The following is a 142,968-nucleotide window of genomic DNA, read 5'->3' on the forward strand; positions in this document are numbered from 1 at the left end:
ATAGCCAAACCCATCTGTTCTCTGATTGGATAGTTAAATTTGTGATTGACATGACATTGGCCAATCAGATGAAAGGAAGAAAAACGGGGTCAAAATTCGTACTTGTAGCTTGATACTTGAGTGCAGAGTTTCACACATATTTTTTGGCTAAGTCCACACACAAAATCTTTTTACACATACAAATCCTGATTTACAAATACAAAATATTTATGACCACAATTTGAGCCCATAAATATTTCCCAGCGACAGCAGAAGTGAACAGCTGGATGAGAAATCCATTCAGCATTAAAGCCTCTGACATACCCGAGGATTTCTCAGTTGTTGAGCAGGAGAGCTTTACAGAACTATCTTGTGATGAGACACTGAAGTCTGCTTTCAGAAATCAGACATTGTTTGAACTTTTGGATGCAGCTGCGCAGCAAATACCCAGCACTTTCAGACAAGGCTGTGCACGTTCTCCTCCCATTTGCGACCACATATTTTTTTTGAGAAGGGCTTCTTTTCACTCGCCTTCATAAAGACAAAATATAGAAACAGATTTGATGCTGAATCCAACTTGATGCTGAAGCTGACCTCAATCGACGCAGACATCACAGAACGCCATGCACATCCCTCTCATTAGGTATGAAGACCAAGTAACAACAAAATTTTAATGTTTTGATTGTTTCCATGTAGCTGTTTGTCACGGTCTGCAGAGACAGGCCGTGTGGAGGTGTGTGTAATGGACCCAGGTGCGTACACAAGTGAGTAGACGGGAGTGAACTTAACAGAAAGCGAGCCTTTATTATGGCTGAAGACAAAGTGTACAAACAAAGCAGGGATAGCGTGACTAAACTAGACTATAACTAAACTGGGAAAACTAGTACTGTGACAAACTAAGAAGACTCGGTCATGGAGGTGAGAACACAGACGACGCGACACAGACTGTATGAAACACAGAGACTAAATACACATGAGGGATGATCAGGGGAAGTGGCCACAAATGGGAGCACAGCTGACACACATGAACCTAAAGACAGGACAGGAGAAGTGAAACTGAATACACTGACATTGAATACAGACTTTCAAAGTAAAACAGGAAACATGGAGATTAGACATGACAAGAACTAAACATAACCACGCAGACATGACGCATGAACCGGGGAGACTTAGTACAGGGGGAGATGACATAAACAACTAAGGAACAAAACTAAACTGCAATCTAGAAATTAACTAGGTGAACTAAGCTAGGTGCAAATGAATACAGAAGATACATGGAACTCAAATACTGGGTCGCTTGACCCAGGACCATGACACTGTTGTTATTATATCCCTTTTGCTGTCATTGTTTTCATGCAGTACACTTGTTAACAATCTTGCTAAGTGTTTCAGTGCAGTACATTTGTCACATCCTGAATGTGTAAATGCAGTGCACTTCATATTGTCACTTGATGGGTGTTTCAGTCAAGTACAGTTGCGGCTTTTTATGACAGTTAAAATAAATAACATTCTTATAAGAAATAAAATTGTCTCGTGTAAACTGTATATGTTGTTAAATAGGTCTATACTATTGTATTTTAATGTCGGTCATAATGGTGGTACTTCAAAAGCCATATATTTTCTGAGGTGATACTCATTGTAAAGAGTTTGAGAACCGCTGCCCTAATATAATAGGCTGATGAAGGTTTCCACTTTTTAATAATCCCACCTTCACCCCAAAAGATTCATCTGCATGGAGCCATTCGGTACATGGAGAGAGGTAGGAAGTCCTCTTCCCTTTTTTGGGTGGAACAGCCAGGCCCCTCCAGTTCTCAACTGCATCTTCATCAGCCAGAGGAATGTTTGTGGCAGCATCAGATCCCACAGACGGGTGAGCATCCATTTTCATTTTGTCTTCTGCACTGCGAGTCGTCATGGAGCCAGAATTGGCATCTGTGACTTACAGTGATTGTTGCCTCATCTTTGATCTTTTGCAGAACAAATCCGCATCTTTCCTTCGATGAAGGAAAGATGATGAGCAATAAAGGGATTGACACAAACAGGCAAGTTTTCGTGTTTGAACTCAGCTTCAACAGTGGCTGAACTTGCTGTGATGCTGGTGCTTTGGAAGAGAGGGACCATTATTCATGTCCAGAGTGGCAAGTAACTTGCGAGTCTTATTATATGAGGAATAATCTCAGGGAGAAAGTGAATATTATCTCTATCCTCGTTTGCTGCAGCAGGTGACCTGCTCTCCTCACATATTTCTGTTACCCAGTGTCGTAGGTCAGTCTGGATCTCATCAACTGAATCCAATCTCTCACTTTCCTCTGTCTGTTCATCTGGAATGATGATGGAGTCTTGAGGAATTTGGGCTTTCAGGTATTTCTTGCAGCTTTCTGAAGGAAGGGCGGCTCCTTCATCACATTCTGCCTCACTGAGGGCCACAACAGTGATAGCACGTAGGAGCTGTTTTGCATCGTCCAAGTATTGTGACTGAAGAAGCTTTGCTAATGACCTGACAAAGAAATCTTTAACACGATGTGTTTTCTTCTTCAGGCAGTCCCACTGGCATATCATCTTGATGCAGTGCACAACATCAACCCTGATAAAACAAGGGGGGACTTTGGCAGACTGGGTTCCAAGAAGGACATGAAAGCATTCATTAAGGTAGGACTTCAGATCAGGATGAGCAGGGAAATCCTTGACCAGAGCTCCCAGAGTAAAGTCACTCCCAGCTTCCTTTGGCACAGGTGCACCTGCACGAATCCATTCTGTCAACCAGTTTGTGATGGCATTAACATCATGTTTCTCTGACAGCATTTGCACCACTGAGACACTGAGGCAATTGTTTTCTGTCAGAATGCCTTGATAAAGGAAGATATGGCCATTTGGTGTAAGCGGTTTTCTCACAACTTGCATCAAACACACAGTTGGGGGAGATTTTTTTGACAATGTCTTGTAAACATGCATCTGTGTTTGACTCCAGTAATGACAGAAAACCTGTCCAGCCCAATATCTCGGATGCTACCACTGTGAGGAACACTATATTTTAATAATTGCAGAGATGCAATGGGGTCCGAGTCTATTCTCTCTTGTTTGGTTTTTCGCAGAGTGGCCAAATTTGGAAAGTGGCTTGGCTCAGGATCTCCAACATCCATCAAATCTGCTGCCTGCGCTGACCTCCATACAGCTGGTTCCATTCTGCCCTCACACAACTCTTTAGCGATTTGTTCACACAGGTTTTCAGACATGAACCGCTTGGAGTGGCAAGTGTGCAAGGAGAGATCTGTATTTCTCATGAAACACTGGAGTTCAATTGAACTGTTAATTGCCGTCTGTCTGTCACATGACATTTCTTACTGGCCATGACACTCCTTACAGCACAAGAGTAGACCACTTTGGTCCATTATCGAGCAGTCTGGGATGTTGACCTTTGAATGACCTATAAAATAAAGTGTAATATCTCAAAAGTCAAAGCAGCACAAACGATAATTTTACCTGCACAAATCTGCACAAACGAAGTACTAACTGCTCTGCCTACTTGCCTTTACTTTTCAAGTGGGTGGGTACCTGTGTCGATTATTGGTATAGGTGTGAATCCAACTTGGTCTTTTTTGTTGTGACCTAAAACCATATCAGAAATAAATAAATGCCACTTCACCTTAAAAGCCTTTTTAATTGTGTATTTTTTTCACAACTGTTTTTTCCCCACTTAAACAGATATTAGTATGGTGACTTCAAAGAGACTTGACTGCAGAACAATGCGCATCTTCAACAAACTGGTTTGGTGAATCACGTTTTTTCTGAATTCTTAGTCAAAATCCTTGCTGTGTTTGGGCTTACATAGGCCTGCTGCAAGGACCTAAACGCAGGACTCGGAACATGGAGGAATGAACTGAAAGAGGCAGCTTTACTGTGCTGAAAAACTCAGATGACAAAATGCAGGGAACAGAACATATAAACTGGGAAATAGGGAACTAACATGAAAACTTGAGACCTACGAAACTAAAGACTAAAAAAACTAACAAATTACACTTTAACCAGGAGCACGGAGGAATTACACACCTGTGTGAGGGTACGATGCAACAACAACTGTCTGGGAGAACTGAAAGAGCCGGTTCTCTAAAAAGAGCCGGAAATCCCATCACTACGCGATAAGGATCCGGCTCGTGTCGTTCACGTCAAAGATCCGGCTCTAAGAGCCATTTCGTTCGCGACCGACACATCACTACTGGGAAGACAGGACTAAAATTCACAAGGGAGAAATCAGGGAGTGGGAGACACAGCTAGAAGTAATCAGGCAGACGGGGAACAGAAGCTGAACACAAAACACCACTATCAAAATAAAACAGGAAGCACATGACAGGGACAGAGACACGGACTCGACACCGAGCAAGGTACCAAACCTAAGAACTAGAACTCAGAAAATACTGAGCTAGGAATACTTGAGAGAGAAACCAAAACTAAAAGACTAGCAACGACACATCATGAAATCTAGGATAAATAACACAAAACAGATAAAGACCTTGAACTTAAATTTGCCAATGAATTGGTATCAGAGCCTCTCACCCTAGCCTAGCAACTAAGTTAAATGATTTCTTCCAAAGTACCATTAATGAAACTGCACAATTGTTTTATAATTCACGTCACTCTCAACAAAATACCGGGGGAATACCAACCCCAAAATGGATGTCTCTTCTCAAGACTCAAAGTTCAATATTCAAAAAAATTACAGAAAATGAAATAGAAAGTATATCTCAAAATTAAAAAGTTCTAAAGCAAGGGATGAGTTTGTTTGTGATACCAGTTTTTTTAAGCATTGTAAATCTTGTATTTTGGTCCCTATCTTTTCAAAGATAGCGGAAAAGTGGGTTGTGAATTCTATCAATGAGCATCTTAATGATTCCAACCCGGTTTGCACTCTATGCAATTCAGATTTCACACTCTTCATTCAACTGAAACGACTGTCTGCTTTTGTTCAGATGGTGAAGTCTTATTTAGACAAGAGCCGTTATGTTGCGGCTGTTTCTGTTGATTTTAAGCATGCGTTTGAGTTCTTATCTAGACTGTCAACATTTAACTTTAGTAATCACACTGTTAAATGGATACAGTCTTATTTATTAGATAGAAAACAATGCGTGCAAATAAAGAATAGTAAGTCACCCCATCTTCACTGTACGAAAGGTGTACCTCAGGGTTCAATTCTAGGCCCCCTGTTATTTTCACTCTATGTAAATGACTTGCCCAATGTGTGCAAAAATGTGGACGCGATCGTGTATGCTAATGATACGGTAATTTTTCCACAAGCCAAAACTGCTATTTTTGCAGCCCATCAGCTTTCATTGGAATTACGCGATTTACAAAAATGGCTGAATGACTCATGCCTGTGCCGTAATTTTTTAAAAACGTATCATTGTGTTTTAGTAAACCTAAAACAACCGTGGCTGCATAAAAGTTTGATTGGGTGCACAAGAACTAATTAATGTTGAGGAATTTAAGTATTTTTTGAGTGCTACTAGACTTGAAATTATCCTTAAAAAAAAAAAAACGTTAAAAAGTAGCAAACTGTAAATGTTAATATACGGAACTTTAGACATATTCGCACTTCATTAACAGACACAGCAGCGATTACATTACTCTATGATACTGGCTCATACTCCATACTGTATTACAAGTTGGTCTTATACGAGTCTTGCTTCTATTGGGCCAATTTAAGTATGCTACAAAAGAGCATTGAAAATATTAGACAAGAAACCTTTGTCATACTACCATTGTCAAATTTTAGATAAATACAAGTTTTTAAATTTTATCAATTTCAAATTATTTAAATGGGAAAGGACAAGCCTCCCTATTTTTAGGAGTAATTTAAAAGGGTGGCTGTGATCATGTTTAATTAATCATGGTTATATATTGCACGTGAAATAGAGTTAGAGCATTACAAAAAGGGACACAGTTATTAGTGTAATGGGTCAGTGCAATATCAGGACAGGACTTATGTGCAATATAACTGGTGTGTTTCCATTATTGTTTTCTATATTGGCCTATGTTGTCCACTCTTGTTGTCATTGTTTGTTCTAATATAATGTGATCACTGTTTTTGTCCTTGTCTCTATATACATGGTCTGTAAATGATATCTGTATGTTTTTATACAGAGGGTCTGCTGATGGAAATGAGCCAAAAGCTGTTGTTATGGTCTGGGTGAAGCACCTGTGTTCCTGGTGTCTTCACCCCTGGGCGGGGCCCCTTCGTTTCCACCGACTAGCTGCACCTGTGAGCAATGAGGCTGCAGAGATATAAGACCAGCAATCCACCATTGCCAGATTGTCCGTGAATCTGCATTAGTGAAGGTTATTGCAGTAGTTGAATGTTGCCATTGTTTTAGTGGAATTAATTCTTTGCTCACAGTCAAGCCTCCAGATGACAGGTTGCCTTTACCTCACTGTGTTTGACCGCTGGATTACTTGCAGCTCCACTAGATATGCTCACCTGCCCAGCACATGGACCGTGCACTAAGATCTCTCTTTGTTTCCCGCAGACCGTCTCCCCCTCTGTTTCGCCTCTGCCTGTAGAGAGTAAGGCTATGTACATGAGTATGTTTGAAAATGGAGATTTTCAGGGTGTTTTGTTTTAACTCCCGTCCACACGTGAAGTTTTGAAAAAAAAATATCTCCGTCCACATGAAAACACTAAAATGAAAGACTAAACAGAGTTTTGTGCCCTCACAACCTGAAGTGCTTCTGAAAAGTTTTTGTTTTTCTGAAAAGGGATAATTTTGGGTTACTTTTCATGTTCCAGTGCTTCAAATGTTAATGACCAAAGAGAGTATTTTGGTTCATCTACACTGACAACCTAGGAATGAACAAAATACATACAGCATACATAAATGTAATTTAAAAAAAAAAATTTTTTTAAAGTGAATTTATTCAAAACCGACATCGGGATTTGGGTTGTGAGAGCGTCTGTGTTGAATGTAGAAGTCACGTAAGAAGTTCACTCTGACACTGTAATCTGTAATCTAAACGAGAGGAGATGAAGGCATGGACAAGCATTTCCAGTTCACCTTTGGATACAATAGTCCTGAGTTTGGCAATGTTTCTTAGATGAAAAAAGCAGGAGCGGGTCACAGACTTGATATGAGCATCAAACGACAGTGATTGATCAAAAATTATCCCAAGATTCCACTGATTTTATCTTGGAAAAATCCTAGAAAGTCATTGCAGTGCTTATCTGAAAAGACAGGTGTGCACGGAGTTGCGGGGGAGACTATGTTATTTACTGTGTCGAAGAGAACCTTAGGATTTCTTTTTCCTACTGCGAGTAGTTCAGAGAAATAAGTGGCTCTCGCATCTTTCACCATGTTTTTGAAGGTAGATAATAGTGGAGCTTATGAACTTCAAGTTTTGTGGCTTTCCACAGGCGCTTAGTTTTACGGAAAATTCACCTAAAGCTGTGAATAGCTTCTGTGAACCAGGGCAGGGATTTAGTAGTGCTGCCGTTTGTTCATGTTGGACTAAAAGATTATATATGAAAGGAGTGCAACCAATCAAAACTCTCACTTTTGGGATTCGGGGCACACATACCTTGTTATTCAGACACTGGGAGAGCCATCTTTCTAGAAGCTCCTCTGGTCCTGATGACTCCTGCTCTTCCTGGTCAGATCCTTGATTGTCTTTGTCCTGCATAGATTCTCTGTCCTCTCTCCTTTTCACTTTCTTTGCTGCATATGTTGAAAATGCATTCGTTGTCAGTGCTCAGCTCTGGAGGGTGTCCTCTGCAGGGTCCTTAAGCTGTGCAAAGCAATATTGCTCATTATTAATAAATGTAAGTGTACAGATAAATGTATAACATAAACAGGTCTGACTTTAGCTTGTTTAAATAACCTTGGTAAACCCTTTTGGCTGTGATGGCATCACAGCACATAAATGTTGCCACTGTGTCGTTAAGTTTTACGTCCCAACTGTTGCTTGGCCGGGAAGAATAATTAATGTTTTAAAAAGAAACCAGATGAATAAATTCCATGACACTTCAACCCTACTTCATAGTATGTCTAAAAAATTAAAGGTTTTCTTACATAAGTGCTACTGGAGAAATATAGCATGTTGAATGTGGGTGCAGTCCCCATATTCATCTTCTCCCAGGCTGCCTTGAAATTTCTGGTAGCTTATGATGAACACCTCCATTGGAACTGTGGGGAAAAAGTAGATGCCTCCGAACTGCCTTCAATATTTTCTCTAATAGCTGTAACGCTGCAACCAGGCGTGCTCGTTCCTATAGAGGGACCGCTGCTTGCCCATGGTACTTTTGAGTCTTGTGCTGTTCAACCTAATAAATCAAAAGACATGTTCATTCTCTCTGATCAGCTGACTAAACAATGTATATGCCTCTTAGGTAACTATAACTCTTATAGTTTTCGTACTTACGGATGATGTGGGCACCATGCTTAGTTTTTTTTCTACCGTTTCAACCCCCTCTGATTCACTGATAACACAGCCTCCCCATTCCAAGGGCTTTCCCTCTATAAAATACCACTGTGCAATACTTCATTTTCTCTCTATCTCATTGTACATCTAAATATTCTATTCCTCAGTACTCATGTTGATGGCCACACCCTTTCGGTGGCCAGTTATGGAAATGATGTATCCACCCAACCGTCCAAAAAACAATTTTACTTTTGATCCGATCTGGGGTTGCTTCTCGAGTTTATCTGTAGAAGCAGAAATAGAACATTGTATGCATTAGTATGTCATGCTAATACATATAGTGCATTTACATGTGCAGTTCTTTTGTGCAGATTATAGAGGGACTTTATAAGCACCATTTCTCAAGGACCACAAGAGCACCACAAAGCACCAAACACATTTTCCAGAATAACCATACACACAAACCCAGTTTTCAGTTCCAAGTCCCTGTAATGTGTCATGAGACCTGGGGTTAAAGTCCCACCCCCTGGTCGCCTCTACATCACAGCTAAGAGAAGTTCAAAGGTCTTAAAATCAAACAAATGTGATAAAAAAATATTCAAAGTGATAAAACAGAGCTTTTCTCTATTTCCACTAATGCAAACGTGCTAATCATTTCAAAGAAGAAGTTAAATAAAATAAAAAAAGGTAATTAACAGAGTTAATTACAGTACATTAACATTAACAGTAATCCTAGTGGATATAACACTCTCCTTTATGCTGTTTCGCAGATAAACCTGTTTCTTACCAAATCTTTTATGTTCTGAACTGTTCTTCCTGCCAACACTGGTTCCTCTGCCAGTTTCCAATGACTGCATTCATTTCTGGTGGCCAGTTTCCCTTTGTTTATGTGGTCATTAAAATGCTTCATCACTGCAGCAACCTCAGCCTTGGACCACCTTTTTTATGGGAGCTCTTCTTGAATCACGGGCTTGAGAAGCATTTTTATCTGGAAGAAGCAGAAAATTGTTGGAATATCCAGCAACTGATCTCCTCAGTTTTAAACATTTGTTGATTGTTGTTAAAAGAAGGGATGCTACCCTCTCCCAACTTCTGAGGTGTGTTGCTACCATCAATATCAAAATGAGCTAATGTTCGCTTTAAATATTACATTGTCTCATTTTAGACATTTGATACATTTTCAGTTTTCTAGTGTGTAAAAAGATAAGTTGAATACAAGTTTTGTGATGCATGCTCAATCATTAAGCCAAGTTCGTCCCAAAAGGTTGATTCTGTTCGTCTGGACGCAGCGTTTCATGACGTTCCTCCCACTGAAAACAATATGTCCAGATGAACAGAATCAACCTTTTGAGATTTACTTACCTTAATGATTGAGCATGCATCCTCTGAGCACCATAGTATGTCTTGAAATAGTCAGGGGACACCCTGCCCTAAAAATGTTTGTCCGCTGTCCTTAACCTTGAGCTTCTGAAAATAATGGACTACATTTAATGGCTACAATGTGGTGATTCTGTTAAATCCCTTGAATTAAAGCTGAAAGTCTACACTTTTAATCACATATGGATTGATTAATTTTAAAATCCATTGTGGTGGTGTAGGTGGTGTACAGAGACAGAAATACAATAAAATTACAAAGAACGTGTCCATCAGCTTAGGGAACCAACTGTACCTCATTTTATTGATTCTGTCTTATTCTATTTTAAATTTATATTTTAAAACACATAAGGGTACTTAGACCTAAACTTCCCTTACCTTCAGAGGGAGCGGCAGTTTCATTGCTGTAGGTATCCATAGTAGCACTTCATTTGCTGGTTACACATTTTGATTAAGTTTTAATATTCGCAACAAACACATTTTATCCACTGAAACCAAAATAGTCATAACTTACCACAATCTCCAGTGTCTTGGACCTGCTCTGCGTTTGTGGACTCAGCGACTGCATGCACAGGCTCACGTGTACCACATGCCGACGTTGCGAGTTCTGTACCATCATTGTACACGGACAATTCTGTTAATTGTCCGTGTTTTAAGGTTTTAATTCTGTTGATTAAGGATAATGATCAACTCCTGCCTAGCCCTAATATTTGCTCCTTTCAATACAAACCTTGAATTTCAATCTCATCCAGCGATTTTCCCTGGATCATGGAAAGTCTTTTCTCCATTGATAAAAGAAGTTTGGAAATCTTGGCCAGCTGTGCTGTGTTGCTTGGATTATCGTTATGAAATTTAATGTACTTCTAAGATGGAAGGGGTTTTTTTTTTGTCTTGTTTTACTCTTTTGCTTCGAGCACTATGTAAATGGTAAGATCTTTATTCTGTATTCATTCAGAGACTTGAATGCTAATGAAAAAGAAAAAGCTGTGGCTTCGTTCTCCAAGTAACAAAAGGCATTTGCTGCAGATTTTTGAAAGTAGTGAGGGAGAATCTGAACATCTTCTGTGAAGGGCAATGTTTATACTTTGTCTCACTCGATGTGTTCAAGGCACAGCGAGACAATTTGAGGCTTACAACTTCTTGAACGTGTCAATGGACTTGATTAGGGCTTAATCCTCTGCTCGACAATGGATAATGTCAGAGATTTTGTGTAGTGTATGTCCCAGTTTTTGTGCGAGGCTTGTGAATGACAGTGTCTCTTCAACGAAACCTGAAGCTTTCTTTACCGCTTGCACAACTCTCTGGAAGTTAGCAGACATTATGGCTTTCTCCATGTTATGCACGCAGACACAACAAATATCCCACTTCACTAAGCTTCTGTCGAATATATTCTTACTTTGTGGTAGGGCTGAACGATATATCGCATTTGCGATAATATCGCGACATGATCAAGTGCAATTTTCTAACCGCAAAGGCTGCGATTATACTCTGGACATGTCCAAATTCATGGGCTGCATCCTCCTGAGGCCGCATTTGTAGACCGATTACGTCACAGCGACGCGCCGAAGGCTGTCCAAATTACTACCATATCCCAGAATTCATAGCGCGGCCCAGCCAAACTCCAGTTTCCAGCAATGGCGGCCGCTACTAAGTTTTAAAATTACTCATACTAATCTTTCTGGGTCACAAAATAAACTTTTAACATATTTTCAGGCGAGAAAGTAGTTGTGTAAACATCAAATATCTGCTCGGTTTATCAAGATATCCCATATTTGCAAAAGTGCTTCGACGTTTTCAGAGGCGTCTGCTACCCACCAGCTCGACAGCTAGCCGGGAGCTCGAGGGTTACTGATGCGGCCGAGAGCGGCACAACTCCCGGCACATCATTTTCAGATCACCGCGGAGTTTCGCTGCTCGGGTTAAACGTAATATATGTCACTTAGACAACCTAAAAATGTTATTGTTGGGCTTTTTTCAGTGTTTTGTTTGTTCGTGAGTAAATCGGTTTGGCTGAGATTAAAGTTATTAGATTAGATAAAATAAAACTTTATTAATCCCCCGGGTGGGTTCCTCCTTGGTTTTCACACAGCTGACTAAACGTCAAACAGAAAACTTATTAAACAGAAGTATGAGACAGTCGAGAATTTACACCAGTGTCTGGTTATATTTTAGATAGCAAGAAGCAGACGGCCGAGTTTATTAAACTCCACCGAGACAGCGGTGACGCTAATCAGAACTAGACCGTCCAATTTCACGCCTTTAAACTTTAAAGGCGTGTTTGTGTGTGTGTTTATACAATTGCTATTATGTTTGCACTTTATGTGTAATGTTACTGACTGCAGAGATCAGTAAGATGTGTGTATTTTTTATTTATTAGTTTTATTTATTTAATATTATTTTTTAATTGAATGACTGTCTAGTAGTTCACAGATGTCGAAAAACTGAGTGTGGTAAAGCCACTGATTTTTTTATGTATATTTCTGCAATCTGCACATTGTACTGACTTTCATTTTAATGTTTACACCAGGGTTCCTTGTCAGCACTTTATGCTCAGATGTTTGTAAGCTAAAAATAAACTATTGTGTATGTTCAAATATACTGTTGTGATTGAAGAAGTTAAATAAAAATGTCAGTCATCAATTCATGCATCACCTCATGTCATCATAACAGAGGTCTGTCTTCCAGGAAAGAACAGTTTAAAATTAATGTAATATAGTATTGGCCATACTATATGATGTATTGCTTGTCTTTGTTTAATAATACAGAAGACAAAGACCTTAAAAAATAATCGCATATCGCATCGCAATATTGGGGCAAAAAAAAAAAAAATCGCAATTAGATTATTTTCCATAATCGTTCAGCCCTACTTTGTGGGGTCTTTTCCGTGTCATCTTTTGGTTTGTTAATACATCTGCGGACATGTCTCCAAAGGTCCTTCCGAACATACATCCCTTGACAGTAAAAGCAATAAACAAACTTCCCTCTACTGCTTTAGTCTTGGGTCTTCTGTTCACTGTCATTGGTCCCATTCCACCATGCAAAACTGCAGCATTATGCTTAAAATTTCCCTTATTTCTCGATTTCTGTAACAGGATTTTATGCTCCAGGGAGGGAAAATACATGCACAACATCAGGAGCCATTTTGTGTGTTTTCAGGTTTGTGTTAGTTTAGCTTTTGAAATTTTAGTTTGTGGTTTGAGTGGAAAAATGATTGCCATTTTTGTGGCAAAGTCAGTTTTTCAGATTTAGTCTTGCAAAGCTCGGTTTTATCTTCTGGCTTTTCCTCGGTCAAGTTGTAGATGGAATTTGTTGAATCTGATTGTTCATTTGCTGTGGGGATGTCATCTTGGCATAGCAGATCTTTTGATGCGTTTGGCATAACTAGGGTGCTTGTGTCTGATGATGTCACTACAGAGATGAATACAGACCACACGGTTTTTACTGCCCTATGGATTGCCAAGAAAATGGTCCTCATGAACTTTAAAAATAAAAATCTAAATTCTAACCAATATGGAGACCATCTGATAGATCATACAGCCTCTGCCACCACATTAGATCAATCCCTCTGGGCTCCTTTGATCAGCTCCATCACCTAGTGGGGGTGGGGAGTCATAGTTTTGTCCCGCCTTCGCTATTGTGGTTGTTTTGGGGGCAGGTACCAGCTTGGGGTGTCTGGGGATTCCCTAGGGATGTTTTTCCTGGAGGGCTCAATCCAGGGGCTGTGGTAATGACCTGGTTGGGGCTTCGGGGACTGGTGCATCAACAGAACTGGGGGCCTCTTCAACTGGAAGGGAGGTTACATCGTTGCAGGAGGTCTCTGCTCTCCAGGTGGGGGAGAGATACTGGGTGTCTATTGTCTTATGTAGTCTGGGATACGATTAAATGATGGGGTGTGTGTAGTTTCCTCTGCGGTGGGGTCGGATGGGCTGCCCCAGGCCCATATCAATCTTACATATCAAACCATGTCAATGTGACATTGAAAAAGAGGCAAATCATCTGTAAACAGTTGTTTAAATGTTGCTCTATTAAAAGCTTCAGTCTGGAGAGAGTTGAGACAGCAATATTAGGCAAAAACAGAATTTTTACGATCTCTAACATCTTACCTAGCATTTGTGTGTAATGATTTTCTCCAATTTTGTCAATAAGAAATGGCAGGATTTTTAAGAAAACCAGCATCTGCCCAGCTGACTGTTTCAATTTATTGTCATTGATGACAGCGTATACTGACAGATATGGGACAAAGCTTATCCCTCACATCCACAGGAGAATAAGGAAAACACAGAATTGCACTGTTGAATGAATCTAAGTTCATTTGCCCTGAAAGCGCAAGATTCTTTAAAACACATTTGACTTCATATGAGGCAACACCTTCAAGAAAAACATGCATGGTGTCTTGTGGGGTTTGATTACATCAATGTGAGGAGATTCTGTTAACTTGCTTCTCCTGTTTATACCATACGTTATATTAAAATTGTCTTTCAAAAAGTCAGTATTTGCCTTTTCAGTGTCATTACATTTCTTGTAATGACTGGCCATGGTCCTTTTAACAAACAAATAGTCATTAAATTGTTCCTGCATGTCTTCAGAGTGGCATTCGCAGTGCCTGCATTTACTGTAGGCAAAACCCACTCCTTCCTTGAATCCAGCCACTTCATGCTGAGCTAGAGAGTCTCCACACACAGATATGAGTGCCCAGTGAATTGTCCTCTCACCACTTGCAGTGACAACTCGGACACCATCACACAGCTCAATTAAATCACCATTAATCCTCTCAAACATCTCATCCATAGCACAACAAGGAAGATCTTTTGATTTTACCATGGCAAGCAGAAGCAGGAAGTCTTGATCTGTACTTAGGACTGATGTTACCTAAGGTGTAATAAATCACTAACAACTAGTTCCATTTTATCTGTATATAAAATCAACCGCAATGCTGTGCGGACTTAAAAATGTCTCCATCAATGAAATGATGAAAAAAGCCATCCTTGCATGGGCCTCTCATCAATCACTGCAAGCATTCTTGGCTGTGATAGCAGCTGCTCTAAACTTTTCACCAACGGTATATAATGAAAACAATGGTCCTTAACGGCAAGAACTCTGGAGTCTCCACTATTCACGTCACTGTTTGCAGGGCAAGCCGTGTGAGGTATGAATGAAGGACCCAAAGCACAGGCACTGACTGAGATGTAAGTGAGCTTTAAGGAGAGTGACATACAACCAAAAGCGGAAGCAGAACTCAGAAATAATCTAAACAGGAAAAACTAAGAACTAAACTACAAACCTGACCACGAGAGGATGGAGCGCGGAGGTAACACGAAGACCGACAAGCAGGAAGAACAGCATGGAGGGACACAGACGGACCAGTAATGCACACAAGAGGACACATGCTATAAATACACACAGAGGGAAACGAGGAGACTGCACACAGGAGGGACACACAGCTGAACCTGATGAATCTGACGAGACAGGGATGATGCAAACTGAATACACTGACACAGGACACAGACCTTCACAGTGAGACAGGAAACTCAACACACACGCAAAGACACAGACTAAGAAACACGGGCTTTACACAGAGGAAACACACAGGCCGGGAATGACAAGATGCAGAACGAACTAGAAAGTCTCAACCAGAATACATAATAATAATAAGAAGAAACACAAAAGGCTGGGTCAAAAGACCCAGGCTACGACACTTCACATAACATACTGTATGTTTTGCAACAATAATCTCTGGTTCAACTGGTTTTAACAGTTCTTTGATGGTCTTGTCCTGCAAATGGGTGGAAGCAATTTGAATGAAAGGGTCAACACACTGGTCAAATACCCCCATTGCATCATCTTTAGTTGATCCAGGTCCCCAAAATGTCTCTCAGTCATTTGTTGTTTCAGGTGCTCCTAACAGGGCCTGATATTGCTGGACTCCACTCACGATGTGGTCAACAGCTCTCTGAGGAAAAAACAAATGAAAATACTAAATCACAGAATTCATATGAAACACAGTGAACATGCAAACTCACAGAGACACACTTTTTGAAAATGGAACCCTTCAATTACATAATGTTAGTGAGATGTAATGATCAAATGACTTGCAATGATTTTTTTCCTCAATTTATTTTAAATAATAATATTATCTTCTGCAGCTTTAAGACCTTGTTGTCACTTGATTGTAATGTGTTTTGAGGGATGGGCTCATAGGTGGAACATGTAAATTGAAAGTTTGTGTTATGTGTGTTCTGTTGTCTCTATTCTTAGCTCATGATAAGGAAATATAGTAGATAGGCAGATTTTGGATGCAACATACATGTCTACTTCCACATATAGCGAGGGAGTGAGATCTGAGTGGTCACTCATGAAGTACATGGAGACACATTCTAATGTCAGGTGGTTCACTCACATACCTAAAGCTGTCCATGACCAGCTATAATATTGGCCATATTATATTTACATTACCACAGTGAGATGACTTTAGTCTCATGAACAACATCAGCTAATTTTTATTTACTAGCTAATCTTAAAATGACTGTTCAGTACAGAAATGAAGCCCAACAATTATGTTTTTACAGTCCTGTGGTCTCAGCCTCAGATACTTATCAAATTAAACACAGCTCATATAAAAACAAACAGATGAACCAAAGATTTTCTCTTTCATTTCTGTCAAACAATGCTGTATGAAACGTTTCCAGCGGTTAATATCATGGTTGCAAGGCAACCTGGCCAGCGCGACGGAGGCTAGACTGTCCAATATCACAAGCCTCGCACTTCTGGCCTTAGCGGTATTTGAGTACGCGGCCCTTGAGGACTGTTAGGGCTGCGTACTTTAAGGCTGCAGACCCTGAAGTGGGATACAGCCATTGACTGCAGTACTAGTATTAGAGTACTAGACTCTGCGTTAGAGTATCACTTCCTGTTCCTGTTACAACATACAATGGTGTTTTTGTGTAGCTTATCTGCGTAGCACTTTAATAAAAACTTTTGGATAACTTCTTATTTCATCGTTTAATCTTCAGGCGCTTCATCTGAAGCACCCTCTCCATGTACTCACTAATTTATAGTCAAATTTATAGTCAAAGTATTCATTCACCGTGTCTTTACTTAGCTTAGCTTGTAGCCAACTTGCTAGCAGCGTAGCTGAATGCCTGTGCGGACACCACTTTCTCCAGGACTTTTTGACAGGAATTTGAGTTTGGACATATTTATTTAAGAGTTGTCAAGGTTTGCACTGTTACGTGCACATAAAAAGGAAAAATCCTAGTTCTGTTATTTTCTTTATCTCCAGCTATTGAGTATTTTAGGTAGGGGACAACACTACCATTACTCAATATCACAGTCAAAAGATCAGTAAGTCACAACCTTTGAAGTTCTTTTTGATACCACAAAAATGCAATTTAGTGGTCAAACCATGTCTCGGAAAGCCCTTTGTTAGGACCAGCTTCCTGTTTTCAGACACTGATTTTATTTATTGTGTGCAAAAGTCACTGATTTCAGGCTACAAATAAAAGCAAGCAAATGCAAAATGACTTAGGTTCAGGGAATACACATGCATTTTGTGTTGTCTATAATTTATGTTACATATACAGATTTAGTCCAAGCATTAAACCCTTTATTGATTTAATGCTTGGACAGGAAGAAATAAACATATAGCAACAAACATGCAGACATAATCTACTGAAAACTATTAGATACAGTTGAAAGCCTCAGAATTCCCTCATTCAGAGATAATGCGATTTGTGTCCAACATTAATTTATCAATATTTTTGAAGAACAAAAATATGACAAAATGCTAGAAATAACATTTACCTACTAAACTGACAACGCAGGCAACTGTCTTAAAGCCATGAGCATCTAATTTTCTAGTTTAAGCACCACTGCAGCTCACTGTCACTGTGGGAAGATTCATTTCAGTGAAGCTGCTGCTGGTTGCCATGGTAATTAAGCATAATTGCACAGTTGAAACTGACATTTTTTGAACAGGTTCAACAACATTAGTATCTGAGTCTGTGTTATAAGCCTGTCCATCCTATAATATACAGTTTTAATTAGTCAGAATTGTTTTTAGAATTATGTAACTTTTATGGCATTTTGATAGAACAAGCTCGAAAGGCTAGATGATGTCCTGAGCTGCATTCCCCTTGCTGAAGACCAAAGGCAGAGTGACACCACAACAAGGCAGCAGTAAAGGTCTGGAGATGTATCACCACAGAAGATGCAACTGGACTCATTATGTTGCTGAATAGATTATCCCCATTAGATCACATCATGTCCAATAATTTGTGGATGACAAACTATGTGGTTCAGTGGTTAACACTATCACCTCACAGGAAGATTCTCCTTTGCCTTTGTGGGTTGTTTTCTTAGGGATCTCTGGCTTTCTCCCACAGTCCACACACATGACAGGTGATTTCTCTCTCTGCCCAGGGGTGATGTGAGGTGGGCAAATGAACTGAATCACTTCTTTAACAGGTTTGATTCATCCAGGAGGCAGTCTTAAACATCGTCTGCAGACTCACCCACCCCCCATGCTGCTGTTCCACCTCAGCCACTTCACACCTCCTCCACACACCCAGCTCACTACTCCCCACCCCCAACCACAGCATACCAACTTTATTGTCTAATTGGCTTTGTGACTCTGAATTTGACTTTAAATCAGTGCAGAAGAAACTTGTTATTCAGTGCCAGCAGGAGTGAAATTTGCTGATATGAGCCAAGAGGTACAAGAAACGAGTTTGTGTGCGGCCCATTTTTTTCAGAACCGTGAGGGAGCCTGGGGTGACTGAAGCCTTCCTTTGTACTTCCCCCAGCTGTTACACATAATTTTAATGTTTTTACGGTTAAATATTATCTGTAATCTTGAAGTCTTTTGATCAGGATATGTGCTTCAAGGTGCACATTAAACAAATATGTAGGACAGCTTTCTTATATTTCTGTAATATCTCTGAAATTAGAAACATCCTGCTTCATAATGACACTGAAAAGCTTGTTTATGCATTTACTACTTAATACTTCAAGTACTTCTCTTGTAATTTATTATTATCAGGCTGTCTTAAAAACTTTGTCTGATGACCCATTCACAAAAAAATAAATCACAAAATCATTTCCAACTTCACTGCTCCATTATATTTCCATCATATCCTGTCTGTCTGTTGGACACTTCCTGTAAATTAAGACGACTGCACTTAAACTTTTAACTGATGATCATACAATGTAAACAGTTTGTGTCGAGGCCCTGGCAGTAATGGAAAAGGCAAATATCGAGTGCCATTACAGCTCCAAACATATACAAAGGGTCTTTGAATAGAGGTCTGCGTGTACCACAGAGCCATGGCTCACTGTCTGAGTGTCTAAATGAGTCTCACAGGCCTGAATGCTCGCTTGAAGTTATTAATAACAAGCATGAATTTTGGACTTTAAACTGTGTTTTAAAGTTTTACAGCTTTTCCTAGTAATAAAAACCTCCTTTATTGCCTTTCATATTGCACAAAGTCATCAAGCAAACAACAATTAAATGACAAAAAAGTTTGTTTTTCACTTTTTACCACAGAAATGTCAGTTTTTTACGACTACAGTTTAAAAAACAAAAGGAAAAAACTGTGCAGTTTGAGCAATGAGCTGTCAGGGCTTTTTTCTGTAATCTGTAAGAAATTCACATTTGAGATTTGTTGGTCTGGAAAAGGTTATAAAGCCACGTCTAAAGCTATGGGACTCTACCAAACCACAGGGAGAGCCATTGTCCACAAATGGAAAACATGGAACAGTGGTCAAAAAGGAGTGGCCGGCCGTCCAGCCACGACTCATTCAGCCCAGAACAACATCCAAAGAGCTGCACGACTCACTCGCCTCAGTTAAGGTTCATCACAAGGGGGAAGTAACAAAGTACAAATACTTTATATTCTACTGTACTAACGTAGAACTATCAGGCATCTGTACTTTACTGGAGTAGTTTTTTTCCTGACATTTTTAAACACCAACACAGCCGGAGATCGACAGACGGATTGGGGCTGCAGCTGCAGTAATGCAGACGCTGCACCGGTCCGTCGTGGTGAAGAGGGAGCTGAGTGTAAAAGCGAAGCTCTCAATTTACCGGTCGATCTACGTCCCTACCATCACCTATGGCCACGAGCTGTGGGTAGTGACTGAAAGAACGAGATCGCGGATACAAGCGGCAGAAATGAGCTTCCTCCGAAGGGTGGCTGGCCTCTCCCTTAGAGATAGGGTGAGAAGTTCGGCCATCCGGGAGGGGCTCAGAGTAGAGCAGCTGCTGCTCCACATCGAAAGGAGCCAGCTGAGGTGGTTCGGGCGTCTGACAAGGACGCCTCCTGGGCGCCTCCTGGGTGAGGTGTTCCAGGCATGTCCCACCGGGAGGAGGCCCCGGGGCAGACCCAGGACACGCTGGAGAGATTATATCTCTCGGCTGGCCTGGGAACGCCTTGGTATTCCCCCGGATAAGCTGGAGGAGGCGGCTGGGGAGAGGGAGGTCTGGGCCTCTTTGCTTAGGCTGCTGCCCCCGCAACCCGGCCCCGGACAAAGCGGATGAAAATGGATGGATGGATGGATTTTTAAACACATATCTGTACTTTGGACTGCTTAAATTTTCTCGTTACTTTTGGTTTAACACATTTGCAGGGAGTTATTGTTTCTGTCACTGTGAGCCTTCAGTCCTCTTTCAAATAATCACCAGGGGACATAGTGTAAAAAGAGATCATGTGTGCCATAGTAACAGGTCCAAGTGGGCCCGCTGTGTGGTTTTGTTTTTTTGCCACAGCTCTGGAACGACTGCAGGTGTCCATAAGTTGTGGTTGCCATACGTCAGCATCTAACAAGCCCTAAGCATAAAGGGAGTGGCAGGTCATTTCAAATGCAACGTTTCTATCAGCTCAACAAACATCAGCAAACACACAAACTGTTTTTGTGCAGTTTGTCTCACAGTGTGTTGATAGCTAAAAGTCCAGCTGCTGTATTTCACAGGGACAGAAGCAAGTTTGAGATAACTTCACTCAGAGGTGGACAAAGAATACAGGACAGGAAGAGGAGAGCTTATATTTAAAGATAAGGACTGCTCAGTGGGATTTGATGTAAATTTAAAGCTTACATTGATTTCCTCATGTTCTCATATTGTGAAACATGCTGCAAAGCTAACTTAGACTAACTGTGTTATTTAAAGACCCCATGAAAATCCTCTGCAGGTTAGTGCAGGATTATCAGGTTGGTTTACAGTAAAGAACTGTGTGTGACTGATGCACAATGGCTGTGGTGCTCGTGGTCTGTTACATCAAGTGTAACAGAGATGAATATGAATTTTAGCTAAAGATGCTTAAATGTAGAAAAAGAGACGGTGTAAACAATGACCTGTCAGTGTAGAGGGTGGAAATCAGCCAGGTCAACTCGTGAAATACCTGCTTACATCTTGTTGATTTCAGTTGTGTTAATCTACAAAGAGCCACTACAGCTGATTTTAGGGTTCCCCCACTCTAAGATGGAAACCCCTGCTGAGCAAAATGAACAAAGGCTGCTCTCAGTTTTGCCAGAAAGCATTTCAATGATCCCCGAGACTTTTGGGAAAATACTCTGTGGACTGTTGAACTGTCTCTGCTGCTCGTCTGCAGAGTGACGAGTATCTCAGCCTTCCACACAGTTAGCCTTTTGTTCTCTTCATTCAGATTGTATCTTTGACTCTAAGACCTGTTGTTTGATCTTTTCCCTCCACCTCTCCTGGTTTATTTCTCACCGATCTCACTTGCTGCAGTGACTACAATAAAAACATCCCGTTTGTGGAACAGCACGTGTGTCTGATCACTCTGCACTGCACGCTCAATACAAATCTCACTGCCAGTAAGGACCTCAGTCGCAAAGAGAAAACCTCAACACATAATATACACAATACATAAATCCCAGCTGTCATAATGTGCACCAAAAAGGGATTAATACTGTTTTTTCTCAGTCCTTACAGCGCTTTCTGTCACCTAGAGCCAGTTAATATGTCCAGACCAGCCCTACTGTGAGTGTGTGAACAAATGCCATCGTTTTTAAGCCCCACAGATACAATCATAGTCTACCTGTACAATGCAATGTAATCCAAATAGTGAAGCACATATACAGAAGGGTCAGTGAGCTGGGATTTTAAACCGTAAAATGTAGCATTTTTAATCTTTTGCCAGAATCACACTCTTACTTTTCTGAGTTCATGTATTTGAAGTGAAATTAAAGCTAATTATAGTTTAATGGCAAGAAAGTGAAAGTGGAAAGTGCTAAAAATAGAGAATTATCCTTTTAAGTGAATCTAAATATTTTCATTCCTCCTTCTAAAAGAAGCTTCATCTCCTCTCTGTTTATACCAACTCTACTGTCTGATTGGCTTTTGGGGACTCAGATTTGACGTTTGCCAAACAGAAAAATCAATATTGTTTTCACTGAATGTTTTCTAACAGTAAATATTTTTCAAACATTTGTTGTTTCTGTCTTTCCATGTGTTGTCCCTTAATCTGAACTGGAACCAAATGAAGCAGAGTGTAAGCACCTCCTAAGCAGCAGCAGCTACAGTGAGTCAGTGCAGGTGATTTGAGACTATGAGAAATCTGAGAGACTCAACACTGATCAATTTAGGCTCCAGAATCTAGATTCAGGAATGTGCAGTTGTGAAGACGCCAGTAAAGAGAGCATGGAGACTGATAGCATCAATATGACCGATAGCCCTGATGAGAAGCCTGACGGCAAGGGCGAGAATGTGGGAGGGAATAAACAAAAGGCAGATTTTCAGAGGCTGTTTGGAAGCAGCAGAGGTGTTTATTCAGGTTTGCTCTGATTATGAAGCAGCAGGCTGACAGCCTGGAGCCTCCCAGCTTGGATTCAGAAGTGTGGAAGAGGAGCAGCTAAGTCAGGATAGGGTCATGGAGGATGCCAAGTCCACTGAATCCACACGCTTCCTGTTTCCACCTCATCCTTCCAGTGCTTTACTATACTCCCTGCTCTCTCTACCACAACTGCCTTTGAACTTGCCTGAGCCAGGTCTGAGTCCAGCTTTGCTACTCCAGCCAGGTCACATGACACAGGGGTGTGGTCTGATGTCAGCAGGCAGGTCAGTGGATCCCTCTGGTGATGGATATATGCCAGTGAAGCAGGAGGAGGCCTGAGAACAGACAGCAGGCTTAACTAGCAGGACAAAGTAGCATGTAGTACTTGAAGGAGTCATCACAACCAATCAGTTCTCAGGAAAATCAAACACCACATAAATATTTCTCTTCTTTGATTTTCATCAATGTATATCCTTTTATATATTTTCTGTCAATATTTCTGCCTGATTAGAAGCTCATAGGCAGTTCCTGTCACTCTACAATAAAATAATGAAGAGGCTGCCCTCTCTGCCCTCCCACTAGCTGACCTAACTGACACAAGTAAACTGTGCTAAGATGCCCTACATGGACTAAGGTTCTTGGCCACATACATATAGATTTGCTTGGCTGTAGAAATCCATGCCATGAAGCTCCCAGCGCACATTTTTGATGCTTCTGTTTGTGGCAGAGCAGGTTTGGAGCTCTGCAGAGCCTTGGTAACTTTTACTGACTATGCACCCCTACCCATTTATTATAAACTAACAGCACAACTGTTTTTTCTTTTTTCTATATTACACATGTATGATTTAGATTTATGTGGCAGCTATTTACTGACCTGACAAAGTTATCTGAAATGATGTCATGTCATGAATAACTCAAGTTATTTTCCATGAAAATTAAAAGTGGGGAGATTCTCAAAAAATGAATGAGACGTGCATGTAATTTGATATATTTTGTTGTTTTGTGTGTGTGTTTGTCTGTGTGAAGTTTTGATGTGTATCTGAAAAACGCATTTTGAAAACACTGGAAAGACCTCAAGACATATTTTCTTTATTTTCTATGCAAAAACACCTTCCAGCAAGCCTTTTCAGTGTGAAATTTAGTGCGTATAGAAAATACCTGTGCCAGGTTGTCTCCATCTAGTGGTGAACATGGCCTTACCACTACATCAGGTGAGTTTTTCTCTGTGCACAGTGACACAAAACTCATCTAACAACACAAAGTATTAAAAAAATACAGCATTTTAAAATGATGTAGGACGATCAAGGCAACGTTACAGATTCAGTAAGAGCTGGAGTTTATTGTAAACCTTAAAATATGCCGGGCTTCACACTGACACAATTGCTTATGTCTAGCATAGCTCTGTTAATATAAATTTTATTCAAAACGTGTCCAGTTTAATGTCTTAAACTAAAATGGCATTAAGGTTTCAATGAGCTAAAGTGGTCCCCCTGAGTCAGCACCCAGAAACCTATCATCTTTTAAAACTGTGGGCATAACAACGAACGTTGCTGGGATCTTAAAACACTGGGGCTAAACCCAGACCTGAACTCTTTTGTATTTTCACTCAGTAAGAGCATATGTGCTGGTTATTACACAATATCAAACGACAGCATTAACACGGGGTTACAATTACCTTCTCACATCGTCGCATCGAGAGTTTATCCATTGAGCATTAGAGTTCAACAATGTTACATCCAGTTCAAAGCAGTTTCACTAACGCCAGCGAAACAAGGCTAACAGTATATAAGAGCACAAAGACAGCTTATCGACAGCTCGACGTATCGTCAACAACTCACGTCAGTATGGCTGCCATCGGTCATCTTTTAACTAACCAGAAAATGAACTCTTACGCGGTACACTATACACATATACAGTATATTTCTTTTACTTGTTTTTAAAGTTGGAGTATTTATATATTACCCTGAAATCTTTTGCTGTTGAGCAGGAGAGCTCCAAAGCGTCCCCCTGTAACCATGGTTACGCAGAGACGTTAGCGTTCCAGTGGTGACGTCACAGAGTATACAGAGGACAGAAGTGTGACAAACTGATATTTGGAGGGATCTGCATCTTTTGTTGGCACTTTTCTGCTGGTGCCCAGGGGTAAGATGAGTTGCTGTGTTCCTCACGGAGAAAAACTACTTAACGTGGAATAACTTCAGTCTCGGATGGAAAAAAAAGATGCAAGCAAAAGAGGACAGCAGATTTCTTCAAACGGTAAGGAGCTTCTACCAAGTGATATCTGATAAGCTTAAAACTTCGAGCGTAAATCTAATGTCCAGATTCATGCTAAACTTTTCTGATTAATCAGTGAATCTGCTCACGTGTCGCCGTTTAAAGCTATTAGGTAATTTCATGGTGAGAAATGTCTTTGACAAAAAAATTGCAGGATTAATTAAAGGCTATATATGTCTGCTAGGTTAGGACGTGGTTAGGAGCAAATACTTAAGACACAGAGAGAGAGATTTTGCTCTTACAGAAATCTTTATTAATATTTATTAATATTCCATAAGCTTGTTTGTGGGCAAAGTCAATAAATGGTCTCCTGGCTGTAGGTTTTCCCACTGAGCCAAATTTGCAAAAATACCAGATTTTACAATCAAGGAACAAACTAGTGTAAAGAACAAATTGCCTGTTAAACAGGAATTTGGGTTTGGAGCTTAGGGGCAACTTCCTCTAAAGCCATTGAAGTGATTTGGGAGATTTTACAGTTTTGCAATTATGAAAAACAAAAACAAAAAACAAACAGATTTAAGGTGAAACAAATGTTTTCAAATCATGGAATGGTGGTGACATTATCGCTCATTCCATATTGTTCCCAAAACGTGCAGTCTTTTTCTACTTCAAAAGTTAAAGCAGAGTTTGTTTGTTTTTAACTTCTTTAATAATATAACTCTGCATATGTGTACATGCATGTGCACTGATGTGAAGTTACAATGCCTTGATAAAGTATTCATAGCTCTTGAACTTTTACACATTTTGTCACCTTACAACCACTAACAAAATACGTTTTTTTATTGACATTTTCTATGCTAGATTAGCCTGGGGGAGGTCCACCCAAATAAAGGGTGGCCAGGCGGCCCAGTCCGGGTATTTTCTACGTTCATTTGAGCGTCTGGGATGCGGTGCCACCTCATCATGTCGTTTCTGTTCTCATTGTCATCCCCCATTATTGATCAGGATGAGCAGCATTTCACAAATAAAAGCTTCAATCAATCAGGAGGGCTGGCCAGGCTTTCAGAGCCTGGGGGAGGTCCACCCAAATAAAGGGTGGACAGGTGGCCCTGTGTGTGTTTTTTCTGTTTTCGTTCATACGCCTGGGGGGCGGTGCCAACCCATCACGAGGGCTGGCCAGGCTTTCGGAGCCTGGGGGAGGTCCACCCAAATAAAGGGTGGCCAGGCGGCCCGGTCCGGGTATTTTCTACGTTCATTTGCGCGTCTGGGATGCGGTGCCACCTCATCATGTCGTTTCTGTTCTCATTGTCATCCCCCATTATTGATCAGGATGAGCAGCATTTCATTTTCCTCCTCGACTGCCTTTTTGCGTTATACATTTCATTGTTTCATCTATGCTTCCTCTTCTGACCTGTCTGTGTATTGTATGTACGGTCAGAAAGGTCCCATTTCACTGCAGGCAACTGCAAGTGACAAACTGCAAGTGACAAATAAAAGCTTCAATCAATCAGGAGGGCTGGCCAGGCTTTCAGAGCCTGGGAGAGGTCCACCCAAATAAAGGGTGGACAGGTGGCCCTGTGTGTGTTTTTTCTGTTTTCGTTCATACGCCTGGGGGGCGGTGCCAACCCATCACGAGGGCTGGCCAGGCTTTCGAAGCCTGGGGGAGGTCCACCCAAATAAAGGGTGGCCAGGCGGCCCGGTGCCGGGTGTTTTTTTTCTTTTATCATTTATCTGCCTGGGGGGCGGTGCCAACCCATCACGAGGGCTGGCCAGGCTTTCGGAGCCTGGGGGAGGTCCACCCAAATAAAGGGTGGCCAGGCGGCCCGGTCCGGGTATTTTCTACGTTCATTTGCGCGTCTGGGATGCGGTGCCACCTCATCATGTCGTTTCTGTTCTCATCCCCCATTATTGATCAGGATGAGCAGCATTTCATTTTCCTCCTCGACTGCCTTTTTGCGTTATACATTTCATTGTTTCATCTATGCTTCCTCTTCTGACCTGTCTGTGTATTGTATGTACGGTCAGAAAGGTCCCATTTCACTGCAGGCAACTGCAAGTGACAAACTGCAAGTGACAAATAAAAGCTTCAATCAATCAGGAGGGCTGGCCAGGCTTTCAGAGCCTGGGGGAGGTCCACCCAAATAAAGGGCTGGCCAGGCTTTCGGAGCCTGGGAGAGGTCCACCCAAATAAAGGGTGGACAGGTGGCCCTGTGTGTGTTTTTTCTGTTTTCGTTCATACGCCTGGGGGGCGGTGCCAACCCATCACGAGGGCTGGCCAGGCTTTCAGAGCCTGGGGGAGGTCCACCCAAATAAAGGGCTGGCCAGGCTTTCGAAGCCTGGGGGAGGTCCACCCAAATAAAGGGTGGCCAGGCGGCCCGGTGCCGGGTGTTTTTTTTTCTTTTATCATTTATCCGCCTGGGGGGCGGTGCCAACCCATCACAAGGGCTGGCCAGGCTTTCGGAGCCTTGGGGAGGTCCACCCAAATAAAGGGTGGCCAGGCGGCCCGGTCCGGGTGTTTTTTTTCTTTTATCATTTATCCGCCTGGGGGGCGGTGCTAACCCATCACGAGGGCTGGCCAGGCTTTCGAAGCCTGGGGGAGGTCCACCCAAATAAAGGGTGGCCAGGTGGCCCTGTGCCGGGTGTTTTTTTTCTTTTATCATTTATCCGCCTGGGGGGCGGTGCTAACCCATCACGAGGGCTGGCCAGGCTTTCGGAGCCTGGGGGAGGTCCACCCAAATAAAGGGTGGCCAGGCGGCCCGGTCCGGGTATTTTCTACGTTCATTTGCGCGTCTGGGATGCGGTGCCACCTCATCATGTCGTTTCTGTTCTCATTGTCATCCCCCATTATTGATCAGGATGAGCAGCATTTCATTTTCCTCCTCGACTGCCTTTTTGCGTTATACATTTCATTGTTTCATCTATGCTTCCTCTTCTGACCTGTCTGTGTATTGTATGTACGGTCAGAAAGGTCCCATTTCACTGCAGGCAACTGCAAGTGACAAACTGCAAGTGACAAATAAAAGCTTCAATCAATCAGGAGGGCTGGCCAGGCTTTCAGAGCCTGGGAGAGGTCCACCCAAATAAAGGGTGGCCAGGTGGCCCTGTGTGTGTTTTTTCTGTTTTCGTTCATACGCCTGGGGGGCGGTGCCAACCCATCACGAGGGCTGGCCAGGCTTTCGAAGCCTGGGGGAGGTCCACCCAAATAAAGGGTGGCCAGGCGGCCCGGTGCCGGGTGTTTTTTTTCTTTTATCATTTATCTGCCTGGGGGGCGGTGCTAACCCATCACGAGGGCTGGCCAGGCTTTCGGAGCCTGGGGGAGGTCCACCCAAATAAAGGGTGGCCAGGCGGCCCGGTCCGGGTATTTTCTACGTTCATTTGCGCGTCTGGGATGCGGTGCCACCTCATCATGTCGTTTCTGTTCTCATTGTCATCCCCCATTATTGATCAGGATGAGCAGCATTTCATTTTCCTCCTCGACTGCCTTTTTGCGTTATACATTTCATTGTTTCATCTATGCTTCCTCTTCTGACCTGTCTGTGTATTGTATGTACGGTCAGAAAGGTCCCATTTCACTGCAGGCAACTGCAAGTGACAAACTGCAAGTGACAAATAAAAGCTTCAATCAATCAGGAGGGCTGGCCAGGCTTTCAGAGCCTGGGGGAGGTCCACCCAAATAAAGGGCTGGCCAGGCTTTCGGAGCCTGGGAGAGGTCCACCCAAATAAAGGGTGGACAGGTGGCCCTGTGTGTGTTTTTTCTGTTTTCGTTCATACGCCTGGGGGGCGGTGCCAACCCATCACGAGGGCTGGCCAGGCTTTCAGAGCCTGGGGGAGGTCCACCCAAATAAAGGGCTGGCCAGGCTTTCGAAGCCTGGGGGAGGTCCACCCAAATAAAGGGTGGCCAGGCGGCCCGGTCCGGGTGTTTTTTTTCTTTTATAATTTATCTGCCTGGGGGGCGGTGCCAACCCATCACGAGGGCTGGCCAGGCTTTCGGAGCCTAGGGGAGGTCCACCCAAATAAAGGGTGGCCAGGCGGCCCGGTGCCGGGTGTTTTTTTTCTTTTATCATTTATCCGCCTGGGGGGCGGTGCTAACCCATCACGAGGGCTGGCCAGGCTTTCGAAGCCTGGGGGAGGTCCACCCAAATAAAGGGTGGCCAGGTGGCCCTGTGCCGGGTGTTTTTTTTCTTTTATCATTTATCCGCCTGGGGGGCGGTGCTAACCCATCACGAGGGCTGGCCAGGCTTTCGGAGCCTGGGGGAGGTCCACCCAAATAAAGGGTGGCCAGGCGGCCCGGTCCGGGTATTTTCTACGTTCATTTGCGCGTCTGGGATGCGGTGCCACCTCATCATGTCGTTTCTGTTCTCATTGTCATCCCCCATTATTGATCAGGATGAGCAGCATTTCATTTTCCTCCTCGACTGCCTTTTTGCGTTATATATTTCATTGTTTCATCTATGCTTCCTCTTCTGACCTGTCTGTGTATTGTATGTACGGTCAGAAAGGTCCCATTTCACTGCAGGCAACTGCAAGTGACAAACTGCAAGTGACAAATAAAAGCTTCAATCAATCAGGAGGGCTGGCCAGGCTTTCAGAGCCTGGGAGAGGTCCACCCAAATAAAGGGTGGACAGGTGGCCCTGTGTGTTTTTTCTGTTTTCGTTCATACGCCTGGGGGGCGGTGCCAACCCATCACAAGGGCTGGCCAGGCTTTCGGAGCCTGGGGGAGGTCCACCCAAATAAAGGGTGGCCAGGCGGCCCGGTGCCGGGTGTTTTTTTTCTTTTATAATTTATCTGCCTGGGGGGCGGTGCCAACCCATCACAAGGGCTGGCCAGGCTTTCAGAGCCTGGGGGAGGTCCACCCAAATAAAGGGTGGCCAGGCGGCCCGGTCCGGGTATTTTCTACGTTCATTTGCGCGTCTGGGATGCGGTGCCACCTCATCATGTCGTTTCTGTTCTCATTGTCATCCCCCATTATTGATCAGGATGAGCAGCATTTCATTTTCCTCCTCGACTGCCTTTTTGTGTTATACATTTCATTGTTTCATCTATGCTTCCTCTTCTGACCTGTCTGTGTATTGTATGTACGGTCAGAAAGGTCCCATTTCACTGCAGGCAACTGCAAGTGACAAACTGCAAGTGACAAATAAAAGCTTCAATCAATCAGGAGGGCTGGCCAGGCTTTCAGAGCCTGGGGGAGGTCCACCCAAATAAAGGGTGGCCAGGCGGCCCGGTGCCGGGTGTTTTTTTTCTTTTATCATTTATCCGCCTGGGGGGCGGTGCCAACCCATCACAAGGGCTGGCCAGGCTTTCGGAGCCTTGGGGAGGTCCACCCAAATAAAGGGTGGCCAGGTGGCCCTGTGCCGGGTGTTTTTTTTCTTTTATCATTTATCCGCCTGGGGGGCGGTGCTAACCCATCACGAGGGCTGGCCAGGCTTTCGGAGCCTGGGGGAGGTCCACCCAAATAAAGGGTGGCCAGGCGGCCCGGTCCGGGTATTTTCTACGTTCATTTGCGCGTCTGGGATGCGGTGCCACCTCATCATGTCGTTTCTGTTCTCATTGTCATCCCCCATTATTGATCAGGATGAGCAGCATTTCATTTTCCTCCTCGACTGCCTTTTTGCGTTATACATTTCATTGTTTCATCTATGCTTCCTCTTCTGACCTGTCTGTGTATTGTATGTACGGTCAGAAAGGTCCCATTTCACTGCAGGCAACTGCAAGTGACAAACTGCAAGTGACAAATAAAAGCTTCAATCAATCAGGAGGGCTGGCCAGGCTTTCAGAGCCTGGGGGAGGTCCACCCAAATAAAGGGTGGCCAGGCGGCCCGGTGCCGGGTGTTTTTTTTCTTTTATCATTTATCCGCCTGGGGGGCGGTGCCAACCCATCACAAGGGCTGGCCAGGCTTTCGGAGCCTTGGGGAGGTCCACCCAAATAAAGGGTGGCCAGGTGGCCCTGTGCCGGGTGTTTTTTTTCTTTTATCATTTATCCGCCTGGGGGGCGGTGCTAACCCATCACGAGGGCTGGCCAGGCTTTCGGAGCCTGGGGGAGGTCCACCCAAATAAAGGGTGGCCAGGCGGCCCGGTCCGGGTATTTTCTACGTTCATTTGCGCGTCTGGGATGCGGTGCCACCTCATCATGTCGTTTCTGTTCTCATCCCCCATTATTGATCAGGATGAGCAGCATTTCATTTTCCTCCTCGACTGCCTTTTTGCGTTATACATTTCATTGTTTCATCTATGCTTCCTCTTCTGACCTGTCTGTGTATTGTATGTACGGTCAGAAAGGTCCCATTTCACTGCAGGCAACTGCAAGTGACAAACTGCAAGTGACAAATAAAAGCTTCAATCAATCAGGAGGGCTGGCCAGGCTTTCAGAGCCTGGGGGAGGTCCACCCAAATAAAGGGCTGGCCAGGCTTTCGGAGCCTGGGAGAGGTCCACCCAAATAAAGGGTGGACAGGTGGCCCTGTGTGTGTTTTTTCTGTTTTCGTTCATACGCCTGGGGGGCGGTGCCAACCCATCACGAGGGCTGGCCAGGCTTTCAGAGCCTGGGGGAGGTCCACCCAAATAAAGGGCTGGCCAGGCTTTCGAAGCCTGGGGGAGGTCCACCCAAATAAAGGGTGGCCAGGCGGCCCGGTGCCGGGTGTTTTTTTTTCTTTTATCATTTATCCGCCTGGGGGGCGGTGCCAACCCATCACAAGGGCTGGCCAGGCTTTCGGAGCCTTGGGGAGGTCCACCCAAATAAAGGGTGGCCAGGCGGCCCGGTCCGGGTGTTTTTTTTCTTTTATCATTTATCCGCCTGGGGGGCGGTGCTAACCCATCACGAGGGCTGGCCAGGCTTTCGAAGCCTGGGGGAGGTCCACCCAAATAAAGGGTGGCCAGGTGGCCCTGTGCCGGGTGTTTTTTTTCTTTTATCATTTATCCGCCTGGGGGGCGGTGCTAACCCATCACGAGGGCTGGCCAGGCTTTCGGAGCCTGGGGGAGGTCCACCCAAATAAAGGGTGGCCAGGCGGCCCGGTCCGGGTATTTTCTACGTTCATTTGCGCGTCTGGGATGCGGTGCCACCTCATCATGTCGTTTCTGTTCTCATTGTCATCCCCCATTATTGATAAGGATGAGCAGCATTTCATTTTCCTCCTCGACTGCCTTTTTGCGTTATACATTTCATTGTTTCATCTATGCTTCGTCTTCTGACCTGTCTGTGTATTGTATGTACGGTCAGAAAGGTCCCATTTCACTGCAGGCAACTGCAAGTGACAAACTGCAAGTGACAAATAAAAGCTTCAATCAATCAGGAGGGCTGGCCAGGCTTTCAGAGCCTGGGAGAGGTCCACCCAAATAAAGGGTGGCCAGGTGGCCCTGTGTGTGTTTTTTCTGTTTTCGTTCATACGCCTGGGGGGCGGTGCCAACCCATCACGAGGGCTGGCCAGGCTTTCGAAGCCTGGGGGAGGTCCACCCAAATAAAGGGTGGCCAGGTGGCCCGGTGCCGGGTGTTTTTTTTCTTTTATCATTTATCTGCCTGGGGGGCGGTGCTAACCCATCACGAGGGCTGGCCAGGCTTTCGGAGCCTGGGGGAGGTCCACCCAAATAAAGGGTGGCCAGGCGGCCCGGTCCGGGTATTTTCTACGTTCATTTGCGCGTCTGGGATGCGGTGCCACCTCATCATGTCGTTTCTGTTCTCATTGTCATCCCCCATTATTGATCAGGATGAGCAGCATTTCATTTTCCTCCTCGACTGCCTTTTTGCGTTATACATTTCATTGTTTCATCTATGCTTCCTCTTCTGACCTGTCTGTGTATTGTATGTACGGTCAGAAAGGTCCCATTTCACTGCAGGCAACTGCAAGTGACAAACTGCAAGTGACAAATAAAAGCTTCAATCAATCAGGAGGGCTGGCCAGGCTTTCAGAGCCTGGGGGAGGTCCACCCAAATAAAGGGCTGGCCAGGCTTTCGGAGCCTGGGAGAGGTCCACCCAAATAAAGGGTGGACAGGTGGCCCTGTGTGTGTTTTTTCTGTTTTCGTTCATACGCCTGGGGGGCGGTGCCAACCCATCACGAGGGCTGGCCAGGCTTTCAGAGCCTGGGGGAGGTCCACCCAAATAAAGGGCTGGCCAGGCTTTCGAAGCCTGGGGGAGGTCCACCCAAATAAAGGGTGGCCAGGCGGCCCGGTCCGGGTGTTTTTTTTCTTTTATAATTTATCTGCCTGGGGGGCGGTGCCAACCCATCACGAGGGCTGGCCAGGCTTTCGGAGCCTAGGGGAGGTCCACCCAAATAAAGGGTGGCCAGGCGGCCCGGTGCCGGGTGTTTTTTTTCTTTTATCATTTATCCGCCTGGGGGGCGGTGCTAACCCATCACGAGGGCTGGCCAGGCTTTCGAAGCCTGGGGGAGGTCCACCCAAATAAAGGGTGGCCAGGTGGCCCTGTGCCGGGTGTTTTTTTTCTTTTATCATTTATCCGCCTGGGGGGCGGTGCTAACCCATCACGAGGGCTGGCCAGGCTTTCGGAGCCTGGGGGAGGTCCACCCAAATAAAGGGTGGCCAGGCGGCCCGGTCCGGGTATTTTCTACGTTCATTTGCGCGTCTGGGATGCGGTGCCACCTCATCATGTCGTTTCTGTTCTCATTGTCATCCCCCATTATTGATCAGGATGAGCAGCATTTCATTTTCCTCCTCGACTGCCTTTTTGCGTTATATATTTCATTGTTTCATCTATGCTTCCTCTTCTGACCTGTCTGTGTATTGTATGTACGGTCAGAAAGGTCCCATTTCACTGCAGGCAACTGCAAGTGACAAACTGCAAGTGACAAATAAAAGCTTCAATCAATCAGGAGGGCTGGCCAGGCTTTCAGAGCCTGGGGGAGGTCCACCCAAATAAAGGGTGGCCAGGTGGCCCTGTGTGTTTTTTCTGTTTTCGTTCATACGCCTGGGGGGCGGTGCCAACCCATCACAAGGGCTGGCCAGGCTTTCGGAGCCTGGGGGAGGTCCACCCAAATAAAGGGTGGCCAGGCGGCCCGGTGCCGGGTGTTTTTTTTCTTTTATAATTTATCTGCCTGGGGGGCGGTGCCAACCCATCACGAGGGCTGGCCAGGCTTTCGGAGCCTGGGGGAGGTCCACCCAAATAAAGGGTGGCCAGGCGGCCCGGTGCCGGGTGTTTTTTTTTCTTTCTAATTTATCCGCCTGGGGGGCGGTGCCAACCCATCACGAGGGCTGGCCAGGCTTTCGGAGCCTGGGGGAGGTCCACCCAAATAAAGGGTGGCCAGGCGGCCCGGTCCGGGTATTTTCTACGTTCATTTGCGCGTCTGGGATGCGGTGCCACCTCATCATGTCGTTTCTGTTCTCATTGTCATCCCCCATTATTGATCAGGATGAGCAGCATTTCATTTTCCTCCTCGACTGCCTTTTTGTGTTATACATTTCATTGTTTCATCTATGCTTCCTCTTCTGACCTGTCTGTGTATTGTATGTACGGTCAGAAAGGTCCCATTTCACTGCAGGCAACTGCAAGTGACAAACTGCAAGTGACAAATAAAAGCTTCAATCAATCAGGAGGGCTGGCCGGGCTTTCAGAGCCTGGGGGAGGTCCACCCAAATAAAGGGTGGCCAGGCGGCCCGGTCCGGGTGTTTTTTTTCTTTTATAATTTATCTGCCTGGGGGGCGGTGCCAACCCATCACGAGGGCTGGCCAGGCTTTCGGAGCCTAGGGGAGGTCCACCCAAATAAAGGGTGGCCAGGCGGCCCGGTGCCGGGTGTTTTTTTTCTTTTATCATTTATCTGCCTGGGGGGCGGTGCCAACCCATCACAAGGGCTGGCCAGGCTTTCGGAGCCTGGGGGAGGTCCACCCAAATAAAGGGTGGCCAGGCGGCCCGGTCCGGGTATTTTCTACGTTCATTTGCGCGTCTGGGATGCGGTGCCACCTCATCATGTCGTTTCTGTTCTCATTGTCATCCCCCATTATTGATCAGGATGAGCTGCATTTCATTTTCCTCCTCGACTGCCTTTTTGCGTTATACATTTCATTGTTTCATCTATGCTTCCTCTTCTGACCTGTCTGTGTATTGTATGTACGGTCAGAAAGGTCCCATTTCACTGCAGGCAACTGCAAGTGACAAACTGCAAGTGACAAATAAAAGCTTCAATCAATCAGGAGGGCTGGCCAGGCTTTCAGAGCCTGGGAGAGGTCCACCCAAATAAAGGGCTGGCCAGGCTTTCGGAGCCTGGGAGAGGTCCACCCAAATAAAGGGTGGCCAGGCGGCCCGGTCCGGGTGTTTTTTTTCTTTTATAATTTATCTGCTTGGGGGGCGGTGCCAACCCATCACGAGGGCTGGCCAGGCTTTCGGAGCCTAGGGGAGGTCCACCCAAATAAAGGGTGGCCAGGCGGCCCGGTGCCGGGTGTTTTTTTTCTTTTATCATTTATCTGCCTGGGGGGCGGTGCCAACCCATCACAAGGGCTGGCCAGGCTTTCAGAGCCTGGGAGAGGTCCACCCAAATAAAGGGTGGACAGGTGGCCCGGTGTGTGTTTTTTCTGTTTTCGTTCATACGCCTGGGGGGCGGTGCCAACCCATCACGAGGGCTGGCCAGGCTTTCGAAGCCTGGGGGAGGTCCACCCAAATAAAGGGTGGCCAGGCGGCCCGGTGCCGGGTGTTTTTTTTCTTTTATCATTTATCCGCCTGGGGGGCGGTGCCAACCCATCACAAGGGCTGGCCAGGCTTTCGGAGCCTTGGGGAGGTCCACCCAAATAAAGGGTGGCCAGGTGGCCCTGTGCCGGGTGTTTTTTTTCTTTTATCATTTATCCGCCTGGGGGGCGGTGCTAACCCATCACGAGGGCTGGCCAGGCTTTCGGAGCCTAGGGGAGGTCCACCCAAATAAAGGGTGGCCAGGCGGCCCGGTGCCGGGTGTTTTTTTTCTTTTATCATTTATCTGCCTGGGGGGCGGTGCCAACCCATCACGTGGGCTGGCCAGGCTTTCGGAGCCTAGGGGAGGTCCACCCAAATAAAGGGTGGCCAGGCGGCCCGGTCCGGGTATTTTCTACGTTCATTTGCGCGTCTGGGATGCGGTGCCACCTCATCATGTCGTTTCTGTTCTCATCCCCCATTATTGATCAGGATGAGCAGCATTTCATTTTCCTCCTCGACTGCCTTTTTGCGTTATACATTTCATTGTTTCATCTATGCTTCCTCTTCTGACCTGTCTGTGTATTGTATGTACGGTCAGAAAGGTCCCATTTCACTGCAGGCAACTGCAAGTGACAAACTGCAAGTGACAAATAAAAGGTTCAATCAATCAGGAGGGCTGGCCGGGCTTTCAGAGCCTGGGAGAGGTCCACCCAAATAAAGGGTGGCCAGGTGGCCCGGTGTGTGTTTTTTCTGTTTTCGTTCATACGCCTGGGGGGCGGTGCCAACCCATCACGAGGGCTGGCCAGGCTTTCGGAGCCTGGGGGAGGTCCACCCAAATAAAGGGTGGCCAGGCGGCCCGGTCCGGGTATTTTCTACGTTCATTTGCGCGTCTGGGATGCGGTGCCACCTCATCATGTCGTTTCTGTTCTCATTGTCATCCCCCATTATTGATCAGGATGAGCAGCATTTCATTTTCCTCCTCGACTGCCTTTTTGTGTTATACATTTCATTGTTTCATCTATGCTTCCTCTTCTGACCTGTCTGTGTATTGTATGTACGGTCAGAAAGGTCCCATTTCACTGCAGGCAACTGCAAGTGACAAACTGCAAGTGACAAATAAAAGCTTCAATCAATCAGGAGGGCTGGCCAGGCTTTCAGAGCCTGGGGGAGGTCCACCCAAATAAAGGGTGGACAGGTGGCCCTGTGTGTGTTTTTTCTCTTTTCGTTCATACGCCTGGGGGGCGGTGCCAACCCATCACGAGGGCTGGCCAGGCTTTCGGAGCCTTGGGGAGGTCCACCCAAATAAAGGGTGGCCAGGCGGCCCGGTGCCGGGTGTTTTTTTTCTTTTATAATTTATCCGCCTGGGGGGCGGTGCCAACCCATCACATGGGCTGGCCAGGCTTTCGGAGCCTGGGGGAGGTCCACCCAAATAAAGGGTGGCCAGGCGGCCCGGTGCCGGGTGTTTTTTTTTCTTTCTAATTTATCCGCCTGGGGGGCGGTGCCAACCCATCACAAGGGCTGGCCAGGCTTTCGGAGCCTGGGGGAGGTCCACCCAAATAAAGGGTGGCCAGGCGGCCCGGTCCGGGTATTTTCTACGTTCATTTGCGCGTCTGGGATGCGGTGCCACCTCATCATGTCGTTTCTGTTCTCATTGTCATCCCCCATTATTGATCAGGATGAGCAGCATTTCATTTTCCTCCTCGACTGCCTTTTTGTGTTATACATTTCATTGTTTCATCTATGCTTCCTCTTCTGACCTGTCTGTGTATTGTATGTACGGTCAGAAAGGTCCCATTTCACTGCAGGCAACTGCAAGTGACAAACTGCAAGTGACAAATAAAAGCTTCAATCAATCAGGAGGGCTGGCCGGGCTTTCAGAGCCTGGGAGAGGTCCACCCAAATAAAGGGTGGACAGGTGGCCCTGTGTGTTTTTTCTCTTTTCGTTCATACGCCTGGGGGGCGGTGCCAACCCATCACGAGGGCTGGCCAGGCTTTCGGAGCCTTGGGGAGGTCCACCCAAATAAAGGGTGGCCAGGTGGCCCGGTGCCGGGTGTTTTTTTTCTTTTATCATTTATCTGCCTGGGGGGCGGTGCCAACCCATCACGTGGGCTGGCCAGGCTTTCGGAGCCTGGGGGAGGTCCACCCAAATAAAGGGTGGCCAGGCGGCCCGGTCCGGGTATTTTCTACGTTCATTTGCGCGTCTGGGATGCGGTGCCACCTCATCATGTCGTTTCTGTTCTCATCCCCCATTATTGATCAGGATGAGCAGCATTTCATTTTCCTCCTCGACTGCCTTTTTGTGTTATACATTTCATTGTTTCATCTATGCTTCCTCTTCTGACCTGTCTGTGTATTGTATGTACGGTCAGAAAGGTCCCATTTCACTGCAGGCAACTGCAAGTGACAAACTGCAAGTGACAAATAAAAGCTTCAATCAATCAGGAGGGCTGGCCGGGCTTTCAGAGCCTGGGAGAGGTCCACCCAAATAAAGGGTGGCCAGGTGGCCCGGTGTGTGTTTTTTCTGTTTTCGTTCATACGCCTGGGGGGCGGTGCCAACCCATCACGAGGGCTGGCCAGGCTTTCGGAGCCTGGGGGAGGTCCACCCAAATAAAGGGTGGCCAGGCGGCCCGGTCCGGGTATTTTCTACGTTCATTTGCGCGTCTGGGATGCGGTGCCACCTCATCATGTCGTTTCTGTTCTCATTGTCATCCCCCATTATTGATCAGGATGAGCAGCATTTCATTTTCCTCCTCGACTGCCTTTTTGCGTTATACATTTCATTGTTTCATCTATGCTTCCTCTTCTGACCTGTCTGTGTATTGTATGTACGGTCAGAAAGGTCCCATTTCACTGCAGGCAACTGCAAGTGACAAACTGCAAGTGACAAATAAAAGCTTCAATCAATCAGGAGGGCTGGCCAGGCTTTCAGAGCCTGGGAGAGGTCCACCCAAATAAAGGGTGGACAGGTGGCCCTGTGTGTGTTTTTTCTCTTTTCGTTCATACGCCTGGGGGGCGGTGCCAACCCATCACGAGGGCTGGCCAGGCTTTCGGAGCCTTGGGGAGGTCCACCCAAATAAAGGGTGGCCAGGCGGCCCGGTGCCGGGTGTTTTTTTTCTTTTATAATTTATCCGCCTGGGGGGCGGTGCCAACCCATCACAAGGGCTGGCCAGGCTTTCGGAGCCTGGGGGAGGTCCACCCAAATAAAGGGTGGCCAGGCGGCCCGGTCCGGGTATTTTCTACGTTCATTTGCGCGTCTGGGATGCGGTGCCACCTCATCATGTCGTTTCTGTTCTCATTGTCATCCCCCATTATTGATCAGGATGAGCAGCATTTCATTTTCCTCCTCGACTGCCTTTTTGTGTTATACATTTCATTGTTTCATCTATGCTTCCTCTTCTGACCTGTCTGTGTATTGTATGTACGGTCAGAAAGGTCCCATTTCACTGCAGGCAACTGCAAGTGACAAACTGCAAGTGACAAATAAAAGCTTCAATCAATCAGGAGGGCTGGCCGGGCTTTCAGAGCCTGGGAGAGGTCCACCCAAATAAAGGGTGGACAGGTGGCCCTGTGTGTTTTTTCTCTTTTCGTTCATACGCCTGGGGGGCGGTGCCAACCCATCACGAGGGCTGGCCAGGCTTTCGGAGCCTTGGGGAGGTCCACCCAAATAAAGGGTGGCCAGGTGGCCCGGTGCCGGGTGTTTTTTTTCTTTTATAATTTATCCGCCTGGGGGGCGGTGCCAACCCATCACATGGGCTGGCCAGGCTTTCGGAGCCTGGGGGAGGTCCACCCAAATAAAGGGTGGCCAGGCGGCCCGGTGCCGGGTGTTTTTTTTCTTTTATAATTTATCCGCCTGGGGGGCGGTGCCAACCCATCACAAGGGCTGGCCAGGCTTTCGGAGCCTGGGGGAGGTCCACCCAAATAAAGGGTGGCCAGGCGGCCCGGTGCCGGGTGTTTTTTTTTCTTTCTAATTTATCCGCCTGGGGGGCGGTGACAACCCATCACAAGGGCTGGCCAGGCTTTCGGAGCCTGGGGGAGGTCCACCCAAATAAAGGGTGGCCAGGCGGCCCGGTCCGGGTATTTTCTACGTTCATTTGCGCGTCTGGGATGCGGTGCCACCTCATCATGTCGTTTCTGTTCTCATTGTCATCCCCCATTATTGATCAGGATGAGCTGCATTTCATTTTCCTCCTCGACTGCCTTTTTGTGTTATACATTTCATTGTTTCATCTATGCTTCCTCTTCTGACCTGTCTGTGTATTGTATGTACGGTCAGAAAGGTCCCATTTCACTGCAGGCAACTGCAAGTGACAAACTGCAAGTGACAAATAAAAGCTTCAATCAATCAGGAGGGCTGGCCAGGCTTTCAGAGCCTGGGAGAGGTCCACCCAAATAAAGGGTGGCCAGGTGGCCCGGTGTGTGTTTTTTCTGTTTTCGTTCATACGCCTGGGGGGCGGTGCCAACCCATCACGAGGGCTGGCCAGGCTTTCGGAGCCTGGGGGAGGTCCACCCAAATAAAGGGTGGCCAGGCGGCCCGGTCCGGGTATTTTCTACGTTCATTTGCGCGTCTGGGATGCGGTGCCACCTCATCATGTCGTTTCTGTTCTCATTGTCATCCCCCATTATTGATCAGGATGAGCAGCATTTCATTTTCCTCCTCGACTGCCTTTTTGTGTTATACATTTCATTGTTTCATCTATGCTTCCTCTTCTGACCTGTCTGTGTATTGTATGTACGGTCAGAAAGGTCCCATTTCACTGCAGGCAACTGCAAGTGACAAACTGCAAGTGACAAATAAAAGCTTCAATCAATCAGGAGGGCTGGCCAGGCTTTCAGAGCCTGGGGGAGGTCCACCCAAATAAAGGGTGGCCAGGCGGCCCGGTGCCGGGTGTTTTTTTTCTTTTATCATTTATCCGCCTGGGGGGCGGTGCTAACCCATCACGAGGGCTGGCCAGGCTTTCGGAGTCTGGGGGAGGTCCACCCAAATAAAGGGTGGCCAGGCGGCCCGGTCCGGGTATTTTCTACGTTCATTTGCGCGTCTGGGATGCGGTGCCACCTCATCATGTCGTTTCTGTTCTCATCCCCCATTATTGATCAGGATGAGCAGCATTTCATTTTCCTCCTCGACTGCCTTTTTGCGTTATACATTTCATTGTTTCATCTATGCTTCCTCTTCTGACCTGTCTGTGTATTGTATGTACGGTCAGAAAGGTCCCATTTCACTGCAGGCAACTGCAAGTGACAAACTGCAAGTGACAAATAAAAGCTTCAATCAATCAGGAGGGCTGGCCAGGCTTTCAGAGCCTGGGAGAGGTCCACCCAAATAAAGGGTGGCCAGGCGGCCCGGTGCCGGGTGTTTTTTTTCTTTTATCATTTATCTGCCTGGGGGGCGGTGCCAACCCATCACGTGGGCTGGCCAGGCTTTCGGAGCCTAGGGGAGGTCCACCCAAATAAAGGGTGGCCAGGCGGCCCGGTCCGGGTATTTTCTACGTTCATTTGCGCGTCTGGGATGCGGTGCCATCTCATCATGTCGTTTCTGTTCTCATTGTCATCCCCCATTATTGATCAGGATGAGCAGCATTTCATTTTCCTCCTCGACTGCCTTTTTGCGTTATACATTTCATTGTTTCATCTATGCTTCCTCTTCTGACCTGTCTGTGTATTGTATGTACGGTCAGAAAGGTCCCATTTCACTGCAGGCAACTGCAAGTGACAAACTGCAAGTGACAAATAAAAGCTTCAATCAATCAGGAGGGCTGGCCAGGCTTTCAGAGCCTGGGAGAGGTCCACCCAAATAAAGGGTGGACAGGTGGCCCTGTGTGTGTTTTTTCTCTTTTCGTTCATACGCCTGGGGGGCGGTGCCAACCCATCACGAGGGCTGGCCAGGCTTTCGGAGCCTTGGGGAGGTCCACCCAAATAAAGGGTGGCCAGGCGGCCCGGTGCCGGGTGTTTTTTTTTCTTTCTAATTTATCCGCCTGGGGGGCGGTGCCAACCCATCACAAGGGCTGGCCAGGCTTTCGGAGCCTGGGGGAGGTCCACCCAAATAAAGGGTGGCCAGGCGGCCCGGTCCGGGTATTTTCTACGTTCATTTGCGCGTCTGGGATGCGGTGCCACCTCATCATGTCGTTTCTGTTCTCATTGTCATCCCCCATTATTGATCAGGATGAGCAGCATTTCATTTTCCTCCTCGACTGCCTTTTTGCGTTATACATTTCATTGTTTCATCTATGCTTCCTCTTCTGACCTGTCTGTGTATTGTATGTACGGTCAGAAAGGTCCCATTTCACTGCAGGCAACTGCAAGTGACAAACTGCAAGTGACAAATAAAAGCTTCAATCAATCAGGAGGGCTGGCCAGGCTTTCAGAGCCTGGGGGAGGTCCACCCAAATAAAGGGTGGCCAGGTGGCCCTGTGTGTTTTTTCTGTTTTCGTTCATACGCCTGGGGGGCGGTGCCAACCCATCACGAGGGCTGGCCAGGCTTTCGGAGCCTGGGGGAGGTCCACCCAAATAAAGGGTGGCCAGGCGGCCCGGTGCCGGGTGTTTTTTTTTCTTTCTAATTTATCCGCCTGGGGGGCGGTGCCAACCCATCACAAGGGCTGGCCAGGCTTTCGGAGCCTGGGGGAGGTCCACCCAAATAAAGGGTGGCCAGGCGGCCCGGTCCGGGTATTTTCTACGTTCATTTGCGCGTCTGGGATGCGGTGCCACCTCATCATGTCGTTTCTGTTCTCATTGTCATCCCCCATTATTGATAAGGATGAGCAGCATTTCATTTTCCTCCTCGACTGCCTTTTTGTGTTATACATTTCATTGTTTCATCTATGCTTCCTCTTCTGACCTGTCTGTGTATTGTATGTACGGTCAGAAAGGTCCCATTTCACTGCAGGCAACTGCAAGTGACAAACTGCAAGTGACAAATAAAAGCTTCAATCAATCAGGAGGGCTGGCCAGGCTTTCAGAGCCTGGGAGAGGTCCACCCAAATAAAGGGTGGCCAGGCGGCCCGGTGCCGGGTGTTTTTTTTCTTTTATCATTTATCTGCCTGGGGGGCGGTGCCAACCCATCACGAGGGCTGGCCAGGCTTTCGGAGCCTTGGGGAGGTCCACCCAAATAAAGGGTGGCCAGGCGGCCCGGTCCGGGTATTTTCTACGTTCATTTGCGCGTCTGGGATGCGGTGCCACCTCATCATGTCGTTTCTGTTCTCATCCCCCATTATTGATCAGGATGAGCAGCATTTCATTTTCCTCCTCGACTGCCTTTTTGTGTTATACATTTCATTGTTTCATCTATGCTTCCTCTTCTGACCTGTCTGTGTATTGTATGTACGGTCAGAAAGGTCCCATTTCACTGCAGGCAACTGCAAGTGACAAACTGCAAGTGACAAATAAAAGCTTCAATCAATCAGGAGGGCTGGCCAGGCTTTCAGAGCCTGGGGGAGGTCCACCCAAATAAAGGGTGGACAGGTGGCCCTGTGCCGGGTGTTTTTTTTCTTTTATCATTTATCCGCCTGGGGGGCGGTGCTAACCCATCACGAGGGCTGGCCAGGCTTTCGGAGCCTGGGGGAGGTCCACCCAAATAAAGGGTGGCCAGGCGGCCCGGTCCGGGTATTTTCTACGTTCATTTGCGCGTCTGGGATGCGGTGCCACCTCATCATGTCGTTTCTGTTCTCATTGTCATCCCCCATTATTGATCAGGATGAGCTGCATTTCATTTTCCTCCTCGACTGCCTTTTTGTGTTATACATTTCATTGTTTCATCTATGCTTCCTCTTCTGACCTGTCTGTGTATTGTATGTACGGTCAGAAAGGTCCCATTTCACTGCAGGCAACTGCAAGTGACAAACTGCAAGTGACAAATAAAAGCTTCAATCAATCAGGAGGGCTGGCCAGGCTTTCAGAGCCTGGGGGAGGTCCACCCAAATAAAGGGTGGCCAGGCGGCCCGGTCCGGGTGTTTTTTTTCTTTTATAATTTATCTGCCTGGGGGGCGGTGCCAACCCATCACGAGGGCTGGCCAGGCTTTCGGAGCCTGGGGGAGGTCCACCCAAATAAAGGGTGGCCAGGCGGCCCGGTCCGGGTATTTTCTACGTTCATTTGCGCGTCTGGGATGCGGTGCCACCTCATCATGTCGTTTCTGTTCTCATTGTCATCCCCCATTATTGATCAGGATGAGCAGCATTTCATTTTCCTCCTCGACTGCCTTTTTGCGTTATACATTTCATTGTTTCATCTATGCTTCCTCTTCTGACCTGTCTGTGTATTGTATGTACGGTCAGAAAGGTCCCATTTCACTGCAGGCAACTGCAAGTGACAAACTGCAAGTGACAAATAAAAGCTTCAATCAATCAGGAGGGCTGGCCAGGCTTTCAGAGCCTGGGGGAGGTCCACCCAAATAAAGGGTGGCCAGGTGGCCCTGTGTGTTTTTTCTGTTTTCGTTCATACGCCTGGGGGGCGGTGCCAACCCATCACGAGGGCTGGCCAGGCTTTCGGAGCCTGGGGGAGGTCCACCCAAATAAAGGGTGGCCAGGCGGCCCGGTGCCGGGTGTTTTTTTTTCTTTCTAATTTATCCGCCTGGGGGGCGGTGCCAACCCATCACAAGGGCTGGCCAGGCTTTCGGAGCCTGGGGGAGGTCCACCCAAATAAAGGGTGGCCAGGCGGCCCGGTCCGGGTATTTTCTACGTTCATTTGCGCGTCTGGGATGCGGTGCCACCTCATCATGTCGTTTCTGTTCTCATTGTCATCCCCCATTATTGATCAGGATGAGCAGCATTTCATTTTCCTCCTCGACTGCCTTTTTGTGTTATACATTTCATTGTTTCATCTATGCTTCCTCTTCTGACCTGTCTGTGTATTGTATGTACGGTCAGAAAGGTCCCATTTCACTGCAGGCAACTGCAAGTGACAAACTGCAAGTGACAAATAAAAGCTTCAATCAATCAGGAGGGCTGGCCAGGCTTTCAGAGCCTGGGAGAGGTCCACCCAAATAAAGGGTGGCCAGGCGGCCCGGTCCGGGTGTTTTTTTTCTTTTATAATTTATCTGCCTGGGGGGCGGTGCCAACCCATCACGAGGGCTGGCCAGGCTTTCGGAGCCTAGGGGAGGTCCACCCAAATAAAGGGTGGCCAGGCGGCCCGGTGCCGGGTGTTTTTTTTCTTTTATCATTTATCTGCCTGGGGGGCGGTGCCAACCCATCACGAGGGCTGGCCAGGCTTTCGGAGCCTTGGGGAGGTCCACCCAAATAAAGGGTGGCCAGGCGGCCCGGTCCGGGTATTTTCTACGTTCATTTGCGCGTCTGGGATGCGGTGCCACCTCATCATGTCGTTTCTGTTCTCATTGTCATCCCCCATTATTGATCAGGATGAGCAGCATTTCATTTTCCTCCTCGACTGCCTTTTTGCGTTATACATTTCATTGTTTCATCTATGCTTCCTCTTCTGACCTGTCTGTGTATTGTATGTACGGTCAGAAAGGTCCCATTTCACTGCAGGCAACTGCAAGTGACAAACTGCAAGTGACAAATAAAAGCTTCAATCAATCAGGAGGGCTGGCCAGGCTTTCAGAGCCTGGGAGAGGTCCACCCAAATAAAGGGTGGCCAGGTGGCCCTGTGCCGGGTGTTTTTTTTCTTTTATCATTTATCCGCCTGGGGGGCGGTGCTAACCCATCACGAGGGCTGGCCAGGCTTTCGGAGCCTGGGGGAGGTCCACCCAAATAAAGGGTGGCCAGGCGGCCCGGTCCGGGTATTTTCTACGTTCATTTGCGCGTCTGGGATGCGGTGCCACCTCATCATGTCGTTTCTGTTCTCATTGTCATCCCCCATTATTGATCAGGATGAGCAGCATTTCATTTTCCTCCTCGACTGCCTTTTTGTGTTATACATTTCATTGTTTCATCTATGCTTCCTCTTCTGACCTGTCTGTGTATTGTATGTACGGTCAGAAAGGTCCCATTTCACTGCAGGCAACTGCAAGTGACAAACTGCAAGTGACAAATAAAAGCTTCAATCAATCAGGAGGGCTGGCCAGGCTTTCAGAGCCTGGGGGAGGTCCACCCAAATAAAGGGTGGCCAGGCGGCCCGGTCCGGGTGTTTTTTTTCTTTTATAATTTATCTGCCTGGGGGGCGGTGCCAACCCATCACGAGGGCTGGCCAGGCTTTCGGAGCCTAGGGGAGGTCCACCCAAATAAAGGGTGGCCAGGCGGCCCGGTGCCGGGTGTTTTTTTTCTTTTATCATTTATCTGCCTGGGGGGCGGTGCCAACCCATCACGAGGGCTGGCCAGGCTTTCGGAGCCTGGGGGAGGTCCACCCAAATAAAGGGTGGCCAGGCGGCCCGGTCCGGGTATTTTCTACGTTCATTTGCGCGTCTGGGATGCGGTGCCACCTCATCATGTCGTTTCTGTTCTCATTGTCATCCCCCATTATTGATCAGGATGAGCAGCATTTCATTTTCCTCCTCGACTGCCTTTTTGTGTTATACATTTCATTGTTTCATCTATGCTTCCTCTTCTGACCTGTCTGTGTATTGTATGTACGGTCAGAAAGGTCCCATTTCACTGCAGGCAACTGCAAGTGACAAACTGCAAGTGACAAATAAAAGCTTCAATCAATCAGGAGGGCTGGCCAGGCTTTCAGAGCCTGGGGGAGGTCCACCCAAATAAAGGGTGGCCAGGTGGCCCGGTCCGGGTGTTTTTTTTCTTTTATCATTTATCTGCCTGGGGGGCGGTGCCAACCCATCACGTGGGCTGGCCAGGCTTTCGGAGCCTTGGGGAGGTCCACCCAAATAAAGGGTGGCCAGGCGGCCCGGTCCGGGGTTTTTTTTTTCTTTTATTTTTTCTTATTAACGTGTTGGCTGTCCAGCCCCACGCATGAGGTGATCCGCGGTAGCTCGTTAACGGGGATTTGCAGTGTTGTGGCGTTAACGTCATTTCAGATTAACGCTGACAGTACTAGTGGGACAACAATGAATATGACTGCACATTTACTCCGACAGCATCCTAGTGCAAAGACAAGTGGAAGCAGACAAAAACAACAAGCACGCATGCTACAAACTTTACCCGAGTCATTTAGACAGCCGTTAGCACAGGATTCTCCTTATGGGGACCTGATATGTTTAATATGCTGCTGAGAATATAGCCCAGAAGAAGCGTAGAGTATAGCTTTTATTTTGGAAAGAGCCATTTCTCTGTAATAAACTCTCTTTTCCAAGGATAAGTGATTTCTCCATCAAATAGATTTATTTTTTTATTACTTTGTTGTTTCAGCAACATTAAATTTAAAAACTGTACTTTTGAGTTAAAATATATATTTATAATTTTAATAAATGACAAATTAAAAAGGCATGAACATTTTTTTTGTATCGAAAAATATCGAACCGTGACACCAAAGTATCGAACCGAACCGTGAATTTTGTGTATCGTTGCACCCCTAATATATATATAAATACACACACACACACACACACACACACGACTGCGCTCTTCTGGACAGAGATCTCCGATGTTGTTCCCGGGATCTGCTGGAGCCACTCGCCTAGCTTGGGAGTCACCGCACCTAGTGCTCCGATTACCACCGTTACCTTCACCCTCCACATCCTCTCGAGCTCTTCTCTGAGCCCTTGGTATTTCTCCAGCTTCTCGTGTTCCTTCTTCCTGATATTGCTGTCATTCGGAACCGCTACATCGATCACTACGGCCGTCTTCTTCTGTTTGTCTACCACCACTATGTCCGGTTGGTTAGCCACCACCATTTTGTCCGTCTGTATCTGGAAGTCCCACAGGATCTTAGCTCGGTCATTCTCCACCACCCTTGGGGGCATCTCCCATTTTGACCTCGGGACTTCCAGGTTATACTCGGCACAGATGTTCCTGTACACTATGCCGGCCACTTGGTTATGGCGTTCCATGTATGCCTTGCCTGCTAGCATCTTGCACCCTGCTGTTATGTGCTGGATTGTCTCTGGGGCATCTTTACACAGCCTGCACCTGGGGTCTTGCCTGGTGTGATAGACCCCAGCCTCTATGGATCTTGTACTCAGAGCTTGTTCTTGTGCTGCCATGATTAGTGCCTCTGTGCTGTCTTTCAGTCCAGCTTTGTCCAGCCACTGGTAGGATTTCTGGATATCAGCCACCTCCTCTATCTGCCGGTGGTACATACCGTGCAGGGCTCTGTCCTTCCATGATGGTTCCTCGTCTCCCTCCTCTTTCTTGGGTTTCTGCTGCCTGAGGTATTCACTGAGCACTCGGTCAGTTGGGGCCATCTTCCCAATGTATTCTTGGATGTTCGTTGTCTCATCCTGGACTGTGGTGCTGACACTCACCAGTCCCCGGCCCCCTTCCTTCCGCTTAGCGTACAGCCTCAGGGTGCTGGACTTGGGGTGAAACCCTCCATGCATGGTAAGGAGCTTTCTTGTCTTTATGTCAGTGGCTTCTATCTCCTCCTTTGGCCAGCCTATTAATCCAGCAGGGTACCTGATCACGGGCAGGGCGTACGTGTTGATGGCCCGGATCTTGTTCTTACCATTCTGCTGACTCCTCAGGACTTGCCTGACCCTCTGCAGGTACTTGGTGGTTGCAGCTTTTCTAGCGGCCTCTTCATGGCACAAGGAAGCACAAGGTCAGAAATATGAAGACCCTTAGCTATAATAGTGGGATGCCTTGCCTTTACAGGCATAGCTGCTCTACTAAGCCTACCTCCCAGCAGTGTTGCCAATTTAGCGACTTTTTTTCTAAAAAGCGACTAGCGACAAATCTGGCGAATTTTTCTGGTATTACTGGAGACTTATTTATGACGACTGTTTGACGTGAAAACGCATATCGCTCTTACTCTCAACAAGCAGCGGTGCTGCCTTGGGCACCTCACCCGTGCCAAAGCGCTCACTGGCAGAGGATAGTCCTCCCCCAGCTGCTATCAGGACTGTAACACAGTCAGTTCTTCTTTTACTGTTATGCTGTTTTGTGGATCACAAGGTTTAAAACTACTTATAAACACACACACAAAGTAACTCCACCAGAGCGCCAATTTCGGGTCACTCGGATCAAGGAGCAGGGTTGGAATTGTGACATTAAAAAACAGTAATTGCTAAAAGAAATTTAATTTGTAGTTCTAAATAACACAACACTGACTCATACTGAGAGGAGACTGTCAAAGTAAAACAGGAGGTACACAGGGGCCCAGACAGGAGGGGAGGAGAGAACAGGGGGAGAGCACAGACATAACAGACTGGGGGAAACATGAGATAAAACACAAGGAGGAGAAACGAGGCATGGGGACTCACAGATGTGTGGAAACACATGGGGTAAGGTCACGAGGGGAAATCTCATAAACATTACTGAACAACCTATGAATCATAGAATAAATAAAGAACAAAATACGAAAACACAAGATAACTAAGAACGGTGGGTCAAAATGACCCCAGAGATCTGTCTTGGGGCCCCTTCTTTTCATTATCTACCTTCTGCTTGGACACATTTTCCGTAAATACAATATCCTGTTTCAGTGTTATGCCAATGACACCCAGCTTTATCTGTCCACTAAAACTGATTCTGCTCTTCCCCCATCCTCCCTCACCCTCTGCTTAGCCGAACTAAATTCATGGTTCTCTTCTAATTTTCTCAAACTGAATAGTAATAAATCCGAGCTCCTCTTGGTAGGCACTAAATCAACATTATCCAGAACCAACAGTTTCTCTGTTACTATCAATAACTCGCCGGTCTTCGTTTCTTCCTCTGTGAAAAGCTTGGCTGTCATCCTCGACAGTACTCTATCTTTCGATTCACACTTTAATAATGTCACTTGGTCTGCAAATTTTCAATTGTGCAACATTAATCGTCTCCGTCCTTTTCTCACCCCACATGCCACAGCCATTATTGTCCATAGCCTTGTTACTTTCCCGGATTTCACTTCTTACTCAAAAATCGATCCACAAGCTCCAACGCATCCAGAACTCTGCTGCCTGTATCATCACCAGGACCCCTTCTATCCACCACATCACTCCTGTCCTGCAGCAGCTTCATTGGCTTGACAGTCTGCAACTCTCTTTTAAGCTTTTCCTCAATATTTTCTTTGGTCACACTAGACTTAAAGCTCTCTTTCAGCTGTTTCTCCTTATTACTAAGTTCTAGCAGCAAACTCTTGAATCTAAGAATCCATGCAACCATCCTTTTCAGACGATGCCAAGAAGAAAAATAAGTGATGAACTTCATTGCACCATCTTTGTATTCATTTGCATCAACAGCATTAACTAAAGTGGCCATTTTAATCTCTGGATCATTTGAAGAGATCTTTCCAAAATCAAGGTTCACTGGACAATTAATTTCTGGTTCAGCAAGAAACTTTGGCCCTGTTAACCAGGAATCATCCTTCAAAAAGGATTGCACCTTGACTCCCCTAGAAGCCAGATCAGCTGGATTTCATGATGTATTAACATATCTCCACTGAGAAGGTTTGGACACTTTAAGTATCTCGGTCACCCGGTTTGGGACAAATACTTTAAACCTTGAGGTTTCATTTCTAATATACTGCTACATCGAGGTACTATCAGTCCAAAATACTGACTCCTGCAAATGCATTTGCAGCTCTTTTCTCCACATCTTATCCATTCTACTCGCAACCAATGCAGCTGTCAACTCCATGCGAGGAATGGAAGTTTGTTTCAGTGGAGCCACTCTTGCTTTACGCATTATAAACGCACAATGGACTTGATTCTGGGTGCTGGGCAACAACAGGTAAGTGACTGTGCTAGGGCTGTGCGATATTACCAAAATCTCATATCCCGATATAAGAATTCTATCGTCCCGATAACGATATAAATCACAACAATGTAACATTTTCTGTAAATTCTGTGAATCTCGACTTGTGTGAAGTGTTTCCAGCTGTGCGTCATGTAGCTGGAGTCGAGTGTTTTAACCGATGCATGAAACGATACATTTTTAGACATAAGTTGTAACGGCGCCGTTTTCTTTGTGAGTATTTATTACACGGCGTGCTGCGGGGAAAAGCCTGTTCTAACGTTTGAGTCTAAGGTTTATTTATTAGCACCTGGCGGCTCTTTTCTACTTCTCACCCGTAAATAATCTGCTCTTTCACGTGATTCAGTTTATTTTGAAAAGTCTCAACAGGATCTTGAGCTTTATTGTGAAAGGTTTATGTGGAACATAAACAAGCGGACACGCAATGGTTTTACCGTCATTATTGCTAACCACAACTCATAAAAACAGGCGCTTGTCTGTCCGTAGTGTGGCTATATAAAATATAAGAGAAAGAGAGAACTTTAAGAAATTAATATAGCTGCTACAGTAACCATCAAAACGATGAAAAAATATTGCTGTAAACAGTTTATTTTGCGACACCACGAAACAAACAATAGCGTAAAATGAAACGATAGATGTTTTTATATCGTCATCCGATATATATCGTTATATCGAACAGCCCTAGACTGTGCCATAACCCTCCTCTCTTGCATCTGCGAAGTGATGTAACCGAGCAGAAGCAACATCTCCAAAGTTAGGTTTAAAGCACCGGTTAACCTTAAAATCTGCAAGAAGGCAAAGATCATTCCGCCAAACTGTCCATTCTTTTCCGACAGTAACTGGCAACACATCATCCCAACCTGTTACGTGTCTGCAGGCTGCATGTTTTCTTTCCCTCCCCTTTTGTTTGCCATTCCCTTAGGTCGCAGACTGCAGGCTGATGTCAATCTGTGTGATGTCCAACTAATTAGAGGAGGGAGGCCCTGATTGGACAACCCAGGAGTGAAACCCTTGATAAGGAGACTCACCTGTGGCTGGGTGCGGCTCTCTTCCCTCCTTGAATTGTTTGACACATGTGTGACGGTTTCCTGCTGTCTTTCTTTTGTTTGATGATTGTGGTGGGAGTAAAGTGGACTAGGTAAGTTTGGGGACCCCATACACTTACTCACGTAGAGTCTTTGTGTTAGAAACACTAGGTAAGTAGGTTGGTGCCACCCATGTAATTTTGAGCTTGTTTTAAGTTGAGGTTTAGGGTTTTTCTCTCCTGTTTGTTGCTTTTCTAGGATAATAGCTCAGCTCAGCTAAGTTTTGGTTTTGTCTTTTTGGTGTTTTTTTTTTTTTGGCACAACCTAACTGTCCCTTTTTCCCCCACATTTGTTGTTTGAGTCTGGGTTGTTTATTTTGTGAGAGCGCTGCCATTAAACCTTCTTTTCATAACACCTGTACTGAGTTTCCGGAGTTGTTGTGTTATCCCCTCTTGCCCTCGGGGAGACGTAACACAAGTGGGGGCTCGTCCGGGATATTTGGACATTTTAGTGGAGACTGAATGTCAGTTTGTTTTACTTTTAAGTGGGTGAGTGATGGTGGTCACTGTAATTGAGAAAACTCCCTTTAGTAAGTGTGTTTCAGCTGGGTGGCTGTGCTGCCCTTCCATCGAAGCACTTGTTTGTTGTTTTGCTTTATTGTTTTAGTTTATTGTGTTTGGTGGCTATCCTGGGTGGGGGTACGCTTCAGAGTTTGGTAGGAGACTATATCTCTGGTCTGCTGCCTGCTCTCGAGTTCGCGTTTAAAGTTGCCTCGAGCCTGGTACACCACTGAAGACAAGGGTAGGAAAAGTAAGGGTTTTGTTGTTTTTAGTGTTTTAGGCTGGGAGTTGCACATAGTAAATCAGTGGCACCAAACTTGGTAGGAGGTTTGAGACCATTCATGATTATGGTCTGTAGCTGAGGCAGGTAGGCTGTTTTTAAGTTGGCATTGTGTGTACGCCATGTGTGTGCATATGTCAGTGTTGATGGATGCTAATGAGATCCTTGTGAGGTGAGTGTTTTGTGATGTGACCTTTTAGTGTTGTGGGGAATATGGCTATTTTGTTGGATCACTTGTGAGTGTTGTTGGCCAGGTGATGGCAATAACACTGTGGGGTGCTGAGCCACCCTTGATGTGATCATTGTGTGGCCATAGCTCTCCATTTTGTGGTTGGTCACTAGTATGCTTGATTTACTGAACTTTTTGTATTAAAGTAACTTGTTGTGGTATAGGGCCACTTGTATGTGACTGTTTGTGTGGTGGAGACAACAGATCACTTAGTTGTGATTATTTGTTGCTACTTTTGGTTTTGTGTTGTAGCAGATCAGGTAATCATTTTGGGTTTGTGACTGTTGTGCTCCTTTGTGTTGGTCACATGTTACTTTTTGTCTGTTCAGTGTGGCAACTTCAAATCCTCATGCCCATCCATGCTTAGAGATGCCAACTATAACGTGAACACTGTGCTTCTGTTAGCTTTAACTTTTATTCCAGGTTTGTGGGTCAAGGAACTGAAGGCTTCAGAGGGGCTTTTAATAAATTTAAGGGTCCTAGAGGAACCCTTTTAAGGGAGGAGGTGTTACGTCCCTCTGCAGCTTCTAATCGTCTCAGTGTTTTCAGCTAGTGCTAATTGGCCACACCTAGTCAGGTGTGGATAAAAGCATACCTGAGGCAAGCTTTCGGGCAGTGCACTAGTCTTTGCCTTGGTGGCACCAGCCATTTTAGCCAACCTGGTTTTCCATTTTAAGATAAAACTTCTTTTCACCCACACGCTGGTATTCGTCTCCTTTGTTATGTTGCGGCTTTTGAGCCGGGTTGTAACACAACCCCAATGATTTCTGCACAGTTTCTGAATGATTAACTTAGCAGACAACACAACAGGTGCCAAAAACCCCAATGGGTCATTGATCGAGCTCACAAGAGACAATATCCCTCTCCTTGAGAGAGGTTTTTTTTTTTTTTTTAAGTGTGATCTCAAACTTGAATGTATCCGATTGGATACTCCACTGTACACCTAGTGCTCTCTCTACTGGCAAAACGTCACTATCCAAACCCAAGGCCTTAACGTCCTTGAATTGTTCCTGCTGAGGTATGGCAGCAAGTACTGCTCGTCTGTTTCTAATCAATTTGGTGAGCTTAAAGCCTCCCTTAGCACAAAGAGCAATAAGTTCTTAATGGAGCAACGCTGCCTCCTCTTCAGACCCAATAGAGGTAAGGCAATCATCCACATAAACATTATGTAGAACATTGTTGACAACTTCTAGTCTGAACTGATCTGTTATCCTCTGCACATTTCCTCGAGGCACAACTTGTACAACTAGGGGATCAGGTGGCTCCGAACAGGTGTATTTTCGTTCTGTATTCCACCAGATCCTGACTATGATCTCCGACTGGCCACCACAGAAACCTTAACAGATCTGAGTCTTCTCTTTGTACTCTTACCTGATAAAACATGGATTCATTATCTGCCATGAGCACAACAGGCTCTTTACGGAACCTAGGTATGACCCCAACTAGCAAGCTAGTAAGAACTGGGCCTTGCAAAAGCTGTCCATTCAGAGACACTCCCTGCAATGAAGCACCACAATCAAAGACAACTTGCAACTTCTTCTTCTGTGGGTGATGCACCCCATGATGTGGAATGTACCACAACCCTCCATCACAGCGATCCAATTCTTCAGCAGGCACATTCTCTGCATACCCTTTGGAAATATTATCCAAAGGATATGACATGAAATGAACCATAGTTCGCTGTTCGATAGCCTTCCTATTATTTGGCATTTTTACCTGATTGCACCTAAAAGGTAAATCAATGGTATAATGACCATCAACCAACTTAACAGAGTCTACCACTGACTTCATAAACTGCTGATCTTCTCTAGACAAAGCAAACTGCTCATCCTGAATACATTCTGGAAAATCAGCCTTCATTTGACGTTCCCACAGTTCATCCAGTCTTGCCACAGAAGTCCTATTGACACTCTCATCAAAAATGTCAGTCTTACAATCTTCTCTGACAGGACCATTCACCGTCCAACCCAGCATAGTTTTTACTGCATAGGGACCCCCATCCTGACTTCTAACAACATCCCATGGCTCTAAAGCCTTTGGCACATTGGTCCCAATCAACAGCTCTACCCTTGAATTTATCTCCAGTATCTTAATATGGCGCAAATGTGGCCATCTGTCAAGATCTTTCTGTCGGGGAATACTGCATTGATGAACAGGCATGTTTTTCTGTGTAAATAAGTCAGGCAAGTCACAGTAGTGATCCAAATCCAAACCAGTTACTTCCAAATCTGAAACAACGTAACTGACCATTTTCTCCTGACTCATTGTCTGCAACAGAATGCCAGTTTTCCTTCCTGAAAGTTTCAGCCTATTCATGAGCCCTTCAGTACAAAATGAAACTCAACTCCCAGGATCTAGAAAAGCACAGGATATCAGTGACTGATTGCCTTTCTTGGACTTCACTCTAACTGGTATTATGGAAAGAGCACCGTTTTGTTCACTGGCCCCAGTAACACCACTGCTTTGCACAGCACACGGAGGTCCTTCATCTGGTGGTTCTCCCTCTCCTTTAGTTTGCACTGAAACACTTTCCCTCTGCTTGGAGTGGATATGTAAGAGTGTGGGGTGTTTCTGATTACAGACTTCACACAAGAGACGTTTCCTGCAGTCCCTGCTTCTGTGCCCAATGCGCAGACAACTAAAACACACACCATTCTTTCAAAAAATATAATCTTTCACAGTGTAACTTTCTTTCAAATGAAGGACACAAATCCAACATGTGCCCTGCTCCACAAAACAAGCAAACTTTGGTCACAACTGAACCACTCTCTCACCTCAACACTGGCTCAATCTTCCCTTCCACCTTGGCCACCGTAGTAGCAAAATTACTCCTCTTAGCCTTAGGGTAAAACTAAGACTTAACATTCCTCGCCTCTTTTCTGATGGCTGTTGGAGGATCCTGTATGTCTCCAAACAATGGGTCACTTACGATCTTCACTTGCCTTTCGACAAACTCAACAATATCGCTAAAAACCACTTTGTGTTGAAACCTCTCCTGCAGATCGCACACCGCATTCCTTCATTTATCCCTGAGCTTATAAGGCAACTTTTTTATAACTGCTTGCATGTTAGCAGAGACATCCAACTCATGCAAGGACTCAACGTCTCCCATTGCATTACAACATTGCCTTAATAAAAACCCATATTCCTGCAAAGCCTTCACATCATCAGATTTTATAGGTGGCCATTTATTGAGCCTTTCAATGTAGGCAGCAGCAATTTTCAACGAATTGCCAAAGTTTTCATGGAGCAAAGATTTAGCTTTAGCATATCCATACTCAGCAGGCATATACTGACAGCTTCTGACCACTTCTCTGGATGGCCTCTGGTGTATTGCTCGAGAAAATATAAACAATCCTTAGCACTCCAAGCTTGACTCTCTACCATGTGCTCAAAAATTCTCAAAGGGTTGATATTGCAAAAGATCACCATCAAAGAACTGAATGTCATGCCTTGGTAGCAAAAACAGAGACTGCTGCGCAGCCAATAAAGTTGTGATTTCATTTTGTTTCTTCAAACCAGTAACTAGATGATCATGACCCTCACTACCTTGTGCTGTAGGTGTAAGATGTTTTGATGGTGCCTTCAACTGCGACATTATCTGAGTAGTCGAAACTGCACCTGGAAATACTTGATGTAACTTCGTCTCTGACTGTTCCAACAAAACGACCTTGGGCTGAGAAATATTTTTAACCTGCGCTTGATGATCACTTTCATCAACACCCTGACAGGGTCGCTCTGGTAACACAGGTTTGAATGTCTGAGCATTAGGATTTAAAACACCTAAACTCCCCTGTTCTTGTTCTAAATATGAGTTCATTCCATCGGATTTACTGTTAACAGAACTTGAGACTCGGGACATTTCAGAAGCTTTTAAAACCGAGGTTCTTAACCTGGGTTCGACCGAACCCTAGGGGCCGCCCCATTTGGCCATCACTGGCTGCAGATGATCATGCTACACTGCTTGGCCAATCAGTGCTGTGGGGAATTTAGCGCGCTCAGTAGTCAACATGTGACTGTCATGGTAGTACTTCGTGTGTTTTTTTTTTTTTTTTTTTTTGTTTGTTTTTTTTTTTTGTTAATGTTTTAATCCATACTAACCATGTCAGGCAAAAGAAGAAAGTGGTTGAACAAATATGTACAATATAGATTCACATGTATCACGGAACGTGATGGGAGTGAGCGTCCTATCTGCACGTTTTGCAACGCCAAGTTAGATTAGATTAGATGAAACTTTATTAATCCCTCGGGTGGGTTCCTCCGGGAAATTCAGTTTCCAGTTGCAAAGCACCGTAAGAAGTTGCATGTTACAGATATATTAAGGGGAATGAGAGTAAGGATATAAGCATAAATACACCATATATACACATATATAGATACAGAATATACAATATGGATAAATAGGATTGCTCATTTGAGTGAGTATATTGCACAGTGATTATTGCACAGTCAAATATAAGAAAAAAGACAAAACAAAAAACAAAAAACAAATATTGCAAATATTGCACAGTGTAGAAAAGCTCCTACAACTCAGTTGTTCCCGCCCTCCCTTGTCCCCCTGTTTCTCCTCCCTCTCCCCTCCAGTGAGGAGTTAAACAGTCTGATGGCGTGTGGGACAAAGGAGTTTTTAAGTCTGGTGGTTTTTGACTTTGGGAGAAGCAGCCTGTCGCTGAATAGGGTCCTCTGATTGTTTACGACCGTGTGCAGAGGATGCCTGGCATTGTTCATAATGTCCATCAGTTTCTTTAATGTCCTTTTCTCTGCCACTGTCACCAGAGTGTCCAGCTTCATGCCGACCACAGAGCCCACCTTCATGATTAGTTTCTCCAGTCTGGATGAGTCCCTCTTTGCTGTGCTGCTCCCCCAGCACACCACGCCATAGAAAAGGACTCCTGCGACCACTGACTGGTAAAACATCCTCAAGAGCTTCCTGCAGATGTTGAAAGACCTCAGCCTCCTGAGGAAGTAGTCGGCTTTGGCCTTTTTTATACAGGTGCTGCGTTTTGCATGACCAGTCCAGTTTGTTGTCCACCTACAGCCCGAGGTACTTGTATGTGTTGACCACCTCCACCTCCTCTCCCTCTATCTGAACTGGCAGTGGACCTGGTCTGGACCTCCTGAAATTGAGAGTTGGAGTAGCCACTGCTTGTCCCACTGTTTACAGTGTGCTCTTCCACCTTCGCCTGTCTGCTCGTCTAAGCTGGCGCCCGAGGAGGTGGATCTTTCGTCTGTACCTGAACAATATCATGATCTGGGAGTGGTTTTCAGTAAACGCTGTGCGCTCTCGCTTCCCCCCCATCGTCCTTATGATTGTGGCATTGAACTGTTACCGGGAGCTCCTTTGCCCACCAGCCGGCTGTATAACCTCTCTGGTCCGGAGAAGGCGGCCATGGAGAGGTATATCATGGAGTCACTGGAGGCGGGCTTGATTCGTCCGTCGTCTTCGCCGTTGGCGGCGGGTTTTTTCTTTGTGGATAAGAAAGATGGATCTCTCCGACCCTGCATTGATTTTCGGGGTCTTAATGACATTACTGTGAAGAACAAATACCCTCTTCCCCTGATCTCTTCTGCTTTTGAACCTTTACAGAACGCGGTCATTTTTACGAAGCTGGACCTTCACAATGCGCACCTCATCTGGTGCGCATGCGCCAGGGAGATGAGTGGAAAACGGCCTTTAAATTCAAATTCAAATTCAAATTTTATTTGTCACGTACACAGTCATACACAGTACGATATGTAGTGAAATGCTTGGACAACTGCTCGTGACCTAAAGAAAACAAAAAAGGAAAAGGCTATGAATAAGATAGGAAATAAATATGAAAAATTAAAAAGGGTAAATTTAACTAGGAAGGAATAAAATATAAATTAAGGTTAAAAATGAAATAACTGTACAACACAAATTAGAATGAAGGGTAAATTTAACTGGGAAGAATAAGATAAAATATATAAATTAAAGTTGAAAATAAAATAACTGTACAACAAAATACACAATACACAATATAGAACTATATAAGAATGTATGAAGAAATCTAAATATAAATAAATATATACACAATAACAGCAGCTGTACAAGTATTAACTGGAAATGAAGAATATAGTGACCAGTGTTGTGCAAAACCAAAGTCCAGAAAGTCCAGTGTGTGTGTGTAAGAACCATATGTGTGGGTCAGTACTGTGTGGTGGTGTGATTGAGAGACCGTATCGCCTGCGGGAAGAAGCTCCTCCTCAGTCTCTCTGTGTTGGTCTTCAGGGAGCGGAATCGCTTTCCTGACCTCAGCAGAGAGAACAGTCTGTTGTTGGGATGGCTGAGGTCCTTCACCATCTTCCTGGCCTTGGTCCAGCACCGCCTGCTGTAGATTGAGTGCAGGTCAGGGAGCTCGGAGCGGATGGTGCGCTCAGCTGACCGCACAACCCTCTGTAGAGCTCGTCTGTCCTGCATGGTGCTGTTCCCGAACCAGGTTAAGATGTTTCCCGTCAGGATGCTCTCTATGGTGCAGGAGTAAAAGTTCCTGAGCACCTTGGAGGGCAGTTGGAAGTCTCTCAAGCGTCTGAGGTGGTAGAGACGCTGTCGGGCCTTTTTCACCACGGTGTTGATGTGACAGGACCATGACAGGTCCTGCGTGATGTGAACTCCGAGGTATTTGAAGCTGTCCACTCTCTCCACTGGGCACTCGTTGATGACGGGGGTCTGGTAGTTCCTCTCCTGCTTAGTGCTGAAGTCCACTATCAGCTCCTTTGTCTTACTGACGTTTAGAAGGAGGTTGTTCCTCTGGCACCAGTTCTCCAGATTCCTAATCTCCTTCAGGTAGGCCGTCTCGTTGTTATCAGAGATCAGGCCCACCACGACGGTGTCGTCAGCAAACTTGATGATGGTGGTGGAGCTGGTAGTGGCCACGCAGTCATATGTGTACAAAGAGTACAGCAGGGGGCTCAGAACACACCCCTGGGGGGCTCCAGTGCTGAGAGTGGTGGAGGCTGAGACATGTCCGCCCATCCTTACTGCCTGTGGTCTGCCAGTTAGGAAGTTGGAGATCCACTGACACATAGATGAGCTGAGTCCCAGATGCTCCAGCTTGGTGGTGAGTGTGGAGGGAATTATGGTGTTAACACTCATCGTGGACATTACGAATATCTGGTAATGCCTTTTGGGCTGACGAATGCGCCGGCGGTGTTTCAAGCATTGATTAATGATGTGCTTCGGGACTTTTTGAATCGGTGTGTGTTCGTTTATTTGGATGACATCCTTGTTTTTTTTCGCGGTCTTTTGAGGACCATGTTCAGCAGGTGCGCAGCGTTTTGCAGCGGCTTCTGGAAAACAAACTTTTTGTGAAAGCGGAGAAGTGTGAGTTTCATGCTCGTTCTGTGTCGTTCCTGGGCTATGTCCTTGCTAAGGGGCAGGTGGGGCCTGATCCTGGTAAAATCAGAGCGATCGCGGATTGGCCGACTCCTTCCTCGCGCAAACACCTGCAGAGGTTTTTGGGGTTTGCTAATTTTTATCGCCGATTTATTAAGAACTTCAGTCAGATCACCCTTCCGCTCACCCGGCTTACGTCCCCGGCTCGAGTTTTCAGTTGGTCTACTGAGGCCGAGCAGGCGTTTGCTCAGTTGAAGGAGTTGTTTTGTTCCGCGCCCATTCTCGCCCACCCAGATGGTGCCAGACAGTTTGTTGTGGAGGTGGATGCTTCTGATGTGGGTGCGGGGGCGGTGTTGTCGCAGTGCTCGCCCGATGATGGCCGTCTCCATCCGTGCGCGGTTTTTTCGCGGCGGTTTTCTCCGGCTGAGCGGAACTATGACGTGGGTAATCGTGAGCTGCTGGCGGTTAAGCTGGCTTTGGAAGAGTGGCGTCACTGGTTGGAGGGGGCGGAACAGCCGTTTGTGGTTTGGACGGACCATAAGAATCTCTCTTACATTCGGAGTGCGAAGCGGCTTAACTCCAGGCAGGCCAGGTGGCAGCCGTTTTTTAGCCGGTTTCATTTTACTATATCGTTTCGCCCGGGTTCTTGCAATGTTAAGCCGGACGCCTTGTCCCGTCAATTTTCCCCCGCGTCTGAGTCTACGGGGGTGGTTCCGATCATCCCCTCGTCTTGCGTGGTGGGGGCCGTGACATGGGAGATCGAGAGCCTGGTGCGCCAGGCGCAGCGGCAGGATCCGGACCCGGGTTCGGGCCCGCCGGGTAAACTGTTTGTTCCGGCGGCCGTGCGTGCGCGTGTCTTGCACTGGGTGCACGCATCTCGTTTTGCTTGTCATCCTGGCGTGCGTTGTACGGTTTCCCTGTTACGGCGCTTCTTTTGGTGGCCCGCTTTGGCGAGTGATGCCCGCGAGTATGTGCTGGCCTGTGACACCTGTGCGCGCAATAAGAGCCGTCATCTGGCCCCTCCCAGGCTGCTGCATCCCCTGCCTGTCCCTGGTCGACCTTGGTCGCATATTGCAGTTGACTTTGTTACCGGGTTGCCGCGTTCCGCTGGTCACTCGGTGATCCTCACCATTGTGGACAGGTTCTCCAAGGATCACGTTTTTCGGTTACATGGGATACCTTTGGACATTGTGTCTGACAGGGGGCCTCAGTTTGTTTCTCGGGTGTGGAAGGCTTTTTGTACTGCGTTGGGAGTGGGGGTGAGCCTTTCCTCGGGCTATCACCCACAGTCTAATGGACAGACTGAAAGGGCCAATCAGCAGCTGGAGTCCGCCTTGCGCTGTGTGGCCTCCTCTGACCCCGCTTCCTGGAGTGGTCATCTTGCTTGGATTGAGTATGCTTATAACTCTCTCACCTCGGCAGCTACTGGTTTTTCTCCGTTTGAGGTCTGTCTGGGATATCAGCCGCCGTTGTTTCCTTCTCAGGAGGCGGAGATTGCGGTTCCGGCCGTGCAGGATCATTTACGTCGCAGTCAGAGGATTTGGCTAAGGCAGCGCTGCTCCGGACTGTGTCTCAGACTCGCCGGGCTGCTGATCGGAGGAGAACGCCTGCGCCTCAATACACCGTGGGCCAACAGGTTTGGCTGTCCTCTGCAAATGTTCCTTTGAAGTGCGTGTCCAGGAAGCTTGCCCCTCGCTTCCTGGGTCCTTTCACCATCCAACGCATCATCAATCCTGTTTCCGTGAGGCTGCAACTACCGGCCTCCATGAGGGTTCATCCTACGTTCCACGTTTCTCAACTACAGCCAGTCTCTCGCAGCCCGCTGTGCCCACCCGTGGAACCTCCTCCGCGTGGCCCGGGTGGTGGACGGCGGTCCTGTCTATTCGGTCCGGCAGCTGCTGGATGTGCGCCGTCGTGGCCGTGGTTTCCAGTTTCTGGTGGACTGGGAGGGGTATGGCCCGGAGGAGCGCTCCTGGGTCTCTAGGACCTTTATTGTGGACCCGGCGCTTATTGTGGATTTTTACAGGAGGCATCCTGACAAGCCTGGAGGACCGCCGGGTGGCGTTCCTTGAGGGGGGGATACTGTTAGGAGGTGGTGGGTAGGTGTATTGTTGTTGTTTGGGTTTTGTTTTCCTTTTCGTTATAGGTAGGCGAGGCGGGGCTTGATGGCATTCCGACACACCTGCGACGCATCGGACGTCATCAGTGAGCGCTTTTAGGGAGCAGAGTCACGGACGTCTGGTGTCGGAGTATTATCGCTGTCACAAGTGGTAACGAGTTAGCACAGGCTGAATCTGTTGATTCTACGCTGTGGAGCTGTATGTTTTAAGGACCCACATTTTGACTGCTTCTCTTTTGTTTTAGCCTGTTCCATTGCCTGCCTGCCTACCTAGGATTTTGTGTTGGCTATTGTGGATCCGCGACGGAGTGCTACGTTCCATCAGGCTGCGGTCACTGCAGCAGCTGTGGTTTGTGTGTCAAGTAAGCTCTCCAACTCTCTCCGTCCACTTGTGTTTAACGTTCGGCTATCAACGGTACGCCGTAAACTCTGTTTTGTTCCTTGTTGTCAGGTAGCTCCGGTGCGTCACCTGCCTACCTGCATACCTCGGCTCCGTCTGATCTCCTCGGTGTTAATCTTCTGGCACATTTTTATCTATCACTGTATATAGCCCCTTCCCTTGTAAATATTCCCTACTCGTGTATATAAACTTGCATCACAAACTATTTGGTGTCCGTGTGTGTTTCTGCCACGTAATCCATCCGTGTCACTTTACCTAACAGAAATCCACAACCAGTTCCTTGGTCTTTGAAGTGTTGAGTTGCAGGTGGTTTGTGTGACTCCATGTGACAAAGTTCCTCACCGGACTCCTGGACTCCTCTTCCTGGTCATCCCAGATACACCCCATGATGGCCGTGTCATCTGCAAACTTCTGAATGTGGCATAATTCAGAGTTATAGCAGAAGTCAGAGGTGTACAGGGTGAAGAGAAGTGGGCACAGCACAGTTCCCTGTGGTGCTGACCACAGTGTCCGACGTGATGTCCTTCAGCCTGACGTACTGTGGCCTGTCGGTGAGGTAGTCGGAGATCCAAGCGACCAGGCAGGGGTCCACCTGCATCCTGTTTAGTTTCTCCTGAAGCAGACAGGGCCGGATGGTATTAAAGGCACTGGAAAAGTCAAGATACAGGATCCTGACCGTGCCTTTTCCCTTGTCCAGGTGTGAGTGGGCTCTATGCAGGAGGTACAGGATGGCATCCTCCACTCCGACATCCGCCTTGTATGCAAACTGTAGTGGGTCCTGGGCATGTTGTACCTGTGGTCGGAGGAGGTTGAGGAAGAGCCGCTCTAGAGTCTTCATAAGATGTGACGTCAGTGCCACCGGTCGGAAGTCATTCAGCTCATTGGGCCGGTTCTTTTTGGGGACCGGGACGATGCAGGATGTCTTCCATAGGGCAGGCACTCTCCCCAGTCGCAGACTGAGGTTGAAGACTCGTTGTAGCGGCTCCCCAAGTTCAGCAGCACATGCCTTTAGCATCCTAGGACACACCTTGTCTGGGCCTGCTGCCTTTCTGGGGCGAAGCTTCCTCAGTTGTCTCCTGACCTGATCCACTATGACACTGGGAGATGATTGGAAGGGGGGGAGAGAGGCTGTCGTGCTGTTTAGAGAGGGGTTGGAGAAGGAGGAGGGGGGGTGTCATAGTGTCAGGGAGGGGGGGGAAGCGAGGGAGGTAGGAGAGTAGGGAGAGGGCTCTGTAGTAAAGGTGGGGGTGAGGGTGGGGGGGTTGTGGGCTGGTCAAACCTGTTGAAGAAGTTGTTGAGTTCGTTTGCCTTCTCCACAGTCCCCCCCACTGTGCTTTTCTTGGTGTTGTGGCCTGTGATGGTTTTCACACCATTCCAGACCTCCCTCATATTGTTTCTCTCCAACTTCTGCTCCACCTTCCTCCTGTAGGTGTCCTTTGCTTCCCTCAGGCAGCGTTTCACCTCCCGCTGTGCTGCTTTCATCTCCTCCTTCACTTTGCTCCTGAAAGCCTTCTTCTTCATGTTGAGGACAGCTTTGACTTCCTGTGTTACCCACGGTTTCTTATTAGGATAACACCGTACTGTCTTAGCAGGGGCGACCGTGTCCACACAAAAGTTGAGGTAGTCCGTCAGACAGTGTGTCGCCCCCTCTATGTCCTCACCATGTGGGCTCAGGAGCACATCCCAGTCTGTGGTGTCATAGCAGTCTCTCAGAGCATCCTCCTTTTCTGGGGTCCATCTCCTGATGGAGCGTGTTGTGACCGGCTGCCTTTGGACGAGGGGTGTGTATTGTGGCTGTAGGTAAACCAGGTTGTGGTCTGACTTCCCTAGTGGGGGGAGGGAGGTGGCTCTGGATGCATCTCTCACATTAGCATACAGTAGGTCAATTGTCCTGTTGCTCCGTGTGGGACAATTCACAAACTGGTGAAAAGCAGCCAGAGTAGAGTCCAGTGTGGCATGATTAAAGTCTCCAGATATAATAATGAAAGCCTCAGGGTGTTGTGTCTGTAGTCTTGCTGTAACTGTGTGTATTTTCTCACAGGCAGCTGTTGCGTCGGCCCTCGGAGGGATGTAAACACACACACAGATCACATGACTAAACTCCTAGGTAGATAATATGGCCGCAAGCTAACAGCTAGCAGCTCCAGGTCCGAACGACATACAGATACTTTAACGGAGACGTGTCCAGGGTTACAATATCTGTTGTTAACGTAGACAATGAGTCCCCCACCTCTGCTTTTTCCGCTGGCCTGCGTGTCCCTATCGGCTCTCATGGATGTGAATCCACATAGGTCTACGTTAGCCTGCGGCGTTAGCTTGGTTAGCCACGTCTCTGTGAAGATAAACAAACTGCACTCACGGTAGAGTCGGTGGTTGTTCAGAGCGCACAGTTCATCAATCTTATTCTGTAACGAGTTCACGTTGCCCATGATCACTGTCGGATTGATGGTTTGAATCACCTCCGGTGATCCGCTTTCCTCGCTCCAGCCTTGCAGCCTCTGTAGCTCCTCTTTAGCTCGACCGGGATATTGTATCTCATGCCGGTCTGTGCCTTTGTGTTAAGTGCCAGCAGCTCCGCTCTTGAGTAGATGAAGGAGCTGGTTCCAGAAGTTTTAAAAAGTGTGTTATCCATAGTATATCTAAGAGGTAGAAAGTAAAGTGACTAAAGGAAGTTAAAAAAAAAAAAAGGTTGAAAGACTAGTCTAAAACAGTTGAAAGTTAAGAAACAAGTTTGGTGTTGCAGAGCTACTTGGAAAGGCTGCCGTCACTCCAGCGCCATCTTGCCATAAGTTGAGCAACTCTAGTCTCGCACTGGCAAAACTAAAGGAACACTTCTTGAAGCTGCATGGAGACGGGAAATACAAGAGCACAACACTTGCTGAATTCAAGGTGAAGAGAGACAGATTCGATGAAAGGCCCACTCTGCCTGCTCTTGGATTTGTACCCGTTAACAACCGATCCTCACAGCATCGTACGAAGTTGCTTACCTGAACGCAAAGTAGGGCAAGCCATACACCATTGGTGAAACACTCGTGAAACCAGCTGCGTTAAAGATGGCGAATCTGATACTCGGAACAGAGGCCGAAGGTAAATTATCCCAAATTCCTCTTTCAAATGACACCATCAGCGAAAGAATAGAAGACATGAGTAAAGACATCTTGGCTCAAGTAGTCGCCGATCTGATTTCAAGCCCGGCAAAATTCAGCCTTCAACCTGATGAGAGCACAGACGCTGCTAATCTAAGCCAGCTTGCTGTTTTTGTGCACTATGTGAAAGATGACGTGATAAAAGAAGATTTTATTTTGCAAGCCTCTTACAACAACAACTAAGGCAGCCGATGTGAAGAAGCTTGTGGATGACTTCTTCAGAGACAACAATCTTTCATTGGATATGGTTGCAGTTTGTACAGATGGAGCTCCAGTCATGCTGGGAAGAAACTCTGGTTTTGGTGCGCTAGTAAAAGCCGATGCACCACACATCATGGTGACGCATTGTATTTTGCACAGGCATGCGTTGGCAACAAAAACCTTGCCTCCAAAAATGGCAGAAGTGTTAAAAACTGTGGTGGAATGTGTGAACTATGTGTGAAATAGTGCTCTGAGGCTCCGCATCTTCAGTGAGCTGTGTAAAGAAATGGGCTCTGAATTCGAGGTACTTCTGTACCATTCTAATGTTCTGTGGTTATCCCGGGGACAGGTGCTGAATCGTGTTTTTGCCATGCGTGTGGAATTAGCCCTGTTTTTGCAAGAGCACCAACACTGTCATGCAGATTGCTTCAAAGATCTTGAGTTCATTTTACGGTACATGGCTGATATATTCGCAGCTCTCAATCATCTCAATCAGCAGATGCAGGGTGGTGGAGTCAATATCATAGAAGCAGAAGAACACCTGAAGGCTTTTCAAAAAAAGCTAGCGTTATGGAAACGACAAACAGAGAACAACTACTTCGCAAACTTCCCCCTTCTGGACAACTGTGTAAGTAAGATCGAAGATGTGTCTGGAATCGGAAATATTTCTGTATCCACATAACTGAAGCAAACAATTGCAACGCACTTAGATGAGCTTGTAAGCAAAGTCTCTCGACAAATATTTTCCTACAAGAGTCATATCCAGCATGGGTGAGACAACTGTTCACGTTTGCTGTTGAAACAGCAGATGTCAATGATGAATACCATGGCAAAATCATTGAAATTCAGCAAAGCTAGGTTCAACAGCAACTCTTCAGAACAACAATGCTCTCAGCGTTTTGGTGTCGACAAATGGACGAGTATCCAGTTATTGCTAAGAAAGCCCTGGATTTTTTTTTTATACCATTTGTTACAACATATCTTTGTGAGCAATCCTTTTCGAGGATGCTGGACATAAAAACGAAGAAAAGGAACAGACTTTGCTGTGAAAATGACATGAGAGTGGCACTTGCCAAGGTGAAGCCATGATAGACATTGCACAGCTGGCCATCTTCATCCGTGGAGAAGAAATATGGGCATTAAATCGATGCACGGGACAACGACAGGAAAAGACATTTTTTAAAACCTATGTCAAAGTGTAACCGACATGAAACTGCCCTGGGACAAACTTGTTGAACTTAAAAAAAAGTGGACTAGCTTAAGGAGAACTGCACCGGTGAGTTAACAGCATATCAAAGCATCATACACCAGGAAACACTGCGTGGTAAAGTCCTAAAAATGGAGCGTGTAATGAGCACCGTAACGCAAACTGTAAATTTTATCCGAGCAATTTCAGTCTTTTATGTGGGAAATAGATTCAGCGTTTGCCGACATTCCTTATCATACAGAGGTCCATTGGCTGTGTTGGGGAAAAGTTCTCAATTAACTTTTTGAGCTCAGCAAGGAAACCTGTCAGTTCATGGACATGGCATGTATGATGCGGTGAAGACGTTTCAAGTGAAGCTGCTCTTATGGGAGTCACAAATGAACCAGTGCAACTTGCCTCACTTTCCCTTTTGCCAAGTAATGTTGAACCAAGTCAGCGCAACAATTTTCCCAAATGCGCACCTTGCTGATAAGCTGAGTGCACTGCGCACTGAGTTCGCACGGCGCTTTGGTGACTTTGAAGCGCAAAAAGAGAATTTCGAGCTGCTTCGCAACCCATTTACGGGCGACCGTGGCTCAGGGGGTTGGGAATCGCATCTGTAACCGGAAGGTCGCCGGTTCGATCCCTGGGCTCTCTGTCCTGGTCGTTGTGTCCGTGGGCAAGACACTTTACCCTACTTGCCTACTGGTGATGGCCAGAGGGGCCGATGGCGCGATATGGCAGCCTCGCTTCTGTCAGTCTGCCCCAGGGCAGCTGTGGCTACAACTGTATTTTGCCTCCACCAGTGAATGAATAGTGGTATTGTAAAGCGCACATACCTGTGTGAGAAGCTGTTTTTAGTGTTGAAGATTAACAAAACAGCACACAGGAGTCGTCTGACCGATGAACACCTGCAGTCCATCCTGAGAATCTCTACAACAAAGACCTCACACCAAACTTAAACGAACTTGTTGCCAAAAAAAGATGCCAAGCATCCAGCTCTGACAAAGTGGCATGAGAGCCAAGAAAACTGATTGTTATGATTTGTTGTTGTTGTTGTTTGTTTGTTTTTTCACTTTTGCGGAAAAGCAGAAATTTTATTTATATTTCTAGTTTGTTTTTTTGCATCATGTTTATATTTTCAATTTGTATCAGGAGATATTTTTATGAAGAGCAAAATATTTTAAGTTTATTTTATTTTTTATAAACTATCATAATAGCAACAAAATCTCATTGTTTTGATTTGTTGTTATTTTAGCGTTTACTTACACGCACAATTTTCATGTATTTTTTCTGGGGGTTTTGGCAGCATTTTCACATTTCTAACTTGTATAATTTTGACAGGATATATTTTATGGAGAGAAAAATATTTAAAGTTAAAGTTTATTTTTTCTAAGTTTATTTATTCTGGAATAATATTCATGTCCGTTTTTATTCATATTTATATATTTTTTTTTTAAGAAAAACATTGTTTTAGTTTGTTCAGTGAATGTTTATCTTGTTTGGCCAACGACCTAAAGTGTGCCTTGAGTTTTGGCCCCCTGTGCAAATGAGTTTGACACCCCTGGTTTAAAGTAACAGAGCTGCAGTCATATCATATTTCGGTTTGTGACGACTTTGAAATGACGTTAGAGGAAAACACTCCTCCCGAGTGTTGCAGGAAGTGACGTATATAACTGTCTGGGTACAATGGCGCCTCTAGATTTGGATAAATATGCAGAGATTGCAAAGCAGTGTAAATACCTCCCAGAAAACGATCTGAAGGTAAATGTCACTTTCTTGACGTGTTTCTGCTGAATCCGTGTTGTGGGCTGATAATAACGGCGCTCTCACTCCTGCTGTCTGTTGGAATAGCAGAATTAGCTATAGCTAGCTAGTGATGCTAGTCTGTTGATTTCAATCTCTCAGACAGTAAAATAATAATGTATCTTAGCTGTCATGGCACAGTTAAAGTTTAGTAACATCCTCTGAGATGGTATGGGAGCAGGAGCGACAGTGGCCTGAGGGATTGTTATTTTTCTGAAGGTACCACAATGTCAGCAGTGAGCCGATGCTGCTAGCTGTTATCATATGGGCTGACCGCTGGGTTTTTCTCACCGGTGTAAAGCTGTACTCAGTCTTGGTTGGTTTCAAACGATTTTAAGAGTAGTTGCAGTGACCAAGAGTACCGTTCCTTCCCATCCTTTCAAACTCAGTTACACTCCCCCGTAGTAGCCAGTGACAGTTTCATGGTTGTTGTAGTCATTGTGAAACCGGGAGACTAGTCAAGCTGATCAGCGGTTTGTGAAAGGAAACAATAATTAATGTGCACTCAAAGTTATTGTCAAGATCTGAATTTAAAGGAGACAGTCTTTCAGTTACTGTAAGTGACTGGCTACAAATACGTTTTTGGTGACACGTCACCTACGGGCAGAGGAAAAATCGATCCAGCGTAGTGTCACGATACTTTACATGATGATACTTAAAAGGTTACGGGGACACAAATTATAAGTATTTTATTAAATACACAATTATACTCTGGCAATACTGTGAACAATACGGCTTATCTCATGTCCCACCAACCGAAGGTGTAGCTGCACGATTTGTAATACTGTACAGATTTTGATATATCGTTCACATTTCTTCTGTTTTTTCACAGCCGTACTTTGCAGTAATGTTTTCTTTAAACTCAGATTGGCTGAACTGAAAAACAGGAACAGGTGTCTCTTGTAAATGAGACAACACTGGAAGAATTTAGCTTGACAAGCTACCTTCTAATTTAGAGCAAGCTAAAGGCTCAGTCGTACAAGTACAATCAGAACCCGGATACTTTCTTAATCCTTAAGGAAATTCTTTGGTTAAATTTGCTCCTCTACAGGGAGATTCAGCGAGTACAAGAATGATCTCCTGTGCTGTTTTTTATTTTATTTTATTTTTTAGTCTTTGTAATTTTATTTTAAGTGGTCTTGAGCAATAGTTGTCCAAGCTTTCTGAAGGTCTTTCAGAGTTTGTATTTTGACATTGGTTACTTTTTTTTGAACAAATTACACATTTGATTAGCACGTCTCATTAGATGTAAACATGTAAATGGCAACAACTTTATTTTTCAGTGTGAACAGTTCCCAGCGCGTTGCTACACTTAGTGTTTCACTGTGGATTTTCCATCTATCAGTTATGACTGGCCTGGGTGGCTGTAGGTCAGGTGGTAGGGCAGGTCATCTACTGATCGGAAGGTTGGTGGTTCGATCCCTGGCTGCTCCTAATCTGCAAATATCCTTGGACAAGATATTAACCCCCAGTTTCATCCACCGGCGTATGATCGTGTGTAAATAGTAGCTAGAAAGTGCTTGTGTGAATGTGGCATGTTGTATAGAGCACTTTGAGTCCTCCAGGAGAGAAGAAAAGCACTATAAAAGAATCAGACCATTTACAATTTACCTCCTCAGAGGCCAGATGTCAACATTATTAAAGCAGTGACTGAAACAGTAACAAAAGGCAGCAAATATCCACGGAAGAGCATTAGCACGCGCCAAAAAGCTTGGTGAACTATTCTTGAACACCACTTGGTTAACAGAGCTCAGGCAGAGTGAAAGTAGTTGAACTTCCCAAATCAAATCAAATCACTTTTATTGTCACATCACATGTGCAGGCACACTGGCACAGCACATGCGAGTGAAATTCTTGTGTGCGAGCCCCACAAGCAACAGAGATGTGCAAACACAACAACACAAACGAGCAAAATACAAGAATGGCCAACCTGAAACTAATAAATATATGTACAATATATAATAGTGTATGCATTTCTGGATGTGTATACTAAATATTTTCCTGTGTGTGTGTGTGTGTGTGTGTGTGTGTGTGTGTGTGTGTGTGTATACACATTTTTACAAATTAAATAGTTAAAAAAATAAAAATAATAATAATAATAATTATTATTATTATTATTCGCTTAGGAAATGCTTTAGATTCATACTTCTATTATGAAATTGGTCTTATTTACAAACAGTGAGTGGCTTATGTTTTCTGTCTGTTATGCTGTGATCTGTACAGAGGTTATGTGACTACGTGTGTGATCTTCTGCTGGAGGAGTCCAACGTGCAGCCCGTCTCCACTCCTGTAACAGTGTGTGGGGACATACATGGACAGGTAAAAATGGAGTCTCAAAACACCCTGATCACTGATGTTTCTAAGCAACATGTTTACACTGACTCTTAACATAGTTTTCACCTTTTTTAATGTTGGTCTGGGTTTTAAATAAATACCCGAGTGTCTGTCTGTGTTCTAGTTTTATGATCTTTGTGAACTCTTCCGAACTGGTGGCCAGGTTCCAGACACAAATTACATCTTCATGGTTTGTTTCTTTTATTAAGTTTGGAACACATTTTTAGAAGCAGCTTTCTTAACTGGTTCTGTTTAACAGGTATGTTGGCACAGTGTCTGTAATATACCTCCGTCATCTGTAGGGTGACTTCGTCGACCGAGGGTATTACAGCTTGGAGACGTTCACCTATCTGCTAGTGCTGAAGGCCAAATGGCCTGACCGCATCACTCTTCTACGTGGAAACCATGAGAGCAGGCAGATCACCCAAGTTTACGGCTTTTATGGTGAGTTTTGATTCACAGAGCTGATGAGGAGCAGCCCCTTTTTTTACTTTGGAAAACAACAAATGAAATAATAATAATATAGAACTAACAAATACATTGTGTTGAAATAGGACCAAAAAAATCAAACCAAAAACAAAATATTTTTTAAAGCTGTTTTTCACAATATTTCGTTTATATGACATGCACAGTACTTTTCATTCAGCATTTTTCTCTTTTCCTGATATAATATTTTTGCATATTTGTCACACTAAAGTGTTTAAGATCAAGCTAATGTTTATATTAGACAAAGACAACCCAATTGTTAAACTGGTTTTATTTATTGACAATCCAAACGTACCTGTCCCTGTGTGAAAAAGTCATTGCTCTCTCTTATTATCCACCTTTATGGAAAGGTGAGTACAGTCACACCCAGGCCTGATTCCAGGCTGACATCAGACTGGAAATGGTTACAAAGCAAACTAAGGCAAACCACGAGCACTATTAGCCACGAATTGAGAAAACGTCAGTGGTGAACAGTGGCAGGCCTCCCAAAATTACTCCGAGAGCACATCAATGACCAGAAGGTCACAAAAGAACCCACAGCATCATCTACAGAACTGCAGGCCTCACTCGCCTCAGTTTAGCTCAGTGTGCATGATACAACAGTAATAAAATTCTGCAGTGAAAAGAGATTTTGCAGAAATGGCATCCAAGGCACAAACCATTGCTGACCAGAAAGAACACAACAGCTTGTCTCACATTTGCCCTGATCTTGGTGCTTCTCAGGACTTTTGGGAAAAATTCAGTTCAATTTTATTTATGTAGCACATTGAGGCAACCATTGTTGTGATTTGGTGCTGTATAAATACAGTGGCTTTCAAAAGTGTTCGGCCCCCTTTAACTTTCCCACATTTTGTCACGTTACAGCCACAAACATGAATCAATTTTATTGGAATTCCAGGTGAAAGACCAACACAAAGTGGTGCACACGTGAGAAGTGGAACGAAAATCACACATGATTCCAAACATTTTTTACAAATAAATGACTGCAAAGTGGGGTGTGCGTAATTATTCAGCCCCTGAGTCAATACTTTGTAGAACCAGCTTTTGCTGCAGTTCCAGCTGCCAGTCTTTTAGGGTCTGTCTCTACCAGCTTTGCACATCTACAGACTGAAATCTTTGCCCATTCTTCTTTGCAAAGCAGCTCCAGCTCAGTCAGATTAGATGGACAGCGTTTGTGAACAGCAGTTTTCAGATCTTGCCACAGATTCTCGATTGGATTTAGATCTGGACTTTGACTGGGCCGTTCTAACACATGGATATGTTTTGTTTTAAACCATCCCAGTGTTTCCTGGCTTTATGTTCAGGGTCGTTGTCCTGCTGGAAGGTGAAGCTCCGCCCCAGTCTCAAGTCTTTCGCAGACTCCAAGAGGTTTTCTTCCAAGCTTGCCCTGTGTTTGGCTCCATCCATCTTCCATCAACTCTGACCAGCTTCCCTGTCCCTGCTGAAGAGAAGCCCCCCCAGAGCATGATGCTGCCACCACCATATCTGACAGTGGGGATGGTGCGTTCAGAGTGATGTGCAGTGTTAGTTTTCCACACACAGCATTTTGCATTTTGGTCTCATCTGACCAGAGCAGCTTCTTCCACATGTTTGCTGTGTCCCCACATGGCTTGTGGCAAACTGCAAACGGGACTTCTTCTGGTTTTCTGTTAACAATGGCTTTCTTCTTGCCACTCTTCCATAAAGGCCAACTTTGTGCAGTGCACGACTAATAGTTGTCCTATGGACAGATTCCCCCACCTGAGCTGTAGATCTCTGCAGCTCGTCCAGAGTCACCATGGGCCTCTTGGCTGCATTTCTGATCAGCGCTCTCCTTGTTCGGCCTGTGAGTTTAGGTGGACGGCCTTGTCTTGGTAGCTTTACAGTTGTGCCATACTCCTTCCATTTCTGAATGATGGCTTGAACAGTGCTCCGTGGATGTTCAAGGCTTGGGAAATCTTTTTGTAGCCTAAACCTGCATTAAATGTCTCAATAACTTTATCCCTGACCTGTCTGCTGTGTTCTTTGGGCTTCATGGTGTTGTTGCTCCCAATATTCTCTTAGACAACCTCTGAGGCCGTCACAGAGCAGCTGTATTTGTACTGACATTAGATTACACACAGGTGCACTCTGTTTAGTCATTAGCACTCATCAGGCAACGTCTATGTGCAACTGACTGCACTCAGACCAAAGGTGGCTGAATAATTATGCACACCCCACTTTGCAGTTGTTTATTTGTAACAAATGTTTGGAGTCATGTATGATTTTTGTTCCACTTCTCACGTGTGCACCACCCTGTGTTGGTCTTTCACCTGGAATTACAATAAGATTGATTCATGTTTGTGGCTGTAATGTGACAAAATGTGGGAAAGTTCAAGGGGGCCCAATACTTTTGCAAGCCACTGTAAAACTGAATTGAAAATGGTCTGTGGACTGACGAGACAAAAGCTGAACTTTCTGGAAGGTTTTCATCTTGTTGTTTAATCTGATGTAAAACTAACAGCATTTTATAAAAGACAACATCACACCAACAGTCCAATGTGGTGGTAGTGGTAGTGTGATGGTCTTGGGCTGCTTTGCTGCTTCAGGGGCCGGACGACTTGCCGTACTTGAATGAACCTTGAATTCTGCTCTTCACCAAAATCTGAAAAACAAACAAACAAAACAAAAACAAGAAAAAAAACCTGAAGGAGAAAGTCTGCTATCACTTCGTGGCCTTAAGCTGTCTCATGGCTCAGAAATAACAAATAAGGTTTTGGAGAGGCTTACTGAGACTTTACTGGAGTCAGACTGAGGTGCTTCTGCGTAACCTTGGGCAGGATGTTCATTATGGCTTGATGAAAAAACAACTATGCAGAGAATGGTGGGCCAGAATTCCCGACTTTAAGGTCTCATTGCTAGTTATATCTCTCTCTGTCTCTCTCACACACTCACACACACACACACACACACACACACACACACACACACACACACACACACACACACACACACACACACACAGCTTGAAATTGTTATTTAAAAACTCTTTGTCTAATATAAAAACATGTTTAAACAAAACGAAGTAAAAACAGTAGAAAAAGAAGCAGAAGAAGAATGAAATCAACAGATGACTTTGCTTCTGTACCACTCAGCTCTCTTTTTTATTCTTACAGATGAGTGCCAGACCAAGTATGGGAATGCTAATGCCTGGCGTTATTGCACCAAAGTCTTTGACATGTTAACAGTTGCAGCTGTGAGTATTACACTGTTAATGTAATTTGTACTGTTATTACATCTTTCCAGGTACATGACAGCTGCTTATGCTTTCAAAGTGATTGTATGTAGGGAATGACAGCTCTCCAGAAGTGAAGCCAAAAAGTCTGCATCAGCAGCTGTGCACACTAAAATGATGTGCACCAGCAGTTATCACAAGATACCAAAGGGAGAGGTTAGAGGTGCAGACAAGATGCGAAACAAAAAATGAAACCAGGGGTGAAAACTGAGAGCACTTGGTCAAAGACAAAGAAGCATGATAGCGTGAGGCCATCTCATCTTTTACAGCATCGACAGGAAGGGAAGGGGCTAACAACCCAACTTTAGAAAAAGATCAAACAGCAAATGTTTGCGAATGTTCTGCTGAGAACGTTTTTCTTAGCCAACAGTGTCACCTTCCTGATGATGTGGTAGTTCATACTTTGCTGTCGTTAACCACCAAGGAGTCTTTTAAACTCTGAAAAGCACCCATCCCTCAGTCACTGTGAGACCTAAGTAACCAGGTTTAGTATTTCACAACTTTTTAAAAAATGTCCTTATCTTTGATGTCTGTGTTAAGTGCAGCCATGCACAGCTCACAGCACTCTGGTCGCTCTCGAAGCACTGGATGGAAGTCGGCCTGTCACACACGGTTGCTCTCTATGTCAGAAATGCAACTCTTCAACTTGAGTGGTTGAAATGTTAAATTCTTGTGTTTGGGTGCCTGCTTGCGCCACATGACGGTGAACACTGGCTCGCACGTTATTCTGTGCTCGTGTAAAGTCTCAGAAGTATGACCCTATAATGCATCTGTGATTCCAAACTGTTCTTCTTGGCTTGTTTTCTTTCAGCTGATGGACGAGCAAATCCTGTGTGTCCATGGAGGCCTCTCTCCAGACATAAAGACCCTGGACCAAATTCGAACCATTGAGCGGAACCAGGAAATCCCTCACAAAGGAGCTTTTTGTGATTTGGTGTGGTCAGACCCTGAAGATGTGGATACCTGGGCCATCAGCCCCAGAGGAGCTGGTTGGCTTTTTGGTGCCAAGGTCACAAATGAGGTTGGTTTGTTATACTTGATTACTTTTGATGATATTGATGTAATAAATGTCCTGCTACATGAAAATGTGTTTTTAGGTGTAAAATGATAGCTGTGAAAATATGCAGTCGATTACTATTGCCACAGCTGGAGTCAGATTCCCATCTGTATGAACTCATTACAATTTTATCCTCTTGCTACATTCAAACTGTAGCAGGCCTCAAGCTACGCGTTACCTATACTCCCTTCCCCTTACAAATGGCAGCGATCAAGCTGATCCACAGCAGTATGGTCAGCTGCTAAACTTTATTCATAATGAGCTGTCACCCATGGCCTCTTCAAAGCCACGGGACTCTGCTGACACAAACTGTGGCCAGTCTGAGGTTAACTGGGATCCAGACTTAGTGTATTCAGCAGGCCACCGTAGCTGGATGAACATGTACTCCTGTATTTGAAGTACTTGTAAAACTAACAGCGTGCCAGAGACGCGTTAAATTCAACTTTATGTAAATGATGTAGTGAACATGAGGAGAGCGATATCATGTGAACAGCTGAAGTGAAACACTGTTTACCTGTTTGTATAGGTGTAAAAACAGTTTGTGGCAGAGAAGTAGATTTTTCTTATGTTTGGAGAAATTTCCCTTCAAAGTCAACTTCTCACTCGAATTAGTTCATGGCAGCAGCACAGGATTACTGCAGCCTTGTTTTGGGATTGTAATCATTTTTTTCCTCCTTTTCTTCTCTCATTTCTTTCTTTAAAAAAACTGCAGTTCGTCCACATCAACAACCTGAAGCTGATCTGCAGGGCTCATCAACTCGTCCATGAGGGCTACAAGTTCATGTTCGATGAGAAGCTGGTAACTGTGTGGTCAGCTCCCAACTACTGCTACCGCTGTGGCAACATAGCCTCCATCATGGTCTTCAAAGACGCTAACACGAGAGAGCCCAAACTGTTCAGAGCAGTGCCCGACTCTGAAAGAGTCATCCCGCCCCGAACAACAACACCTTATTTCCTGTAAGCAGGTCAAAGCTCAAACACAGGCATTTGTGCAGTGCACAGTGCTGACGGGGACAGCTGCATCAGCACTTGAGAGCCCATATACATTTAATACATTTAGAGTATCTACAGTGCATTTTTGGTGCCAACTGTCAATTGCTACTCCCACTCTGTGCATTCAATACCATTATTCTGCAGCTTAAATCAGTACAGCAAAGGAGGCTTGCTGAGCAGTGTCACACTGCTGGTGTGTAACAGAAAAGAAGAAAGTTGGCTAACCCCTGTAAAATATTCATATTTATAAATCATCATACGTTGTCACTGCTAAGCAAACTGTGCGCAGTGTCCTAAAGACTCTTCTATTGTAGCTTCTTATGTAAATACAGCTGCGTGTCAGAGGAGAACGCACTGCACAAACGGAAACGTTGTATCTGTCCAACCAAGTTTCAAAAGAGGTGTCCTCCTCATGTGATATCATAAATGAATAAATATGTAAACCAGAGAGTTGATGTATTAAATAAAATGTATTCTTTCCTATCTTGTTGGAAATATCAGTATTGTTAAATCCATGGTACCCAAACTTTCAACAATCTGCTCTTGTAATTATATTTTTTCTGTGTGTTGCTTTAAATAAAGAAGTCCAAAAAATTCTGATTTCACGTTGCTGCTTGAAAGAAGAGCCAAGAATGACCCCTCGGTTCATCTGTACTCATGAGCTTAACATCTTTGGTATTAGTGCTATTTATGGTATATACTGGATATTGTGAAATGCAAGTGTCATTTATTTAAGTAAAAGAAAAACCAAAACTCAGGCACTGTGTTACAATTCATTTTATACTGAGTGCCTGAACACACAGGTGTTGTAAAAGTTACAGCATTTTGAGTTTCATGCTTTTAAATGACACCAACTCCATAAAAAATACACAGAAGACTGTTTTTATGCACATTCATGTCTTACAATTAAACCCAAAAAGTTGAGCTGACGGATTTCTTCCTTTAGTAAAGCAGTTTCTTTATCATCTGGAAAAACTGAGACATACTGTTGAAACTGCGCTGTGAGGTTAAACTTCTTTACACAGACAGGAGAGTTTCACAGGTCCGGCACACTTAAGGTAAAGTGGACTGTATGTGGCCCATCATGTTAAATAACTTTGCCTGAGCTTCCAATATATTTAGCTGTATGAAAAGTTGCATTTAAAATCTGCCAGAAATGTTACTTAATTTATGCTTGCTACTTTTATGCAGTGCTAACTAAAGGGCTGCAGCCTTCATATATATATATATATATATATAATAATATATGTGTGTATATACATATACACATATATATATATATGTGTATATGTATATACACATATATATATATATATATATGTGTATATGTATATACACACATATATATATATATATGTGTATATGTATATATATGTATATGTATATATATGTATATGTATATATATGTATATGTATATGTTTATATATGTATATGTATATATATGTGTGTATGTATATGTATATATATGTGTGTATGTATGTATTTTTTTATTGAGCGTCTGTCTCAAAGCCACCGGGAATCCCCCGCTTCTGATTGTGTGTGCTCTTAGTGCCTACAGGGAGCGCTACATTTCCCCACCTCTAACTCCCTCTATCCAATGAGCAGAGGGCTAATCGTGACGTCTTCAGTCATCTGGGTGATTACGTGTAAAGTCTCCTGTATGAGCTGTAGCTCGCTGACTAGCACTGGCTAGCATCCCGTTGGAAACACAAAGTCTATAGGTCATATTACGGACTGCCACGGCTCCAGCTTTGCTTTCAGTGTTTGTAGAGAGCAAAAAGCATTTCACCCTCGAGAACCACACGAAGTGACTTTCAATCGAAGTGAAAATGGTAAGAGGAAGGCGACTTCAGTGTACGGGCAGTGTAACGTCAGCTAGCACCACCGGTGGTGATGTTAACTCTTATTGTTATGGTTAGAAGAGCTAGATGGCTAGCTGTCTGTCAGAATAGACTCTCATGTCGTACTTTGTTTTTCCCCTTAATTAATTCAACCCCAGGTTTGTCTTTGCTGCAGTTTGCGACTAAGCTCGTTCTTTAGCTGTTGGGTTGAGTAGGGTAGGATACTCTGGAGCCAGGCCAGGGGAACTGATTTAGTTAGGAACTGCCCAGAGTCAGGGACAGTTGTTGTGATGAGTAACTGTAAGGTTTTCAGAGCTGCAAGAAAAGCCACATCAATGACAAACGTTCAAAGGGCTGGTGCACTTGCAACAGGAACCACACAGAAACCTGTGGTCTCCTCGGAGTAACCAAAATGATTGGACTACTGTTGGAACCATGCTGGCTTCCCCGTGCCATGTCTGATGGACAAACGGTCTGTTTTACTGCCAGTAAAAGTTTGTCAAATAGCGCTGTTAGTGGGCTGTAGTGTAGCCAAATGAAACCGCCAGGAGATATGCGAGTCCAGCACGTCTACCACATGATGCCAAAAACTGTGGATCTTGTTCTGGACGCATTACAGCAATGTGACAGTTGTCAAGCTTGGGCTTCTGAAGAATGTATAGTCTCCATGTTAAACACACAGATAACACATTACATATCCTTCCCTGTTGTGATTTCCTAACATCTCATACCACAGTCACATGTTGTGCACTAAGCTTCTTCCTGGATATTTAATAACTTTATTTTCTCATTTTGTAGATGTAGCAGTATGGAAGTACTATCAGGAACCTCTTTCAGGTGTTACTGCATAAGGAAGTGGTGCTGTCTGAGGCGACACAGCAGGGAGCCTTAAACTCTGAGCACTGGGTGAAGAAACTGAACTGCACCCAAGAAGAGAAACTGAAAGAAGAATATGTTTGCTAAACTGAAAAAGAAGATTGCAGAGGAGGCCGCCACAGCACCTCGGAGTGGTGTTCGCATACCCCGTACCATCAGCAAGGAATCCATCACCTCAGTGGGAGCAGACTCCGGGGATGACTTTGTAAGTTCTTTAGAATTTTGACAGTTTGGTTACTAACATAGACCAAGTTTATTAATAGAAAAAAGGAGGAGTAGACTTCAGACTTGTCCTTGTTCTTTTTGCTTTAACATGACAGAAAACATTCATCTCTGGGTGGTCACTCAGTAACAGTTTGCAATATGTTTTCCTATATTACTTTAACATGTTCACAGGTCCTTGGAGTGCTGCTTTGCTTATTTTTTAGTTTCATATTGTATTTCACGTATTTATTGTTCCTGTTTTTGCATTCTGCAGTTGTGGATCTACTAGTGGGATTGCGTATGTGTGTAAATTGTCAGTGTCAAAGCTCATATATGAAGGCCTTACTGTGCTTCTCTGGCAGCTCCTGTTGATGCTAAACACTGTGGCCCTGGTAAATTAGTTATCCTCTGGCTGTCAGCAGAGCCATTCCTGGGTAGCAGCCCTTAGTTTTGATGGACATCGATCAATCAATCAATCAATCAATCAGACCTTTATTTGTCACATGCAAGTTGCCCTGCAGTGAAATGGGACATCACATGGGGAGACAGGTCGGGGATTGGTAGTATTACACTACAATGGGAAAGTCCAAGAGTGAAAAATATAGACCTCTACTCATGCTGGGCTCCTGGGAGGACAGCATGAGAACAGAAAACAAAAAAAACTCCTCTGCACAGAAAGCACATAGATGTCCACAGCACAACATTATGGAGCACGTGACAAGCAACTGGATTGGGTAGGGGGTGAGGAGTAAGCAAACACAGCAGCCATCCTGCCCTGCAGCTATTTTTCCAGCGCTGGGCCCAAACCCGCCGTGTGTGTGTGTGTGTGTGTGTGTGTGTGTGTGTGTGTGTGTGTGTGTGTGTGTGTGTCCAGAGTTCAGCTGAGACCGTGTCCTTCGCCCTGCCAGGCTAAGTAAACAGTCTTCCAGCATGCCTATAGTAAAGGTGATGGTAGAGTGGAGATTGGCTCTTTTGTACTGATTGTGTGTCTTCATGATCATATTTGAGTCCAGTCTTAAGATCAACACATTTATTGCAATGCTGTGTATATTATGTTATTGTACTTGACTGTTTTCCTTATTTAAGAACAATTTTCCAATTGCTTCCATTATAGTTTGTTAATCAGATCCATCTCAGTGTTAGTAGCTCTAATAAGTAGCTCTCGAGAGAGGAAGCCAGACTCCTGAGGCTCCGTTACAGCTGACTAAATAATTTAGTGAAGTTGCTTAGTCGTGTTACAGCCGGCTGATATGTTACTTTGTGTTTTTGATTTGTAGTATAACAAACATAGTAGCATAGCTGCACACCCTGGCCAGCTTGTCTGCACAACTCTTACTGCTGGCACATGTATTTTTCTGTCATCCAATTTATTTTGTTGGAGCTTTCTTGCAGCTGACGAGCATTTGTCATGTGACCCAGCAGAACATCTTTCCATGATTTAAAACACTGGTTCTCAGATGGCATGCTGAGTCAAGTCCAGCCACCGCCATATTTTATGACAATACATCATTACTACAATCTACAACTACACAAAAGGTAGGATAAACTGTGCTGTCGGGAGTTGGCTAATGCTATCTTGGTGCCACAGGCTAAAGAGGGACTTGGAAACCAATCAGACCTTCTGTTAGAAATCTAGCCTACTTTGAAAGGCACTGGGCCCGACCTATAGACGTCAAGACTCGAGGAGTCTGCGATGGTCTGACCATTGTGGCAAAGTCTATGTTAATAAAACACTGAATTGATGGCAAAACAGTAAAATAAAACTAGAAACACAATAGGGCTGCCACGATTTGTCGACTAGTCACGATTACGTCGACTATCAAAATCGTCGACGACTGATTTAATAGTCGACGCGTCGTTTGAAGCTTTGTAAGATCCCAAAAGACACAGGAATAAGTGGCAGGATTTAAGAGTGTAATAACGGACTGAAACAGAAGATGGCAGCATTGCATGTACAAGGATGTCAGCTACCGTTAAACCCCGAAGAAGAAGAAGAAGCAGCAGCTGTGTCCCAGAATTCATAGCGCGGCCCAGCGCAGTTTCCAACAATGGCAGCAGCTAGTTAGTTTTAATGTTACTCTTATTATTCTTTCTGGGTCACAAAATAAACGTTTAACATATTTTCAGGCGAGAATGTAGCTGTGTAAACCTCAAATATCTGCTCAGTTTATCAGGACACCGCATATTTTCAAAAGCGCTCCGACGTTTTCGGAGACGTCTGTTACCCACTAGCTCGTTAGCGAGCCGGGGGCTAGGCTAACTAGAGCCGTGAGAACACCGGACTCCCCGCAAATCGTTTTCAAACCCACCGCCTTCTGTCACTACTCAGGTTAAACATGATATATGAGTCACTTAGATAACTTAAAATGTTATTGTTTGGCTTTTTTTTTTAGTATTTTATTTGTTCCTGAGTAAAACGGTTTGTCTGAGATTAAAGTTATAGTTTTTACACAGCTGAATAAACGTCAAGCAGACAGCTGATTATCAGAAGTGTGAGATGCTCAGAATTTACTCCGGTGTCCTGTTATATTTTAGATAGCAAGGAGTTCATTAAACTTCACCGAAACAATCTGCAAATTTCATTAAAATTTAATAAACTATCATCTTGTCTTTATTTTTAGTTAGCACATATCTTAAAAGCTTAAAGCTGTAAGCTAATGATAGTTATATGAGAGCAGATGCTGCTGGTGCAATAAGCTGTAGTTTTACGTCTAATGGATGATGATCTGATTAGTCGACTAATCGCAAAAATAATCGGTGACTAGTCGACTATCAAAATGATCGTTTGTGGCAGCCCTAAAACAATAACGGCAACACTCTCCAATAACAGTGTAGATGTCCTGGTACACTGAGATGCTAGAAAGGCTGTCAGTGTTGTCTTTGTTTGAAAATACAGTTACAAGAAGAATTGATGACATGTCAGATAGCATAGAGGCCTTTTCGTGTGGACATGGATGCAGGTGTGCTTTGGTATATTTTGGACAAAATCTCAAATGACTGCATCATCCCTGCAGTAGAGCTCCAGAGGCTTGGAGAGTTTATGTCAGGACACACTCCAGAGCATATGCAGAGCTTTGCAGACCGTCATCTACATGTTGTAGCTGTTAACTGACACCAGCGGGCCGTGTCAAAAATATGTGGACTGTCCTGCACGCTAATCTTGTTTGTTTGTCTTCTTTGTAGTGATGTAAAAACAGAGTATGAAACCATTAAAGTCGTGCCATGCTTCTCAGGGTGTTTGTCACCTTTGGTGCTTTATCCTGTTTCTCTCCCTCATGGTGAGCCCACGTTTCAGCCAGTTAGCATTTGTTCAGTACCTGTTGTAGTCAGATACTACACACAGACTTCCAGTGTGATGGCACCGGCTTTGCTGCTGCTTCAAAGTACATGTCCTCTTCCACTTGCCTGTGGTGTATCATGTAATGTTTCTAGATATAACTACTATGTAGTTATATCTGTTTTAAGCCTCGAGTTTCAAATCCTGCATAGTGCTTACATTCTATTAAGTTAGACAACTGACCATGTTTTAAACTTAATGAAGACTAAGCAGTCCATATCTGTCCCACTGTGAGATTTGTGTTGAAGGTCATGGAAACTCGCTGCTCTTTGTTAAAACTTCTATCAGGATTGTTGGTGTTACTTTTAACTTTGGATACTGATGCTAACAATCTGGTTTGTTCTCGCCTCTATCATTTAAGAAATATTACCAAGTTATGCTTGGCAATATTGGTGTCACACTCTGACCTTGTCATTCATGCTTTTACTTTATTTTGTCCAGATAATTATTAGTTAGCTGTCTCAGCAAAACCTCCTGGGAACCTCTTTTACTGGATGTTCAGAGCGTTACTGTGAGACTTCTGACAAAGTTGTCCAATTCCACTGCTGGTTTACTTATACTGGTTCCCTGTTAACTTTAAGATTCTGGTTTTGACTTCTAGAGCTCTGCATGGACACACCAGTGTGCATAAGAAAACCCTCACATCCATACGTCTCCGGCAGGTCACTGAGGTCATGTGATCAGAACCAGTTGACAGTCCATCACACTAGGCTGGGACCTAAAGGAGACGGAGCTTTTGCAACAGGGTCCAGGCCTCTGCACACTCTCCCTCTGAGCCTGGCATCTGTAGACTCGCTGATCACATTAAAGGAACAGCTAAAACTCATCTTTTTAAACTTGTATTTGTGTAACTTTTTGTTTTTATGTTCTAACATTATTTTGTTGTGAAGCACCTGATGAATGGACCAATGGATTGACCAGTTCCACTTCTATAAACGTCTGTATGTCTGATTTTTTATTTTTATTTTTTATTTATTTTCAGGCATCTGATGGCAGCAGCTCCAGGGATGACCTTCCTGCCCAGCTCCTCAGAAGAAATGATCAGATCCGGAGGCTGGAGGCCAAGCTGTCAGGTATGATGTACAACAGTAGTGTAAGCAGCTGAAGTGATGCAGTTTTTAGGAGCAATCTGAGTTCAATTTAAATGCAAGTGCACCCTGTCTTAACTGATAATAATTATAATAATCTGAGAACATCTAAAGGATTTTAGTTTTATCTCACACAAGTTAAAGATGCATATGTTAAATATAGAATTATAATGAGTAGAGGTAATTTGAGGATTAGCTGCATGAGACTGAGGCCTTTCAGCCAGGAGAAACCATGGAAACCAACAAGAAAATCATATATACAAACATGCATTTAGACTTTTTATGGTCTTGGTAATAGAGTGTGAATGCTTCATGTTTATGAGCCCCACAGCACGACTGTTACTGCACAGTGTCAAAGCTGGGCAGCATGAATACTGGAGTTATTGTGAGCGTGTAAAGTATATGGCTAAGGCAAAAGTCTGTGCTTAATCCCATTTCAATCAAATGGCAAACAGGTTTGAGTAGCAGGTGGGCGGGGCTGAAACAGATTTTTCAAAGCTGTTTGGCTCTCAGGGATTACGTGCACATGCATTGACCTTAATATGTGACACATATGACAGAAGATGAGGAAGAGCCTAATAGGCCAGTTTAAAGCAGGGCAGCTGATTTCTCTGCTCTCCATGCTGCAGTGCACAGACTGATGGCCATGAAGTGATTGTGTTAATGTCTCAGTGTGAATATTATTTTTAGTATTTAACTGTGTGTGGCTTGTTTTTCTGTTGTAAATAAATATTGAACTACTTTTTTTTCTGTGAAGGTTCTCAGTCATCCAGGTCACGTTGTCAAAGGAGCTTGCAGAGAAAAGCGTCTGGACTTCTTTAAGTTGCTTGAAGACGTTTCACCTCTCATCCGAGAAGCTTCTTCAGTTCTAAGGTCAAATGGTGGAGAGTCCCAGATATAAACCTAGTGGGAGTTTCCCCCCACAGAGGGACAAAAGGACCCCCTGATGATCCTCTAATCGCCTGAGCCAAGGTGGGAAACTGGGCGTGGGTCCCAATCAGCCAGAGTTTCGGGTGTGTTCATTGTGAAACCTGGCCCCACCTTGTCATGCGATTTCCTGAGGTCAGATGGCCCAGGATGTGAGTGGGCGTTAAGGCGTCTGGGAAGGGATCTCAAAACTGGATTATAGATGGCAGAGAGTTGGTGTCGTAAGCCCCGCCTCTGTTCAAAGATGGTCGCTCACAGTGGACATAGATGCTTCTTTCACTCCTCTTTCAAACCATCTGTCCTCTCTGTCCAAAATGTGAACATTGGCGTCCTCGAACGAGTGACCTTTGACCTTTAGATGCAGATGGACTGCTGAGTCTTGTCCTGTGGAGGTGGCTCTTCTGTGTTGTGCCATGCGCTTGTGAAGTGGCTGTTTGGTCTCTCCAATGTAGAGGTCTGAGCATTCCTCGCTGCACTGTACAGCAAACACCACATTGTTAAGTTTGTGTTTTGGAGTTTTGTCTTTCGGGTGAACCAGTTTTTGTCTGAGCATGTTGCTTGGTCTGAAATACACTGGGATGTCATGCTTGGAGAAAACTCTCCTGAGTTTCTCTGATACACCGGCTACATAGGGGATGACAATGTTGTTGCGTCTGTCCTTCTTATCCTCCCTCGCTGGTGTCTGGTCTTCTTTTCTGTGCCTCTTTGCTGACTTTAAGAACGCCCATTTAGGATAGCCGCAGGTTTTGAGTGCTTCCTTTACATGTGTGTGTTCCTTCTTTTTCCTTCAGGCTTAGAGGGAACATGTTCTGCCCGGTGGTGTAGGGTCCTGATTACTCCAAGTTTGTGTTCCAAAGGGTGATGGGAGTCAAAGAGGAGGTACTGGTCCGTGTGTGTGGGCTTCCGGTAAACTTCGATGTTGAGGTTGCCGTTCTCTTCAATGTGCACAGCACAGTCCAGGAAAGGCAAACAGTCGTCCTTTGTGTCTTCCCTGGTGAACTTGATGTTTTTATCCCCAGCGTTAATGTGCGCAGTGAAGGATTCCACTTCTTGTGTCTTGATTTTGACCCAGATGTCGTCTACATACAGTGGGGCAAAAAAGTATTTAGTCAGCCACCGACTGTGCAAGTTCCCCCACCTAAAATGATGACAGAGGTCAGTAATTTGCACCAGAGGTACACTTCAACTGTGAGAGACAGAATGTGGAAAAAAAAAAATCCATGAATCCACATGGTAGGATTTGTAAAGAATTTATTGGTAAATCAGGGTGGAAAATAAGTATTTGGTCAATAACAAAAATACAACTCAATACTTTGTAACATAACCTTTGTTGGCAATAACAGAGGTCAAACGTTTACTATAGGTCTTTACCAGGTTTGCACACACAGTAGCTGGTATTTTGGCCCATTCCTCCATGCAGATCTTCTCGAGAGCAGTGATGTTTTGGGGCTGTCGCCGAGCAACACGGACTTTCAACTCCCGCCACAGATTTTCTATGGGGTTGAGGTCTGGAGACTGGCTAGGCCACTCCAGGACTTTCAAATGCTTCTTACGGAGCCACTCCTTTGTTGCCCGGGCGGTGTGTTTTGGATCATTGTCATGTTGGAAGACCCAGCCTCGTTTCATCTTCAAAGTTCTCACTGATGGAAGGAGGTTTTGGCTCAAAATCTCACGATACATGGCCCCATTCATTCTGTCCTTAACACGGATCAGTCGTCCTGTCCCCTTGGCAGAAAAACAGCCCCATAGCATGATGTTTCCACCCCCATGCTTCACAGTAGGTATGGTGTTCTTGGGATGCAACTCAGTATTCTTCTTCCTCCAAACACGACGAGTTGAGTTTATACCAAAAAGTTCTACTTTGGTTTCATCTGACCACATGACATTCTCCCAATCCTCTGCTGTATCATCCATGTGCTCTCTGGCAAACTTCAGACGGGCCTGGACATGCACTGGCTTCAGCAGCGGAACACGTCTGGCACTGCGGGATTTGATTCCCTGCCGTTGTAGTGTGTTACTGATGGTGACCTTTGTTACTTTGGTCCCAGCTCTCTGCAGGTCATTCACCAGGTCCCCCCGTGTGGTTCTGGGATCTTTGCTCACCGTTCTCATGATCATTTTGACCCCACGGGATGAGATCTTGCGTGGAGCCCCAGATGGAGGGAGATTATCAGTGGTCTTGTATGTCTTCCATTTTCTGATGATTGCTCCCACAGTTGATTTTTTCACACCAAGCTGCTTGCCTATTGTAGATTCACTCTTCCCAGTCTGGTGCAGGTCTACAATACTTTTCCTGGTGTCCTTCGAAAGCTCTTTGGTCTTGGCCATGGCGGAGTTTGGAGTCTGACTGTTTGAGGCTGTGGACAGGTGTCTTTTATACAGATGATGAGTTCAAACAGGTGCCATTCATACAGGTAACGAGTGGGGGACAGAAAAGCTTCTTAAAGAAGATGTTACAGGTCTGTGAGAGCCAGAGATTTTCCTTGTTTGAGGTGACCAAATACTTATTTTCCACCCTAATTTACGAATAAATTCTTTACAAATCCTACCATGTGGATTCATGGATTTTTTTTTTCCACATTCTGTCTCTCACAGTTGAAGTGTACCTCTGGTGCAAATTACTGACCTCTGTCATCATTTTAGGTGGGGGAACTTGCACAATTGGTGGCTGACTAAATACTTTTTTGCCCCACTGTATCTGTACCAGTGGCTGGGTACTCTTCCTTTGAAAGAGCCAAGAGCCTTCCTTTCCACTTCCTCCATGTAAAGGTTGGCTACAATAGTTGACACGGGGGAGCCCATGGCACAGCCATGTTTTTGTCTGTAGAAGCCTTCGTTGTATTTGAAGTATGTGGTGGTGAGGCAGAGGTCTAACAGTGTGCAGGTCTGATTGGGTGTGAAGTTGGTCCTGTCCTCCAAGGAGCTGTCTTCTTGTAGTCGTTTTCTGACAGTCTCCACGGCCTCCGTGGTGGGTATGCAGGTGAAGAGAGAGACTACATCAAAGGACACCATGGTTTCATCTGGATCCAGGGGAAGTTTCTGGACCTTGTCGGTGGAGTTCTTGATGTGGTGTGGGGTGTTTCCCACGAGAGGAGCAAGGACGGTAGCAAGGTGTTTAGCAATGTTATAAGTGGCTGAGTTTATGCTACTGACTATGGGTCTGAATGGGACAGCTTCCTTGTGGATCTTAGGAAGTCCATAGATGCAGGGTATGGCATCCCCTGGGTAAAGGCGGTGATATGTAAGGCGGTCAATAATTTTGTCCTTTTCAAAGTCTTGAAGGCAAGCTATAACTTTCTTTTTGTAGCTGCTTGTGGGGTTTCGCTTCAAATCTTCGTAGGTATTGTTGTCACTTAGGAGAGTAGTGATCTTTGTGTGGTAATCTGTAGTGTTTAGGACCACGGTGCATCCTCCCTTATCAGCTGGTAAAACAGTGATGTTGTGGTCTTTGCTCAGGGAAGCGACGGCCTTCTTGTATTGTGAGGTTGGACGGAGGGACTTTGGCACTGGAGAGGGTGGCATCATGATTTGCTCTGCTTCTGTCTGTGATAATGTATTAATCCGTATGGCGGTTTCTGTGGCTGTGATGAGGTCCACTATGGGCAACTGTTGTGGAGAAATGGCAAAATTGAGTCCTTTGGCTAATACTCTCTTTTCAGGTTCAGTGAGATTCCTGTCTGAAAAGTTCTTTACCCATTTCTCCTGACTGTCTTCAGGTGTGTTTTCTCCTCTGAGTTGTGTAGGTTCAGACTGAGGAGTGTGTGTTTTTGAAAGCAAGGTGTGGAATTTCCTGCGTTGTCTTTCTTTTCCTTTAGAGTGTTGGGCCCGCTGAGCCTTGTCCACAAACTTGTAAACCTCTTCTAAGATTGGAGAGGGTAGAAGGATTTCCAGTTCCTGCAGGGTCTGGCTGATCTTGATCTGGAGGGCATCTATAGTGAAATGGACCTGTCTTATCCTTTCACTTAGAAGCTGATTTTGTGCTCTGTGTAGAATCAAGTCTGCTCTGTATCCCCTGACAGTGGATCCAAGGCGCAGGCTCTTAGGAACAACTCTGCTTTGTCTGCATCTTAGGTTGAAACGGAGATGGTTCCTATAATCCGCTAGTTTCCTTGATTCCCTTTCATACTCCCGCACCAGTTGAAGGGTGTCCCTCCCAAAATGTACGGCCTTAACGCCCACTCACATCCTGGGCCATCTGACCTCAGGAAATCGCATGATAAGGTGGGGCCAGGTTTCACAATGAGCTCACCTGAAGCTCTGGCTGATTGGGACCCACACCCAGTTTCACACCTTGGCTCATGTGATTAGAGGATCATCAGGGGTCCTTTTGTCCCTCTGTGGGGGGAAACTCCCACTAGGTTTATATCTGGGACTCTCCACCATTTGACCTTAGAACTGAAGAAGCTTCTCGGATGAGAGGTGAAACGTCTTCAAGCAACTTAAAGAAGTCCAGACGCTTTTCTTTGCAAGCTCCTTTGACTACTTCTTTTTTTCTTCTCAGAATAATGGCACATTTTTCCTTTAGTAGCTTTAATGACTTTCAATCCCTAGAAAAAGGTTAAAGGTGGCAGATTCTCACGCAGCCTTTAAACCATTATGGTTTTCTCAGATAAGCAAATCATCAGTATTTTTACCTTCATTATTTCTCAACCATGTTCTCCCTTTTGTTTCCCCCACTCCTTCTGTTCACCTTCTCTCCTGCTTCTCTCTTAACTGTCATCTGCCTCTTTCTCCTTGTTTGTGTGTGTATTGTTGGTACCCCACCCCATCACCCTACTTCCCAACACTAGACTACGCTGAGCAGCTGCGAATTATGCAGAAGACCAAGGAGAAGCTTGAAATTGCATTAGAAAGGCATCAGGATTGTACGTACCTCTACTCTCCTCCCAATTAGCTTCCTTTCTGTTTCCTGTCTGTCAGCTGTACTAAACATTACCTGACACATTATCGCTCACAGAGATGGTTCAGGGTTCCAGATGCTAATATCTTCAGAGGGTTGCTGTGGAAGTGCTTTTTCTTTTCTTTTAATCCAAAGTAGGATTGGGCTTTTTTTCAAACCACTGGTATGCAGTGTTCAGAGCACTGATTCCAGAGCCATGCTTTGTCTGTCACTTTGCTCTCAGTTTGTTCGCTTTTGCTAAGTGGTTTCTCAAACCATTCTCATTCTGGTCTATTAAACCTGGTACAGCCACCTATATATTTATATACTCATTTGTTGGGCTGTGTCTCTCACATTGTTTTAAGTTACTGTATTCACTGTGATGAACTAAATATCAAAACCCTACCACAATGCACGGTTTGAACAACAAGACCAACTTGCTTGTGACTCATTAAGTGTAGCAATAGAATTTTTCCACTTTGTTTAGAGAGGAAGATTTGGGAACCTGGTCTGTGTGTAGCTGCTGCGTGTGGCAGATGCTGATGCAAACAAAGTTTTTATACCTGCTGTAATACAAGCAAAGCTAAATATATTGGAGTATGCAAATGTTATATGTTCACACTAAAAGCCTCGAGCATTAAACACACTGGCTGAACCTCCTTTTTTAAGTTTAGTAACAGGTGATTTGCAAAATCTTTAAATGTTAAACTTGACTTTTTGGCCATCTGTTTTAGCAAACTGACTCAGTTAATCTGAAACACTTCAGTTTGTCCCGTCTCTACCTTTGAATACACTCCAACCTCAGCATCTTGGATTGCAGCTGCTGATTTTATTCCTTGTTCTGCTCTGCAGCCTTCATGAGGGTCGTGCAGATTCAGGTAAAGCGACCCTCGTGCTCACAGCAGAGCTCAAGACTAGAACAGAATCCACTGACCCCAGCTGCTATCAAGGGTGGTAGATTTGGAGAATCCTCTGACATGATATTGAGGACAACCACAACAGCAACATGGCCACCAACCAGTTGGTAGGAAAACACGAGATGCAAAGCAATGGAGCTGGCTTGCAGCAACTAACCATTCAAATTAAAAGCAAAGTGAATGGATAAAATAAAATACATTTAATATATACTACTATAATATTGACTAATTTGCCTAAACGTTAGGTAAACATCTTTTTTGAAAACAAGGATATCTGTCCCTCACAAAAATAATGGACTAGTTCAGGGAGATAAGTGATGTAAACCTTCTGACAGTAGCACCAGGGGTCGTGTGGCAAATGAGGAACTGGTTAGATGAGAGCTTATTGGAACATCCAGTCAACAACATCCTTAATGAGTGAATCTTGGAAGAGTTAAACATTTCATCTTTAGCACTGAAACTATCAGCTATTCTCTCAAAGTTCTCCCTGAAACCTCTCGATTTAAAGCCCCACTGCGGCCTCTCTGCCGTCCCTCCCTGCTTGCTGCATAGTTTTCCTTCATAGTAAGATGGACTTGCTGCTCTAAGATTATTTGTCTTGTGTTGTAGTAATGTGAGTTGAACTCTGCAGTTTCTGGGGGTTCTAAGCTTTTAGTCTAGACGACGTCATTTCTTCAGGGTGGCTTTGTTGTGTTAGGATCTTTACTACCTTTCTGTTTCTTCCACGTGTCGCACGTTGCTCGTCTCTGCCTGTTTTTGCTTCTGGGATGAAAACACTTGTTAAACTGACTCCAACTTTTCACAGCTACTAACGGCGCCGCTCTCTGTGCTGTTTAACATTTCTGTTCTGCTTGGTACATACAAACCTTTCTGTGTCCTGTCTGTCTCTTTCTCCCTCTCTCACTGCTCAGCATCCATAAAGAAACTTCAGGAACAGAATGACTCTCATCAGGTCAGCAGAGCCAAAATGGCAGAGGGGATGACTTTAGCGCTGGAGAAAAAAGATCAGGTAAAGATGCGTTCTGTCTCACTTATTATAGAGGTCTGATTTGTTCTGAACACTTTCTATCCTCCTCCTGCAGGAGTGGATGGAGAAAATGGCCAATTCAGACAAAGTAAGTTACATTTCTTTTAAAACATGTAGAACAAATATAATTCTTTAATTTGAAGATTGCAAAATCACCCCACAAAAATATAAAAGATGGACGTGGTCTGTAGGTTTAAAGGTTGGACCCAGTGCAGGATTACCTTAGCCTGCATTCTTTCTCGTGGCTTGACGGCGGTAACGTCTTCGCTCTAGTAGAGGGAAAAAGTCCAGTTGTAAAGCTCTATGGCAAACTGGACCTTGGCTTCTTGTCCGTTTGACCTCAGTAAACACTTCTCTGGTGGGTTTATGGGAGCAGTTGTTTCAGGTCAAGAATGATAAAGCCCAGCAGTTTGTTTGGGGGGGAGGAGCTGATATTTCTGTGCTGTTCACTGATTGGAATGAACGTTAAACTGGTCACAAAATAAGAAGAGTGAAAAATACATTACACCAGCAGTTGGGCAAATTATCATTCTTTAACACTCAGTTTCAGTCATTACATTCCTACTAGAATACCATTACTTTGTAATATGCTGAGTTATTGCTAACAATGTGCAGCGTTTGGTGTATATCCCATCACAAAGAAGATAAAGGAGAAATTTTCCTTGTGGGGGGAAAAGAAGCTGCATAGTAATACTAGAGACTCTTACAACTGGTTCTTTCATGGTATTTGTCTTGTGTTTCACTGTGGGGGACGCCGGCTGCGTGACCTCAACAAAATCTCAAATACCGTCATACCGGCTCCTTTACACTTGCTCAGTGACACTCGTGTCAGGAGTGGCCAGAGCAGTGTTATATAATAGTGTCATAGCCTCAGATGTTATTCAAACACCTCTTGGTGACTAGTATACTATTGGGCTAAAGACTCTGCCACTGCTTCTTTGTTCCCAGTATTTCAGTTGTAAATTGGCTCACCAGAGGTAGCAGTGCTGTCCTGTAGCTGATGCTAAGGTGCCACTGGCATTTCTATCAGGAAGAAATACATCTTTAAAAAAAAAAGTACAATTACTTTTTACTCCAAGTTAACTGAAAAACACTAATATTCTTCTCAGTGCTTTAACCTGGTGGTTTAACTGTTTGTAACACTCAGCCTAAACGCTAATCATGGCTATAGCTTCTGTGTGCTAGAGCGTGGTCTTACAGGACTCTGTATGAGCATAACGTATTTGAATCATAGGCCATCCCATTTCAGTGCTTCATGGCCGTGATCCCATCATTTCTTCAGGTAGAAGAGAGTAAGGCATTCTACACCTTCCAGGTGTATTCGGCCACTATTACAGCCTGCCATGTTGGTTTTATGTTGCATACCTTGTGTCCAGTCCATGCATTGTAGGTTTACCTGGACAGGACTCGGGGTTTTAGACGAGGACCAGTTACCTGTGTCCTGGACTAAACCACACGAGGCCTGTGTCTAAACATCGTCTTTACCTTGGATAGCAGGAGCAGCTGCTTTTACTAGCAGGTGTCTGGCAGCCTCATGGTTTCTCTTAAAGGGAGTTTCTGAGAGGTTTCTGCATAACTGTCTTACCCCACACATTTGCTAGGTTTTACCAGTTGGGTGTGTCTACAGCATCTACAGAGCAGGTGAAAGTCCCTCTAATGTTTGAATTACTGCAGCAGGAAATCTGCATTGTGACTTATGATGTAACCAGAAGTCACTCGTAACCCTACACCATATCCTCACATGTAACCTAAGAAATGAAACCACGACTGGATGGCTTGGAAGGTTACTACGCAGTGCAGGCTTCCTGCAGGAGCTTGTTGTGACTCTGTCTGCCAGTTATCGAGGTGGGCCCTGTCCTGACAGGAGTGTAGCCAGCCGGGGGGGGGGTAGTGTATTGGTATTTGAGCTCTTGGTGAGGCCATCAGTGAACCGGGGTCATATCCATAATCTTAAGATTCTGTACACCTGCATGAATCCAATAAATGGTGCATGAGAGAAACGATATTTACCTCAAAGGTGTGTTTGTTTAGGAGAAGGCTGCCCTGTCAGCTCGGCTAGAGGAGATGATGGAACAAAGCTTAGCACTCTTTCAAAAAAGGGACGACCTGGATGAACTGGAGGGCTTTCAGCAGCAGGAGCTCGCTAAAGTTAAACACATGGTGCGTACATGTGGTGTGCCAGCTTCTTCCTGACATTTTGCGATTAAGGAAAAATGGCAGTCAGTTATGTAGTCGTACACTGATTGTACCTTAGTGCAGGACTGGCGAGTCTGTACATTGGTTTGAAAACACTTTACGATGTGGTATGATGGTTGGATTCTGTTTATCAGTTGCTGAGGAAGGAAGAACTGCTGAGCCAGCAAGAGCGGGAACTTCAGCATAAGGAGGCTGATATTCAGTCGGCAAAGCGAGGGCTGGCCGAGGCTCGGGGGAAGCTCCAGACTCTGGAACGGCAGCACGAGGAGAGCTGCAGACTCAACTCTGAGCTGGAGATAGAGCGGTATGGAAAATGCAACATTCGGTTTTTGTGGAGGGAGTCAGCATTTTCAACATTTAGTTGCTTGTTCTAGAAGTGAGCTTGGATTTGTTGTGGGACTGTGATTTATTTTGTGACATGACGCTGTAATTCAAAGAGCATTTATTGGCTCCATGTAGAGAAGAGCTGCTGCTGCTCAGAGAGGAGGCTGACAAGAAGGTCGGCGAGCTAGAGGGACGATGCCAGGAGCTGCAGTCAGTCATCCAGCAGGTCTCTGAAGACTTCCAGAAGGTCAGCACTGAGCACACTACCACTACCATCCTCTCCAAAACTGCTTATTCACTTGTTGTTGGTTGCCTTTGTTTTTCAGTCACAGAGTATGGTTTCCACGTTGGAGAAGTCCCTCCATGAATTACAGACAGAACATGATGCTCTGAAGCTGCAGCAGCAAAAGGTCAGAACGTGAGGGTAAAGCTGTAACGCCCTGCAGCTAAACATCGACAGTCTGTGTCTAACTGGGCTTAAATAATGTGTTATCATTTTTCGAACCCTCTGCATTTTGGCTCATAGCTCATACTCGTTTTTTACGTCATCATTTTACAGTGGAAAAGCAAAAACAGGACTAATTTTTATTTGCTAAAAATAATATAAACCTGGACTATCCATCTAAATAAACAGCAGCACAGCTGTTAGTGCGTCACTCCGCCAATCGGACTTTTACAGTGAAGAAACCAGAAAAACCTTTTCTTCACTAAGAGTTTCAGCACAGTTTGTCAAAAGGTGCCAACGTCCATCTATGAGAGCGACCGGACTTCTTCAAGTTCCCTGAAGACGTTTCACCGCTCGTCTGAGAAGCTTCTGTAGTATCTATGAGATGCACAGTCTTCTGGTGCGATGAAAGAGTTTCAACCAGTATGTGTGGCATAAAGTAAACGCTCAGCACAACCTAGTAGTGGCAACATGATGCTGCGGGGTTGTGTACATGTGACACAAACTGGGACACCAGTTGGAGCGGAGGGAAACATGGATGCAACAACATCCTGCAGGAAAAGCTCTGCTCAGTGTTTAAGGCAATGACCTGAAGCACAATCAACTGCGTGACTCAGGGAAAATTCTGGAGCGGCTCAGTTGGAGTCCAAGAAGACTTCAGGCTATTCGTTCCTGCAAAAAATGCTTCGACAAACTTTTTTATTTTGAACTAAATTCACAAAACACCCAAAAACCTGTTATTGTTCCACGTTTACGTTGTTGTTGACGTGTAAACAAATTGAATCTTCTTTTATAATGGGTCACATTAGTTTGTTCCACTTGTTTCAGTCTTTTAAACCAAATGTTCTTTACCTGTCGTTGGCTTGTTGCTCCATCATCAGGCGGCTGTGACGGTGGAGGACAAGGAGCGCTTGTTGGTGGAGCTTCAGAAGAAGGTAACATCGTTGGAGAGACGACTGCAGGGGAACCTGAGCCAGGATGAGCACCTACAGGAGCTGCTGCAGGAGGTTAAGAACAAGTCTTGGGTCTACTTTATGACAGTAGCGCATGGCTGGCAGTTGACATGCTCACTGAGGTGTTGTTGTGTTTCATGGGCCCACAGATGTCTTTATAGTCAGGCTTCCTAATGAGAAAAAGAAATTAGAAGCACAAATATAAGTTTATTCATTTTTTTGTTGTCTTTCCAGAAGTCTAGTCTGGAGCAAAGTCTGGACGGGACGAGAGCAGAGCTGCTGGCTGTCCGAACAGACCACGCTGATGCCGTCAGCTCTCTGGAGGCTCAGGTAAAACAGCACATTCATACGCGATGGAGAACATTGTATGGGGCCAAATACACATACCCTGTGTAAATCAATGTAATGTAATAGTCTGATGTAGTCAGCAGTGTGTCACTTTAGAGGGGACATAAGATCGAAGTGGGCCTAACAGTGTAAGCTGTGTTTTTTAAAATGTTCAACTTCTTACTTTAGTTATGAAGTTGTTGTTTTCATTTCTGTTGCTTTCTGTGGCATTTTCCTCTTTTTAAAACAGCTGCATGTTTATTTACTCCTGTTTTCTGGTTTTCATTCCTCGCGTTACTTTGAACAAAAGAAGATATAAAAAAAAAAAACTTAAGCGTTGTGTTTCTTGTGGCCTTAGGTGTCGAGGATGAGTGTCACCATTACTGAGCTGCAGACTCTTCTGCGACACAAAGACGACTCGTCCAGGGCCTACAGAGAGAGGACAGACACACAAGTAAGCGATGAGACAACAAACACCCGGCTCCGAGGAATAATACGTGATAAAAGGATTCTAACCTGAGATTGCAAAGTGAAATCGAAAAGACTTTACATGGTGACATTTGGTATGCTGAAGCCTCGATGAGTATTCATTCATATCATATTGATTGAATTGTGGTTTTCAGATTGCTCAGCTGGAGCAGCAGGTTGTAGAGAGCAGTGAGAGGCTGAGCAGTGCACAGCAGCAGATCGCAGAGAAGCAGCAGAACATGGAGAAACTGGTGAGTGCCACTCCAAGCACAGTTTGAGCCTTTAGAAAGGAGCCTGATATTATTTACTGAAGGCTACAGAGTGCTCTTTCAAAGTCTGATCATGTTTGTGCTCAGTTTTTTGTTTCTTGGAGGGAAAACATGGACTTTCAGCATGATTGCAGTGAAGGTAAAGAGTGCATGTCCAAACATACTTTTGTCCGTGTGCTCAGGAGGGAGAGCTGAGTGCAGAGAAGGCCTTTCTGGACCAGCAGCTGTCTTTGTTAGAGCAGCAGAGTCGGGAGAAGATGAGCCGACTGGAGGACTGTGTCACCTCTTTACAGAAGGACAAACAGACACTACAGACCCGGCTGGTATGTTTCCTCCTGGCATTTGTTTTTATTCTGTTTGATAAACCAGTGTCTGATCTGTACCTGCAGACCCCAGACTGAACATGATGTTTTTCATATGGAATTTCCAAAAGAGGGATTAATCTGTAATGAGGTTTCCAGCCGGCAGTCCAATAACTGACGACGTGGGATATACTCACTCAGGCGCAGACTTTGGATGGGCGGAGCAACGATAATCATTTGATTTGAGCGTTTAGAATTTATACGTTTTGTCTGGAGGGAATATTTTATTTTATTCTTTGTTTTAGTGTTGCTATAGCTACTTTCTGGATGAATCATTTATTGAGATGAAAGACTTGATTTTGAACTTACTTTTTGACGTTTTTAGAGTGGAGAAAAGAAGCCCGTTTCTCTTTGTTTCCCTTCCCACCATTGTGTGACATTTTGAAATGCATCGCTGCGTTTGGGCGCACTCTGAGGAGGGTGCAGTTGAAACAGCTGTTTTTCTGTTGACTGCCTCTCTTGGATTCAACCAACATTATTAGCAAACTTATTCATGGGCAAATAAATAAATCACTCTCGTAAAAACGATATATTCGTCCAACCGCCAACCTTAATCAGTGCTTGTTCTGATGTGCACATGTGGCAGGCTGATCTGGACAAGCAGATGAATGAGGTGGACTCTGTTCTGAAGCAGCGGACAGAAGAACTGGAGCAGTGCAGGGTAAGAACCACAACACACTGCTGGGTTGTTTTATTCAAGAATATGAACATGTATTTGATTTAAACAGGGATAATTGGGGTGGTGGGGGAAATGAAAACTACTGGGACAAAGAGAAGCTGAACAACCACAGAAACGGTCCAGTCCAGAAAATGGAGCACAAGAGAAACAATCAGAAAATTCCAACACAGTAAAAAGTTGTTTTACAACAAACAGCTTATTTCTGTTGGTTCGAAACCTCCATATTCTTCATGATGGAGCCGTTCACATTATTTGTCATCTCCGCTGAATAAATGTGAGGGTTTTTTTACCCCTCAGCAGTAAGAGGCCGCCGTGCAGGCTCACAGGCTGCTGGCTGGTTTGGACACCTGAGCCTGTCGATCTACCAAAACTCTGAGCCTAGTCTGAATGTTCATCTGCTCACCCTGTTGCTGTTGTCGCTGTTACTCCGTGTATTACTCACTAATATTACCAGTGTTCACATTCTTCGGCACATTTGCCTCGTTAGTGCGTCTTGAGTCATAAGTTGTAATCATTTGTTTAATGGCGCAGGTTTTTCACTCCGTCAGACGAAAAATACAACTTTAAAGTTTATTTTATTGAATGATTTTTGAAGTGAGCAGAGGTTATTTGTAGCCCACATTTTTGGTCTGTCTGTGTTTCCCAGGTGGAGCTAAACAGCCGACAGACGCTGAGCACAGAAATCGCCAAAGCTCTGGAAGAAACCAGACGACAGAAGGAGGGCCTGCAAACACAGGTCAGTGGATAAACACAAACCTCTGCTGAAATAATGTAGTAACTCTGTGTGCACATCACCTCACTGTTTGTGTGCGTGTTGTGCTTGATGTCAGGTTGCAGAGCTGAGTGCGGCTCTACAGAGCTCACAGCAGGAAGTGACCGCTGTCACTGAGAAGCTAGCACTCAGAGAGGAGGACATCAGATCCCTGCAGAATGGTACACGCGTGTGCACTAAAGATCTTTAAAGAGATGGCGCTTAATAAAGAGCTTTAGAACAATAAGAGTTTAAAGCTCTTTATGTCTCCAAAATATTGTGTTTGCGTTGCAGAGGTGCAGGGGCGACAGGCATCCCTGGTGGAGGTGCAGGAGGAGGCTGAGCGGTTGAGAGCCCAGCTGGAGCAGGTGGAGCTGGACAAAGACTCCCAGGTCACCAGCCTGAAGGAGGAGCTGCTCACACAGACTCAGCAGCTGGACAGCTGCCAGGCTCGGGTCAGCACCTGCACACGCTCAGACATCTTTGAACATACTTGTGCTGTATTTTATAATGTGATCGGTGTGCAGGTGACTTCCAGGCATTCACACTCATGAACTATTTTATCTTGATGGGGTTTCTTGTTAAACTGAGACGGACTGAGTACTTTAATCAGACTGAATTAACAGTCCATGCTTGGTGTGAACTGTCTAGATCTCCTACCTGGAAGTGGAGGTGGAAACCCTGACCGAGCAGCTCCACAGTCATAGTGTAGTCTGTGAGGAGGATCAGAACGGCAGCGTGACCGTGGATGACCTGGATCACATCCAGAAAGTCAACAGAGAGCTGGAGCAAGAGCTCAGCGACAAGAACAGGGTCAGAGGCTTTTTGGCAATTCACATTTGGTCCTCTAGCTATGAATGAAAAAAACTACATGCATGAAGGCAGGTAAACTCACCCCACACATAAAACTCTCTGATGATGTTTGCAGACCATAAAGCAGCTGCAGCAGAGACTGGCAGAACTGAAGAGGACTTTGCAGAAAGAACTGGTAAGACAATGAATGTTCAGTGCTGATCTTTCCTATTGTCATAAGATTGCCATTAATATAAAGTCAGTTGTAGCCATAAAAAGTATGAAATATGTCTGGTGCTGAATGCCCAGAAGACAGTGGAGATTATTGTGGACTTCAGGAAGCACACAGCCCCACTCCCCCCCATCATCCTGACTGACACCCCCATCACCTCTGTGGACTCATTCCGCTTCCTGGGTACCACCATCACCCAGGACCTGAAGTGGCAGCCCACCATCACCTCCGTCATCAAGAAAGCCCAGCAGAGGATGTACTTCCTGAGGCAGCTGAAGAAATTCAACCTGCCAACACGGACGATGATGCAGTTCTACACTGCAATCATCGAGTCCATCCTCACCTCCTCCATCACTGTGTGGTACGCTGGAGCCACTATCAGGAACAAACAGAGACTGCAGCGTGTTGTGCGCTCTGCTGAGAAGGTGATTGGCTGCAGACTCCCATCTCTGCAGGACCTGTACACCTCCAGGACACTGCGGCGTGCAGCTCGGATCTCAGCTGACCCTTCTCACCCTGGACACAGTCTGTTTGACCTGCTCCCCTCAGGCAGGAGGCTCCGGTCCATTCGCACCAGAACCTCTCGCCATAAGAACAGTTTCTTCCCCTCTGCTGTTGGACACATGAACAATAACCACATGACCCTACGCTGTGTCACTGCATCATTCCATGTTTGCACTGATCACCACCTGCACTCATGTATATATCATGTATATACCTATCTACTTAGCACTTTTAATTCTTATTCTCATTTTTATTTTCATGTCTATTTAAGCTTAATTTATAACAGTATTTATAACAGTATGTTTGCACTGAAGCACCGCAGCAATTTCCTAATGTTGTAAACCTGCTCAACATTTGGCAATAAAACCCTTTCTGATTCTGATTCTGATTCTGAAGTGAAGTGTGGCATTAAAGCTTACTGTCCCACAGCAGCAGATCAGAATGAATTATAACATTTTATACATTTTCCAAATCACTGGAGTAAAACACGTACGGTCATGTGACATTGCTTCATTCAGATAGAGCACACAGGCTGTGCACACAGGTCGTAGCCCAGCAGAGGATCGTGAAACATTCTGTAAACAAACGACGTCCAGATGATTTTTAATACAGAACTCTGAACATAACCTGCTCCAGCCTGTTTTAGGTTTCAGAGTAAAGAATGACTTCTCCAGAGTGCGTTAGCTTCACAGAACAAGTTATTACGGCAAATTAGAAAGGCGTGAACCCTGAAGGTGCTTGGATAAGCCAGAATCCTGTGTCATACAGGCCTCAGGTTCCAAAGAAACACAAACCTGTACTGTTGCTGTAACCTAAAACAATCAAGTTCTTTCTTAATCGTCAGATTTGTTATTGATTGGATTCTGCCTGCTTATCGGGTGTAAATGCAGAATGATTTGATTCTTTGAGTGCTTTTCTCTCTTCGTGCTCTGTAGAAATTAAAACCTGAGTCAGAAGCTGAAGGGAGGGAGAAGCTACCTGAAAGCAGAGCAGAAAAACCGGAGAGGGTTTGTCCTGACCCTGCACCTGCATCCACCCCGAGTCCCCCAACCTCCAACACCACAGTGACCAACACCTCGGACCTCAATGACTCAAGAGAAATTAATTTTGAGTATCTCAAGCACGTCGTCCTCAAGTTCATGTCATCCAGAGAGGCAGAGGTAACGTGTGACTCTGCAAGAGTCTGGTTTGTGTTGACTGCATGTCAGAGCCCAGCTGTGCTCCACACTCAGACTGAAGGTGCGCTGCTTGTTTTGCTCTGACAGGCATACCAGCTGATAAGAGCTGTATCTGTGCTGCTGAACTTCACTCGAGAAGAAGAGGACATGCTGAAGCAAACTCTGGAGTACAAGGTGGGTGGATTCTTTGCAAAAAGACATCTGTACAAATCTCTGTGGGAAAACCTTTCCGGACTCAGTCACTGGACTGAGGGACTGGAGACATGGCAGCTACCTCCATGTCCTCTATACAGTCTGTGGTAGTCACTGTGCTTTGCCTTTATAGAGCAGACCAACCTCCCGACACAGCCAAATGTCATCACGTGTATTATCATGTCTTCACCTTTGCTGCCTTATACTCGGTCTGTGCTAATGATTACTGTCCCGTTTGTGTTGTAGATGTCCTGGTTTGGATCGAAGCCTTCTCCAAAGGGAATCGTCCGCCCTTCTATCTCAGGATCAGCTCATTGGAGCTGATTTTACAGCAGAAAGAGCTGAAGTGATGGAGAGACTGAGAAAAAGACAGAGCACCTCCTTCCTGTCTAGCTCCCATCACTGAGCAGGACTCCAGCCTCCCAGTTTTTCCCTGGCTCTGTGGGAGGTACTGATGTGAGGACAGAGGAGGGGCTGCGCATCATCATTTAGGGACGAAGGCTTACTCATAATCAGTGGTGATTTTTAAAATGACGTTTTTGATTTTTCTTCAATCATATGACACTAATCTGATGGTTTTTTGTCAGCAAAAAGTGAGTTACTATGTGAGACATCACACAGGAGTAACGCTCTGTTGTTTTTGGGGTTAACTTGTTGTTTATCACTTCATTTTAAATCAGAGGGCTTATTTAATGAAAACGGGTCACTTTACTGACCCGTACAGTTGGCTTTAGTATCAATGAGTCTATTTAATGGTATATAAATGGTTCACACTGGTGTCAGAGGACCAGCTGTTCTCACATTGAAGAATGCTGCATTGGAAACTGAAAGTCTTCTGTGGGTCACACAAACCTTTGATTACATCTTTAATCAACACAGTGTCTTTCGCCCCCGAGCAGAGCAAACCTGGGACCAGGTGTTTGGGTTCAATGGATTCATTTTGCTTCTCCTGCTGTTGATCCTCCATTAATAGTTTTTCTTCCATTTCTCTGCCACTGATGAGGTTTTCGGTCAACTGAGTCACCCAGAGACCGAGAGGAATAAAACACAACCAGTTCAAAAATTGGTCAATATAGAAATCTCTCTAATTAATCAATACTTTTATTTTATTTATTTTTAATTTGATTTTAATAATTTGTTGTACATTTTAATGACAAACTTTAAAGGTGAATTAAATGACCTGTGGTCCACCTGCAGTACCTGCTTTGCTGTCTAGGCTGCAACTAACCACACTCTGGGACGCAACAATCAAAGAAATCAAGGCTGTGATTAATGTCCAATATGATCATCATAATCCAACATTTTCCTAATAGATGGCAATGCTGACCTTGCTCCAGCTTCCATGCATGTTGAACTGTAGTTGCTCTCTGTACTGTGGTGGATTAAAGATGTAAGATCACCCGTGTAATACCAATATGTGCCACAGTGTGGTGCAGTCACATTCTGATTCGCAGAGGCAGCCCGGGAAAGAAGACTGATGTGAAAGCTGTTTGATACTCTGAGTCTGATCTCCACGCGCTGTTTTTCTTTTTCTCTCTCCTTTAACACCAGTGTGAAAAATATAGGCTGTATATAAATTCAACTGAAATAATACAACTGTGGTCAAAGTTTTCATACATTCATCGTGTACATGAATGTGAAGTAATTTATGGTTTGTATTTCTTTGAACTAGTTTTTTTCCCAGGGTTGAATCATTGTAAACATTGAAACATCGTACATGTTGACAAGGATACAGTCAGGCTCACACACACACACACACACACACACACACACACACACCCACCCTCTTGGTGATTGTTATTGACTAAAATTGTTAGTTTCTCTCTGTCAGCATAAAGTTTTTGTTTGACAGCACTCACTGCATCATCCATTACTAAGAACAGTGGGAAGTCCAAGGACCTCAGTGAAGGTCGCAGAAGGAGAACTGTGAATTTACACAAGTTGTGAATGTCCATTGGACCCATTCCTAAACAACTACACTTTTCAAGATCATCAGTTCAACTATTGTACATAAGTACAAGTTATTCCAGTGTCTCACCACCTCACCAGTGTCTGGAAGAAGAGTCGAGCTGTCATTCTGAAATGAGACACTGGTTAGGATGTTCAGGAGCAACCCAGAAACCACCAAGGGTCAGGTCTGCTATGAACTGCTAACAGCTGCTACTAACAGCATCCACAATGAAGTGAGTTTTACATCAACATGGACTGAGAGAGTGCTGACCGAGAAACAAGGCCCCGCTCCGAAATAGACGTCTGCAAACTTGACATGAAGCCAACTGCCCTTTGGAGACAATTCAAAATAAAAAATAATACCCAGTTCTTCTTGTTTTTTTTTTAAGTTGTTAAAGACACATACTGTATAACCAGTCCACCCTGGAAAAAGAACGGCTGAAAGAAATCACTGAAGTCCAAAGTGCGAGTTTGTAAACTGACCACAGCTGTATATGATAAAAAAGGTGAATGCTCTGTAAATGATGAAGGAAAGGCTCTGCCTTCACCTGCCTTTGCTGATGTAAATCAAAGTACATTCCACTTGGCTGTTTATAAAGAGAAATCTGTACATACTGTATGCATTGAAAACTTTATAAATCAGTGAATGTCAACAGTGATCCGTTTATAATATTTATCGTTATCATAGACCTGAGCCCACACATGTTTCTGCCCCAGCTCGTCACACTGTCCATAACGGTGTCTTGTCCTGAGTGTCAGTCATGTGATTTGAAGTTTTATCTGTTTGTATATAGAGAAAGCAAGAGCACATCTTTGAATGCAGATTTGCCATCATGTTTATTATTACAGGTAGCAGACTGACGTGGTTATGGACACTCCGTCAGCTTTTATACTCTGAGAATCAAAGAAATGACGAATGCACTTTTGAACCTGGTTGATTCTGCTGTGTTAAACACTCAAAGAGCTTTTCTGCCTTTTGTTTTTAATGACTCAGTGATGTTTCTATGACTGTTTTATTCTGTGACTCTGGGAGGCACCACTGGTACAGAGTAGCTCAAAGTCATTCAGAAAGACGTGTTTGTTGTGCGTTGGTCTGGTTATTCACATCGGCTTTTCAACAGCTGTGAATGTCCACTTTATTTAGATCATAAAACACTCTTAATTATGTGTTGCAAACTGTGGCCACCAAGATATCACCCATTGGTTTATTATTATTATTATGAGGCCTCACCATTTTTTTTATAGACACATGAACACTAAACAAGTAAAACGATAATGAAATACAAAAACTTTCCTTACCAAAACTGAAGAAAAAGCTGATCTGCACCAGACCAGATAAAATCCAACAGATAATCCATTAAAATATCTCCAGTTCTGTGATCCTTGTAGTTCAGTTGGTAGAGTGCCACCAGCTACAGTTGTTAGCATGCTGCTAACTGTTATGTCTGTATTCCAATAACCAGAAAACGAAAACTATGTGTTATGGGGGTGTTAATCCAAAGGCTTTCCAGTGCTGTAAAACTGGCATTTTAAAATGGGACACTTCATGGTCTGACTTCCTTTTAGCGGCAGCAGAAGTGGACCCTAGAGGAACTGCAGTGATGGTTTGAACTTATAAAGCTTCAGTGTTTTTTCTGCTTGTTTGTTACCCCTTTAAAGAAAATGGAAATTGGAAAAGAAAAATGCAAACCCACACAGATTAGAAGTGTGTGTCCACAATTTATAAACTAAGGTGGATTCACAGTGCCTAGTTTTGGTCATCTAAAATTATTCAGACCCCATTCAGATTGACACCCCCATTGACCCCAATCTTTCTCCCTTTTTTGCCGTATTTTTCAAATAACCTATATTTGACTACAGTGTAATAAAACTGGAAATTCTGTTTTTGGCGTGACACACCACTATTTTAGTGGCCCCCATATGGCCAGCCTTATGAAAAAGGTCTGGAGGTGCCCCTGATGACCATGCAGGTAATGGTTTTGGAGTTATAACGGGGAAGGCTGATATGTTTTGGTCGATGTGTCAGGGTTTTTTTCCTAGCAGTAAACAAGAAAGATAAACGTAAAGGTAAATTACAGGATCACGTAGTCTAGAGCCGTCTGTGTGAAGTAGTTTGGCTGTTTAGTTGGGTTTGAAAAACAGCACCTGCCTACATTTGTTTCAAATTCTGCACATTTGGTTAGAAAATCAACGTTACCTGATTTTTCCCCACACTTCTGACACTACTGTGGCAATATAACTCTGATATGCAAAGATTTTGCACACGTCCCATGTCCTGAGATCAGGAAATGACAATAATACAGTTGTACTTTTTTTGTTTAGCGGCTTCATTTGGTCTGTGATTATATCAAAGTTATATAAAAGTGTCTCTTTTCATTTGTTTGTACCCGTTTTTCTTCCGGGGGGTGTTCCACTGGAAGCGATCGTACTGCGTGGGTGGGTGTGTTGTTCAGTCCTCCGCGCCACGGTGGCGCTGTTTGCACGGTGAGAAACTGAAATGACGAAGAAAAAAATCTCCGGAAACTGCTTTTTGTGAGCACGCGGTGCGTCCGGCCTTTCCGACGGAGCAGCGAAAAGGAACATGGTGGGGGACTCTCACTCTTCGACTAACTGCCAATTTTTGGTCTTTAAGAGCCGCAGAAACCCGTCTGTTTCGTGCTATATGCGTTCATAAACTTCTTGGGTACTTGTTAGTGCGTATGTTGACAGGCAGGCTGCTACCAGAATAGAATAAAATGATTTATTACGGAGCGCTCGTACCGACCAGCGCCGCTCAGCTGAGTTGCTAACCTGAAGCTAGTGGAAAAAATAGCGACAAGTATCTACTGTTGCTGGGTAGTTGAACCGAAGCATTTGGTACAAATAACGTGTCCTTGTTAATACTGGTAGCAAGTAGCTTGGATATTTCCCCTAAGTAATGCGAATGTGTAACGTACGGATGATAATGTTAGATAGTGTTGCGTTGTGCGTGTTAGCCGAACCGATGGCGTGTTAATGCCCATGCTCTCCTTACAACGTGTTTGCTTGTTTTCTGTCATTCAGGCCAAAATCAAGGCAAGAGATCTGCGGGGCAAGAAGAAGGAGGAGCTGCTGAAGCAGCTCGACGACCTAAAAAATGAGTTGTCCCAGCTGCGAGTGGCCAAGGTTACTGGTGGAGCTGCTTCCAAACTCTCCAAGATGTGAGTACTGAACATAAATCCTACTGAACCAAACCAACCCAGATGATCCTTAACCGGTCAGATAGATACTTGTAGTCAGGGATGCATGGGATGTCATTCACTTAGCATCTGATAGCACTTGAGTAAATACTTTCCCAACCACAGTTGTAATGAGAAATGTTTAGTTTTGCTGTTGTTTCGCTGGGTTAATCTAGCTAATAGGTTTGGATTCCATGGCTCACTGCTGTCACTTGAAGAAGTACAGAATAAGTATTGACCATAAAGTCAGCAAGTTCAGAGTTGGCACACACTATGAAAGAGTTGTCCTGGGGATACATTTCTTTGCTATAGGTAACCCCATCTAAAGAGAAACTTGCATGTAGTTTAACAGAAGTTTACATGGATGTTGAGTCATTTGAGTAACATGTGACTGCTCAGACTTCTAGCTCTGGCTGATTTGTTGGCCGTGTCCCTTTTAATGTGTTTAGGAAGCAATATTCTATTAAAATGTGTAATTGAAATACCTGAGAGTGAATATGAACAATGACTTAAAAGCTAAGAAGAGCAAATGAAGAAACAATATAACCAAAAATGATTGTTTAAAGACCCACGGATTTGTCTTTAAGTCTTCATTTTTGCCTTAACATTGACTTTGGTCCAGTATTTTAAAAGCGTGTTTGTATATTGATGTGTGGTTCACTCTGTTTTTGTTGCCTGACCTGAAATACATACACAACAAGACATTTGTTAGAATCATTGCAGTGTTTTTAAGTACATTAAAACAGCTAATGTGCTCTTGTCTTGGACACTTTCCTAAGTGGTTGCACGGCTGACTTTGCTGTTTATTCTTCACAGCCGTGTTGTTCGCAAGTCCATCGCCAGAGTCCTGACTGTAATCAACCAGACACAGAAGGAGAATCTGAGGAAGTTCTATAAGGTGAGCCCCTCCAGCTGTTCCCATGTTAAAACACACACATCTGCCTGCTTCAAACTCCTTCGGTTCTTGCTGATGCATCGCAGCTGATTACCAAAATTACTTGTGACTGTATTTGATATTAAGAAGTAAGAATTCTAAATAAGGCACGGCTGTGATTAGCCTGCTCTTCGTACCAGTAAGAATTACAAGTTAATTAAATGTTTTTGTTACTTCAATTTGATAAAATAAAGTTTGTTTCCACCAACATCAATTAAATTCATAACAGCCAATCGGTTGTTTGACTAAAACAAGTAATCACTGTTATTAACAACAAGATTACCAAGATTACATAAGCACAGGGTATAAAAGCTGTGATGCTTTGACATGAGCCAGAATAACATTTAGAAACTTCTCCTGTGTCACTCTTTGTTCAGTTACATGTTGTAAGGTTTTAGTCAGTGTAATCACAGTGTGATGCTCTGATGCATTAATGCATCCGGATGCAGCCATGCTGAGTTCTTGTGTTTGCAGTGAACCCTCACGCAAAACATTTTGCTCTCTAAAACATGACACATCCGTGCTTGCAGATGGATTTTTATTGTGATTTATGCTTTTTAGCTTGACTGAAACATAACCGTTTTTGCAGGGCAAGAAGTACAAGCCCCTGGATCTGAGACCCAAGAAGACCAGAGCTCTGCGCCGCCGGCTCAACAAGCACGAAGAGAGCCTGCGCACCAAGAAACAGCAGAAGAAAGACCTCCTCTACTCGGTCCGCAAATATGCCGTCAAAGCTTAGAGGCATTTTCTAGTAACAAAATAAAATCTTTGGAACGTACTGTTTGTGTTGTTTCTCCATAAACACTTAAATACATACATGAACCAGACCATGTTTCTATGTCATAGTAACGTTGCTCTTTAGTGTCTCTGTTACAGTCAGAGGGATCGTATTTTGTCTGGAGCCTCTTAAAAAAAAATAAAAGTAGGCTCTGCTCCTCATTTGAACACAGTCTCTGCTGTGGAGCTATAATCACTTTTTTCTGATCTATCCTAACTATACAGGATTTCTAAGGACTTGCATCGTGGGCTTGTTTAAATGGGGGAAAAATCTCACTTTTGAACCCAATGGGGTTTTTTTGGGTGGGGGCCTTCAAAAAGGAGATGCCTGAAGTTAATTTCAGCAGCAATTCAAAGGGACATTCTGTGTTTATCAATCTAATGACCTGTGTATAGCCAAAAACACCACTAGAGGGCAGCACAGTCAGGGCAGTAACATCCCAAATACTGAATGACTCGTGCTGTGAATTTGTGAAGTCTTTATTTCAAAGGAACTGTGGCAACTACGAACAACTTAGTCGTAGCATCTGCTTAATATCAGATCTGTCATGTCTACCAACAGCAGCTCAGTGATGGTGCTGGGTTAACTGGCACAACGCTGGAAGTCTCACTGCAGCCAATAACATGTTTTTCACAACAGGAGCTGGTACACGGTGTTTGGGGACATACATTTATACCATTAGTCAGCAAACAGTGCCTCACGATATATGAACTTAAACTATTTAAAGTTATACAACCATTTAACTTTGTGTTTTTTAGGGCAACATGATGATTTCTGCCACAAACAAACACGCACATTTAAATAGATCTGAAAAGACAATCAATTCATATCAGACTGAAGTGGTTTAGAATTAATACAAAAGGCAAAAATTGATGACATGCAGCTCCCGCACCGCCTGCTTCATGTACTTTGGGTTCTGTCTTTCATGCTGATGCGACTTTACACGTACAGCTTATCTAAACAACTATCTAACCCTTGATGGCAGTGATGTTCCCTGTTGCAAGCAGCCTCTTTCAGGAGGATAACACACCCTGCTGTACTGAAAACATTATTCGGGAAGGGTTTGAGGAACATGAAGACGAGCTCTCCATATTATCTAGATTCCATCGATCTCAGCATCTGTTGGATGTGTTTGATTGACAGATCCAAACTCTATAGAAGCTCTACCTTGTTCACAGGCTCAGTTAAATCTTATGTATATAGAACCAAATCACAGCCACAGTTGCCTCAAGGCGTTTCATACTGTAAAGAGCCTACAATATTAATAATTAGCACCTGTAATAGTACTAATTGGTGCTAATCTCCTGAAGCCAGAGCACCTTCACAGGTCCTGTAAAGTATGCGCTGTATCAGTGCTGGTCTACTGTGTACATCAAGTTAGGAAAATGGTTTTAATGTGTGATGATGGAGTTCTTCCATGAGGACGCCGGGCTTGTCTGTGTGTATTTCTGTGTATGCAGGGGCATTAATCTGAGCTTAGAGAGTCTTAGGAATGTGAGGAATGGTAATCACCTTTACTCTAATTACTTTTCTACCCTCACCATACTGTCAGCTACACTTGAGGTACCTCACAGCACATAACTCGCCCCTGTCCATTGCTGCGGCTCACACCGCCAGTATGATCCCTAACGCTGTCTTCCTCACACTATCTGTTTGTTTGGGCCTGTTTTGCCCGACTGCCTCCTCTCATGGGAGATCTGCTAAGAAGGCAGGCTGCTTCAGAGTCAACAGCTGCAAATGCATCATGGAGAATGGCAGCGGAGTTATAAACCTGAAGGCTATGGAAGATGCAGACGGCTTCCTGGGTCGTTTGAAGCCCGTGGCAGCAGGCAGTGTGGTCCCGGTGGACACAGAGGTCCTCCTGTCCTTCAGCCCCTGCCAGCATTTCTCCCTGCCGGATGACTTCACAGGAAGTGACTGCACCGATGTCGCAGCATGCCTCATTGTCAGGTAGAACAGACGCATTACTCTAACGAGCATGTAGATTTATGTCACACCAACTGTAGAGACTATTCACCTCAGCACGTCTCTCTCTGTGAATTTGAGCTGTGAACAGTTCCCACCTGACTGTTTTAACCTCTGGTAAACATTTCGATAAACTCCAGTGGTTTCCACCATTGATTAAGGCTTCCTTTGTACTCTGTGTTGGCATCCAATCCCAGGAAATGTTGAACTGTAGACACTTTGTTTCCTTCACCCTGCAGTCATTTTTGAAGGAAACGTCTTGATTTATGTAAAGGAAACACAAACACAAGGCCGTGGCTCACAGCTTATTGAGTTTTCAGAAAACATTAAACGTTAAACATCTTTCTTCCGTAGTTGTAGACCTGCTTTGTGAATGTGAGCATAGGTTTTCTCTGGAGCACTCACGGATGCCTTACACGTCTCGCACGGGATATTTTAACTGTAAGACAGCAAGTTTCCCACATTCTAGTTGTTAATGCACCACTTGACCTTTTCCAACATCAGTATCGATGTCTTTAAAGGAACGCATGCTCAAACAAAATTAGCACTGGCTGACATAAACTGGAAAAAACTGCTGTGAGGTTTCTGTTCTGGATTGCTTTAAAAATTCTCTGCAGGTTTCTCAGGTAATTTTATCCTGATTGTCCTATTTTGTAAACATGTTTGACTCTGTTGTGCTGTGTTGTGTTTTCATCCTTCCAGAGATGGTTACGCATTGAGCTGACTGGTCTAACATCAGGCTTGTCTCGTGTCTTCATGAATGTGCATGTTCAGCTATAGTAAATGTGTTTTAATAGCTGAAAGAACCTTGAAAAACTCTCCAAACGCTGCTCATCACACTCTCCTGTTCCTCACTGAGGACTGTTGTCGTAGTTCATCTGTTGTAAATGTATGTGTTCTAAATATTGGGGGAGTGTGTCCCCAGCGCTCCCGCCTGAAATCTACACCATGTCGTGACTCAAGAGGCTGTGCAGCTGCTGACTGAGATCACAGCGCTGTGTGTGTTCTTGGTGTTTGGGAGTAAAAAAGGCCCGTGGCTGAAGAACCAGCCCAGTTAAAGGAATTTACTGAGAGACGTTATAGTCTTATAGAAGTCATCTCTTTCCTTCAGTCTTACTCGGGGATGAATGTACAATATTGTGCAAAATTCTCAACCCACCCCTCGTTTCTTTATATTTTACCCCCTTTAATGGGATGTGTTTTTCTTGCCATTGAAAATATGCAGTTGTAGACTAATTGTTGCCTCTTTGGGTTTGATGTGTCAGGCGTTCTTTGGTCATTTTCTTTTTTTACTGAATTCACAAAAGTCTCCATCTGATAATTTAAACAACCTGTTTCCTCTAAATCCTCTTAAAGTGATGTTTGGTCATTTGTGATGAAGGTCAGTGGGTTTTTCCCCATAAATGTTGTCAGGTTAGACTTGAAGTCTTTCAGTCGATTGCTGTGAGTGTGTGTGTGTGTGTGTGTGTGTGTGTGTGTGTGTGTGTGTGTGTGTGTGTATCGACACTGTAGCATTATTTCAGTACAGGTAAACTGAAAAGTTGTGAAGTGCAGTAGTTCAAAGTACTAACAATGAGAGGTGAAAGTAGTTCTTTACCTTACTCACTAACATGTGATATGACAAGCAGTTAAAGTTAGTACCTAAAACTGGTCAGATCTTTGCAAACACTAATAAAGAATGAAAGCCACTGTGAAATCTCCATCCATCTTCTTCCTCCTATGCAGAGCAGGGTCGCAGAGAAGCCCAGACCTCCCTCTCCCCACACACCTCCTCCGGCTTGTCGGGGAACACCACGGTGTTCCCGGCCAGTCGAGAAATATCATCTCTGCAGCGCTACCACTACATTGGACACTGATGTGTCACTCCATACACATCAGTTGTCCAACTGAGTGGACATGTAGTAAACTCTTTGAAAAGTACATGTTTAAAAAAATGAAGTTTTAAAATCATAATTCATACACGACACGTTTAAACTCCTCCAACTGAAAAAAAAAACACCAGCAAAGAGGTGTGAGGATGCTTAGAATTTGAAACTGTGATCCTGAAAACATTCACCGCTACAGGGTTTATTTTGTATTTTATTAAATATGCTTTTAAAACAGAGAATTTGAGATTATTTTATCACTAGAAGAAAAGAAGTTTTCTGCTTTACAAATGTGGCAGTTGGCTCAATCCCTCTGCTGTTCGTCTTCTTCTCCTGTCTCAGCTCACAACAAGCTCCCAATGACAGTCGTGCATTACCACTGTAATCCAAATCAGTCCACGTCTGTCAACCAAGAGCAGAGCCTGAGCAGCAGGGAGCCCCTGCAGATCTGGGTGGAGAGCCTCTGTGCTTGTCCTGTGCCGTGGGAGACCTGGGTGTAGGCACCATCTTCCTCATCATCCTCTCCTTCAGTGCAGCTGCATACTTCCTCCTTGGTAATGGTTTGAGTCCAATAAGTAATCCAAACCTAACAACTTATAAAATGTTGTTCCATTTTATCATCATGTTCACTCCTCAGCAGGAGCATGAAAGTGTTGCTTGGATTCCAAACAACATCATTTAGTGATGATGTTTATTGTAGATCAGATGTCACAAAGTCCACGACTGTTCAAGATGAAAGTGATACAAAGCAAATAGTGAGACTGTATACAAGTAACAGAGTCCAAACATCAGGTCGTGCTCGTTTAATTTTCATTTAATGTGCAAAGTTTTGTTTAAAAAAAGTTTATAGTTTCTTCCCATCTTCTGTCGGCGAGAGGGGAATGTAGATGCTCATATAAACAAGTTTCCAGTAATGGCATCAGTTGATGGACTGGTCATGCAACACAGAGTACCTGTATAAAAAAGCCCAAAGCCGACTGTACTTCCTCAGGAGGCTGAGGTCTTTTAACATCTGCAGGAAGCTCCTGAGGATGTTTTACCAGTCGGTGGTTGCTGGAGTACTTTTCTATGCTGTGGTGTGCTGGGGGAGCAGCACAGCAAAGAAGGACTCATCCAGGCTGGAGAAACTGATCAGGAGGGCTAGCTCTGTGGTCGGCATGAAGCTGGACACTCTGGTGACAGTGGCAGAGAAAAGGACATTAAAGAAACTGATGGACATTATGAACAATGCTGGGCATCCTCTGCACACGGCCATAAACAACCAGAAGAGTCTGTTCAGTGACAGGTTGCTTCTCCCAAAGACAAGAACTAACAGACTTAAAAACTCCTTTGTCCCACACGCCATCAGACTGTTTAACTCCTCTCTGGAGGGGAGAGGGAGGGGAGACAGGAGGACAAAGGAGGGGGGAACAACTAAGCTGTAGTGCCTCTTCACCTCACTGTGCAATACCTTTTGTGCAATACTTTTGTAAATAGTCAACAGTGCAATAGACTCAATACTTGAAATGTGCAATTCACTTGTATTTTTATTTTTTATTCCTATTTATTCTATTTATCCCCTTCGTATATTTTATTTATATTGTCTCTGTATTTATATATATGTGTGTGTGTATAACTCTGTAACTTTGGTCGTTGCTGTGCTTTTTGGAAATCGAATTTCCCAGAGGAACCCACCCGAGGGATTAATAAAGTTCTATCTTATCTTATCTTATGTAGAAGTAATCCCTGTGAGCCCAAAGCTCAGGCTCTCGTCTGCTCTAAATCCTTGTTTCTGCTTGTGTGTCAGTGAGCGTCGCTCCCAGCTGTTCTTCTTCCTGCTGACAGGCTCCTGTGCACTGAGACCCTTTCGCAGCAGCAGTGGTGCCCAGATCTCTCCAGAGCACAGCGTGTGGTGCATGATCTGCTACCTGTTTGCCGACAGGAGGCCAGCAAGAAGACGCGACACAGATGCGACAGATTGCACGCAGGACGCCGAACACTGCAGCTCGCCTCGGCCTGGCTCTATTCTACAGTGTGCTTAAAGCACAATGAGAAGAATCACACACCTCTTACAGAACAAGTCAGACCCTACAGCTGATTTGTTGAATGCTTAATAAAAGACACTTTAACACTAACAACCAGCAGTGACGATAGCAATAACATACTGTCACCTTAAAAGGAGAACTTTAACTTGAGCCAAGAAGTTTTTCTTTGTACAATTAACAAATCAAAGGAAAAAGAAATGTAACTCCAGCTCATTCATTTTCCACTGCTGCTGGAATAATTGGGACTTTAAACTGAGAATATTCAGTCAATCAAGAGCTTTGATGTGAAAATGCATGTTTGGGTTGCCTTTTTTATTGAGCCACGAGATGGCAGTAATTTACAGGATGGATGCAAACAGTCATGAGAGAAACTTGGCAGACGCTGTTTTAGCTGTAATGAAAGAAAGGACTGACGGTACGTGAGTAATGAATGATCGAACACTGCTCATCCTGCTTGTCCTGACAGAAGGCTGCTGCTTTAGAGAGGAGAGTGACTGAAAAACAGGCTTTTTCATTGTTTTCTGACACATCACTGAGTCCCTATTGACTCTCATGTTAAAAGACTAAAGTACAGCAATAACCTGTAACTTGGCCACTTGGGTTTATAAAGCCTTAAAGTTAGAACAGTGACTACAATAACCACCAGGTGCACCAACAGCAGCAGCTGTAGCTGATAGCGGACTGCCTGTCAGCAGACAACCATGGACTGTGTACTTTGGATCATTTGTTTCCAGAAGGACCGCTGACGCAGAAAAATCACACATAGTTATTATAAATACAAGTAAAACAAATGAGTTCTTTGTTTTATATACTAAGAAACAAACGTCTTTAACGAGACAAAATAATACACAAATTCTTCTTTCTATTCATTGATGGCTTCTCAGTTATTACAACACAAAACACATAATCAGGTAAACTGAATAATCATGAATCCTAAATCAGTCCAACATCCGTGTGGATGGAAGAAAAGCTGAATGTGGAGCATAACAAAATAAAATGTACAAAGTCATTGACAAACCTATGTAGCTGTAGTTACAGGTGAACACACCTGAGTAACACGGCCTTCAAACGGACTGTTTGCAGTCTGGAAGTGCTTGATCAGCTCGTCACAGGACTTCAGTGAACTCTGTGGTTTCTATCGCTCTAATAAACTCTTTGGTTGTTTGTTAGCCGTGTCCTGTTCTCTTCATCCTCACGTTTTTCTAGTTTGTCGCTACAGCTGTCATTTGTCCAGGTTTTATTTTGAAACAACACTCCTGCTCCACTAACAGTATATGTTGGCATGTCAGTTGTCCACAGAGATCTCATTAGTTTGACATTTTCTCAGGTGTCCCTGCAGTGCATAAACACCGTCGTCCCTCAGAGGTCACCCAGCTCTCTGAGCAGAGCGTTGATATATATCTGAGGAGAAACGACACCACCTCATTAGGTGTGTTTGTGTGCGCTGGTCATGTGGTGATTCTTTTGGGGTTAAACTGACTCAGAAGGTTGTGATCAGCTGGTGATGTGCTGTGGACTGCTGAGTCCTGGATTAGGCTCGTCTTCACTGGTGTGTGACACGTGTGAGATGGTTAGTTTGACCTCACGTTCTTCACCGCTGGTCTCCTCTGATAAATTCCTGCAAGGAAACACAATGAATATGTCCCAGTTTGAACCAGTATGATAAGTGTGCGTGGTACATAGTGTATAGTATATGTTTTTGTGCGTATGCAGGAGTACCTTAGCTGTTCCTACGAGATGTTTTCGACTATTTTTAAAAGCTAACTAATGTTTTGTTTTCTAGTTTGTCACTGATCTTCACCACATCGGGAATAAAACGTCTCTAGCTAGGATGTAATGGTACAATAATTCCATCGTTCCTTTCAGAAGTTTTTGTTTTTTACTGATAATCCTTTGAGAAATGTAATAAAAACACTCACAGCAGCAGGGGGCAGCATGTTACCAGCGACTGGGTTGAGATATTCTGTCCTCAAGAACAAGAATATAAATAAGAAGAAACTGAAATAAATAAGAAGATGTTCTTAATGGTTAAATTCTGCGTACACCCTCTTGTGATACAGTTACATGTTATATAAGCACAGCTCTGTCGTGGTCCAATATCAGCTCCTATCTCCTGAACACACTGATGGGAATAATATGCAGTCATTCTGCTTACACCCGGCTGTGTGGGATTACTGCTCTTGGCTCTGAGAAACAAGACAATGTTGTACATGCTTGATGAACACCCAGTTCCAGTGAATCCCAGGGTCTCCCCCTGTCACTGCACTGGTATTTTACAGAGTTTCTTTTTATAAAACATCCTGTAACTTTATCCTTTTTCCTTCTTTGTTGCATGGAATAATGCCATGGATATAACAAATCCCATTTAGGCCCAGCGGACATGACTTTCCATGCACTGCAGTTGCTCTAATTGCTTGGGAAAATAGTTTTTGTCTCCCCACCCTCGTGCTGACATCACTTCTGAGACCTGTTTGGGAAAGGAGGGTGAAAACTACAAATGTTTATCCCAAACAAAGCTGAAAGTGATGCAGATTCATCGTTTCCTATGACTTAGAACAGCCTCTGTGCTCATACCTCATCTCCCGTCCGTCTGTGTCCTGCTTCTCATCTTCACACAGTGATGACGGCAGATATAGATGGAGCTCTGAAACCTTTGTGGAAGCAGGATGTGTGTGTCGAGCCGGCCTCTCGCTGTCGCAGGGGGTTCTCGAGGTCTCTGTGCAGAGTATGTGTTTCAAAGAGTTTATCACTCTAAGACACGCAGCTTTGAACTTAGACACATCTACACTGCAGATGTCATTTACCGCTTGATCTGGGTGATAGATTGGGCATGACTACATCTGAACAACTGTGTCTGCTTATCACTAGAGGATATCCAAAAGGCAATTACCCAAACTGCAGCAAAAACATCCATTAATCCAAATACAGCAAAGCCAATAGAAAAATAGAGAAAGAATGCAAAACAGAGACTTTCATGTCAGTTGACAATGAAATGAGATTATTTGCTAAAGTCACCACAAACATCTGTTTCTCTCCAAAGCCAGAAGAAGAATTCATATACGCATGTTGTCTGGATATGATTATAGAGATTTACAGGCAGATGGAAGCTGTTGTGTTTGTGTGCATGTGTGTTGATCAAAAGCTCTTTTAAGTGGTTAGCAGTGTGAAAAAACAGCAGCTTTAGCCATCATTGCTAAACGTACACATGAATACCAGATAGTTCTCAATAATAAAGACGATATTGTGTTTGTTTGATCAAATCCCCAAATCACATCTGGTTTATTTTCATCAATCAAACTGTAGAATTTCTCAAAGCTGAACATCAAAGACGTTTCTTAAATACCTATACATGAATCTGAATGACATCTACGTCTTACTTCAAAGAGCATTTACTGGGGTCAGGGTTGAGTTTGCTTAAAAATCATAGTTTTAAAACCATGAGGTTACATTTCAAAGGATTCATTTTGACATTTTCGTTTAAGAACTTTTATAATTGATTAAGATAAGATAAGATAAGATAACCTTTATTAGTCCCACACGTGGGAAATTTGTTTTGTCACAGCAGGAAGTGGACAGTGCAAAAGTTATGACGCAAAAATTAGAATACAATAAGAATAAATACAGTACACAGCTGTACAGAATAGAATAAAATAATATACTATATACAGTAGAATAAAATAGAATAAATATACAATAAGATAAAAATAGAATACGAATGCTATATACAACTGAGTAAAAATACAACGATGCCAGAAAAGATTATTGCACTTAGTGTTTTTGCACATGTATGGATGTGTGTGCTTGATCAGTTAAAGTCTTTATTATGGAGTCTGACAGCAGTGGGGAGGAAAGACCTGCGAAATCTCTCCGTCCCACACCGTGGGTGCCGCAGTCTCCCACTGAAGGAGCTGCTCAGTGCTGTCACAGTCTGCTGCATGGGGTGGGAGATGTTGTCCATCAGGGATGACAGCTTAGCCGCCGTTCTCCTGTCACTCACCACCTCCACTGGGTCCAGAGGGCATCCTAGAACAGAGCTGGCCCTTCGGATCACCCTGTTCAGTCTCTTCCTGTCCCCAGCAGAGATGCTGCCGCCCCAGCAGACCACACCATAAAAGATAGCAGAAGCCACCACAGAGTCATAGAAGGTCTTCAGGAGTGGGCCCTCCACTCCAAACGACCTGAGTCTCCGCAGCAGGTACAGCCTGCTCTGCCCTTTCCTGTAGAGGGCGTCTGAGTTATGAGTCCAGTCCAGTCTATTGTTCAGATGAACACCAAGGTACCTGTAGCTGTCCACAGCCTCAATGTCCATACCCTGGATGTTCAGTGGTTGCAGTGGAGAATGCTTGTGCCTGCGGAAGTCTACCACCAGCTCCTTGGTTTTACTGGCGTTGATCTGGAGGTAGTTCAGCTGGCACCAGTCCACAAAGTCTTGAGTCAGTCCTCTGTACTCCTTGTCGTCCCCATCAGTGATGAGGCCGACTATTGCAGAGTCATCAGAGAACTTCTGCAGGAAGCACTGGGTGGAATTGTGGGAGAAGTCTGCAGTGTAGATGGTGAAGAGGAACGGAGCCAGAACCGTTCCCTGTGGGGCCCCCGTACTGCAGACGACCCTGTCCGACACACAGCCCTCAGTCCTCACATACTGTGGTCGGTCGGTGAGGTAGTCCAGGATCCAGGTAGTGAGGTGATGCTCCACTCCAGAGTTCTCCAGCTTGTCCTTTAGAACCGAGGGAAGAATGGTGTTGAAGGCACTGGAGAAATCAAAGAACATGATTCTCACAGTGCTTCCAGCGGTCTCCAGGTGAGCGAGGGAACGATGTAGGAGGTGAATGACGGCATCATCCGCGCCAATGCCAGGCTGGTAGGCAAACTGAAGTGGGTCCAGTGATGAGCTTATTAGGCGCCGAAGCTGAGCCAGGACCAACCGCTCCAGGGTCTTCTTCAGGTGGGATGTCAGAGCCACCGGCCTGTAGCTGTTGAGGTCCTTGGGGCGTGAAGTCTTTGGCACTGGTACAACACAGGAGGTTTTCCAGAGCTGTGGGACTCTTCCCAGCCTCAGGCTCAGGTTGAAGAGGTGCTCCATCACCCCACACAGTTGGTCCGCGCAGCACCTGACGACCCTCGAGCTGATGCCATCTGGACCCGCTGCCTTCTTGCCATTAATCCTCCTCAGTTCCCTCCTAACCTGGGTGGTTGAGAGAGACAGGCTGGAGCCTTGTGTTGAGTGTGTATTGGATGCTGTTGTTGGGGGTGGGGAGGAGTGAGCAGGGTGAATAGAGGATCCAAATGGTAACATTGTTATGAACAGAGGGACGTTAACTGAAGCCTAAGCCTGTGGGATGGATGAATTTGAAGAGGCTGTGATTCTGTCTTGATTGGTATCAATAAGACAGAATCAGTCTGCTGTTAATGTGGGACTGAATGGGCTCAAGCTGTGAATGAGATGTTTCTAATAATGTTTTTAATGATATGGAAAAAAACTGTAAACATATCTTATTTTTATTTCTGCAAACACAGAACTACTTAAATTCAGTTCAGCATAAGTTGAAACAGAACTTTTTAGCATCAATAGCGAGGCAGTTGATGCAGGACAGCGATCGCCTTCTGACTGTGGTGGTCACTGCACTGAAATACTGAATATGAACACTTGAATGTATCACACATTTTTCCTGGTTGCAATCCTATTTGTACTTTAGTGTGACTGAACTATAGGACTGCGCTTTGTAATATGTCACATGACCAAATGATACAAACTCCCCTAGAACTTAATGGGATTTTAATGTGTTTTGTTTGAAACAACAGTGAAATCATAGAAAGAAGAAATAACTGTAATATAAGTCATTTTAAATAGTGTGATGTTAAGCTGTGCATGCATGTCTGCATTTAAAAGGAAAGTACACACAAATAAGACTGCAAGTCATTTCAAGCAGTGTGTAACTTCCAAGCAATTCAGTGGAAAAACAACATTTTCCCATCTTTATATTCACTGTGCTTTTAGTGCCAATGACTATGTTGTACATGTGGCTTAACCTTGGCTTTCTCTATTTGGATTATGCATTGTATTGGTTTGCATCACAGATGTTTAATTAGTCAGTTGTCCTTTTGTACTAAAAACATAAGAACTGATTCCACTTTTCATATTAGAAAAATAAATAAACAGCAGCAAATACTGCAGGACATAGGCCCATGTTATCTTATAATGATGGAGCCAAGGCAAAATGAAAGAAATAATAACTTTTCAAAAAATATTTATATTCAAACCAAAGTGTAAGTGAGAATAAATAGAGTTGTGTGGAGCATTTTTCATCGTTTTGGCCTGTTAAACAAACATATTTGTGGATCTAGTGTAGAGTAATCACTAGAATTAAACAAATGTAACATGTAATGAAGGCTGTGTGCCTGCTGTGGAGTGAAAACTGAAAACACATTGTGAACGTCATTAGCACTGGACGTGCTTTTGGATTCACTCACCTGTTCTTTCATCGACTGGATCTTTGCTTTGGCCCACAGTGGGAGCTCCACTTTGTGAGGTCGTCTCAGGTCTGCTCCCAGTTTTGGACCTTGATGCTGGTTTTGCTCTGCTTTCCAGCCTCAGCCTGATGCTGCTGAGCAGTTTCTCATCTCCTCCCCCTCTGCTCTGTGGGATCACCCTTCCACTGCTGGGCCTCTGCAGGAGGGGGCAGCAGTACCCCTGCACTGTCACAGAAAATTGGAAAATTAATCTTCATCATATTATATACAATATTTAGCAAAACAAATGGGAATAACTCCATACATCACAAAACAAGACAGGTTTTATTCTCCTGACATTTACACTTGTCTTTTCCTTTGGGTTATGGTTAGTTATCAATGTGCCACTGCCAAAGAACCTTTATAGGTATGTTAAGGAAAAGGGAGACCCTGGAGATGGCGGCATCATATTCCACATTGAGATAAATATCTTGTGAGTGCCTTCTTAAGTGGAAGCTCAAACTTTTATAAAGTAAACTAACGTGAAAAGAAAGAAAACTTTACTGTTAATCACAACTGAAGGTGTGCTGTGGTATCAGGCAGCAACAATGTTGCCAGTTCAGTCTTGGATCACATTTGTTCCTTGAAGTCAAATAAAACACTGTGATAAAACATTACAACATGTGACGTATGGAAAACCATTTCACAGGAATATTTATCTTTCCACTGGAACTGGTCTGTGAAACACTGACTGCAATCACAGCATGTTGTCAAGACTGGACCAAGGTCCTGCACCATGAGTAAAATAAAATAAAAACAAAAAAAACAATATAAATAATTTACAAAGAAAAGGGAATAAAAATAAAAATTGAGTAAAAATATAGTAACTAATATAATATATAAATGATAGTCAATAATAACAAAATAATAGAAGTGAAAGATAAGCACTGCAGAAAACGACACGTTACGTTAAAGCTAGTCTGAAGCTGAACAACCTCATGAAAAGAAGTATGTTTTCAGTTGGGAACTGAAGACTGATAGTGAGGTAGAGGAGCTAATCTGAAGAGGGAGAAGCTTCCAGAGTTTTGGGGCTGTGACTGAGAATGTACAAGCCAAGCAGGAATTTATAATTACTGGAAGGTACTGAGAAATAAAGTTAGCAGCATGGGACGCAGAACTGCTAGATACCAGGGAGTGAGGCCATGTGAGCACTCACAATATTTTAAAACTGATACTACACACCTTGGAGGCCCAAACGCTCAGAGTCTCTGGACGAAAGCCACGTGCCAGTAGACGTCCTCAGTCTTGGTGGAAGGAGGTGGAGTCCTGTACCCGCTTGAAAGGATTTGGACTGAACGTTCCTTCTTTGCTCACTGTGGTCATTCATGCTTTCACCTCTATCACAGTGCTGCTGTCATTCATCTGTCAGCAAACATGCAAAGACAGACAGGACACAGGCAGTGAGCATCAAATGTACTTTCACTAGGTTTGTTTTTGAACGCTATTACACTAAGCACTTTTATGGGCCTTGCAATTCTCATGAAATTAAGGAGTTACATGAAAAAAATACTTCTAAGAATCTGAACTTAGTAGGAGCTGAAACATATGTATATATCTCTATATAATATATAGAGATATATATATAAAAAATCTGCATTCTCAGAGTAAAACCATGGTTTACATGTTACAACATAATGTGTCAACCACATGGCCTGAATATTTCTTACTCTGCATACAGGAAGTCTGTAGGCGGTGCACAGGGCCTGGGACATCTGTACCACATTAATTACATTTTTTTAATTATTCATCTAAAGTCTCAGCGATGCAAAAAGTCATAAATAATAAAAAACCCCATTTTATTTTGGTTTCCTGTGCACGCTAAACAACTCGTTTTTGTGTTTGCTTCTTCATTTGGTGGTGAGTACTAGTATAAAATCGAGACTGCAACATTACTGCTGCATCTGCACATTATTTTCAAATAAACTTAATCTTTTGGTAACAAAGCATTTGTGTAAAATTCCCACAAAACTGTACAAATTTCCAAAATCAGCCAAGATGACATGTTGATATATGAAATTCAACAGTCTGTGAACCAAAATATGAAATGTATTATAACACATGACTGACAACACAACAGCAAATTCAGCAGTTTTTATGCTCACTAAAGGATCTAAATGGAAAATACGAATAGATACTGATTTATTTTCTAATGGCTGATTATCAGTTTAGTTACTCTTATGCTTCTTTTAAAGAATGCAAAGCCTTTTACTCCTTCACTAATTCACAGTGTTGCTTTTTGTCATGATATCCATTTGCTTGCATATGGATATATGCGCCTGGTATGTTTTCTTAGACTGAAGAAAGAATTAAAATTAAAACCTTTAGCTAGCGTGGTAGTTAATCAGAGGTCTGTTCTCCTAGAGTCAACCTACATCCATTCAAACCTCCTGACTGAGAGGAGCGAAAACAAAAATACACTCAGGAGTGTGCATCACCTCAGGGTCAACCCACAACCTCTGGGATAAAAATAATTCTAAACAGGGAGGGCTGGATGGATGTATCTGTCTTTGTTTGGCTGTTTGTTGGATGCCGCCTCCACCACGATGCCGCCCTGGGCAACTGCCCATGTCGCCCGTATCAGAAACAGCTACTGGCTCTGGCCATTGTGGTTCTCTGTGTTATTGCACGGTCTTTACCTTCCAATATAAACCACCTTTAGGCAACAGTTGTGATTTGGCACTGCATAAATCACAATGAATTGAACTGAATTAAACTGAGTCTTTAAATCACATTTGGACTGTTCTTGTAATTTAAAATCCAATGTGCTCTTTAGTTCATTTTGTGCATGTTTGTTTGTTTCAGATCAGCTTGCCACACTTAATGCCTGATGTCAAAGCAATGGACAAGGCAAGTGAAAGACCGTGCAGGGATGGTGGAGTGGGTGAAAACAAGCGTTAGGGATGATTTGTGGCAGCAAAAGCAGCAGAAGTGAAAGAAAAAGGAATGAAAGTAAGCTTTACAAGGCTGCAGTGACAGGAGAGAGCTGGAGGCTGCAGATTTAAAGATGTCAAGGTCAAGTTAGAGAGGTAAGGTTGAGATGGTTTGGACATGTGCAGAAGAGGGATGGAGGATAAAGTAGACAATACTCCATATACATGTTGAATATGGAGCAGCTAGGCAGGAGGAAAAGAGGAAGACCTCAGCAAAGGTTCATAAATGAAGGAGGACATTCAGAGAGTTGGTGTGACAGAGGAGGATGCCAGGCTTAGATGGAAGAAGCCGAGACGAAGACATAAACCTTCAGTACTTTCTGTCCTCTTTGTCATGTTGTTCAGTGTGTAACCCTTCTGTTCCTGTATCTAACTCAGTATGGTCCTAAGAGAAATAAAATATTACTAATCACAACCACATGTAACAGTTGGGTGCCCCTCCCTCACCCTAGGTCATGCAGACGGCCTCTTCCTGTACTCCCTCCCCACTTTTCCCAGGTGCTTGCTAATAGCAGATGATCTCTTTAATAATGTGGGGTCTTTATCTCGCAAAATAAAGAATCTTGAAAAGACTGCTGCTGTGAACTGACACTATCTAGATAACGCTGCGTTTTGTGGCCAGCAGCAGACTGATTAGAGAATAACCATTTGTATAGTATAAGAAGACCTGACAGACGTTTGTTTCTAACCTGGGACAATCCTGGCCAGCTGTTCACGCAGGTTTTACAAGCCTGCTTCAACAGCCTCATGGATTTTAAAATAAAACAGACGGCATGCACCTCTGGAACGGATTTGGCCCTTTGGTTTCAGTCACTTGGACTTGCGGGGTTATCTACAGCGTTTTAACAAGAAGCATGTGTGTGTGGTTAGAGTTACAGTTCATTAGACTGTCTTTCAGCAACTTTCTAACTATGATAAAAGTTCTGCTCTTACCTGCTCTAGTTCAAGTCTTTCAGCACGTCTCCCTGAGGAACCACATAGTGCAGTGTTGAATGAAATCCCATTTTGTAATGTTCCTCTGAGTATGGATCCACACCCAAACGCTGATTTTAGGAGCAGGCGTGTTACTGTAGTCCTACTCCACTGTTGCTAAGGAGCCGAGCGCTGCTCTCTGGGTCTGTTTGTGGTTGGTAGGGGTGCTGGAGAGGTGGGGTGACGTGTTTTTCTTCTGTCATAGTTACAAGCCTTGGTTTGTATGTTACAATGGCATTATAGTCGATATGACTGCTTTCTGGTTACCATGTTGAAGGTCTTAAGCTGAACAATGGGCTGAAAACAGCTGATGGAGTTTATATGATCACGCGCAGCATGTTCATGATTTGACCCTGTGGTGTTTTTCCTCCTTTCCACTGGGTTAATTGGTGGGAACAGTGCTGCTGGAACATTGAGAGGCCTGTTCGTCCTGCGCCAACAGAGCTGTGGCTCAAGCTGTTAAAGCGTGAAAATAAAATCCAAACCAAGTGTTGTAAACTATCCCAAAGTACAAGGGTTTATGGGTAACATAGACATAACAAAAATCTGAAATGATGCTCATTATTATCTGATGTGAACACCTTGAATCAGGACTGTCTGAAATCGCTGCAGGATACCAACATTATTCCACGTTAGAGCTTGTAACGACACATTTACAAATTAAATGAACCTTTTGTGCTTCTCCTTATTTTCTGGAGTAAACTCTTACATATATACTCTTACATACATACTGTTGTGAATATTCATATTGTGGCGTGTTGGGGGAGCAGCTAGCTCTCTCCCATCATGCCTTGGGACACGTGCTGCTGTTTAGATGTTCTTGGTTTATTGTTTATGATTACGTTACTTTTAATTATTTTTAATTATTAACTATTACTGTGCATAATTATTAGGCAACTTAACAAAAAACAAATATATACCCATTTCAATGATTTATTTTTACCAGTGAAACCAATATAACATCTCCACATTCACAAATAAACATTTCTGACATTCAAAAACAAAACAAAAACAAATCAGCGACCAATATAGCCACCTTTCTTTGCAAGGACACTCAAAAGCCTGCCATCCATGGATTCTGTCAGTGTTTTGATCTGTTCACCATCAACATTGCGTGCAGCAGCAACCACAGCCTCCCAGACACTGTTCAGAGAGGTGTACTGTTTTCCCTCCTTGTAAATCTCACATTTGATGATGGACCACAGGTTCTCAATGGGGTTCAGATCAGGTGAACAAGGAGGCCATGTCATTAGTTTTTCTTCTTTTATACCCTTTCTTGCCAGCCACGCTGTGGAGTACTTGGACGCGTGTGATGGAGCATTGTCCTGCATGAAAATCATGTTTTTCTTGAAGGATGCAGACTTCTTCCTGTACCACTGCTTGAAGAAGGTGTCTTCCAGAAACTGGCAGTAGGACTGGGAGTTGAGCTTGACTCCATCCTCAACCCGAAAAGGCCCCACAAGCTCATCTTTGATGATACCAGCCCAAACCAGTACTCCACCTCCACCTTGCTGGCGTCTGAGTGGGACTGGAGCTCTCTGCCCTTTACCAATCCAGCCACGGGCCCATCCATCTGGCCCATCAAGACTCACTCTCATTTCATCAGTCCATAAAACCTTAGAAAAACCAGTCTTGAGATATTTCTTGGCCCAGTCTTGACGTTTCAGCTTGTGTGTCTTGTTCAGTGGTGGTCGTCTTTCAGCCTTTCTTACCTTGGCCATGTCTCTGAGTATTGCACACCTTGTGCTTTTGGGCACTCCAGTGGTGTTGCAGCTCTGAAATATGGCCAAACTGGTGGCAAGTGGCATCTTGGCAGCTGCACGCTTGACTTTTCTCAGTTCAAGGGCAGTTATTTTGCGCCTTGGTTTTTCCACACGCTTCTTGCGACCCTGTTGACTATTTTGAATGAAACGCTTGATTGTTCGATGATCACGCTTCAGAAGCTTTGCAATTTTGAGACTGCTGCATCCCTCTGCAAGATATCTCACTATTTTTGACTTTTCTGAGCCTGTCAAGTCCTTCTTTTGACCCATTTTGTCACGGTCTGGCTGGGGCAGACCGTATGTGTTGCAGAGGAGGACTCAAACGCAGACCAAAACGTGGTGTGGATTAACAAAACAAGCCGTTTATTGAGGTTAGCAACGAGGGTACAAAATAATAGGGCATCGGTGAAAACTAAACAATAACCTAAACTGGGTGAACTAATAACAAAACATGAAAAACCTTAACCATAGTGAACTGACATGGGTACCTGGAGATGAGACATGGATGAGCAGACGACCTGACAATGGCATGCACAAAACAAAGGGCTTAAATACATACATGAGGTGATCAGGGGAGGTGGAGACACATGGGGGAAACAGCTGACAGACATAAACCTAATGACAGGACCAGGAGAGGAAAGCTAAATACAATAAACAAAGAACACATGACATTGTCAGAATAAAACAGGAAATACTAAAACTAAAACATGACAACACAACTTAACAGACCTAATATGTGATGAATAAATACAAAACCCCAAAACATAGAAAACCCAGGAACAATAACTGCCTAAACTAAAGGCAGATAGGAAATAACACAAACTAAATCACATAACAAAATGAGACAAATACAAACATGAACTCAGAGCGCTGGGTCAGAGACCCAGCCTGTGACACATTTTGCCAAAGGAAAGGACGTTGCCTAATAATTATGCACACCTGATATAGGGTGTTGATGTCATTAGACCACACCCCTTCTCATTACAGAGATGCACATCACCTAATATGCTTAATTGGTAGTAGGCTTTCGAGCCTATACAGCTTGGAGTAAGACAACATGCATGAAGAGGATGATGTGGACAAAATACTCATTTGCCTAATAATTCTGCACTCCCTGTAAAGTAAACGTAGGCAGAGAGACACATATATCCTCCAGTATGTGGTTATGGTTGTTTTGGGAGTGTCTACTTTTCTCTGTAGTTTAGAACTTATATTTTAGTTTTACTTGAAGTATTTTTTTGTCTGTGAGCTGTTTTTACTGCAGCAAAAAGGTAAAACAGCAGTTGGAGATTAATGGACGACCAAAATTACTGTGATCATGCGAAATAAAGATGAAATCTTATTGTCTTTGGTTGCTGGAAGATGGGGAGAGGACCAGGTGGGCAGCTACTCACAGGCAGGTAACATCTTCAGAGCAACTTTGGTCAATCAAGATGGCAATAAAATGACGGTTGGCTATCACTCATATTAGCATGGGACTGAGCTGACAGTTACAGTAATACAGCAATTAACTTTGATAAACTGGCAAAAACCTCAAATGTGCCACTGTCACATACACAGAAATCCACAGTAACTATTTACATTAAGCATCCAGCAAGAACCTCATAGATTTGAAATTCAGAAATCCTCCACAAATAGTGACGTACTTTCTCTGCAAGATAGTGATTTATGTGCAAAACATCACCAAAATGTGAGCAGCTGCTGAGCATTTGAGCCATTATTTGAGAAATTTTGCTAATCTGTCTGAGAGACTAGCACATGTTTTGCTAGTCACCAAGCGGTTGCTTCCTTTTACTCTAATATGAGTGAAGCACTCAGACACAATATTAAAACCACTGAGAGCGAATGATACAGATCAACTTGTTGAAATGCTCTGCTTGGAAACATTGTTTCCTAGCAATCATGTGGACACATATCACACACCTAGAAAGAACAAACAAACCTTCCTCTATGGAAACAGCACTCCCTGAAATCCCCCCCTGCAGGATAATGCACCACAAAACCTACTCAGAGTTGGCTTGTACAAAAGAGACTATGGCATCCAAATGCATGCAGAGGTCTTGTGTTAATCCTGTAGTGACTCACAGTTCTTTTGATAGCATGAGGTGGACCTACACAAGATTATACCAAAGATTCAGAGACTTTATCTAGAGCACCCTTTTATGTGAGCACTGCAGAGACAAGAGGAAGTGCATGCAAAGATGCCTGGCTGGGTAGTGAGCTGTGTTATGGTAAGGTGGCACATGCTTTAAAATGCCTCATTGACAGGATTTCAAGCAGGATTTCATTTTTATTATTTTATTTTATAATGGTGCAATCAGAGATGTCCTGCAGGCAGCAGCATGAGGCAGTATACCCCTAGCTGTTATCAGCTAAGATAATGATTCAAAAGGTAAGTTACTAAAACTAAAGTCATGCGTAAGAAGTCAGCTCGACATTACTCAGTGGATTTAAGGTGCTTTTATCACCACATCATACTGATTTAACCTGAACAGAGTGCAGGTGGAGAAGGAATTCATAAAGTCTGCACTGCATCTGTCTTCACTTTCACCTTCGCTTGGGACCTGATAGAGCAGAGGAGAGTTTGTGGCCCTCAGGAGCGCATGTTACTTTTCAGAATCAGAGGCGCGAATAGCAGCAGGAAGATTGTTCCAGAGTCTCGAGGCTGCCGGGGCAAAAGCACGGTCACCTCTGGTCTTTACCGGGATCCAGGCTGCACTAACAGTAATTGTCCTGATGATCTTAGGGCTCTCCCAGGGGTATATGGACTAAGGAGTTCAGTGAGGTAGCACGGCACAGTATTGTTTATGATTTTAAAGGTAAGCAACAAAATTTAAACTCAATTCGGTATTTGACAGGGAGGCAGTGCAGGTCAGCAAGGACTGGGCTGATAGAGGCAAACCTTGTGGTTCCAGTCAGACAGTGTGCCACAGTGTTGTGGACAAGCTGCGATCTATAAGAAGGGCGGAGTGGAGACCAAAGTAAAGGGAATTACAGTAGTCTAATCTAGAGGTCACAAAAGCATGGATACGTTTCTCAAGGTCCTTGTGTGGTATGTAGTGCTTGGCCTTGGAGATTTAACGCAGTTGGTAGAAACTAGATTTAACTACAGAGGATACTTGCTTGTCAAACTTAAAGGAGCTGTCAAAGAGAACACCTAAGTGCCAGAAAGAAAGGCGGCAAGGTGTCCAAGAGTGTCAGCAAATTGGCCCCGTGAAGCATGGTTGTCGAACATCACAATTTCTACTCGTTCAATATAAGAGAGTTATCGGAGAGCCAATCTTTGACCTCTCTCAAGCACTCTAATAGACAGTGTAATGACGACGAAATGCCATTAGTCATCCGAAAGTAAATCTGAATATCATCAGCATAAAAGTGATAAGAGATATTACACTTCTCAAAGATAGAGCCTAAGGGCAGCATACACAATGAAAACAACATAGGGCCCAACACAGATCCCTGGGGGACACCACACCAGAGGGGAGCAACAGAGGAAGAGCAGCCACCGATGGTGACGGGGTAAGACCTATCCAATAGATACGATCTAAACCAGTTAAGGGCACTACCCCTTATGCCTACTGTACGTCCAAGCCTCGATAGGAGGATATTATGGTCCACCATATCAAACGCAGAAGTCAAGTCCAGTAAAACTAAGACTGTAGACCACCCTGAGTCAGCAAATAAGAGAAGGTCATTTAGGACTGTCAGCAGCACAGTTTCAGTGCTATGGCGCGGTTTAAAGCCAGACTGGAATTTGTTGCTGATATTATTTGGATCCAAGTAGGCCTGCATCTGTGAGAGGACTATTTTCTCCAATGCTTTAGACAAGAATGGAAGTTTGGAAATCGGCCTGTAATTTGGAAGGTCGTTATGATCAAGATTACTTTTTTTAGAACAGGCTGTATTACCGCATGTTTAAAGACTGTCGGGACGCAGCCGGAGGACAGTGATAAATTCATTCCTTGACAAAGCGAGATGGGAGGATATCATGGACAGAGTTAGTATTTCTCAGTTGATCGATTATACGCTTAAGTGTGGGAAGTGACACCAGCTCAAACTGATGAAAAGTCGATGGGCATCCTAAGGTAGGGGCAGGGCTCCTCACTAAGGCGTGTAAGGCTTTTAAAGATCAAATTTTATCTGTGAAGTAATTTAAAAATTGTTCACAGAGAACATAAACTTTAAGTTTATGTTTAATAACCGAGGCTAGACCTCCACCTTTACCAGTGGGTCTGGGTGAACTAAAAAAAGACAGTCAGGAGGGAGTAGCTCAGAGAAGGAGAGGGCGCATCCAGGTGTCCGTCAGAAACAATGCGTCCAGCCCAGAGGTGAGGAAAAAATCATTCAGAACAAAAGTCTTATTCACCAGCGACCTCATGTTTAGTTGGCCATCCAGATCAAGGGCGCCGTGTTTTTACTTGGAGCACGGCTCAATCAGCTTAGGTTGCTGCAGTGTACGCCACCCCGAAAAGTCCTTATCCAGGTCCGGATAGGCAGACAGGCCACAGGGAAGGCAGAGTTAACCTGTTGTCCGACGGGGCGGATCCATCGATGGGTGACCAATCTAACAAAGAATCGGCCCCGGGAAGTGGGAGGATGTTGCAGGATTTCCATGGTAGCATGTAGATTAGCCACGGCCCATGCTTTAAGGTAAGCCTTAAAACGTACACGAATACCACTCTGTTTACCCCACTTCCTGAAGCGTTTCTTGTACGGGAAGGGTAGAGGCAAGACGTGTGTGCTGGTGGAAAAATCCATCCGGGGCGAAGTGGCATCTCCTATATTCCAACATGGATCCGGTCCATAGTGGTGAAAAGATCGAAGATTCAAAAGCGTTTGCCGATCGTAGGTAATTAGTACATTGCCACTTGGAGAGCAGATCAGGAGGATAAGGAAAATTAAACAGAGATCAAAAAGGAGGGGTCGAAAGCAGAGTCGAAGACGGCCAGTCATGCACACCGGCGCCATCTTGGTAACTTGTTCACATTATATAAAGCATAAATGAACACAAATCTAATCCAATTGTAAATAGTATCTCTGCCCTGTGAACTCAGATTGTTTCATACATCCTAGATATTTTCTTAAATTAAATAATAAATAAATAAATAAAGCTCACAAGGAAAATCAAAACTGTAAATCAAGAACGAGCCTTAGCTGTGAGAATAACCAGGAAACAAGAACACAACCTCTGACAGCAACAAAGGGACAACATGTTTTTACATGGAAGACTTTTGGGGGTGAAAAACAAGACAGGAGGGAAAACCAGCTATCAGAAAAGATTCATACTAAACATGATACAGAGGCAGTGGGACACAGCTGCTCATAAGATAAGAGATTTTAAGGAGGAAAATACAAATCAATAACACCTTGTGAAGCTAAAATAATGAAATAAAAGCAGGTACAAAACCGAAACGTAACAAGAACTACAAACCCAGTAACATGACACACAGAGCCGTGACTGCAATACGTGTAAGGTCTTTACATTACTGTATAAATACAATTTAAAGCACCTTGAGACAACTGTAGTGAGTTGGTGCTACATGAATACAACTGAATTGAAACACACTGTCTGGCTTGGTTTTTGTAAGTTTTCACTTGTCTTTGTCCAAAGAACGTTGTCCATACACAGAACTTATTACACAGTATAGTAAACAATGTAATTTCATGGCCTTGAATATGTCATCAGACTTCAAAAAACCGAGTGTGTTGGAATCCATTCAACGAGGATGTTTATGTTTAGCACATTGGAAGATCTGCCTCATCTACAAGATTATATTAGAAAACATGTGAGTGCTTCCCACAGGTCCTGGGGACAGTGTTTCACATGACCTCTCACCACCACAGGAAAAAGGCGCTGCAGTGTTTTTCACCTGCCTTTAGCTATTTAAGGCAGTTGGATGTTGAGCAGCTCTACTGATCTGCGGTAAAGACAGCTCAAGAACACTGAGCAATGAAAGGACATCAATCATCTGCTGCTTTCTGGGACCACAGTTTAATCTGTTGCTGCAAGAGGAAACAAACGATCCCTGTGGGGAAATTGGGTTGCAGCAATAATAAACTGTATGAAATAGTTTTCCTTCTTTCGTCTCCCTCCTTCCAGCTCGCCCCTTCAGTTTCCACAACTCATTAAATGCTTCACATCTTTATCCACTTTATCAGTTTCCCCATTGAAGCAATTAAATTGACCCGTCCTTTGGAAGTCCTGCCTCCTCAAGCTATCGCCTTACTCAAATGTCACCGCTACAACCACAGTGCATTATATTCTTAACTGTGATTTCTTCTTATGCACCCTTTTGGTCACTTGGTCTAACACATGAAGACACATGTTCATTTAAACATCCAACACCAATTTAGAGTCACAAAAGAGCAGTCACACAGAAAGACTAGAATATACTTCATAACTGGAATATCCAATAAAATGAATGCGGGTTTTATCACGGGGTAGTAAACAGTACTCCAAGTCATTTATACAAAATATACAAGGGAAGCTGCCAACACGCCAGCATGTGACAAACTGAGAACATAGACTGTATAAAGGTGTACTAGCACAGCGGTGCTATTACCTGACTGCTGCTTTTACATTTGAATACAAAGTACAGCTGATTGCATTATCAGTAGACATTAGAACAGCAGATATAAAAATGTATCTGTGACCACATTAAATAACTCTAGCCTTGTTTGTATATTTGTATGTATGTATATATGTATATATTTTAAATGTGTTAACTGTCTCTTTCCAGCACATTGTAAAGCACCTTGATCTGAATAGTGCTATGCAGATAAATGGGACCTGACATGACATTCATGCATTTAGTTGTAAACCAAAGTTAACCATAGGTTTAGCTCCCAAAGTGTCACGGCTGGGGCAGCAGTCGTGTTGTGGAATGAAAGGAGGACCCAAAATGCAGGCAGCCGACTGATGATATGAGTGAGAGTTTATTTACAGGTGACAGTGGCAGGAACAGACAACGAATCATGAGACATACTAACGGAAACCTAAACTGGGAAAACTAAAGAGCAACTAGAAATCCTCAGGACACGGGGTGAAAGGCAGAGAGACGCATACTGACGGAGGATACCAAAAACGCAGAGATACACAGATGAACACAGACCGACACCCACTAAATATACACACACGAGGTAATCGGGTAATCACACACAGGAGGGAAGAACAGCTGAACCCAATACACATGAGGACCGGAGGAGACAAGCTGAACACAATGACAACAGACACAGACCTTCAGAACAAAACAGGAAATCTAGAACCCGAACCGGACACAAGGGGGGAGGACACAGAATAACTAGAACAGAGTATCATAAAACACAAAACGCTGGGCCAACGACCCAGCACCGTGACACAAAGTTACTATGATTCATCCTAAAGGAAGCATGAGCATCCTTCTAATAGTTGCCTACAAATGTTATTAACTTCTTCACATCTACCCGGTTCTGTGGCACTTTGATTTCAAATTGGGTTACAGTTAGGTGCTTTGTATGCCCAAACGCAAACCTAAGAGAAGACCAAATTCTGTTTAATTTATATCAAGTCAGCAACAAGGTGCTTGATACTGTGACCTAAAAGTATAACCCAGAGAAAACCCCGACCATCAAACCGTTCTGTGCACACGTTCTTCCCTGTGTGTGGGTTTCCTCTTACAGTCCAACATGCTTGTCAGGTTAATGAATAAATCTAAACTGACTATAGATGTAAGGATGCGGACATGTGAATGGCTGTCTCCTGCGGTGGGAAAGAAATGGAGGCATCTTGACCACAGTGCTAATACTGTAGGGCTGCTTTGAGCATGTCAGAACTGCAGATAAATCTACATGTGGATTAAATCTCAGCTATTGAGATTTAATCCACATGTTAACTCTGGCAACACTCTCTGATGTCCAAAACAATGTGTGTTTACACCCTGGTTGTTAATACCAAAGAAGCACGTCTGTCCACAGCCATCAGGCTTCTACGCTTCCAGTTCTACAGTGGAGTAAAAGTTGGCAGTGAGTACATGTTGCTGTAAGCACACACGGGGTCATATGATCTGTCATTTACGTCAATAAAATCATCTAAAAGGCGCCAAAACGCACACATGGTTTATGCTGCCCCTGTTTTTGGCACTTAAATGCCGTCACAGACACTGTTTGGTCAATCACACACCCCGAGGGCTCGTCTAGACTTGTCACCAAACACGCACTCCCACAAAAAGTTTTGACACCAAAATTCCAGGTCCGTGATGCAACTCTGGGCCTATGCAGCTGTAATACAGGAGACGTTTCCAGGAACCTTTTCCTCTCAGCTGTTTCAAATATTTAAATTAGACAAATGTTTCTGAAACCATTTTGCTTTTGATTCACTTTGTATGGTCTGTGGTTCCGCAAAACGTCTGCATTTGTTGCATAACTGGAACAGATTAGATCTGGAAAAGCTAAGAGAGTCCACAATTGCTTACTGTTTGATATGGGCCTGTGTGACATTTTCTCCCCCTCTGCCTGAGGAATCCCCCCTCTGAAAGGATTCCAGCGGGAACTGATGAGTGCAAATGTGGAAATATTTCACAACACTGCTGGCCTTGTCTAAAGAATCATTATGCCACTTACTTCTTGTCATAATTCCGGGGTGGGGGATTGGGGGGGTGGGGGTTTCCTGGTCAAAACATGATGTCATTGTGCATTTTCTCAGACTCAGCATATTGATTGCATTGTTCTTCGTGGGTGGGGGGTCAATGAAGCTTCACTGGGTCAAACCTCCCATTCATCTTGGATCCCCACAACACCGAGGAGGTGCTTCACTACACCTCCTGTGAGCTTGTCTTCAGCTGGGAGAAACGCTACATTGTTACATGCTCACAGCTGCTAAAGCAGGTAAGTGTAATGAAGCAAAAGAATCACCATGAAATCTGCTGTTAGCCTGAAGCTGTGATCAAAGTGTTTAAACATAGTACAAACTCAAAGGCATGAAAGGCAGATGAAAGACGCATGATCTGCTGTAGGCATAGAGGCCTTTTCATTTTGGCACACTAGAAAATGTGTTTCAGAAGCAAACACTATGTTTGCCTGCACACTATCTTGTTTTACTTAATAATAATAAAACATCCTCCTGAGCTTTTTCACTATTGATGTGCAACATGAATAAAATCAGTTTTAAAGTGTCGTGGTTTAACTATAGCTGTTGGGCACACTTCAGGGAACATTCACTCCTGGGCCAACTAAGATGTTGGTTTGGACATTAAGGCTTTGTCACAGCAAGCAATCCAAACCATGCAGCAACATGTCAATGGCCTTGTGTTCTGAATGGGCTTATCTCATACTATGTGCTGGCTGAAGGTTGGTTCATTTTTGTTATATTATTTCTGCCCTAGAATGATGAGGACTTTTTATTGAACATTTACACCCTCATCTTCCATCTTCTCTGTGCTAATTTTCATAAAAAGATGCAGACTCAGATTAAGCAGACTGAAAACTGACCTTCATTTAGAAGCAGCAAATACGTAAGGCAGATGAAAACAGAGTCAAATAATCCACACTGTTACAAACTAAGCATCAAACAAAACACTGAATAACAGAAATGAAAACCCAAACCACTGGATAAAAACACTGGATCATGACAATATTAACCTAAACAAAGCTCTATAACTACCAACCAGGTTGCAGATCATATGGTAGACTAACTTCACTAACTCTCAAAACATTGCTGTTATTTAGTTTTCCACTTCTGTTTACGTCCAAAGTACAGAGCTGTGCATTTTAGTTTATTAGAAAGACTTTAGGCAGAAACTAGCTAGCTAAAATCCTGCTACTTCTAAAACCATATAAATCCTCTTTTTCATGGATATTGGTTGTTAACATTTATTGGAACACCTGGAAGAGCGTCCATACGGGTTTTTATTGGAACTTCAAGAATCTGGACTGTTTTTTTACTCTCATTGGTGCCTCATTGTTTTATTTTGGGAACCATAGGAGTGTTTGGACACAGAATTGGCCAATAATGTCAAACTTAACAAGTGAAATACTTAGCAATCTAAATGAAAAACAACATAATTCGTATGTCTTTAGGTGTAAAGAAGTACAAGTGCATTCTGAAAAGGTTTACATTCAATGAATCACACATATTCCAAACAAGTGAGCATCCCGGACTGTCTTAAGAAAAAACAAGTACAATTTCAATAATGCATGCATATCTCAGAATTCCACAGTTAGGCACCAAACGTTCATATGTAGTGTCAGGACTGAGTGTGTAGGTGCAAACGTAAGACACCAAGGGTGAAACAAAAGTGAGGATTTAATAACTGAAGAGTCCAAACGTAAGCTTATAGCAATGGCTGGAAGGTTGGTGTTTCAGTCAAATCAGTAACTCAGAGGAAAAAAACGACACTTAAACAATTATTGGAGTCTAAAATTAAAAAAAAAAATCCACAAGGAGCATTGGAGCTCATGAAATAGCCCAAAACAGAATATTCACAAAAAACACTGGAGCTCAGGAAACAGTTTACAAACAGTTCATGGGGCAGGACTGCAAGCTGACGGCACAACAGTCTATAACAGAGTGGCTCAGGGGACCAACCCGGAGGTTGACAGCACAGGAGTCCAGGAAGAAAGAGTTCAGGGGGCCGACTGTATGAAAAGCAGATACCTACCGTGACCAATACAGAGACTAACCAGCTGATCTACACTACAGCAGAAGAAATCAGTTGAAAAGCTACAAGGAGCCAGAAGGAGCAGGAACAACATGGAGAAGAAAACTAGAGGCCAAGATCAAGTTAGCATGGACGGAGGTTAGCCAACTATCGGAGCTGCAGAAAAGTGCAATGAAGGAGGTGCCTAAGGAGTACAGGAAGCAGTCCATACCTGAGGCTTTGGAAACTACCAAGCAGAGTCTCCACAGAACCAGCCAAGGTGTACTCTCAGTGGCAGGGGAACAATATGAGAACAGCACCACCGAGGCTGGAGACTGAGCAATACTGGATGTCTACATCCAAGACATCCAAGATAGACCACAGCGACCTCCCTGAACAGGGTCCAGTAACCATCACAGTGGCAGATATCCATGAAAGGGTCTCCAGTATGAAGAGTTGGACAGTACCAGGGCCCCACGTGGTTCACGCCTACCGGCTGAAGAAGCTGACTGCACTCCATGAGCGTCTGACAGCACAAATGAACCAGCTGCTAATTGACAAGAATGGCTAACCGAAGGGCGGACAGTCCTGATCCAAAGGATCCCCAGAAGAGACCAATCCCATCCAACTACCTGACCAATAACCTGTAATAATACCACATGTAAACTCCTGTCAGGCATCATAGCAAATGGATGAATATGAACAGACATATACACCAGCTACTGGTAGACAAACCAGTCGCCTGAGACTGCAAGACTAGGCTGACCAACCTGTGCACTACCTGGATTGATTACAAGACGGCCTATGACTCGATGCCCCTGGATCCTGGAATGCCTAGAACTGTACAAGATCTCCAGGACCCTAAGAGCCTTCATCTGGAACTTAGTTGGGATGTGGCATACAACACTAGAGGCCAACCACAAGCCAATAGCACAAGTCATGGCCAAGGGCGGGATATACCAAGGACATGCTCTTTCCCCACTGCTGTTCTGCATAGGCCTGAATCCACAAGCATCTGGGAATCCCACAGGCAAATGGAAACCACGAAGAGGCTGCGAGGAAAGCTGCAACCACCAACCAACTACAGAGGTACAGTTCTCACCATTCAGCTGAGGTAAGAACAAGAGCTGGGCTATCAACACTTACAGTCTGCCCATGATCAGGTACCCTGCTGGGATAATAAACTGGCCAAAGGAGGAGATGGAAGCCACTGACATCAAGACCAGGAAGCTCCTGACCACTGATGGAGGGTTTCAACCCAAGTCCAGCACCCTGAAGCTGTACACTAAGTGGAAGGAAGGAGGCCAGGGACTGGTGAGTGTCAGCATCACGGTCCAGACAACGAATATCCACATGACCGTCCGCGTGCTCAGTGAATACCTCAGGCAGCAGAAACCCAAGAAAGAGGAGGAAGAGGAGGAACCATCATGAAAGGACAGGCCCCTGCACGGTATGTACCACCGGCAGATAGAGGAGGTGGCTGATATCCAGAAATCCTACCAGTGGCTGGACAAAGCTGGACTGAAAGACAGCACAGAGGCACTAATCATGGCAGCACAAGAACAAGCTCTGAGCACAAGATCCATAGAGGCTGGGGTCTATCACACCAGGCAAGACCCCAGGTGCAGGCTGTGTAAAGATGCCCCAGAGACAATCCAGCACATAACAGCAGGGTGCAAGATGCTAGCAGGCAAGGCATACATGGAACGCCATAACCAAGTGGCCGGCATAGTGTACAGGAACATCTGTGCCGAGTATAACCTGGAAGTCCCGAGGTCAAAATGGGAGACGCCCCCAAGGGTGGTGGAGAATGACCGAGCTAAGATCCTGTGGGATTTTCGGATACAGACGGACAAAATGGTGGTGGCTAACCAACCGGACATAGTGGTGGTAGACAAACAGAAGAAGACGGCCGTAGTGATTCTGAATAACAGCAACATCAGCACGAAGAAACATGGGAAGCTGGAGATGTACCAAGGGCTCAGAGAAGAGCTGGAGAAGATGTGGAGGCTGAAGCTAACAGTGGTCCTAGTGGTAATTGGAGCACTCAGTGATGTTCCTCCATCCCACGTGCAGAAGTATTCTTGGGTAAGATATTGAATCTCAGTATCTTACCCAGTCTGAAGTGGATGAAATCATGAATCTGTCCATGAAATTAAAAAAACATAATGCTTAAGGCATAAAATAAAGTGCCCTGTGAATGAATTGAGGCTATGGAAAAAATGCCTTAAGTACTCAGCTAGAAAAGAAAAGCACTATGTAAGTAATAGTCAATTTAATATTCATTAAATATTAATATTGTTTAAGGTCTTTCTTCTGGTGCTTTGTTGTCCAAAGTGTTTCTACTTGTACAACAAGTTCTGAACCAAACTGTAGTGTTAATAATGCTTATTAAAACAGAGAGGTAAGGCAGGAGGCCGCTCAGTCTATAAACATCAGTAAGGTACGTCTTGATGCATGCTAAATCATCCAGGTAAGTAAATCTCCAAAGGTTGATTCTGTTCATCGGGATGCAGCGTTTTCAGTGGGAGAAACGTTTCCTCATTCATTCAAGTGACTTCTTCAGTCTGAGACTGAAGCATTAACGTTATTCATCTTGTTACAGTTCAGTGTTCTCCTGGGAAACCCCAGGTTGTGGTATTTTTAAAGTACTAATTACTGTTTGAGCATGAAGACGTTCACTACATTTTGGTCCAATGCTCAAGTTTAACATGTTCTGTATAAAAGTTCAAATTTTGCCCAGAATGTGCTCATAAAGTCCAACATGTTCAACACAGAGAGATGTATGTATGCGCAGTGATGATCCTGCATACTGGAGGAACATCATGGCTTTTCTCAGATGTAGCCTGAGCCTGTATATTACACATCTTACTAGAATGATGAAAGTGTATGTGTGGGTGTCTGTTCCTTAAAGCCTCCCCGAGATGTTAATCGATCTGGATGAAATTTGCTATATGAACTCCCTGAGGAACCAGGATTACCAATCTTTATACAGTTATTTTATTATTATAACACTTAAATTAAAGATATTATTTATTTTGTGTAGTAGCTGATCTCAAACCAAACAGTAACACTATATCTACGTTTTGTATATGTTGTTGACATTATGTCTCTGTTATATTATGGATATGTTGCTAAACAATTTTTAGTGCAGCAAATCTTGCACTCACCGAGGACAGACTAAAGTTTTCATCTGTAGAGAAAGACATTACTAATGGGTGGAGTGTAGCAGGCAAGGATTTCCACACGTGCTTGCCAGTGTGAACCATATATCATGAGTGTTACAAAATGCCTAAAGTGCTCTGACTGCAGAGATGGATTTAAAAAAAATGCTATCCTTTGTTATGCTTTTAAAAGAAGAAGTAACAAAATAACCCTTCACACGATCCAAAGACAACAATCTTGATTTATTTCCCATTGTGAGGTCAATTCTGCAGGGACAGTCAGATTTATGTTTTCTGATAATAAGCCAAGTGAGCTCTAGCGATGCCACAGCAAAGGAATGTGTGTTTGCATGTCTGAAACTATTCAAGAGTCCAAAGTAAACAGGTAATGTTTATATTATGAAAATGCACATTTACACTATCACATATTTTACATACTATAATCTATATTTTTATATGGATTAAATGAGATAATCAGAAGTTCAGACTTAATGAAAGAAAATGATCATCCAGCTCTAGACAGCATCGTTCAGCTCATTGCTTTGGATTCACAGCCTTCAGCTTTTGGCTCAGTGTGATCACACGCATAAGCCTAGTTTGCAACAGCAGGCAGCTGTTTTTAACCATAAACCATGAATCCACTGTGTGCAACCAACTCAGACACAAAAGGAGTTTTTAGCTGGTAAACTGGAGCAGTAGAAGCTCTTACAAGGCAGATACAAACTACAAGCTAATCTACTAGCCAAACAGCAACATGGCTGAACTTTGGGAGTAAACTACGGTTGACTTAGCAGAGCATTTTGATTAGTAGACTTTAGACTACACAGAAGGCGAACATGAAAAGTGAACCAGAGGGTGGTTCCTGTAGTTGGGGAAAGACGTCTGAAGCAGCTACGTAGAAGTCTGTGGTAAAACATGGCTGTAGCTCAGAGGGTGGATCAGGTCATCTACCAATCAGAAGGTTGGCAGTTTGATCCCTGGCTTCTCCATTCCACTGCCCAAGTGTCCTTGACTAAGATACTGAACCCGCAGTTGTGTTCACTGGAATGTGAACGTGTCTGAATATTAGAACGCACACAGGAAAAATGGTTGTGTGACTGGGTGAATGAGGCATGCTGTAAAAAATGTCACTACCATATGAAAGTGCAGTGCTTCTGGGCTTCATCGTGAGATCCAGTCCATGGTCTGTATGTCTCGCTTCAAACAGCTAAAATGGCCAAAACACTAACATCAAACCAAAAATTGGATGAACAAACCACTGAGAGACACTATGGTTACATCTGTTATGTACACTTCGTGATTTGATTCATGAATCTAAACTGGCCCCAGGCTGTCTTCTGTTAACTATTTGAAGCTAACATTTTCTTAGCGAACTGACTAAATCGGCCACTTTCATCTTTAGCTTAATGCCAGATGCATACCCATAGGGGTGGAGTTGAGAACACCACTGCTGTACACTATAACAATGGCTGGAGCTTGTTGAGCTGAGAGGCAGGCAGCTGTTTCTGGTTGTCTCTGGCTGCATTACTGTAGGCCACTGCCTAACTAGCAAGCTGGCCAACCTAACTTGTTTCCTGGCTATAGCATAGAGTTAATATCAACCCCCTTTTTGCTATGTGCAGGAGGTCAGGAGGGCCTATTTGTCTGTTGCAATGTTTTTGAAATGCTTTGTGGCATCTTCAGACGGTAAAGGCATTAAGCAAACATTTCAAAACGGACTCATATTGAATATATCTAATACACCGGTTGCACAAACTCCTAGGGCATGATGACACCAACAGATTTTAGGTCTGCTGTATTTATTCACAAAGCCTAACCTTAGCTCACTCTTTACAGCAGCTGGAAACAGTATTTACAGCCAACATAGTTACAGGACCAGCTAAACATGGATGAATTGGTTACACCTGAAATTGACGTTTTAATGTGTCACATGAGCAGTAACAAGGCCGCGTGGTGACCTCCTGACTTCCATTTAACACATTTGGAAGTCAAATAACTTTGATCAGATTTGAGCTCATTTTTAGTGAAACTGCCTCTTAGCTGTTCCTGTGTTACTGTTATGTTGTGTGCTGGGATATTAACACACTATTCAGGGGCTTTTCACCTTTTCTTATCCAAAATACCAAACACACTATCCTAGCATGTCTTTACTCACTCATTTTCAATCTGAACCAGTCTAAAGATTTCCAGGAAAAAGCATATTGTACAGATGTGTTGTGATTCTTACAGGTAAAACAATCAAACATGGATTTTAACACCACGGGGAAACAAAGATTCCTCAGAACATTATAAAGAAATATGGGCTTAAATGTTACTTCACTGTTTCTACAGAGAGGAACAACCTAAAAGCGCCAGCAGAAAATCCTGCTGCTGTGAGATGTTAGAAATAATTTCCCAGTCATAATTATAACTTGGTGTATACCAATCCACAGAAGAGGAGACAGGAAATACTGGAGTAACAGTCCACTTAAAAACATCGTAACACGTTCCAAATGTCTATAATGACACCAATGTTTTGTTGTTTTGTGCAAGCTGTTAACTTTAAATTATAGCCTATAGTTATGATTTAAAGTTAGGCAAACTCCATTGGCATTGTGAGTGCATGTAACATTTACAGTGGTACTCTCATCATTTGATCAAGTAAAACTCCAGTTGTGTCTCATATTTTATAGTGTAATTTGGTGTATTTCCCCCTAAGTTATCATCTTTTCCTGTGCCGGAGTTTTGGTGTCTGTTCCCCCCCAACAGCAAGTGAAAATGGAGAGAAAGCGTGGGCAAGAACTCATTCAAACTCATCCCCAGCTGACCCACTCACACTGTTTCTGATCCAGGAGACGCTCCCTCTCCAGGCTGCAGTAGACTCTGGGGCTCAACACTGTTTTTAATTGGATTCATTTCACTTTTATTTATATAGCTCCAATTCCCCATAGCAGTTGCCTTAAGGCACTTTATATTGAAAGATAAAGACCCTACAATATTTAGAGAGAATACACAAACAATAGAAAAATATCCTA

At 44.2% G+C, this 142,968-nt stretch overlaps 5 protein-coding genes and 3 long non-coding RNA genes across 16 annotated transcripts; 5 read left to right on the forward strand and 3 right to left on the reverse strand.

Moving 5' to 3' along the window:
- Positions 1-476: 476 nt before the first annotated feature.
- Positions 477-11,293, reverse strand: LOC146561860 (uncharacterized). 3 transcript variants are annotated; one of them, XR_014894578.1, is made up of 7 exons: positions 9,170-11,293; positions 8,034-8,666; positions 7,543-7,749; positions 6,449-6,525; positions 6,170-6,245; positions 3,507-3,585; positions 478-3,403 (listed from the first exon to the last, which is right to left on the reverse strand). It is a non-coding gene; the product is annotated as an uncharacterized LOC146561860 (long non-coding RNA). The 3 variants fall into 3 exon arrangements; XR_014894577.1 differs by having other exon boundaries at positions 6,398-6,525; XR_014894576.1 differs by having other exon boundaries at positions 477-3,403; positions 6,170-6,525.
- A 109-nt stretch (positions 11,294-11,402) lies between these two features.
- Positions 11,403-24,565, reverse strand: LOC146561861 (uncharacterized). 4 transcript variants are annotated; one of them, XR_014894572.1, is made up of 4 exons: positions 24,507-24,564; positions 23,703-23,792; positions 22,750-22,879; positions 11,403-15,706 (listed from the first exon to the last, which is right to left on the reverse strand). It is a non-coding gene; the product is annotated as an uncharacterized LOC146561861 (long non-coding RNA). The 4 variants fall into 4 exon arrangements; XR_014894573.1 differs by lacking the exon at positions 23,703-23,792 and having other exon boundaries at positions 24,507-24,565; XR_014894575.1 differs by lacking the exon at positions 23,703-23,792 and having other exon boundaries at positions 24,383-24,508.
- Positions 24,566-24,622: 57 nt separating this feature from the next.
- On the forward strand, positions 24,623-77,091 carry LOC146561862 (serine/threonine-protein phosphatase 6 catalytic subunit-like). Of its 2 annotated transcripts, none has more exons than XM_085293274.1 (7): positions 24,623-24,800; positions 70,621-70,716; positions 70,856-70,921; positions 71,034-71,175; positions 74,352-74,431; positions 75,282-75,491; positions 76,240-77,091. In XM_085293274.1, the coding sequence occupies exons 1-7, from the start codon at positions 24,765-24,767 to the stop codon at positions 76,486-76,488; spliced, it is 879 nt and encodes a 292-aa protein (XP_085149400.1). In that variant the 5' UTR covers positions 24,623-24,764; the 3' UTR covers positions 76,489-77,091. The 2 variants fall into 2 exon arrangements, with proteins under 2 accessions (XP_085149400.1, XP_085149399.1); XM_085293273.1 differs by lacking the exon at positions 24,623-24,800 and adding an exon at positions 68,212-68,355.
- LOC146561863 (uncharacterized) lies at positions 61,694-62,230 on the forward strand. Its single transcript, XR_014894579.1, has 3 exons — positions 61,694-61,809; positions 61,904-62,020; positions 62,110-62,230. It is a non-coding gene; the product is annotated as an uncharacterized LOC146561863 (long non-coding RNA).
- A 1,061-nt stretch (positions 77,092-78,152) lies between the features above and the next one.
- golga1 (golgin A1) lies at positions 78,153-104,207 on the forward strand. Of its 3 annotated transcripts, XM_085293276.1 has the most exons (24): positions 78,153-78,353; positions 79,161-79,443; positions 83,762-83,852; positions 89,585-89,659; positions 91,502-91,599; positions 91,673-91,705; positions 93,649-93,777; positions 93,948-94,117; positions 94,273-94,384; positions 94,464-94,547; positions 95,464-95,589; positions 95,770-95,865; positions 96,221-96,316; positions 96,486-96,581; positions 96,782-96,922; positions 97,548-97,622; positions 98,287-98,376; positions 98,471-98,573; positions 98,686-98,846; positions 99,043-99,204; positions 99,320-99,379; positions 100,855-101,079; positions 101,185-101,271; positions 101,536-104,207. In XM_085293276.1, the coding sequence occupies exons 2-24, from the start codon at positions 79,315-79,317 to the stop codon at positions 101,611-101,613; spliced, it is 2,517 nt and encodes an 838-aa protein (XP_085149402.1). In that variant the 5' UTR covers positions 78,153-78,353; positions 79,161-79,314; the 3' UTR covers positions 101,614-104,207. The 3 variants fall into 3 exon arrangements, with proteins under 3 accessions (XP_085149402.1, XP_085149405.1, XP_085149404.1); XM_085293279.1 differs by lacking the exon at positions 93,649-93,777; XM_085293278.1 differs by lacking the exon at positions 89,585-89,659.
- A 1,471-nt stretch (positions 104,208-105,678) lies between these two features.
- rpl35 (ribosomal protein L35) lies at positions 105,679-108,148 on the forward strand. The gene is made up of 4 exons (XM_085293280.1): positions 105,679-105,823; positions 106,282-106,418; positions 107,253-107,334; positions 107,960-108,148. The coding sequence occupies exons 1-4, from the start codon at positions 105,821-105,823 to the stop codon at positions 108,107-108,109; spliced, it is 372 nt and encodes a 123-aa protein (XP_085149406.1). The 5' UTR covers positions 105,679-105,820; the 3' UTR covers positions 108,110-108,148.
- A 1,618-nt stretch (positions 108,149-109,766) lies between these two features.
- Positions 109,767-113,999, forward strand: LOC146561866 (uncharacterized). The gene is given in 5 exon segments (XM_085294744.1): positions 109,767-110,098; positions 110,816-110,820; positions 112,321-112,449; positions 112,452-112,532; positions 113,803-113,999. Coding segments are annotated over 5 exon segments (744 nt in total).
- A 236-nt stretch (positions 114,000-114,235) lies between these two features.
- Positions 114,236-124,539, reverse strand: LOC146561867 (uncharacterized). The gene is made up of 5 exons (XM_085293061.1): positions 124,376-124,539; positions 121,695-121,874; positions 120,474-120,698; positions 116,577-116,718; positions 114,236-115,620 (listed from the first exon to the last, which is right to left on the reverse strand). Exons 2-5 carry the CDS (start codon positions 121,837-121,839, stop codon positions 115,497-115,499), a joined length of 636 nt encoding a protein of 211 aa, XP_085149187.1. The 5' UTR covers positions 121,840-121,874; positions 124,376-124,539; the 3' UTR covers positions 114,236-115,496.
- Positions 124,540-142,968: the final 18,429 nt, after the last annotated feature.

This window comes from Mchenga conophoros, linkage group LG12 (assembly GCF_057382185.1).
Source record: "Mchenga conophoros isolate Kocher_MC1m ecotype Shallow Benthic linkage group LG12, M_conophoros_male_GT1.1, whole genome shotgun sequence".
NCBI classification, from domain to species: Eukaryota; Metazoa; Chordata; class Actinopteri; order Cichliformes; family Cichlidae; genus Mchenga; species Mchenga conophoros.

Bases quoted from the DNA above. Each gene is read 5' to 3' on its own strand.
- LOC146561862 (XM_085293273.1), top strand. From the start codon at position 68,281: ATGGCGCCTCTAGATTTGGATAAATATGCAGAGATTGCAAAGCAGTGT. The intron at 70,717-70,855 runs GTAAAAATGGAG...TCTGTGTTCTAG, and splicing joins GTGGGGACATACATGGACAG to TTTTATGATCTTTGTGAACT. The intron at 71,176-74,351 runs GTGAGTTTTGAT...TTATTCTTACAG, and splicing joins CCAAGTTTACGGCTTTTATG to ATGAGTGCCAGACCAAGTAT.
- golga1 (XM_085293276.1), top strand. From the start codon at position 79,315: ATGTTTGCTAAACTGAAAAAGAAGATTGCAGAGGAGGCCGCCACAGCA. The intron at 83,853-89,584 runs GTATGATGTACA...TCCCAACACTAG, and splicing joins GCTGGAGGCCAAGCTGTCAG to ACTACGCTGAGCAGCTGCGA. The intron at 97,623-98,286 runs GTAAGAACCACA...TGTGTTTCCCAG, and splicing joins AAGAACTGGAGCAGTGCAGG to GTGGAGCTAAACAGCCGACA.
- rpl35 (XM_085293280.1), top strand. The intron at 106,419-107,252 runs GTGAGTACTGAA...TATTCTTCACAG, and splicing joins GCTTCCAAACTCTCCAAGAT to CCGTGTTGTTCGCAAGTCCA. The intron at 107,335-107,959 runs GTGAGCCCCTCC...CCGTTTTTGCAG, and splicing joins ATCTGAGGAAGTTCTATAAG to GGCAAGAAGTACAAGCCCCT.
- LOC146561867 (XM_085293061.1), bottom strand. From the start codon at position 121,839: ATGAATGACCACAGTGAGCAAAGAAGGAACGTTCAGTCCAAATCCTTT. The intron at 120,699-121,694 runs GTGTGTAGTATC...TTTCTGTGACAG, and splicing joins TGAGCGTTTGGGCCTCCAAG to TGCAGGGGTACTGCTGCCCC. The intron at 116,719-120,473 runs GTGAGTGAATCC...TACTCTGCACAG, and splicing joins TCCAGTCGATGAAAGAACAG to AGACCTCGAGAACCCCCTGC.